The following is a 144,179-nucleotide window of genomic DNA, read 5'->3' as shown; positions in this document are numbered from 1 at the left end:
AGATCTGTCTTGCGGATACTCGGAGAGACCTTTGCCTGATAATGATTGATTTCACAAGTTTTTCTCATCTACACAATAGCTACGTATGCTTAAACTTCTCGCTTATACATCATAACTAATTGTGAAATATTGCCTATGACACTGGCAGAAAATGCCCCATTATGCTTAAAGTGAACATACTCTTTGAAACTGCGAAATCACCTCCGTGGAGACATGAATGTGAAGATGGAGAGCTTTTGCTCTGACAATCTGATAAATGAAAGTAATACTCTTAGATGTTGCTAGACATTTAAAGCATGTGTGCAAGGTCCTTGCATATCCATGTGGGCTCCAAAACCTCACATACCGTGCCATGATGACCTATGAAAACATTTGACCTTAAGCAGCCCGAAGATGCATATAAAAAGACAAGTGACATTCTTTTTCAATAACTAACTACATTTAGGAAGGATCTTAAAAAAGTCAACACCACACTGGCACAGAAGATTTTTTATATGATGAAGGATGTAGACTTCTCAGAATGCTGGCTTTCTCTTTAAAATGTCAGCAACAAGCCAGGATTATTAAAGCAATACAGAATAAAGAAGGCGCTCAAGTTGTGAGTGATCAAGAAATTAATGGATTTTTTTGGGCTATTAAAAATGATTTGCCCCATCCCCACCGACAGACGCATGTTTGATAGAAGTATTTTTGCTAGAGATTAATATGACTCAGATCACTAAAGGCAATTTAAAATATTTGATTGCACCCTTAACAAATACTGATGTGTTTAAAGCCATCTCCTCCCTACTAAGGCTAAAGAAGCAGGGCAAGGAAGCCTTTCTATTGATCTTTATAATGACCTTAAGGATTCCCTAGTGTTAGTCTCAAACATGAGCTCTTCTGCAAATAAATGAAGACACACCAGTCACGAGAAACAAATGTATAACAACAGTTTATTATTGCATAAGCAGACTCAGATTCAACAATGCATGTGTACAGGCATAGAGAGGATGAGCAAAGGCATTGGGGAGTGAAGGTACTTTATACCTTCCAAAACACTTCCAATTTTCCTTGGTCCATCGTGTGATGTTAGTTCATAACCTATGAATGTGGTACTTTGCTATGGCAACACATGCTGCAGTGCTCTGCGTCATTCCTCAGACAATTTACTGTCTGGGAACAGAGCAGAGTGGGGTGTAGGAGTATATCTTGTTCCTAACACAAGGTAACATTGCTCGCACGCCATTATCTATGTTGTTTCTTGACTAAAAGGTCAGTCTGCATTTGGACTTGGTAGCTCAGGTTTTCAGAAATACACATGGCAGGAATTGTGCTTCTTGTAATCATCTAGACGGACATTTCCACAATTAGCTGCGGAAAGTCAAGAGTCAGGAAGACAGGAAGGCACCTAATTTACAGATTAGCTATGTCTGTGTCAGCTCTTCGAGTGCCTAAATTAAAGACAAAACAACATGCTCAACATTCCTTGTATTTCTGCGCAGGGGCATGTTAAAGAGCTTATGGAGTGGTGACTCTTTACTGTGGTTGGAATGAAAACCCAGTAAAGTGAGCAAAATGATCAAGATGGAGTTCGGAAGGCACAATGGCAGTATTCAATGTGTGTGTGCGTAAGTCAATATAAGTGTGATGTCATCTTTCGTATCCTGGGTGCTAGATTTTTCAGTGCACAGTGGTGGCATGAATTATGGTTGCTTAGCTTACCATAATTGGTGAATTTCTGGGGTTGTTCGGTTTTACTTGTAACCATAATGTCCCAAAGTTTTTTCACTGAATTTCATAGATTTCTATTTGTGCAACTTAACCATAGCGTACCTTTAACAACTTTATTTTCAGTGATTTTCATGGGTTTTTACCAGTTCATGCTAATTTACTACAACTTACTAATATCATCCTCATCCCAATATGTGGGGTGAAATTGCCCTTGGTTGCCATAAAGAAAAGGCCAGAGTCAGTGGTGGACCTGTGCTTAAGTCCCAGGCTTATACAGAAATAATGTGGACATGAGGCCCTGTATTTGCCTGGCATAAGGGAAAGACACATTACAAGGTTTACCAAATTATTGGAGAGCTCAAGCAACATTCTCAGAAACAGCAGTGCCTAGAATATTAAATGAAAATACCAAATATGTGTCTCAAGCCTTCGCTGCAGAATTAAGCATTTTTACTGTGAAAGAAACCAACGTCTGAATATTCGTTTTTCCCTTTAAACTAAAGATATGCTCATCAAATAAAGAATTTTAAAATAAAAACTTGGTTTCTGTCAGGCTGGGAGGCTGAACTGGGTTAAACTGCTGCAGTAAAATGAAGGCCTTTTCCACGGCTGAGACTAACAGAACGGCATTTCGGTTTTGCCTTTAAGGTAACACTCTGCACAGTCAGATTTGCATCAAAGCCTTTAAAAGTGTAATTATGCTGCCCTCCTATAACCACCGTATGCAGTGATAATTCAACATATTAATGGTGTGCCTTTCAAGAGTTTATGTCAATTTAAAATGTGAGCTAAAAAGTCAGACTCAGCTGAGGGGGAAAGGCTTTGGCCTGCTTTCAATTTCCTCAGATGTGAAACTGAATTCCTTCCTGTAAGCTTCAAACAGGAGAACTTTCTCTTAAATATACAGCCTAAATAATTGTAGAGATCTCATTTGCGGTGTGGCGAGATAAGGACAAGTTCTGCTCTCCAGTTTTATGACCCTAGACCCCTCAAGCTGCCATAAAACCTTGCATTAGCTGGCAATTAGCTCTTGGAATGTGCAATCTAATCTCAACACAGTACCCCTCTTGACATCACAGCCAGGAACAGGGACTGCAAGGGTGGGGGCCAGAAGTGCAGGAGGGAGTTGCTTGATCATTCTGTAAAATGGGAGACATGGTTTGTATTATATAAAATAGAAAATATTCATCCCACAAGAGTCATTGTTGGATTTCTGAAAAGGTGTCAAACAGGCCGTTCTGGTCACCCAAAAACGATTTTTGTGGGACCTACACAACTCAGGTTATTAAGGAAAACATCATGGGGCACTCCTTGTGTAGTTGAGAGATATGAAAATCGGAGGAAACTTGTAAAATATGATTCATATTCTGGCCACTGAGTGCCATATTTTTCACGGATATCGTTCTGGGGAAAGTGAGGAAAAACTGTAGCTCGACATAGGAATGACCTACAAACTTTCTAAGTAGGGTCATTGGACTCACAGTAAAATATAGTGTTAAGAAAAGCCGTCATATGTGTCAAAATATGAAAATGAAGGGCACTTGTTGTGCAGTGAGATTTCTATGTCCCTGAACCAGACCAAGCCCCCCTGTCGAAAGAAGATGATGGATAGGTCTCCTCCCCTGGTATTCCAAAACACTCCTACATTTTCTGGAGTTATCAACACACAGATGGGAGTGGGCTAGGGACACAGGACCAATCCCTTCTGCTGGAACTCTGACACATTAGTGATGTCATTAGTCCTATAACTAGATAATCCTGTCTCAAATCCAGACCACTAAATCCTGAGGCGAGTGGCTGGAGAAATCTGGAAGAAACATTCCAGCACACTGAGGCCACATTGCAGTGGAGCCAGGAGATTTAGTGGCTGCCTTGGGATCCCTTGGAGGAAAGAGGGAATCCTTGACTGACCTAAATTGGTTGTCCCAGCAGTGTCCTGAGGCTACATGATGTCCAGTCCACACCTCTCCTGTAATTATATATTCCACAAACCAGAGATTGCATAAGCCATATATTCTTTCTGCATTGCCATTGAGATTCCCCATGGAAAGATTCCCTCATTTAGTTGCCTGTGTATTTCAGTAATTTTCTTTTTGAAGAATTCTTGTGTGCTAGGGTATTTCAGTCATTTTCCCATTGCATAATCCCCATTTGCCTGTGTAAATCCTTAGTATATTTTTCCAAGTAAATCAATTAATTTCCCCATTGATTTCACAGGATATGTATGGTTGGAATTCAAAACCAACCATCTCTTCCCAGTGCCTTGCAAATTGTTATAGTTATAAAGTTAATCCCATTGTGATCTGAGAAACAAATGTGTCCCTGTGTTTAAATTGTGTCCGGCTAAAGGAATTTCCATCTGCAACTGTATGTTCCCCTTGCATCTGTCATCCTGAACCAAAATCGATTTTCTTCTTGTGAGCTACCCCTTTCACAGAGCCTACGTATCATTGTAAGCATCAGTGAATACAAATTCCCATTTGCATTTTGTTTCATATTGAAATAGAGTTTCTCATCCCAAAAAATGATTTTCCCCTTCTGTTCATCTTTCCCTATAGTGAGATAAAAACGGATTTTCATTTGCATTCTCTTTCACATTGCCTATGTGTTGAAAGTTTCAAAAAACAATTTTCTCCTAGTGTGCTGACTAGCATTCTCTAAAAGCCCTGCCTGTGTTCTTAAGTGTAATCAGTCCTAATTCCCTTTTGTTCTTTCCATAGCGATTGTGCTAAATAATTAAAAACCCATTCTTTCATTGTGCTCTAAAACGAATTGTCCCATTCTTTGCTTGCTCCCCATATTGTTTCTGTGGGCAGCACACCAAAACCAATTTCCCCCTGTATTCTTACTCCCTGCCACTGCCTTCCATTCAAAGGAATCAAGTCCAATTGATGTTTGGGTGGGTTGAGTGTCGCAGGGGGAATGCTTGACGATATGTGCTATCATTGTGTGTGATTGTTCGTCTTCTGTTTTGCCATTGAAAGGAAGGAATTGTGACAGTGTATCTTAACCTGGTCACCTTATAGAGGTTATTGCATCTTTGTGTTGCCACAACATTGGTCGCTGTTGTAATTTGTTGATTCTCATTTGACATTAAATAATACATAAATACATATCTTATTGATACACAACGACCTGGTTCCAAGTTCATTGTGACACAGGGTATTTGTGGAGGTTGGGTGCGAGACTGGTTGGAGGCCTTCTCAAAAAAGGAACTAAAGTGTAAAAAAATAAAAGCGCTTTTATTGTGTGCCACATTCATTGCAGGGGAAGATCCCTGGCTTGTGTGTGCCGTGTAATAAAACCATGACAAAGTGGGGGCTCCTGCCGTCATTGGGAAAAGTGTGTTCACCCACAACAGAGCAGACTAGTCATTGAAGGTATTGTTACATTTGGCGGATAGAAAGCTGGGTTGCATTGTGAAGGTGCTATCCTAACTTGTACCCTGAGTTCAGGGCTGAGTGTGTAAATAAAATATTGTGAATACAAACAAGGCAGAAGCAGAGTTCAGATTTTGCCCTTGCATAGAGAACCTATTAGGTGAAGAACACATTTCATAATGAGCACCGTAGAAATTAACGTGGCCAGAAAGCACCTTCTATCCAAATTGTTCATTAAAGGTGAATTGGTATCACAAGAGCATGAAGCATGGCAATCTAGAATGATGCAAAAAGTTACCTCTATAAATATGGATGAGTGGCAGGATAGTGGCCTGTTACATCAAGACCTGACAGATTTATATATGAAGTCGACCACCAGAGATGAGCAAATTAAAACTGTCCAGCACACAGCTTATATGTACTGCCATATGATGATCATGGAAGAAAGATACCAGGAGAGTGTAGCCTCTGTGAAAAATCAAACTGAGCTTTTGGATCAAGCAAAGATAGAGTTAAGGCAAGTAGAGGAGAAAGTGCTACAGAGCCAAAATAAATTCTGAGTTAAAATTAGGAGACACCGTTCAGCAGCTAAAGGAAGAGTTAGTGGCGCAGCAACAAATTAATTTAGAGCGAGAGTCTCAATTTTCTACACTGAGAGAGGAATGTCAAGAAGGGGTTCAGAACCTGAGAGAGAGTCAAGTGAAATTGAGTCAACAAGTGGTACATAATAGGACATGGTTAGAGGACATGTGTGCATTTCAAAATCAGATTAAGAAATTGAAAGAGGAGAATAGCCAGCTGGTCATAAGGGAGGTCCATTCCCAGATGAAATTTGACCAGGAGCGCCAGAATTGGAGCCCTATGAAACAACAGAGAGATCATTTCCGCAAACAGAATAGCAAATTGAGTGAAGAAAACAATGCCCTGTGTCAGGAAGTGTGCCAGTTAAAGACAGACTTGGAGAAAGGTTAGTCATGTTTTCAGGAACTGACTGACATAAAAGTAGAAAATGAAAGATTAATGGGACATGTGAGACAATTATCTAGAGCAGACAACACAGACCAAAAGTGTACAAAGTGAGATTAGTCTCCTGCAAAAGAAGAGGTCTGAGTATACCCAGATAGTACAGGCCACGCAGGGGGAAAATGAGACAATTTCTGATGAGATTTCTGATGAGAAGAATGGTCTCCATGGCCAAGTAGTGGCAAGTAGTGGCACAAAGCAAGGTCATAGAAGCTGCTCAAGCCCTGGTAGCAGAGCTCAAACTCAGGCCTCTATATACCACCAAGTGATATGGGCTGATAAAGATAAAACAGAGATTGGAGAAGGAAATGGCTAGATTCAATAAGGCCTTGAGGAACCCCAAACAGTTAGGGTTGGGACTGCAACCCCTGACCATGGTGTGATGCCCTCTTTACCAGAGGCCTCAAGCCAACTCACCACATTATATGCGCAAGGCGCTGCAAACTTCATGCCTTCCAGTTTACAAAAACAGGGTAAACATGAGGCAGCTGGACTCAATTAGGCCTAGTATAACTGAGCCGGAACGCCAGTCTCTATGAGATATTGATGGACATTCATCTTTATTTAGATTTAAAAATATACTAGCAAACACATCTGACCAGGAGGGCTACTATGATGACAGGATCAGGGAGTTGGACTGGCAGAAACATAAACTACAAAGGGACCACTTGGTCTGCTTTGTAGATAGAGAGGGATCAGATTCCAGGCCTCAAAAGAACATCTTGAAAACTTTCACCCAACCAGGGGGATAGGTGGAGTTCTCCAGCAAGCCCGGTAGAAGGGAGGAGGAAGATAAGTACTCCCCTGTGTGAAAGGGGGAGCCCAAGGGAAGTGAATCAGAGGGCCCACAGTGCCACAGTGGAGAAGAGACCAGACCCTGTCATTCTAGGTGGGATTCCGAGTCTCAGGGATGCAGGGAGTGCCTAGAGGACAGGGAGTGGACCACAAACAGTAGCAGCTCTGAGTCTGAGGGCGAATGGACTAAGGTGCAGCGGAAAAAGAAGGCTGCTAAACAAAAGAGAACTCTTGTGAAAGACCCAATTCAGCAGATCAAAGCCATCAGAAGCTTCATGACTCCCTACCACAAAAAAGCCAGGTTCTCAGTATGGAAGCATCTAGAGCTGTATGACCAGATGATGATGTCATTTGGCATTAAAAATTATCACAATTCCATGGAGTTTGTCAAGTGGACATTCTCCCCGGAAAATCCCAGCTTCTTTGCTGGGCTGGAGGATCAAGATCATTCAAGATGGTCAAACTACAAGGCGGCCATATTGAAACACTTCTCTGGGCACAGGAACCCTCAGGAGGCTCACAAGGCAGCCTACAACCTGCAGTGATGAGAGGATCAGGCACCTAGAGAGTTTGTGCCGGAACTGAAGCGGGCATTTGCCCAGACCTCTGGATGGGTACATGGGAGTTTATTAATACATATTTCCATGCCCTCCCTAAGTATCTCATGACCCCCATTTCAACCAGAGAGGATGTCGCAACTGGAGCACCAGGTCCAAAGTCTGACCCAAGACCTGAGTCGCATGTTGAGGGCTCAGCAGGGCCCTCAAATGAACATGGATGCCTAGAACAGCTCAAACCTATGGTCTGGTACCCCGGAGCAATGACAGGGAGAAAACCCAGACAATCAACAGGTTCCAGAGGAGGAGGACCGGGGGGAAGGGAGATTCGAAGCCCTAGAGGAAACTTACTTTCTCGCCCATGAAAAACCCCTAGAAACCTCTGAGCCTGAACCCAAATATCCTGCCCCTGAAAAGCTGGAACCTAGGGAACAGAGGGTAAGTAGGAGAAACCAAGGGCAAAAGAAAACCCATTTTGTGGAGGAAGTCAGCATCATCCAGTTTGAAGGGGAAGAATCCCTGGAGAATGCAGGGAAGAAAATCTTCTCTTTCGGGGATGGGGGATTCCACCCAAGGAAAATTGGGTCCCAAAAGACCCTAACCTAGACTGGGTAAGTATGGGGACTGACCCAGAGTCACCAACTCTAGAACCCCAAAAATGTCACTCAGTGGACTCTGAAATCACCCCTGAGGGATATTCCCCCCAAACTGATTCAAGTGGCTATCTCCAGGAAAAAGGGGACAGCAGAGAATCAGGGGAAACAAGGGGATTCACAGTCCCACAAATATCTGGCTGCCAATTTTTTTTACAGATTCTCAGACTCCGACAGAGAAAACCACCAAGATCAGACAGTTTCAGAGTTCAAAATAAAGACAATTAACTACCAGGTTCGCCCAAAATGCACATTTCCTTTGCCCCCTTGAGGAGAGAGAAGTCATATGTTATGCCTCCGTCAAGGTCCAGGGCCAAGGTGCATTTTCAACACTGGTGGATGCAGGTTCCCAAGCCACCCTTCTGTCCAAAAAGGCATTTGACCAAATTGATTTAGGAAGGGGGGAGAGTCACCAAATTCTCCCCACACCTCTTCCTGGTCAACTCCAAAACTTTGACGGAAATGACATTTCCGTCGAAGGGACTACGGATCTGGAGATCAAAATTGTTCAACATAAGGTGAAACACCCAGTGATAGTCATCACTCCAGAGGGCACACCTTGTCTCCTGGGGAATGACCTCCTCCAGAGGTTGTCACCCTTGATAGACTGTGAACAAGGTCCTCTGGGCACAGACTAACCGGCCAATAAAACTGAAACAAAGCACAAACTATATAAGTTTATATGGCACATTCCACATGACTTAACAACGGTCTGACCAAATCGAATTGCACTTTAGTAACCATTAAGTCCCTGATGTCACTGTCATCTTGGTAGGAGAACAAACTGGTGATGGGATCCTTTCTCCATTTTTGAAAATCAACCTTCCTCCCAGTTTCAAGTGGCATTCCACACTGGAGGGAAATACCCTGAAATGTTATACCAATCAAACATTTGAAGAAAACCCAAAAGCCATGATAAAGCTCTAAGTTTGGCTGATATCAAGAAAAGGGGTGAACAGTTGTTTTGTCCCCATCCAGGTAAATGAGGGGGGGGCTGTTCTCACCAGAGTATGCCTGAATAATGCAAAAAGCTTAATCAGCGAAGCGATATTCAGGAAACTCACAAAAGATCAGACCATTCCCACCTTTAAGATAATTGATAAGTGGGAAATGGGCCTGGAAACTCCAAATTCCAAACATCTCCTGTCCAGCAGGTGCATGCTAAAAATGTCCATTGGTGACAAAAGCTTAGATCATAGTTTCTGGGTTTTGAGAGATGTCCCCTCTGCATTCTACTTAGGTAGTGACATTCTCAATCGATTTGCAATTCATTTGGAACTAATTAATTACAAAGTCTGGTCCCGACTGGGGGGTAACCGCATGGGCTTTGACAACTCTGAGAAAGCATTTTGGTCCCCTCAATTGCTGCCGTATGCAGTTGAAGTTCAAACTGGAGAAGAGGTCAGCATCCCAGGACTGGTACGACAATTCACTATTCCCCTCAAAATAAAGTGAGGACAGAAACACCAAAACCCGGACACTTATATAAATGTAAATTATGACCTCCTGTAGAACACAGCACCATTCGAAAATTGGTGGATAACAGCAACCCTAGCAGTATCAATCTGGGTGCAGACACCTTTATTGCAATGGCGGTTGATGCCCAACATTTTCCATTGACCTAGGGAATTAGATCATGGGACAGATCCCAAATGACTGTTACCTCTGTGACCATGACATACCTCTGGAAAAGATTTTCACCCGACAAGGGGGACATTTCTTGGTGTACTCTTCCTGCTCATATGGGGAAGAGGTAACCCGTGACATTAGGAAGGATGACGTGGTATTTCAAGTCAACAGTGACTGCCACCCCTCCTTGAAACCTCCTGTCCAGGCCAACACTATAACAAGAGATCTGTCCACGCAACTGGAGGATACCGCACAAATTGCAAAACTTGAGGTCTTTCCAGGCTTCAGGCAGATGGCTGAGGAACGAATCAACCTCGCTGAGGCCTGTGAGACCAAGGAGCAAAAGCAGAAGCTGAAACTGGTGTTTTGGGATTTTCAAGAGATTTATGCCGTGAACTTGTATGACTGTGATCGCACCAAGATACATTCCACCTCCATACCAATGGACCCTGGGATGGCTCCCGTATTCGTGAAGCAATACTGGTTGCCTCTTGCATCTATGGAGTCACTCACAGAGATTATAAAGAACTTAGAATCCCGTGGGTAATTCGTCCGGTCCACAGTACCCTTTATAACTCGGTGCTGGGGATACTCAAACCCAATGGCCAATGGAGACTTTGCACAGACCTTAAGGAGTTAAACAAATGGGTCCACATGTCCTGATGGCCTCTTCCCTACATTGATCAGGGACTGGCCCAGATCCAAGGGTCAAAGGTGTATACCACCATTGACCTGACCAACAGCTACTCGACAGCGCCCGTGAGTAGGGAAGACCAGTACAAGCTTGCATTTACCTTTGGGGGGCAGCAGTACACGTGGACCCGAACCCCCTTCAGCTACATAAACTTCAGCAACGAATTTAACATCTTTCTGCATAAGGCCATGCCTGATTTGGGTGAAAGGGGAAACCTGGCCTATGTATATGATGTTTTGATCAAAAGCTCAACTGTGGTGGAACACATAGCTGAAATATACTACGTTCTGACCCAGTTGAAGGAAGCCGAAGCGAAACTGCCATTCCAGAAGGTGCAGTGGTGTAAGACCCACGTGAATTTATTAGGGCATGAAATCACCCTTGAGGGTCTCAGTCCTCAGGCAAAATAGGTGGAAGCATTGCTGAAATTAAAAGAACCTACAACTCTGCGTGAACTCAGAAGCCTGCTTGGACTTACTAATTATAGTCGGAAGTTCATAGAGGACTACGCAGAGGTCACGAGACCCTTGATACATTTATTAAAGGCTGGGTTCAAGTGGGAGTGGGGTCCATAGCAAGCCGAGGCAGTAAAACAACTCAATAGAAGCCTTTCACAAGCGCCTTGTTTGGCTCACCCCATCACAAACAAGGACGTCTTCTTGTAGACAGGGTTCTCAAATACTTGCTTGACAGCAGTATTATACCAGAAGCATGACAAGGTCAACAAATTAATCTGATATGCGAGTAAGACTATGTCCTGTGTGGAGGAAAAATTCAACGATTGTGAAAAGGCACTCCTGGCAAGCTGTGGGCATTGAAGAATTACTGCCGTTCATACAGGGGGAGAACATTATTGTCGGAACGCCTCACCAGCACTTGCAATATCTCCAAAGTGACGGAATTCTAGAATTACTTCCTAGATTCTGTCCATGCAAGGCTTTCCTGTGAAGGTCAGATATGGCCAAAACAAGAACAGTCCCCTCACGCAAGGTTTGGCTGAATTGCATGACTGTGCTCAAGAAAACTGTCTTGAGGATGAAAGTCTAAAAACCAATGACAACATGGAGGCGTACCTGACTCCCTGCACAAAGTCTATGAGAAAAACACATGCTAGGGGATACCCACAGTTTATGTGGATGGATGCTCCTACCATGTTGATAACAACAGGGAAAAGGAACTGGTGGCTGGCATTGGGAATGCCTGGGTCAGTTATGCCCTGGAGCCCTCTGCTGGGCACAAGATCGGACCCTGAAGTAGTCAGGTGGGAGAGTTGGTGGCGATTCATCAAGCCTCACTCACTGCCGTGCAACACCAACTCCACGAACTGGTCATAATCACTGATTCAGATTATGTCAGGAATGGGTTCATGGAGCACCTGATAAATTGGAAAAATTGAGGCATGTTGCGTGCAAAAAAACAAACCACTCAAGCATGGGAAATTAATACAAGCCATTGATGATCTGGTTACCTCTAATGAGATGACTATTTAATGGAAAAAGATAAACGGTCACTCCAGAATAGAGGGACCAGACAAAACCGGAAATTACTTGGCTGACCAGTTGGCCAAAACCAGAGCCATCCACAGGGATCTCATAGAGCTCAAGTCCCTGTTGGGGGAAATCCAGGTTGCTGCTGTCACCAGGTCCCAAAAACTTGCCCAAAATTAACTCTCAACTGCCCAGTGGAGTACAGAAACCCCTGATGCTGATTTGATTACGGCACAAAAAAAGGATCAGATTATTGGGAAATGTTAGGAGAGAGGATCTCCGAGTGTTGATAAAGTTTTCCAAAATGTTCCGAATCGAAGACGGTTTGATGGTACGGAGTTCCTTTTCTGGATGTGACCAGTGGGTGGTACCAACAGCATTCTGAAGCCTGATTTTAAGTCACACCCATGACGCAGCCACTACCAGTCAACGGGGGTTTCATACAACTTTGGAAATTTTGCGAGAGGTCACATACTGGCCCCATATGGGTCAGGACCTCGACCAATACTTGAAGGGGTGTCTTGCGTGTGCACAATTTCAGCCATGTTCCCTCACACACTGAGCTTCCCTACAGAAAAGGGAGCTGACACTGCCTTGGTCAGATTTGCAAGTAGATTTCATTGGGCCCATGATTCACTCTTCTAGAGGAAACAAGTACATGTTAACCCTGACATGCTTGTTTACCATGTGGGTGTAATGTCTCCCAGCCCCAAATTGCAAGGCAGAAACAACAGATGCCCTGATGATCAATCACATCTTCTTGTGTTTCGGCCTTCCGCAAAGGATTGAGTAGGACTGAGGAAGTCACTTTACCAGCAGGGTGATGACAAAGATGTGGGTGATACTTGGGGTAAAGAGAAAACTCCACATTGCTTACCACCCAGCCTCTTGTAGGGGAGTTGAGAGATACAATAAAATGAATGTGGAATTCTAAAGATGTTTATGGCAGACTCTGGGCCTAGTTGGGACATCCGATTACTGCTTGTCATGATGGCCATCAGGTCTACACCATCTTCTGCTACAAAAATGTCTCCATTCGAGCTAATGACTGGACGAAAAATGGTGCTACATCAGCATCTGCGCTACAGAATTCAAGAGCAGACCCTGATCAACGCGTCCACGACCCACAAATACATTGAGAATTTACAAAAACAGCTTCAGCATGCTTTTGCTTATGCTCAGCGAAATCTGGAAAAGTCGGCAGAGGGGATGAAAACCCACTACTATTTAAAGACCACTAAGAAAGAGTACCAAGTAGGAGACAAGGTCAATTTGCACAATTTTTGCAGGAACCAGACCAAAAAGTGTAAATTCCTTCCCCCCTGGCGCAGCGCCTTTGAAATTTTGGATAAAATCTCACCAGTCGCCTATAAGATCCGCATCCCTAAAGGGTAACAAATGGGTGCACATGAATCAGTTAAAGTGTTGTCAGCCCAGGCAGAACTTGAGACCGATTGAAGAACCCGGTGAGGGTAGAGCCCAGGAACCATCCCAAGAGTAAAGGTAAAGTATTGGAACCCAGATGAAGAAAATCATACATTTACAGGGAGTAGAACCATTATCCTTACTTTGAAGTGCTGGTAAATGATTGGCATAAAAAACAATGTTTGGAATGATATATATGGTGATATATCTATTGTTATTTTGTTGTCAATTTTCATGTCCCTATTGAGGAAAATAGTACTGTATGAAATACTTAATCTCTCTTTTCTTCTTGGAAGGTTAAATAACTCCTCAGCCCTAACGGCCAAAGGGGAGCCGCCACTCTCTCCTAGCTCTTCTATCTGCATAAATCCATCCTTGGACTTGCGGGGTGAAATAGCCCCTGGTTGCCACAATGAAAAGGCCAGAGTAAGTGCGGGACCTGCCCCTAAGTCCCAGGCCTGTACAGACATAATGTGGAAATGAGGCCCTGTAATTTCAAAGCAAAAAATGAGTGAAATTGAGCCTCAAATCATTGAGAGGCATAACAATGGTAATTGACTGGCATAAGGGAGTGACACATTGCAAGGTTTGCCAACCATCACGCACTCGTGGAAATCCTGCGATATAAATGCACCAGAGCAGCCGGTAGCAGCTTCTGAGTCCTTGCCCCTACTCAGTGGAACTCTTTACCACTTAACATAAAAAATGAGGAAACCATTTCAGGATTTAAAAAATCTCTGAAGACTTGCTTATATAACCAGTACTAATCAACTCTTGACAAATTGTATGCTTCTGCCAGGTCTAATTGAACACCCAAATGGGGGGCCTCGACCTGATCAATTGAAAACACAAGTGAAGGTCTTCTGTACCTCATCATGTTTATTTAAATCGTCTTATCTTTTAATGGCAGCCCTCCTGCTATTTATACATGTCCTTATGATTTTGATTAAAACTGTGTCTACGATTTTCTTTGAAAGCTGCCTGTAACTTCGCCGTGATACCCTAGGTTCTGGGTGTGTAACAAATGTAATAAATAAATGAATAAATAAATAAATAAATAAATAAATAAATGGTTGGAGAGCTGAAGCAACATTCTCAGAAACAGCAGTGCCCAGAATATTAAATGAAAATGCCAAAGATCTGTCTCAAGCCTTCGCAGCAGAATGAAGCATTTTTACTGTGAAAGAAACAAATGTATGAATGTTCATTTTTTTCTTTTAAACTAAAGATATGCTCATCAAAATATGTGTGTAAGATTTGTAAAATATGAACTTGGTTTCTGTCAGGCTGGGAGGCTGAACTCGGTTAAACTACTGCAGTAAAATGAAGGCCTTTTCCACGGCTGAGACTAACAGAAGGACATTTCAATTTTGCCGCTAAAGTAACACTCTGCACAGCCAGATGTTCATCAAAGCCTTTAAAAGTGTAATTATGTTGCCCTCCTTTTTCCATACTTCAACATATTAATGGTGTGCCTTTCAAGAGATTATATCAATTTGAAATGCGAGCTAAAAAGTCATATTCAGCTGAGGGGGAAAGGCTTTGGCCTGCTTTCAATTTCCTCAGATGTGAAACTGAATTCCTTCCTTTAGGTTGTCATAGAGACCAAAAGGGGCCTTCAAGCAGGAGGGCTTCCTCTTAAATATACAACCTAAATACTTGTAAAGATCTAATTTGTGGTGTGGCGAGATAAGGACAAGCTTTACTCTCCAGTTTCATGACCCTAGGTCCCTCAATCTGCCATGAAACCTTGCATTAGCTGGCAATTAGCGCTTGGAATGTGCAATCTAATCTCAACACAGCACCCCTCTTGACATCACAGGCAGGAACAGGGACTGCAAGGGTGGGTGCCAGAATTCCAGGAGGGAGTTGTTTGCTCATAGTGTAAAATGGGAGACATGGTTTTTATCATATACAATCAAGAATATACATCCCACAAGAGTCATTGGGCCTCATTAGGACCCAGGCGGTAAGGGGTTTACGGCGGAGTAAACAGCGCTGACCCTTACCGCCTGATTCCGAGGTCCCTTAGCGCCATGGAGGTTTTAACACCTGCTTTTAGCAGGTGTTAAAATCCATGGCGCTAAGGGACCTTGTTGTTAATTACGCCACCGTAATTTACGGTGGCGTAATTAACGCCTTCCCCACTCCCATTATGCCCTATGGGGCAAAAATGGGAATGGGGAAGGGTAAATGGGTTAATGGGGACTTACCGCCCCACTCACCTCGGAATGGGGCGGTAAGTCCGCCAACCACCATGGCGTAAACGTAGTTTACGCCATGGTGGTAAAGGTACGACCCAGGCGGTAACTTACCGCCTGGGTCGTAATGAGGCCCATTGTTGGATTTCTGAAAAGGTGTCAAACAGGCATTTCTGGTCACCAAAAAACGAATTTTGTGGGACCTACACAACTCAAGTTATTGAGGACAACATCATGGGGCACTCCTTGTGTAGTTGAGATATATGAAAATTGGCGGAAACATGTAAAATATGATTCATATTCCGCCCACCGAGTGCCATAGCGCCATATTTTTCACAGATATCGTTCTGGGGTAAATGAGAAAAAAAATGTAGCTCCACAAAGTAATGACCTGCACACGTCTAAGTAGGGTCATTGGACTCAGAACAAAATATAGTGTTAGAAAATTCCGTCATATGTGTCAAAATATGAAAATTAAGTGAAATTGTCATGCAGTGAGATTTCTATGTCCCTGAACCAGACAAAGCCCCCCTGTCGAAGGAAGATGATGGATAGGTCTCCTCCTCTGGTATCCTAAAACACTCCTACATTTCCTGCACCGATTAGCACACAGATGGGAGTGGGCTAGGGACACAGGACCAATCCCTTCTGCAGTAACTCTGACACATTAGTGATGTCTATAGTGCTCTAACTAGATAGCCCTGCCTCAAATCACGACCTTTCCACTAAATCCTGAGGCAAGCAGCTGGTGAAATCTGGAAGAAGCATCCCAGTACAGTGCGGCCTAACTTGCAGTGGAGGTTTAGTAGCTGCCTTGGGATCCCTTGAAGGAAAGAGGGAATCCTTGACTGACCCCATTGGCTGTCGCAGCAGTGTCTTGATGCTACCTGATGTCCAGCCCACACCTCTCCTCTAAGTATATATCCCCAAGCCAGAAGTTACATAGGCCCTATATTCTTTTAGCATTGCCATAGATATTTCCCATGGAAAAATCCCCTCATTTAGTTGCCTGTGTATTTCAGTCATTTTCTTCTTGAAAAATTCTTGTGTGCTAGGGTATTTCAGTCATTTTCCCATTGCAGTATCCCCACTTGCCTGTGTAAGTCCTTACTATATTTTTCTAAGTAAATCAATTAATTTCCCCATTGATTTCACTGGATTTGTCTGGTTGGAATTCGAAACCAATCATCTCTTCCCAATGCCTTGTGAATTGTTATAGTTATAAAGTGTTGCCCAAAAGAATTAATCCCATTGTGATCTGAGAAACAAATGTGTCCCTTGTTTAAATTGTACCCTGCTAAACGATCTTCCACCTGCAACTGTATATTCCCCCTGCATCTGTCATCCTGAACCAAAACCGATGTTCCTCTTGTGAGCTACTCTTTTCACAGAGCATACCTGTCATTGTAAGCATCAGTGAAAACGAATTCCCATTTGTATTTTCTTTCCCATTGAAATTGAGTTTCACATCCCAAAAACCGATGTTCCCCTTCTGTTCACCTTTCCTTATGGTGAGATAAAAACGGATTTCCATGTGCATTCTCTTTCACATTGCCAATGTGTTGAAAGATCCAAAAGCCAATTTTCCCCTTGTTTGCTGACTAGTATTGTCTAAAAGCCCTGCCTGTCTTTTTAAGTGATTTCAGTCCGAATTCCATTCTGCTCTTTTCATTGCGGTTGTGCTAAATAATTAAAAACCCATTCTTTCCTTGTGCTCTAAAACGAATTGTCCCATTCTTTGCTTGCTCCCCATATTGTTTCTGTGAGCACCACACTAAAACCGATTTTCTCACTCCCTGCCACTGCCTTCCATTCAAAGGAATCAAGTCCAATTGATGTTTGGGGGTTGAGTGTCACAGGGGGATTGCTGAATGATATGTGCTATAATTGTGTGTGGTGAATTGTTCTTCTTCTGCTTTGCTATTGAAAAGGAAGTAATTGTGACAGTATATCTTAACTTGGTCGTCTTATAGAGGTTATTGCATCTTTGTGTTGCCACACCATTGGTGGCTGTTGTAATTTATTGATTCTCATTTGACAATAAATAATACATTAACCAATATCTTATTGATACACACCAACCTTGTTCCTAGTCCATTGTGACACAGGGTATTTGTGGAGGTTGGGTGTGAGACGGGTTGGCGGCCTTCTCAAAAAAGGACCTAAAGTGTAAAAAAAATAAAAGCGCTTTTATTGTGCTCCACATTCATTTCAGGGGGAGGAGATCCCTGGTTTGTGTGTGCTGTGTAATAAAACCGTGACAAATATAACAACATTTTTGTCCAATTTAAAAAGTTTCACCTTAAAACTCTGCTATTCCCCACCTTCAAGCATCATTTTTAACACTTCTACACACTTTTGCAATGCAACTTTTCCCACTGTTTTTGTGTTTGCCGACTTCCACGAACATCTGACATCATCGCGGACAGTCTCATGTAAGCACGCGCTTGTGTGTGGCATGATGACATGTCCGCGAGTGTATCTGCACTTTGCAAATAGGTCCATACTTCGTGAACAGTTCGGAAGTGCATTTTCTGCTTATCTAGGAACTTTCAAGCTCAAAATGTACCCTTGCACAACTCCTACACCTATTCTTACTCATTATCCATTAACAATCTAACACAGAGCACACACTTGAAAGCATATTAGCAAAACTGGTATTTATCTTAAAAATGGCATCAGCTATTGCCATTCCTCCTCCCCAAGAGCCACCACCACCTGCACCACCAGCTGGAGGACCTGCACAACAAAAAAGCAGAGTACTTCAAAAGACAATGAAGAGGTAGAGGAATTGCCTAACTGTAGCACCCAGAGAGAATCATGGGTGTGGCAGTTATTTACCCCTGTTGGGAATGTACGAATGGCTACAGCTACCAAAGTGAAATGCACTGAGTGCAACGTTGAACTCAGTCACAGACTACCTTGACTGTACTCTTACGGGACCACTCCATGCGCTGCCACACCAAATCCAATCACTGCAATGCTCTCAGAAAGTTTGTTCCTTTCTTAGCAAGTAGTAGGCTGTCTTCCTCCACCTCATCTTCCTCAACCAATACTGTAACCATACAGCCTACTTCTTTGGGACACAAAATCCCACCAGATACCTTACAAGCTATAAGAGAGGCTGTTGATCCATATCTTTCGACAATAACATTACTCTATATATACTGCAACACACCACTCTGCAGGGGGGAGCAATTTCAAAGTACTTTTGAAGCTGTAATCAAGGAGCATGAGAAACGCTGCCCCCTACTTTAGATGTAACACGCGCGCAAAATCTTTCGCTGTCCACCTGCCCCTCCATATTTATGGTGGGTGCCCTTTCCCTCATTTCCCTCCCCACCTTACTTTCTGACCTCTGCAGCAAAAAAAAAAATAAAAAACACCAAAAAATGTTAATTTAGGAACAAACTTTCACGGTTAAAAAACAGAACTAAAAAAATAATCCTATACACTCCATCTACTTTACATTTCTCAGTAAAGTAGTTAGACTCAATAAGATTCTCCAACATTTCCATTAGCATGTTGTGTTATGCTAATGAGAGTAATGGACAATTGTATACTAGAGAAAAATCTAAAAGGACAGAAACAATTTTCTGTCCCAAATACTTTTCTCTTGCATACAATAAGGACCATAATCGATGGACCTTTATAACTATCTGAGGTCATCACAGTCCCCTTTCCAGGCTATGGATCATTAAAAGACCTGGATGGCACGTGCACACCATCGCCCAGTGCAGCCCTTCTACCCTCTTTAATTTGATATTTGTAACACTCCCTCAATGCCTGCTTTCAAACAGTCACATATCCATCCACCAATCACTTTCAAAAACTGTACATATAACCTGATGACCCTACTAAGCTTCCACACATCAACTTCCACTTAACAATCTTCTAGAAATCTTTTGCATCTGTATTTCCCTTACTTAAACAAAACAATTGTATACAATGCTCTTATAAAAGCACACATGCATTGTGCAGTTAGAGAAGTGCATACATGGAAGGGACAGTACGGATGGGCGATTGATCATGAGATCCCAGGAGGGAAATGGCAAGGGATGCCAAGGTGGGACACCACTGACTAACTACTGGAGCAGAGGAGCCCCAAGGGTGGGATGCATCTTAACCGTAACATCCCTTTAACTAAGTTGTTTTTTCTGTCAAATTAATATGTTTTTGTAAGTGAAAATCTTTTGTAGTGTTCCATAACTGTATGTATGCTATTAATAATTGTTCTTTTCATATATATGAAAGAACTATAAACGTCCTTTAAGAAACTTATTTTTTGCAACACATACTTATGTCTGTTGTTATCAGCAGCGCATGCCGGGGATGCAAATCATTGTTCAATTGCCTACGGCATAAGGCTCAACCATGACCTGAAACAAACCAAACCACCCCTATTATTCACTGCATCTACCCTGCATCCTAGTTCAGTTTCCACCATATCCTAATAATCTAACCAATGACCAGTGATCATGGCTTGCAGCCATGGCCAATCTCCAAATCCATGAGGCATGGGATTCGGGCATGCTGCATTCACCAATAAGCAAATCAGAGTACACATTTGCATATGCGGAGGGTCGGGCCCTCTATCCAGACACCAAATGTATATCAATAGTTTTCTACTTACATTCTTACACTTTGGAAAGATAAAACACGCAACATATTTCCCAAAACATCCTTTCAGGTCCTTGCTAATGCTCGTCATGCAAGTGTGTTGTTATCTAGTCCACCACTTCAGGCTGTAACCGCAAGCAGAACATTCTTTTACCATTCAAACCTACCGCTTCCCCCATGCCGAATGCTTGAATAAGCAAATTACAGTTCACATTTCTCCTTGCTGATGGCCATCCCCATTGCCCAGACACGAATGATATATCACTGTGTTGTGTACTTACATTTTCACACTTTCAAAAAAATAAAACACAGAACATATTTCTAAAACGATGCGTTTAAGTTATTGCTGACCCTCCTCGTGCAGATTTGCTGCAATCCCATCCAGCACTTCAACCTGTACCCAGAAGCAGATTTCTTTTTCCCATTCAAACCTATTCCTACCCCATTGCTGGTCCCTCGTGGTCATGGTCAGTAGCCAGATTGTCCGGGTCATGGCGTTTGGCCATGACCCAGACAATGCGGCCACTGCCCATGGCCACAGGCTATGCCTCAGTCACCAAAGGTACATCACTATTATTTGTACCTGCATTATGACACTTTTCAAAAAATAAAACACAGTCACGTTTGCAAAACCATGCTTTTATGTCCTTTGCAATGCTCCTCACATGAGATTGCTCCAAATCCGCCTATTCTTTATTTTTTGAAAAGTGTCAAAATAGTCATATAACTTAGCCCCCACTTAACAAAATCCATTCAGAGTTTGCACAAACATTCAAGGTTGGGTCTATAATCTTTCTGAAAACCTTTGTACATATTCGTCAAAAGGCAACAAGTTATAATCCAACTAATAAAAAAGTTGAGACTGCTCTCTCGTTTTGCCCCCTCTTGGCAAAATCCCATCAAACTCTGCTAAAACATGTATATCCAGGTCTATAAACTTTCTGCAAACATTTGTGCAGAATTGTCAAACGGCACTACATTATTAAGCCTTTAAAACATTTTGGGAACCCCCTCTAATTTTGTTCTCTCTTGACAAAACTGCACCACGCTTCGGAGCCGTGTCTAGAATGAAATTCCAGAATTTCATGCAGTTTCATTGAGTGGAGCCAAAGTTATAAAACATACAAAAACTGTTTTTCACCAACCCTGTAATGCAGAAATAGGCATAGATGTCCCTGAACCTCTCAAATGTTCGTGAACAATACATGACTGCCCCGCACATCTAGACTGTTCACGGATGTCAGAGTAAAAAAAACACCAGTTTTTTGGCCTTTTTAAGGCCATATCCCATCCCATTCTCATCAGCCCTCTCCTCTCCAGAGATTGTTTCATTAGTTTGACCAATGCAATGTTGTGTTTTCTAACATGTTTTTACTGCAATGTTCGTGGCCAACGAGAGCTGTTTGCAAATCCAAAATGGCCATTTCTAAAAATCTGAAGCTCCTCACGCTTTTCACCATCCAAGCAGCGGCCGCATCTGATGTCTGCAGACATCATGCAGGAGGCTCGTCCGCGGACCGAACAGGGAAGTAAGTCTGCGGACCAAACACTTTATCACACATTTTTTTTACCTCCTTTTTGGCTGTTAAAAAAAATATACCCAATAGATTCACACCAAATTTACAAAACCACGATTACGGGACCAAGCCACCGCTCCTGCTGCAAATTTGGTGAAAATCCATCTAGCATTCAAATTAAGATGATATTTGTAGTAGCTTCTAACAGGGGTCATAACCGTTGCACAAGCTATGACTAAGGTGTTATGGTCACTCATTTTGGTTGGAACTATGGTGAGGGTCTGTACTACGTCTAGGTGTTCCATAGAAATAAAAGCATAATCGATGATGGCCTCTGCTTTCTGACTTTTCCAAGTCAGTTGTAGAGGGACATCCCCTTGCACACAAACATGCCCTTGTATGATAAGGGTTAGCAATTTCATATTTTAACAGTTGTAAATAGGGATGAGGATTTTCCTACTGATTAAGGTTCCCTGGGGAATTTATTTTCAGTGCACCTATCAAGCCGATCATAGGTCTTCATTTGGGAGGTTTCAGTGCAGGGACCCAGCAAATTTGATGATTCAGCCATACAGGGGGATAGTCATCCACATCTCCTGTAATAATATTAAATCATAACTCTTTAGAAGATTAGAACTTTCTGATTGCATCACGTGCATGCACCCTCTGGTGTTCCAGATGGCAATTTTCATAGTGGGTGGCTGTTGTTTATTTAAGTGCTATTCGAGTTGCTCATGATTAGTTTCTAACACTTCTTTTGTCAGCCATGCCATTTGATAAATTTGCAAGCAGGGGTCACAAGCGTTGCATCCTCATAGTACACGTCTTGTTTCAGATTTTTCGTAGGGCCATGGCAATTAATCAACAGAGGCTTGTAGGAAGAAATACAACACTGTTGTTCTTCTCTCTTGGGAGTGGATTCCTCGTATCTATTGAGGTGGATCTTTTGTTTCTGTGTTTTTTTATGTGTATGTCAAACCCTTTTTCGCGAATACTTTGTCTTTCTGCCCAAAGTAATTGTCTCACTATTAACGATGGACCATTTATCATGGCTGTGTCCATTCATCTACTTCTGACAATAGTTACAGTATCAATCTCCCTAGATTGAATTGCACTGAGTGAAGGGATGGTATGCAAAGCTACTATGAGATTGGATCTGTTTGGATATGGATCCCTTCGCCTCCTGTCAGTCATGACTATATTGAAGCTTATTGCTGTGTGCAAATCCACATTATGTGTTTGTTTGGCCTCTCTTATCTGATGATCGCTCATTTTTGAATATTTCTCATATGTTTTTGATGTCATTTTTATGATCTTACATGTTTTATTAGATTGGCTATCGAAATGGACTCTCTCATTGTCCTTCATGGGAACATTAGATTGTCTCTCCTAAATAGTGCAACATTTTAGGTCATAGGAACCAATGTTGGGATTTACTAGTTCAAACAATTGTACGGGGTCTGTCGCGTTCAATTCATCCTCCACTACTTACGGGTCTGACATTATTGAGTGGGTGGTTAAATTCATTAAGACGCTTATGTCCATCGCTTGTTCGAATTCCAGGGGTGGACCTTTACTAGTCTCTTTGGATTCGTTTTGACTTATCTCTGGGTCCTGTTCTATTTCCATTGTCATTTTCTTTGAAGGTTTTGTTCTTCATCGTTTTCGTTTTTTAAATATTTGTGGGGATGATAAGGGATTGTATTAATGTTTGTTTTCCAGCAGTTTGATTAGTGTTTTAAGGAATGCTCTGATTCTTTGTATTTTTGTTTTGTCTCAAATTGTTCGTATTTTTAGGGGCTTCGTGAGATTGAAATAGTTCATATACTGGGTCATTATCATGTGAGTTAGATGGCACAGTCTCATCAGACTTCGTGACGGAGTTAGATCGAGGCAGGCACCCCATACATTGCACCAACAAGCCCTCTGCCTCATGCACAAAAGGAATCACAAGTGAGGGTACAGACCTTAGAACCTGGCTTGTTGGTCCTCGAGGGGCTGTCAAGATACAGTGGTCATGCACATTGTTGTCCTCCTGACCCAACCCAATCTTCATTTTAGATTCTGAATTTGCAAGTTGTTCTCGCAAATTGTTTTCGGAGTGGTCATTTCACGCTTCATTTCCAGGATTCTCAAATTTATCTGATTAAGTTCAGAGAATTCCTGATCAAAATTTGCATTTATACTTGTCAATGTTATAGAGTTTTGCTCAATTTTAGTCACAATGTGTTCGTATATTTTGGTCAAGCGATATAGCCCAGTATTCATAGCGGCAAGAGATATCTCATAAACTGGGTTGATAGGGTTTTTGAATACAAATGAAGGTCTCGGGGAGAGTCTTATGTATGACATATCAGATGAAACAGTGGAGTTCAGTATTTGATTAGTTGCTCCAGGCATTAGAATTGGAGACCCTAAAAAATGTGATTCATTTAATACACCCACTGCAAACTGTTGGGCATTCTCAACATTAATTTGCGTTTCAGGCACTAAAACATCCTTGCTTTCCCCTTTAGGTGACATATACTTATATATATTCGTTTTATTTGTCTCATGAGGTAAGGATCTTGAGCTGCATTGTGGCTCTGGTTATTCATGTTATTTACTTCAATAATCCGTTCATCACATGTATACAATTTGACATTATCACAGACATTTTTCATACATTCGTTGTTAAAATATTTCCATTTTCAGGAGTAACATAAGGCTCCGTTGGAAAACTGTTGGTTATCACTCGGGAATATAGTCTTGGCGCACATATGCGCTCATTTGCATACTTGTGTTACAAATGGAAGGGTTGTCTTTACAAGCTTACTCACGTGTGGGTTGAGGTTTGACGGCAGCAGGCCTTGTACGTGGAAAGAGTCCTGATGACATTGGCCCTCATTACGACCCTGGCGGAAAGTGACTGACCGGACCGCCACAGCGTAAATAGCGTTTCCGCCATTGCACGATGGAGCAAAGTGCGGCCCATTCCGACCCATCGGGCACGAGCACCACGGCATGGCGGAAGTGCAAAGTCCGCGATGGCGGAAATGACCCCAAAACGGCCCACTCCGCCGTCATACGGCGCCCTAGGTGCAATACCGCCACCCATCTCAGCGGACACCGCAGTGAGCGCCAACCGGAAAGTACGGTGACCGTAAATATACGGAAACGGAAGTAAAAACATGGGCCCGGAACGGGAAACATCCCGCCGTACACCTATAAAACCACAAAATCCACACAACCACTAAAAACACTACCCTGAAACACACCCCAACCCGTCATCCACCCTAGCGAAACCAAGAAAAATGGGAAAAGTAGCGAAGAAAGCGTGCGACCGCAAGCGGCAGGTCCACTTCTCCCGTGAGGAACTCACCGTGCTAACAGAGACCCCCCAGGAGAATGCTGCCGTCGTCTTCTCCACGCAAATGACCAGGACGGCACTTGCGAACAAGAAGGCCATATGGGCTCTGGTGGCACAGCGGGTAAGTGCGGTGGGGACCGCACCCCGCAACCCACAGCAATGCAGAAAGCGATGGGACGACCTGCGGATACGCGTCCGTAGCATACTTTATGCCAACCGCAACATTGCCACAGCCACCGGGGGAGGTCCTGAATCACCCATCAAGTTGACCCCCTGGGAAGAAATCTGTGCCTCCACCATTGGAATGGAGAGCATAGAGGGAGTCGGAGGGATGGAGAAAGGAGTGCAGACATCCGAAGAATCAGGTAGGTGCCCCAAATAAAACAATGCTAAATCCACAATTTCCAATCATGTGAAGTACCATGTGTCCCCATAGTGCAACAGGAACACATGTCCAGGAGAACGTCCACACACATTGGCCTGATAGCGCACTTTAAAACTCACAATAAATACATAAATAATTAAAAACCCCTAAAACACCCACTACACGTGCAGCAGGCACACCCTAACTGCAGGCTGCCAAACAACTGCACCCTCACTCCACACACAAATGAAAGCACCTCCAAGGCCCCGACCCAAATCACCCTCAGGTACCACCCCAATGCATGTGATACAATGCCATTCCAATTCCCACAGACCCATTAATAACCCTCGCCCTCCTTTACTCCACCACAGGGTCCGATCCAAACGACGAGCATCAGGACACCCCTACCAGCACACCTGCAAAGAGGGCCAAGACCAACGGCCAAAGACCCTCCACCTCAGCTGCACGCATCAAGACACGGCAGCAGCACAAATCAGGTGGCAGCACAGAGGAGGGAACATCAACAGGCACCCCAGCAGCCAGCATGCCCACAACACCACCACCATAGGTCCCCCCAATGGATGCCACAGAAGGCACTGCCTCTGGTGGCAGCAGCACCATAGGTGACACCCCATTGATGGCAGCATGCTCCGACACAGAAGACGGGGATGTCGAAGTCAGATCCATCCATGACCTGTCCCAATCCCCCTGTCTGTCCCATCCCGTACAACATGAGGATACCACGCAGGGGCACCCACAAGACGACGACTGGCCATCCCCCACAAGCCCTGTGGCAAGGCAACATGAGGTCACCAGCCCCTCTGTGACACCACCGCAAATGGCCATGGCCCAGCAGAGGCAACAGTCCCTCGACCAGTTAATCGTGCAACAGCAGCAACTGGCCACGCTCCTCAAGGACCATGCCGATGAATGTGGGGGCACTAAGGCAGACATAGAAACATCAACTGAGACACTGAGGGCAGAAATGGAGAGAAGTACAGAGACACTAAGGGCACAAATGGAGAGTAGCACCGAGAGCCTGAGAGTACAAATGGAGAGTAGCACCGAGAGCCTGAGAGTCCAAATGGAGAGAAGCACCGAGAGCCTGAGGGGGGAACTGCATGCGACGTCCAAAGACGTATGTGCCGAACTTGCCGCAGTGCGCCGTGTGCTCACTGAGCTCTCACAAACCCTTAGGGACATGCATGGACGTGAGCAGGCAGAGACATCATCCGTTGCAAGTTCCGTCCAGGGCAGCCCCCAACGTAGATCTGGGAGGAACCTGCGCTCCACAGGCAGGGGTGCCCCTGATACCCGCAGAGGGGGCTTGCAATAGCGACTGCCCACTGACAATGAGCATCTTTGGACACTGGTGTTCGGGGGGGAGGTAGGAGGGTGGAGGGGGTGTTTTGGGCTCACTTGGGTGGCGGGTCGATAGGGTGTTCAACATGATATCACATATGCCATAAACAATGCACGATCAACCAATGAGATGTGTGGACAATGATCTTTGTGTACTAGGCCATCATAGGCGTACAGTCCATATTGTGCATGTACCAGACACACACAGTGCCACGAGTACCGTGTCCATGTATCAGCCACCAGGCGTGAGTGCTAGAAGCATGCATCAATGAGATGCTGACGAATGTCACGGCCCTCCGGTGCCTCGCAGACTCCTTGAGGTGCTGCCACATCCCCACCCTCATCATGACCATCTTCAGGTGCTTGCAGTTCTGCGTCAGGGGGCATGGGCACATTTCTACGTACGCACATGTTGTGGAGCATGACACATGCCATGACCATCTTTGCAACCTTCTCATGGCGGTACAGGAGTGCCCCGTCAGACCTGCTGAGGCAGCGGAAACGAGTCTTCAGTAGGCCGAATGCCTGTTCAATGACTACACGGGTATGTGAGTGGGCATGGTTGTAGTCCTCCTCATGCTGGTCCCGTGGGTTCCGGACTGGTGTGAGGAGCCATCTCTTCAGTGGATATCCAGCATCACCTGTATGTGGACGATAAACGTATGATGTGGAATGCCATTGCTACGTACGCACCCCCCCCTTCCTGCCAGGTCATTGCCGAATCACATACCCCACATCATCATGCATGAAATGAGACTCACCGAGTAGCCAGGATCTGTTCCCTGCGTGTCGCTCCATGTAGCGTGGTATTGTAGAGTTCCTCAAGACCATAGAATCATGGGTTGATCCAGGGAATCGGGCACAACAATGTGTAATGATCCTGTTGGAGTCACACACCATTTGTACATTCAGGGAATGAAATTGTTTTCGGTTGCGGTACTGGGCCTCCATGGCATGTGGGACGACCAATTCCACATGGGTGCAGTCGATGGCACCAATGCAACCCGGTATGCCGGCAAGTGCATGGAATCCCACTTTTGTGTTGGTAATTTCCTGCTCCGAGCGTGGTAGAGAGATGTAGTCGTCTGCGTGCTGCAGGAGGGCATCGAGCACTTGCAATAGTGTCCGTGAGAACAGTGGCTGAGAAATGCCATGCAACTGTCCGACTGTGTGCTGGTAGGTGCCTGTGGCCAGGAAGTGGAGTACAGACACCACCTTCAGTAGGGGTGGGATGGCGGTTGGGCTATCTATCATGCTGACAAGGTCAGCCTGTGTCATGTCCACAATGGCGGCTATGGTGTCCCGGTCCAAACGGTAGAGGGTGTGGATCTGCTCATCAGTGAGGTTGAACGGATGTGCTCGGAGGCGTGGGATTGCGGGCTGCCTGCGTGGTGGTAGTGGCTGTGCTGGCGGCCCTTGCTGGCCCTGCCTTGCCCTCCTCCTCCTCCTGCGTCTCCTCCGTGCGGCCGGTTGTAGTTGGTGTTCGTCTTCTTCTTGGAGTTGGAGTACTTGCAGTGCTATCAGGTCCCCCAGGGCCAACATCGCGAGTCCTGCCGGTAGCATTTCGGAGTGGGTGTGGTTGTGGGAGGAGACTGGGTGTGCAATTTATGTGTTTTCAGGCTGTATGGCCTCCACCTGTGGTGATTCATTCCACCTGTGCAAGCTGCTCTCCCCTTTGGCCGAGCACGTCCCGCACACAACGCTGCAATTCGAGTAATGGCATCTTGCTATTGCAATCATGTATTTGTACCCGATGGCCGTGTAACATTGGTTGATATGTACATTCGGCTATGGTCCCATTGTTTCACATACAATCTTTGCAGTCGCGAACAGACTTGTGAAGGGTCAGTGGAACGTAGTACTCGAGTAACGGTGGGCCCTCATGCATCACTGTACCGAGTTGCACCGACGGGCGGGGCGTCCCATTTGTGGGTGAAGGCAGTTGCCTTTTTCACACACAGCCGCACTAGATGGATTAATTTGTGATTTCAAACGGCCACAGATGCCTTTTCGACGTGATGTTGCAAATGAGGAATTCGAAGGGCGGCGCTTTCGGTTTTCAGCTAGCGGCGAGGAGATGCCCACAGGTCTGACTGCAAATATAACGTTCTATTGTTCAATGTCCTTGAGACAGGGGCCATGGCGAGGATGCAATGATTGATATGAATAGTTTGGGATGCGCAATAGCGACGTGGGCGATGAGGCCGGACGTTCCCAAATACATGTTACTTCACAATACTGGAATTACGGGCTGGGGCACTGTGGATTTTGCAGGCTGCATAACGCACAGACTCAATGGATATTTCTAATGTTATGTGAGTAAATATTCAGGCGTTTTTATACCGGGATGAGGGAATGATGAATGGATGCATGGGCAGATGATTTGATACAGAGTTTGCCATGTACAGGGCTTCTTGGAATCTGTCCGCCTCCCCTGCGCTATGTGATGCAGGGCTGCCATAGTGGGACCATCGTCTATCTGGCCTTGTTGAGCCCTCCCTGTCTCGACGCGCCTTCAGACACTTGTGTCCATGCACGTTAACATTCCCATCAGATGGATTCTGTTTTCACAGACGCATGCACAGGTACACTCGTTTGTGATGGTGTTTACACCTCGATATAGATGGTTATGAGTCGCAAGTGGTTTTGGGGTGGTGATGATCCTTTGGAGTGGGCTAGCATGCATATGGCTGTGGATTTAGTGTGATCATTGAAGTGAGTTGTTCGAATGTAGTTCTGATGGCCATTCTGTTCTTTTTCTTTTCTTTTGGTTGACAGGTATCTCCTCCCCTTTTGCCACTGCCATCTGTATGCCACTCCTGCAGATGGCTTTTACTCCCGACACCTGCTGCTTCGTGTTAATCAGTGGAGCAGCATTACGATCTTATGGGACGATCGCCAATGGGCCACATGCCCTTACGCAGTACTAGTGGCTCGGAGCAACATTTCGGCCTTTCAGCTGGACTAGTGCCTCCCCATTGGGACGGCCCTGCGGTTCTGTGCGCTTCCATGTTGCCTTTTCGTACGTGAATGTGGCTCTGTGTACCATGATGGAACAGGGCGTCACACAAGAAGTAGCTGGTCATTTCTTGCGGATGCAGCCCACAATGGTGAAATGTGTTTTGGAGTTAATGGCCTAATGGCTGTATGGGCTTGGTGATTTTGTTGTGCATTAAATTTCTATTCTGATATGGGCCGTGTAGCGTTCTTCTTTGCAAGTGATGTGGCATATTCCTATTTGGGGAGCGATGTATTGTGAGGAGATCTGCATTGGGTTCCAGCTTCGGAGTTTAGTTGCGTGGTACTGTGCTGGGCGCGTTTGCCTACGGAGCCCAGTGAGGTCAGGGATGGGGGCTGCCAATATGACTGTTTGAATGTTGTCATGCTCAGGGGCGGGGGATTGGGTTTTGTGTAACAGATGCCGGTCAGCCAGGTGGACTGGTGGAATGATGTGATTTTCGGAATATTGCTGGTCACAGGTGCCTGTGTTTGCGTGCGTTTCTTGGTGGGGGACTGTGGTCATGTCCATTGGAATGGCTTCTGTATTCGTGCCATCTGTGCCCTGCAGCTCCCATTGGCCCCTCTTGTGATTCTTTTGTTCGTTGGCATGCATGGGTGACTTGTACATTTCACTGGTTGCATTGTGACTTCATTGCACCTACGGGGAGTTGTACTATGTGGGCAGGGAGCGGTGTACAGGCACTCAGTTGGGCCGTTTACGGTTGATTCGCGATGCCGTACTTCTCACCATGGCGGAATGGTACTTTCCGCCGTGCTTGATGGCGTTAGGTACATGTCCGCTAGGGTCGGAATTCGCGTACCGTTGCGCCATGGTGGTATTTACGGTTTGGCATGGCGCGCGCGCGCGTACTTGGTGCAGTTAGCGTTGGCGTTCACTACGGTGTCGCTAATGGCATCGTACTTTGCGGTGACGGGTCATAGTCGCACCGAGCGCTATTCGATGGCGGTATTGCATTTCCGCCATCGTTTTTCGATTTCCGCCAGGGTCGTAATGAGGCCCATTGAGAGTTATATTCAAGAATGTCCGCATCAGGGACGTGGGATGACAACGTGGTTGTCATTACAGGCGAATTCCCAGATGTACTCGAGTTCGAAGACACATTGTTTTTGGCCTTTTTTGAGTTTGCAGACATGTTTCACCGGCCTGGACACCAGAGTTGTCGGATGTCGGCTCCAGCCGATTTCGAGTGCAGAACTCTTTGTTTTGTTGGTAGGGGAGAAGTTGATGTCTCATTTTGCAACAGGCATCGCGGTTTTTAAGGTGCACATGGCAGGGAGGGGTGGGCTACTAACAAAGGACACCCAGAACGGGAGATTTTCGGGATAGAATAACAGGGGCTCGTCGAGGGTTGCGCCGCCAGGGAGTGCTGCCCGGCTGCGCCGCTGATCAGCTGGACAGCTCTTGCAATCAGCACTCACGAGAAGCACTCATGAGACTCGTGCGTGCAGAAGTGCGTGGGCATGATGTAAAATACGCTTCTGTGAAATGTGGGAGTGGCCTGGGTCAGGCTTGCCAAAGCACAAAAGTTAATATCCACAGACAGGGATAGTTCATAACTCGATCCGGATTAGTGTCGAGGTTTCTGCCAGAATCAGCACTCCCAAACAGCACTCACGAGAAGCACAAGTATTATAAGGAGGATGCCTATTTGTGCAGGGAGGAGGGTTGTGCCTTTTAATTTCTTATTGCTTACTGTTATGCCATGCATGTATGTTATGCCTTCTCTGGGTTTTGGACACATGGTTGTGCCTTGGTGAGACATATTATGCCACACTTTGTCAAGTTATGCTGTGCCAGTCCATCAACGTGTGTCACTCCAATGTTTTATTCAATTGGTCCCAGCATCACTTCTGATTGCCTGCTGACACCACACACCATCCCTCACACCTGCATGGAGTAGTTTAACAATTCAGCTAGACATGCGCCATGTATGTGCAAATCATACACCGCACTGCAACCATTCACATGGCAACAACAGCATGGCAATGCTTACATGTACCGGAAAGCGATAGTCATTATATTCTGCTGGTTTATGTTGCTATTCTGCATGCAACGTTACGCGGAGGCCCGTGCAACGTATACACTTGGCAACTGTTTAACATCTAGCAATACTTTTTTTCAGTGATATTTAATGTTATTTATTGGACATGCTACCTGGAAGGGACTTGTGGAGGCAGCCTGTGGGATTATCTCGTCCCGACCCAAAGTCATTACTAACCACCATGCATCCACCCTACAAACGCCACATCTCTCCACACCAACATACCACTGAAACATCCCATGCCAAACCCCATTGGCCACAACCTCAAAAAAACCTGACCTGCATGCGTGAACCTAAAAAGGTCACAACATAATATCACACTTAATGCCAAAAAGACTCACCCCAGGAGTTGATCCAGCTCAGCCCTGCTGAACAAGCGGACTCCAAAAACATGTACTGTAGAAATGGACCTGTATGCAAATCCTGGTTCTTTACAATCTACAGGCACCAACATACAGCATTAGCTGCCGTGCCCGTCTTCCTCTACTCCTTCTAATTTCATAAAGCAGCCAAATCGAGCCTATCAAATCTCGTGCAGGTCCCTAACTGCCAAGAGGCTGTGGACATCAGTTAAGGCCCAGTAACATAACATTACATATGCCTCTCCACAGGCATCGTTCTCTCTCTCTCTCTCTCTCTCTCTCTCTCTCTCTCTCCCTCTCTCTCTCTCTCTCTCTCTCTCTCTCTCTCTCATGCTCATTTCTTCAAAGACGAACATCATTGTTTTCCCTGCCTCCAAAGCCAGCCCCACTCTCCCATCTCTTTCTGATCCGACCTCCACACTCCCTCACCCATGCCTCGCCACCTTGGCTTTTTCTTTGACAGGTACCTGAAACTGTTAATCACTTTCATATGTTCCATATAGTTCATCATGGCCACTGTCACGCAGTCTGATTTAACCCCCCTACACATTAGAAAAATTCACCCACACCTCACACACCACACATCTAAAACCCGTATCTATGCGTGTGCTCAGCTAACTGGACTACTGCATGAGCCTATTTCTTGGTATATCCCTTTACTCTTGCTTTCCTCCTTAGCAAACGCCTCACCTTTATGACACACACCCATCTCATCCTACCCAGATTCTCCCGTACTTATACCTATCATCACCACTCAAAGTACAATCGCTCTCTCTTTAAATTTCTGCTACTCATCTATAAATCCAACACTGGCTTGCCCCCTTTCCGCACTACCTCACTGAACAAATTTCACAGTACTCTCCGTCTTGAGTCCTCCATTTATCGTCTCGTCTATCCACAACCTATCAGTCCCCTATTGCCACAGGCATCCTTCTGCTTTAGCTCCTTTTCCCTACTTGACCAACTCCACTGGACAGCTTCCCCAGCTATCAAACATATCTCTTCAGAGGAGCTCTTCAAAGGGATGCACAAACTCCACGTGCTAACAATGAACGGTGCCACCCAAACTCCCCTACTATCCTATCCAAACCAACTGCCCGAACCACCTCTCCTGCATTTGCAAATATGTAAATACTGGCCTTTGGCTCTCACTGTTACAAATGCTGTAATGTCCTCCTATGCCCGGTTTATGTTTCTATTCTTACCCCTTCATCACCGGGTATGCATCATTCAATCACGCTCTGCTCTCTGTTATTGCCTACTTGTAAGTCATGTCTGCCTGTTGTTAAATTAATACAAATTAAAATACATGTACCAAGAAATATTTACACATTGTGTTCTTCATCTTCAATCTCCACCCAACTATTCTGCAGGTGTGGAAAGATCTTCTTTTTTTTTAAAATCTGCTAGCTTAGTGACGTCTACTTGTTTTAATCCACGTTTGTTTGTTTGTTTGTTTTAATCACTTGTAATGCGCACCAGACCCGGAGGTTACCGGGCGCAGCAGTACAGAAAATGCGAAGCTTAGGTTACAGGTTACAGATAATATACAATGAAGAACATAAATATACAGTAATGTACAGGTTACAAATAGTGTGTAGTGATGTGCATATATGTACAATTATATACAGGTTACATTTGAGTGAATACCGGATTTTACATGTAGCATGCTGACAAGTAAAAATTAGACTTTTGAACAATGGAGTGCAGACTAAGGGTGAAATAGTAGTGAGTGCAGATAGCTATCAAATGGTATCCCCGGTCATGGACAGACACGTCATTTTAATAGATGGGTGTGGAGACGACTACCATTTCTTTCCAGGCTCATGGACAGAGTCCTGCTCTTGTATATCAGCGCGGAGTATCACCATCACTTCCAGACACCAACCAGTCTGATCTGCTTGCATGGGGTAGCCTAGGTAGAGTGTTTTTCAACAGCACCTCCGAATCATAATATTTAAAACCTATACATTTTATTCAACATCAATAAAACACAATTAAAAAAATCATTAGACACTTTAAAAATAGTATTAAGAATCAAGTATAAGTGACACCACACAAACAAATTAACAATCCAATTTGTACAGTTCATTCCTGATGCTATAGTGTAAGGCATAGCATTAGTAATCTGTTTTACTAATTGCACATCGAGGTCTTCTTTGACCAGATTCTATCAGTAATTATATCAGATTATATCAGTCCACATGTCAAATGAGTTTAGAGGAAGATAGAACCTGATTACACTATAGCATCAGGAATGAATTGTAACAATTGGATTGTTAATTTTTTTGTGTGGTGTCACTTCTACTTGATTCTTAATAGTATTTTTAAAGTGTCTAATTAACTTTTTATGGTGTTTTATTGATGTTGAATAAAATGTATATGTTTTGAATATTATGATTCGGAAGTGCTGTTGAAAAACACTCTACCTTGTATCTTTATATTGTCTCTTTAGCCCCTTATCTGGAAGGTAGAGACATTTCTACTCTTTGTGAGTAGTGTAGTGAGGGGTTTCCCCCTTTATTGCTCTTATGGAGTAGCCTAACCATGTTCAGATTTTTTTTCTCATGTACTAATTTCAACTCGCATGTACTAATTTCAACAGCGTTGATTTTGAAGGTATCTTTTAGTTTCTCATTCCTGCAGTGAACGTGTGCCTGTCCATTTTTCAATATTTTCTTTCAATTGTTGGAGTTTGTATGTGTGCTCGTGGCGTGGCCCATATAAACATTTTATGTTCTTGCCTTCCCTTCTATCACGTGTCTGTTATATTACAACCATTTCAAATGTCAACTCCTGCGTGGCTAATGTGAGGGCAGATTGCTCTGTGTTTTCGTTTCCTTCTTGCAGCGCATGTTCCCAGAGCACTGCACAGCACAGAACACGCGGCTGGGCACAAAGCAACCAACACAGCCACCTCCTCAACCTGTAACGCTCCAGATGACTCAACCGTCCCTGAGGGGGTCCTGCCTCACCTTCACACTCTGGAGTCAGAACCTATAAACATTCTCTCACTAACCTTCCTGGAAGCTGCGCGATAACCAACACATGTAAACCGGGATGGAGCCTATATTATCTTCGACTCCACACTCTCCTTCTCTCCTCATATATCTGACGTCTCTAAGAAGTCACACTACCAGCTGCACCTCCTCAGAGGTATTCTTCCCTTCCTCTCCTTCCCCCAGAAGCTCACTGTCTCACGAGCCCCGGTTCTCTCAAAGCTGGACTACTGTAACAGCCTCTATCTTAATCTGCCTGCCTCCACTCTCCGCCCTCTGCAACTCATCCAGAACAGAACTGCGAGACTTGTCCTTGGCCTTAAGCCCAGGGACCGTATCTCACCAGGACTGAAGTCTCTACACTGGCTCCCAGTGGCTGCGAGGATAAAGTTCAAAACCCTCTGCATTGTCCACAAGGCCTTCTGGGGCCTGGGGCCTAAATACCTTCAACTCTCTCTTCCTAAATATCTTCCTTCCCGAGCCCTTCGCTCATCCGTCTCCAACTCCCTCTGGGTCAGCCGCTTCTCGAAGCAACGAGCTGGGGGTAGATCTCTCTACGCGGCAGGGGCCTCCCTCTGGAACAGCCTTCCTGCCTCCCTGAAACTTGAGGAGAACCATCTACGGTTCCGGAAGCACCTCAAAACCTTCCTCTTTGCTTCTGCTTTCTCTCTCCCTCTCCCCTGCTAATTCTTCGCTGAATCTGCACCGAATCTGCAACTGGGCCACTCTCGCCGACCTCGGTCCTGGGCCCAGCCACTCTGCACTTGCACTGCCTCGCTGGCAACCCCTGCTCTGCGGGACTGTCTCTGTATCCCTACAGCCCCCGTTCCCAGCACTTGTCTGCACTTACCTTGCACTTGCCACCAGCTGGCCCTATTCTTTTTATTATATATACTTACCTTGTACTGCACTTGCCCCTTCCCCTCCCCTTGCGCTTTGTCCCTTCCCCCTTCCCCTGCACTTGCGAGATCTGAATGACACGTGGCCTAGTAGGATCGTTGTCTGTCTTCCCCCGTTTCCCCCTCCCTGCCTCGTCGCGCCTTGAAACACTTGAAACGCTTGTGTATAGGCGCGTTACAAATGCCATATCATATCATATTATGAATAGGGAGGGAAGCGGGGGAAGCTACAGTTCACTTTGTTGGACGCAGTTGTCACAGTATGTCTCTTTCATTAATTGTTTGATTATATCTGACGGGGGGATATATGTCCCGTCGTTGTAAGCCTTCTGTTTTTGTTGGTTAATGTTGGACCGTTCTGCGTTGATTACGTAAGGGGAAACAATGTTCCATCCTGTCATGTTTCATGTATTTGAATGTTTAAAAAGCCTTCCCTGCTGAGCTATTATGCGTTCCTATTAAAAAAGGACGAGCAAACTCGCCCGTGTTGGTGGTTGCCTGCCAGGGACATCTGGCAGACACCTCAAGTGCTATTCACCTCAGCACATTACAGGCCCAGTGCCTGTGGGTGTTGGGGCCTGCCCTGGACATCCGGTAGGTCCCCTGGTGCTATGGGGCATCAGAACCATCGGGGGTGGGGCACAGCCTGCCAAGCCCCTGACCATGCAGACCTCTGCCACCGTCCTGGCACAAGGGTCCCACAGCATCAGGGCCTGCAGGCCTAGGATTCCACGTGTAGGCCTGCAGTCTACATTATGAAATGAGACACGGACTCAGGAGCTCCTCTTCTGGAGTCTGCAGCCGTTCTAACGCACGTGCCTGCAGGGCTCCCTTTTATTAGCTTGGGCCATGACAAAGTCATGGCCCATTTTAAAAGGGCAATACATGGGGGAGGGACACATCCGCCCGGCATCTCGGGCATTTCCTTTTCCCGGCGGCAGGCGCCACAGGGGTTGGGCTGGCTCCCTCCCCATCAGCACACCAGACGCCACAGGGGGTAGGATGGCTCCCTTCCTGGCCACACAAGCACCCTCCTCTCAGAGGGCCGCGGCCATGGAGGACCCCACTGCAGTTCTCTCCACACAGGGCTGTTCCCGGCGGGCTGGACTGCCGCAACGCACCCCCTCCAGACTGGAGACTTCACCTCCCGGCACGGTGGATGCCGGGAAAATAGCTCCCCTCCTGCTTTCTGCGGCACACGCCACATGGGCCCAGGGTAGATCCTCGCCTCATGGCCCATCTTAAAAGGGCAATAGACGGGGAGGGACACATCCCCTTAAAGGGGCAACACACACCAGAGGGTCCACTACACCACATCCCTCCTTTTTCATAATGAACAAACAACTAATAATACAACATAACTAATTTTCCCCCACACGTTACAGAATGACATTACTTCAGATGCGGGGAGCCAACTTCACACAGTATATGCTATTGGCACACATATGGTCACACATTCTTATCCAAACCCTTTATTAATCTGGGGTACAGAATTGCAGACCTTGCATGCCGCTCACGGATGACCACCGGTACGCTATGGAGCACCCCCGCCATCTTCAAGAACACAGCTTCACATCACTGTCTTTTACTGAGACCACTCTAGGCGTGTAAATACTATGCAGGTTCACAGCATCAGAACACATGTTTACTGAGTCCTCTTAAAGCAAAGCGAGGACTGCAGGAGACCAGCTCATTCCCCATGAGCGTCCGTTGAAGAGTTACCTCCCGGGTCCAGGTCCATTGATGGTACAGTTCACAGCCGGCAAAGCCGCACCATCAGGTGGTGCCAGGGGCCACATCAGCATAGGCCCTTGATGTTGTTGGCAGTCTGTGCAGGAGTCACTTCCCCCAGGTCCACGTCCCTTGATGGTACAGTCCGCAGCCGGCAAAGCCGCACCTGGCGGGTACCAGGGGCCTCATCGGCATAGCCCACTTATGTTCAGAGCAGGGCAGCGAGACGCAGGTCTCGGGGCATCCAGGCTGCTCCTGATGCTGTCGATGGGGAACAGTGCTGCATGTCGGGCAAAGGGTGACAGGACATCACTCACCCCCTCCCTTCACGATTCTCCCCTAGTCAGGAGTATTTCTTTCCTCCAGGGGCGAAGGAGGGCGCACAAGCACTCATGATGAGCTGCAACCCATACCCTGCCCGTTGCACTGCTTCTAGGTGTTGATTTTTTCAACAACTTGTAGTTGTTGGCCGAACTCAGGGGGAGGGCAGCAGGTATCTCCCCCAAGCCCACGTTGGCCTGATCTCACGACGGCATGGCATGCAGGGTGACACCAGTGGCAGGAAGTCCAGGAACCTTTGTGGCTCAGTGTCTAGGCCACCTGTGGGACAGGCAGAGTGACTGTAATGGCTTGCGTGGTGTTGGGGCCACACATAGGGCAAGCTGGGCGACTGCAGTGGCTCGATATCGGGCCACTTTCACGGTAAACAGGCTGACTGAGGTGGTTTGGCGCTGGGGTCGCCTTCTGCGTAGGACTCCCCACTGCAGCAGGGGGGCACCCTCGCGTCACCTGGTGGTGCAGAGTGCCTATTGTCCAGTATGTGGCGGGAGTCGCTTTCTCTGGACACCTGGTGGCACGTAGCGCCTCTTCCCTGGTGCTGGATAGTACTGCTGTTGCAGGTGTGCAAAGACATTCAGTCTCTTGGAGTGCCTGGCAGTGCAGAGCACCTCTTATCCCATGCAGCACCTCAGGCCTGGCACCATTGGTGAGGTGCACAGTGCGCAGATCGCAGGACGCACCACTGCAATGGCTAGGAGCCTTGAGGTGCATGAATCACCACCTCAGAGGCGTTGCGGTCCTTGTTGGAGCTGGTGCGGCACTGGTGCAATAGTTCTGCTTGCTGTCTTGTGCACTCAGCACTGGTTGCACCTTAGGATGCGCTGTTGGGGTGCGTCTGGCACAGAGGGACATCCGGCAGGCACCCCAAGTGCTAGTCACCTCAGCACATTACAGGCCCAGTGCCTGTGGGGGTTGGGGCCTACCCTGGACATCCGACAGGTCCCCTGGTGCTATGGGGCATCAGCACAATCGGGGGTGGGGCACAGCCTGCCAGGCCCCTGACCATGCAGACCTCTGCCACTGTCTTGGCACGAGGGTCCCACGGCATCAGGGCCTGCAGGCATGGGCCTCCACGTGTAGGCCTGCAGCCTACATTATGAAATGAGACACAGACTCAGGAGCTCCTCTCTGCAGTCTGCATCCTGCAGGGCTCCCTTTTATTAGCTTGGACCATGATGAAGTCATGGCCCATCTTTAAAGGGCAATACACGGGGAGGGACACATCCCCTTAAAGGGGCAACATACACCAGAGGGTCCGCTACACTACAGCCCGTAGCACTTTATTTAATGAGCATGGTATGCTATATCCTATCTTTCATGGCCGTGAAGTACCTGTCGGGTATGAGTGATGCCATATGGAATGTAGTGAGAGTGATGTCATTCACTTAAATCACAAAAAGAAACAGTTAACGAGTCTGTCGGACATGTGGCCATTAAAGAAAAACAAAAGATGTGCCATTGGAAAACATGCCTAGCATGCTGAGCCACAGGCCTGTTTGTCCACAACAGTAGTGCACATGCTGAGTGATGAGGGGCTAGGTCTTGGCTGAAGAAGCAGACTTCACTAGCATTCTTCACCTGCGAGCTGCCCTTGGTGATAGGCTCTTCTGCACTCTAAAACATCTATTAATCACTTTCATATGTTCCATAGAGTCTTAAATATCTCTCCCAGGACATTTGGCTGAATCTTCTCATTAAACATATTTTCTTTAATACCTTTGACTATTCACATCACCCAATTGCAATTAATCACCTTTTGCCATGTGTTTAATATAAATTGCGAAAACTCCTAAACAACAGTCAATTTGAGGTAGACCAGAATGTGGTGGCGCTCGGGCCTGTTGAGTTAGAACTGTAACACTGATGCAAAACACTAGCGGCAGTAGAATGGTGGAGCTGTATAGGCACCTCAAACCTATGAGTAAAGACACAACAAAAACCCACCAAGGTTCAGCTCCACTAGATATATTGCGCTGCTAGACTCAGTATATTTCAGAGTACTGTCTATACAATGACTAATTACGATCAGACAAAAAAGACGAGATGAATGTCCAATGTAGCTTGTGTTCAAAAAGTGCTTTATCATCAGCCAGAACGATTTGCCAACACGTGTTTCGACCTTCTGTGGTCTTTCTCAAAGCAAGAAATAGTTCTGAATTACATGCCCAAGCCAATAACATCAAACCACCAATTAAACAAAAAACATTTTGGTCATCACAATTTGCAAAAACTCATACATTTAAAGTATAAGATGTGCATACATGTTGATTCAGTGTATGTATACAAGGGATAGCAAAAAAACTTACAAAGTATAATGTCAAAATATAAATGGATACATTACCAAGGTCACCAGAAACCAAGGTCGTCATACATGTGCCAGAATCATGTCATGAGCAAAATCAACCGTGAAATCATAGCAAAAAAGAAGGAAAACACATAGGCCAGAGGCCAAATTAGCCTCATTGTTAAACAATAGAATCCATCAAAGTTGTGCATTAATCCATTCAACAGTCCTTAACAGTTATAAACCTGGGAGTGTACTCGTTCACCCTCTTATAAAACACACAAATCTATATTTGACTAGAGCCCCGAACTTCCAGTGGCTGTGCCATAGCAAAGTGCCTGCTTGCAAACCGAAAGTGACATTGTTGCTGGTGTACCCAAATCCAACTGCGTGAGTTATAAGTATACCACCGCACCATGTTGAGTGCAGCCCAATGTGAGTTCATCCTAAAAAGAGGATTGAATCCACTGAAAAATTCATGACATTACAAAGCAAGCCTGTGCCATCCAATACAAGAAAAAATGCAAAAACGAGAAAAAGTGTATGAAGTTAGATTTTGGTGTTGCAGTCAGGCACTGAGCCACCAGCTCATCCAGATTCGGGCACTATTAACTACTAGTGTACCACACAGAATATTATTGCTTCTCATGTTCTACTCATCCAAACATAATTGACTAACAGCCAAATATGGCATAATACCCCTGATAATGAGATACAAGAGATGCACCATGTGTGAGATTGCTACACATTAAACATGGCTCACAGACTTTCAACCTTTAGAGAAACACATGTAGTTCCGTGTCTGTGTTAAGACCCACCAAAGTACACCTAAGGCGACGTATAGTTCGTGCTTCCAACTGGAGCAATAAAGCTTGTCGGTCACCACCTCTTGGATGAACCTGAGCCTGCATTAGCCCAATAAAGCGAAGGTTGAGAACATCATCCATTTGATGATGTGTCTGCAAATGTATGGCGAGAGGCAATTTGGGATCAACACTTTTCAAATGAGCAAAATGTTCTCTGATACGAATCCTCAATTCTCTGATTGTAGAACCCACATACACTTTACCACAAACACAGAAAATCGCATAAACTACATATTTGGACTTACAATTAAGAAAATCCCTAATTTGGATAGAAGGACCATTGTGACATGTAAATAAATCGGCACAAATTGAAAATCTGCAGAAATTACACATACCACAGTTGAAAAAACCTTTAGGTTTGGGAGGTAACCAAGTCAGTTGTTCAACTCTCTCTGTCCTTGGATCCAAGAAAGAAGGACAAAGTTGAGCGTCTGATTACGCGCAAAGATAAACTTAGGTCGATCAGTAATATAGGAACTTAAATCTGTGTCCAATTTTAAAATGTACCAATGTTTGTTGAGCAATTTAAACAACATGTTTGAGTTTTGAAAATATTTGGTGATGATTTGCACTTTGGAACTGTCCATTGATTTTTTAGTTTGAGAAACTGCAAGTAAAGTGTCATGTGGTATGTCATTGGCACGTTGCATACCTTTCTGAATACATTGTCTAGAGTACCCTCGTTTCAGAAACCGCTCCTTAATCTGTACACATTCATTCTCATAGGCAACTTGAGTACGGCAATTCCTAGGAGCTCGATGAAATTCTCCAAATGGTATATTGTTAATCACAGTACGTTTGTGACAACTGGTAACATTCAAAATCAAATTCACAGCAGTGGGTTTTCTAAACGTCTGTGTATGAATCTTCTGATTGACAATACTGATGGATAACTCTAAAAATTCAATATATGTGGGACTGCAATGTCCCGACCGTGCAAGGTGTATTTTTGCCAGGCAAAGTCAGCGCATAGTAATTTTTGCAGTACAAAATGACTTTGCCCAGACTTTGCACAGCAACAACACACTTTACACAGTTCCATTAATCAGGGTTTGTGTCGGCAGTGCAAAGTCACTTTTCAGCAGTGGAAATTCACTTTGAACCAGGCAAAAATTCCATGAATCAGGCCCTAAGAGTTTAGATTAAGAGATGCGTGTGTGCATTTTCGCTGGCGTAGGACTTAGGTGGCTGGCTAGGCTCCAGCAAGCAGCACAGAGGTCAGGTACGTGGGTGGGCACTGTTGGTTGTTTGGGATAGAGTGCTATTGCTGAAGATTTGATGTGTGCCCAGCTATACCGAATTGTATTTTCGTTGGTAGTCAATGTATGCTAGTGGCAGAGATGTTGATGGATGCCAGTGTGGACGGCTATGTGCGCTGCTATACCGCAATGGCATAGCCATAGCTGCATTCTATGGTGCATGGATGGATGGCCATCCCTGCGGCCTGTGTCCACAGACGTGGTGTAAGGTCTATGTACCATTGTTAGACCAGAAACTACCCTATAGTATGTATAGTATGTTGGCCAGAAACCAATCGCATCATGTGACAAACATCGCAATCGCAGAATTGTCAATGTAACCAGAGGGCATCCATTTTGTGAAATGTCAGCCATTTGCTTTTTTCCTTTCTGACAAAACGCTTTGCAAAATGTATTCTATGCTTTGAACTCACACATGGTATGAGGCCACGGCCTGAATGCTGAAAGACTAACACAGACAGGAAAGTCAAACGATACAGAAATACGTTGTTTCCTCCCTCATGAAGTCCTTGAAGGCGAGCAGAAGCCACATCTAATCAGCAGACCAGGTGCCGGGCTGTCTTGAAAACGTTGTAGTAAAAGGCAGTTAAAGCCTGAATAATATTCTTTTAGCGGTACTCCTTCGCGGAGACTGATATTTTCTGTCTCAGAACTGTCTGACCCTTGGTTCATGAATCGAAGCACCTAGATAACGTGCTAAGGAATGTTTCTCTACTACGAACAGGATGTCCTTGCCAAACTAAGAGCTCTATGTTCCCCATAACAGAAAGCTGTCGCTGCTACTATTGCTAGAAATAACTATATTTAGACTGAATAGGGATTTGTCATAACGTATCATCATTGTCATAATTGTCAATCACCAAACCCTAGCCTGAACGATACATTTATGGGTTGATTAAATTGCCTTCAAAAGATTGCATGTCATGTATATATATTGTTGCTTGAGTGTTGCTCTCTTGCGTCTCACGAGGTCTGGGTACACATGTTGCGAGACGTTGAGACCCCAGTCGGCCGACTGAGAAATACTTTGAAATAAATCAGACTTGTTTGGAAATCTAACCTCGTGTCTGTCATGTCACTGGAGTATATGGTTATTGTGCCTTAGTTTCCATATGCGGTTTTTATGGCCTAGCAAATATGGGGCCCGAATAGGGACTCTCCCCTTTTGCTCCATCATATACGTTGAGTTTGAAGAAGGCAAAAACGAGTCGAGGACGAAGCTGTCGAGCCGGATCGAAAGGTGTTCGGGCGCCCCTGTAGAAGTGCTGAGAGACTCCTTTGCAGATCTGTACGCAGCCGATCCCTGATCGACAAGCAGCGCCCAGAGAGCATCGAGACGAGGGTCCTGGAACGAGGCAGATTGAGCCAGACACGCAGTCACGACGATTCTTGGTTGCATCTGTAGACGGACACATTGCGTCCTGAGTGACAAATTGATTGATCAGGTGATTCGTGCCCTGATTCTTAAATGTTCTGATATTGGTCGAGAGTTGCTCTTGTAAGATCAAACGCCCAGGGTAAGAGAAGGGTAAAGAGTAACCATGCCTGGGAAATTGTCTTCCTGCATAGTGGGATTTTTCCACTGTGGTAGACAATCTTTGGAAACTGGCCAGATCGTGCCACCCACAGGGTTGCCAGCATATGAAATGTATGTAAAATACGGTATAAGGGCAGTAGTGTTTAATGCGATTTGGCATAGGCAGACCAGACATGTATCAGATTTACAGTGGCCTAATGATGGGAGCTTTAAATTAGCACATATAGAACATTTAGAATCAGTATTGCTACACAAGAAAGCCAGACCAGCGGCGTTCGACGTCGTGAAAGACTGGAGGAAGGAAGCTAATCTTCATTTACGAAGTAGAGAAAAACACACGCAAAGACATCAAACGAATGCAGAGAAAGCGTTAGAGCATGATCAGCAACAACAGACAGAGGCGATTAGGAAAATGGACAGGGCTTTCCAATTAGATGTACAGAAAATATATCCGCAGCAAGATTTGCATACATCAGATGAGCTATTAAACAAAATACTGAATGAGCGAAGAAACAAACATCAAAGTACGGACGCAGTTGCACCTCCTCCTTATGCACCTCCCATTCCCGTTGTTCCATCTGCACCAGTAGCAAGTTCCTCTCCCCCTATGTTTGTGACATCATTTCCTCCACCGCCTTCAGAGTATGAGTTAGTCGCTTTAGTAGGCAGTTCTGCAGAGATGGGGCCTGTGCAAGGAAGCAGTAGAGTGACTTGTAGTACGGTTAGCAAAGACAGGAAAGAGGAGCTGAGAAATTGGGCATAAACATATGTTGAAGGTGGCGATGAAGCAGCTGGGCAAAGTTCCATATCTGATCATACAGACCATGGTGAACAGCAGGTATTGTTAGAATGCATGGGGAAGTATCCTGTAAGAATCTGGAGTGATTTGACTGACACATTGGCACCGCAGGCGTTGCGTGATTTGGTTGATCTTTCTTATTTGCGAGATAATGCGCCGAAAGTACGAGAACATGTAGGCCGATTATTTGTGTTCAAGCGCGAGCTTGACTGATTGCATAGAGAATTAGTGAAGAGAGATAAACAGTATATGTCAGATGTTCATCGACAATTTTTTCCGCCATTGAACCTGTTAGTAAAGAGATGAGAATTTGTACACGAGCTGCGCTTGGATGTATTACTGATGCCGCCATTTCTCCAATGGAAGCGCATGATACCTTTAGTCAGTATACACCAGAAATGCAGAGAAAGGTATTACAGGTCATGGTAGAGTATTTGCAAGATGAATGTATGAGGAATAAGACATGTTGTCCCGCTGATTTAATGACGTTTTACAAAAGAGCATTTTCGCCTGAAACTTGAACGACTGCTTTTTCTCTTGATTTTGCTTTATTGACCAATTAACGAACAAATGTAGAAACTCCTAGCTTGCAATTACCCATGAGGGAAGTGCCTACCACGTTTGTCCGGAAAGTAGAAATTGCTGCCACTGCAACGACTGCAGCGCGAACGATACAAGCACATTATACTGCACAGTTTGTACATGTCCCTTTTTCTTGGCAAGAGGTAAAGAATATCAGGCATACGAAACATGATATTAGGAAAAACCCGTCAGGATTCTATAAAGAAATTGAATCAGTTCTGAATTCATCTGTTTTTACATTGAGTGACATTGATTTATTGTTTCCCGTGATTCTTCCGGTTGACATAGGGAAAATATAAATGACGCAATGATATTAGGTGAAACATGGGAGAATTTGATTAGAATTGATGGTGAGAGAAGGCTGGAGAAAAACCGCTACAAGTTATGTTGGCTTTGCCATCGCGAATGGTAGAGAAATTGAAAATTTGGGTACCTGAGAAGAGAATAGTTTGGGATAAATTTTACCTGCTTGTTTACAGGGAAAAGATGAAGGAGCAACTGATTATTTTTATCAATTTGAAGTATTTGCAGATTTTAGTGGTCAAGACTTGAGTACTTAACCTGGGAAGAGATTGTTTGTTGATAAGTTTGTGCGAGGGTTGTTACCGAAAATTCAAAATTTAATAATGACATCTGAAAGTGCATGGTAAGCAAAAACACACATGGCCCAGTATTATGAAAATAGAGTAAATTCAGAGAAGGACAAAGAAATAAGGAATAAAGGGATTTTTAAAACAAGAGTATTGATGCAGCAAGTAGCAGACAATAATAGAGGTGGCGGGAACGCACCATTCAGAGTCCAATTTTCCAACATGCAAGGTGGTCCAATAGGGAATAACCAATGTGCCTATTGTAGACAAGAAGGTCATTGGCAAGCACAGTGCCCGAAGATACAGAATCGAAATGGAGCGTTCCCGAGAAGACAAAATAGAGGTTGCCTGGGAACACAAGGGCAGAATAGAAATCAAAGAGTGCCACAATTTCAGAATAACCAGGGGAATCAGAACCAGAATCAGAACCAACAGCGAAACAGCACAAATGATGGAAATATTTTTGACAATCAGTCGAATGCATATTACACTGGCGACTTTACATCTGAAGATGTATTGTTTTTTTACGAGCACAGCCCGAGACAGGGGTTGGAACCAGTATCTATTCCCGTAGACCAGAAAAGGCCCTACGTAGAAATGAAGGTTGGGAATAGGGAACTCAGTTTCCTTTTGGACACAGGTGCACAAAAAATTTCAATTGACCATCAGCAGGTTCCAGATATACCACTGTCAGGGCATGACAATGTCTCAGTAGGGTTCTCAGGTACACCATTGATTAGTCCAGTGTCACAATCAGTACCTATAACACTAGGTCCATTCACCGAATCTTGCCCATTTTTTTGACGAAAAATTGAGGTGAAAATTTGTTGGGATTAAATTTGTTAAAGAAATTGAATGCCGTTATTTATTGTTCTCCTGACGGAGTGTATTTGATGATATCACCACAAAAGACTCCTGTATCACAATTTTTATCTAAGCTATTACCAACAGAATTGAGTAAAGTACCGGCTTGTATATGGGCAGTGAACGACAATGATGTTGGTTGTTTAAAAGTAGAACCAGTGAAAATTGTTTTTAAAGAGGGAATTACATTGCCGTGTATTCCGCAATACAAAATTTCGCCGGAAGGAGAGAAAGCATTGAAATGCATTGTGTCAGACTTGATTAAAAGAAACGTAAATGAGGAACTGTCTGGTAGCACTTGCAATAGTCCGATCCTTCCGGTTTACAAGAAAGGAGGTAATGACATACCGTACCGTTTCATAATTGATTTGCGCGGAGTGAATAAAGTGCGTGACTACAATTTTGACCACGTTTCCAGCATCTGCATCGTATTTTAGTGTTGTGGATTTGAAGAATGCGTTTTTCAGCATTCCAGTACATCCAGATAGCAGATATTTATTTGCTTTTACTCTAGGAGGACGTTAATTTACATTCACACGAATTCCGCAGGGTTACACTGAGAGTCCGAGTATTTACAGTACAGTATTAAAGGAACAACTAGATATGCTAGAACTACCAGCAGGTTGTGTTTTGTTACACTATATAGACGATTTATTGATAGCAGCAGACACAGAAGAAATTTGTAAAGAAAGTACAGTTGCACTATTGACACATCTAGCAGCAGATGGACACAAAGCTTCACTAAAGAAATTCCAGTATTGTCGAAAGGAAGTAACCTACTTGGGCTACCTCCTTTCGAAGGAGGGAAGAAGATTGACACCAGAAAGAATAGAACGCATCTCTGATATGCCTATTCCAATGACGCAGAAAGAAGTCAGGGCTTTGATTGGCATGGCTTCATATTGTAGGCAGTGGATCGCAAATTTCTCTATGATTGTGAAACCAATAGTGGCATTGACAAGGAAAGATGTTACCTTACCTTTGCCATGGAACACGGAATGTCAAGAAGCATTTGACCTGCTCAAAGCTGCATTATGTTCAGCTCCAGTTTTAGGCACGCCAAATTATGACAAGAATGTTAAGTTATTTGTGCATGTAAATAATGGTTGTGCTTTGGCTGTTTTGATTCGGGAACAAGGAAGGAGAAATAGACCATACTTCTGTTCCATGTTGGATCCTGTTGCATGTGCTTTGCCGTGCTGCTTGCGAGCTGTTGCCGCAGCTGCCGCATCAGTAAAACAAACCAAGGGTTTGGTTTTAGGTCACACTTTAACCGCCATGGTGCTCAATTCAGTGGACGTTCTTTTAAATAGAACACAGATGCAGTACCTTACATCAGCCAGATTAACAAGGTACGAAATTTTCCTGTTTGCACCGCATATCCAAATTATGAGGTGTTGCGCTTTAAATCCGGCCGAGTTAATGCCCCCTCCCAATGACAAATGGGGTGAAAAAGAGTTCCCCATCATTGTTTAATGGTTACTGAACAAGAGACAAAAGGAAGAATTGATTTAACTGATACCCCACAGAAAGAGCCAGATGGAGAATTGTTTTGTGACGGTTCTTGTTTTAAATTATCCAATGGTACATCAACTGCTGCATATGCCATCACTACACTGAAAAGTATTATAGAAAGCAAAAGAATCCCATACAACTGAGCGGAAGCGGCAGAGATAATAGCGTTAACCAGAGCATGTAAAATCTCTGCCAAACTGAATGTAAACATATACACTGACAGTCAGTATGCATTTGGAGTGGTACACAATTTTGGTCGGCTATGGGCTGAAAGGGGTTTCCTGACATCACATGGAACAAAAATCCAACATGGCACTTTGATAGTAAGACTGTTGTCTGCCCTTGCGCTTCCCAAACGGTTAGCAATAATGAAATGTGAAGCACATAAAAAAGTAACATGTGATGTTGGAAAGGGAAACGCATTTGCAGACGGAATTGCGAAACAAACTGCCACTGATTTACACACAGAAATTTATGTTGAAAAAATGAAAGAAGTACCCTGCATGATAGAAAATGGGATTGCCACTGTTAAGGAAATGTAATCAGAAGCTACTGTGGATGAAATAAAAACCTGGTCTGAGGGTCCAGCAGAAGTAGACTCTGAAGGTTGTTGGGTGGACAAAGAGAATAAAAGATGGAAGTTGCCACATGCCTATATGCTGGCAATGGTCACTATGGCCCACAGTCCAACACACATATGTGTTAAGAAAATTATTCAACATCTAGAATCTGTATGGCAGAATCCACAGATTAGAAAAACGGCTGACAGATTGGTCCAAAACTGTATGACCTGTTTACAACATAACATTGGAAAGGGAACAGTGACGCTAGTAGGAAGTTTTGGCACCCCCTCTATGCCATTTGAGATCATCCATTTTGATTTCATAGAAATGGAAAGGTGCCAAAATTATAAGTATGTCATCGTGGTGGTCTGCGCATTTAGCAAATGGGCAGAGGCCTATCCCCTGAAAGATTGTGCAGCTATGTCCACAGCTAAAGTTATGCTAAAAGAGTACTTTTCCCCGATTTGGCCTACCCCGCGTCATATGGTCAGATAACGGTCTGCACTTTATTGCAGCCGTGATATTACAAATTTGCGCAGGCCTCTAAATTGGCAAACGATTCCATTCGGCCAGACACCCGATGAGTGCCAGTTTGGTAATACGTCAGAACGGTATCTTGAAAAAGAAATTGAGTAAGATCTGTGAGGGGAGCAATTTGAAATGGCCCGATGCATTACCGCTAGCATTGTTATGCATGAGAACATCTGTACAGGCAAGGACTGGACTCTCCCCTTATGAAATAGTTATGTGGAGACCAGCAAATGTTTGGAATGCACCACAGCCGAAACAGCTGAGGGACATAGAATACCCGTTGCTCATTAACTATTGTAAACAGTTAACTCAAAACTTGTGTTTAATTCATCAGCAGGTGCAGGAGGCTCTTCTTGTCAGATTTACCGGCCCAGGACATTGTCTACAGCCTGGTGACTGGACACTGATTAAAGATTTTGAGAGAAAATCTTCACTCACACCGTGATGGAAGGGGCCCTACCAGGTACTACTGGTTACGCAGACTGCAGTTCAAGTGGATAGCCGCAAGTCCTGGATCCACTCAACACACACAAAAAGAATTCTGTTTTCTTTAAAAGAGCTGCCTGATCCTGACATTGAAAGAAATGCAGCTACACTTGATCACAAAGATACGATCGCCAGTTCCCTGCCAGAAGTGCTTCCTAACCCCAAGAAAGGGCCTGGGGAGTTTGCAACAAAGATTGAAAGGCCAGCGGTGCCTCAACCTTGTCTGACTAATGCCGCATCATCACTCATTGCATCGCAAGCTGGTACTGATCCTGCATTTGAAAAAGAGAGTGCATTGTTCATCGATCATACTGTACTTGGTGCCATAAGGTACAATCTACATTCACAAAATCGGAAGTGATCTGCGGTTTTGTTTTGCCTTTGTTCCCAAACATGGATGAAGTGGGAACGGAGGCCTAGGGAAAAGAAGCGTATGAGCTGTATCAAGCTGCATCAAATTGAAAGCTCTGAAACGCGGTTTCCCGGTGCTACCATTGATAAGTGAAGGACCAGTGCAACCCTGTGTGGACAAGCGGGGGGCACATGTTACAGACACAATTGATGCTCGCTCCTGGCTTTTTGGAGCTCTGTGTGAAATCACATCAGCTTGCTGTCATTTATTAAGCAGGCTGGCCTGAACGCTTAGCTGCGACTTGAATGCTTTGCTGTTAATGTGTGTTGCTGTGGAGAACTTTTCCGCGACGAATATTGAAATCCTTTCCTGAGATAAACATTACAGATAATGGGCCTCATTACACGGAAGGTGGTAAACCATGGTGCTATTAGCACCATGGTTGCCGCCGGTACCATACCGGTACCACCATGGAGAAAAGGGGAATTACCACCCGATTCCAAGGTTGGCGGGGCGGTAATTCCCCCTTAGTCCATGGCCCTTCCCCATTCCCATTTTTGCCCCATAGGGCATAATGGGAATGGGGAAGGCGGTAATTACGGTACCGCAAATTGCGGTACCCTAATTAGCACCATGGTCCCTTTGCGGGTCCCAACTTTAACTGCTGGTCTACACCAGCCGTTAAGGTCGGGTCCCGCAAAGGGACCTCGTAGTAAGGCGGTAAGGGTTAACGGTCCCCGGTACCCTTACCGGTGACCGTTAACCCATACCGCCTTCCATGTAATGAGGCCCAATGCCTACGCTCACTCCTGCTCCCTCCTGCACCAACGCTGTTGATATTGTAGAAATAGAGACTAAGCCTACTCTTAGAAAAACTCAGTTCGGAAAAAATAATATGCTAATGATTATGATACCACTTTGCATTTTGATTACGCTGGTCCCAATATTCTGGTATCTGGAAACTGTGCATCCTTTGAACTCTCTTTTGCCTGCTACCAATGCTCCTACTACGAGCAGCCCAGTACATGTGCTCTCTTATACTCTCCCCTCACAAGAAGTGAAACATAGAAAAGGTTATGACAATAATACATTGCTATTGATTATGAATATGACACATGCTATCTTGAATAGGTCCAATTGTTGGTCAGTTTGATGGAACAAACATAAATGAGTTTGAAAGAGTAGTATTGGAACCGGTGGGTTGTTCCATATTTACAAGCGCTAGCAAAATAAGAACGGTAACAATGAGTCCAGTAGATAAGCTCTCTAGGCCTTACAAATCACTAATCACTTTTAACATGGCTCCAGTAGGAAACAAAGATGCTGTGCCTCCCTCCTATACTATTAATTACAGTCCGCATTCGGTTCCGTTTTTCTTACGGAAAAAGGGTTCCTATCCAGTAGGAACATTTACTAGATGCATGAATACTGCCGTACTTGAGCAATAAGAGAAACCATATATATGTCAGGGATGGCACTCTATTAAGAGTGGCACAGGACACCCAAAAAGGGTTTGGGTGGTTGTGCCTAAATAAAGTGGACAGAGAAGCACACACACAGCTGAAAGGAAAGAGAACGAAGAGTGGGCAAGAGTAGCAAGGAAAGGTACAGAATGAATTCCCTCTTGGGGTGTATGCAGATATAGGAAAAGAGTATTCCACGATCCTTAGGAAATACTCAAGCCTTCTGCACAGTTTGCTATAACAGAGGCCCACGCTGTTTGCTCATGACTTGGAACAGCAGCTATGGGTGTCTGTAATGTAGAAACGAGACAAGGGAAGGGGCAGAGGTTGACTGATGGGAACCAACAGACAAGCTCTGTACAAAAGGGTCTACAAACAGGACAAGAGAAGATACTTACAGACAAATCCAGGAAAAGGAGGTTGATAGCAAACTAGCAGAAGGAAATGAAGGGAAAGTCGTGTAACAGGATAGGATAGCAGAGGACAGTAAGGAACAAGGTTGAGAGCTCAGAGGAGCAGGAAAGCAATGAGCAAGCCCACAGGAGCAGGGCTGTAAGGTAGAGAGCCCAGAGGGAAAGGGCTTAGGGCAGCAGAGTAAAGCAGGCTGCACGGCAAGGAACCCAGAAGGACCGGGCAGCAAGGAGTGAGCCCTGAGGGGCAGGGCCGCTGACCGTAGAAGGTTGCAGAGGACTGTAGAGGGCTGCTAGGCCGAGAACCCAGCGGAAAAAGGTAGGTAGTAAGCAGCGGAGCGTGATCAGCTGCAAAGTAGGAAGCCCAGAGGACAAGGGCTGTAGGCAGCCGGAGAGAGGCAGGCTGCAGAGCAGGGAGCCCAGAGGACAAGGGCTGAGACTGGAAAGCAGCAGAGCGTGATCAGCTGCAATGTAGAAAGCCCGGTAGGGCAAGGGCGGAGGCTGGAAGGCAGCAGTGCGTGATCGGCTGCAATGTGGAGAGCCCGGCAGGGCAAGGGTGGAGGCTGGAAGGCAGCAGAGCGTGATCAGCTGCAATGTAGAAAGCCTGGTAGGGCAAGGGCGGAGGCTGGAAGGCAGCAGAGCATGATCGGCTGCAATGTGGAGAGCCTGCCAGGGCAAGGGCGGAGGCTGGAAGGCAGCAGAGCGTGATCAGCTGCAATGTAGAAAGCCCGGTAGGGCAAGGGCGGAGGCTGGAAGGCAGCAGAGCGTGATCGGCTGCAATGTGGAGAGCCCGGAGGAGCAGGGCTGTGAGGAAGAGAGCCTGGAAGGCTATGGCTGTAGGCAGCGAAGAGTAACAGGCTGCAAGGCAGGAAGCCCAGAGGAGCTGGACTGAGGCAGGGAGCCCAGAAGGCTAGGGCTGTAGGCAGCAGGGTGAAGCAAGCTGCAAGGCAGGGTCCAAGCAGGAGTGATGGTAAACAGCATACAAAGATCCGTAGAAAGACACGAAAGGTGGAGGAAGGTCTCTCAATGCAAGAGGCTGAGCCACTGCAGGTAGCAGCCTTTTATACTGCCTAGCCCAGCACAGAGGCAGGCTAATTGGTTGCACCTGGCTAAGCACACCTGCAGACAATCGGCCACCTCCCTCTCTGTTCCTGAATTGGTGGAAGCAGAGCCAATCCCTAGGGCTTCTGGGGGGTGTAGTTCCTTTGATGACCAATAGGAACAGCCAGGAATCGATGCTTATAGCCAAGTGCATTGTGGTATGCGTAGTTTGTTGGAAAAAATAATAAAGCACCAAAGTCTCGCAAATGGGAAATAAAGTCCCCAAAGTAAATATAGATTGATCCAAGAGTCTGTTGTAAATACATGATAAACAAATAGTCCATATTGAGCCCAAATGGATGCGCCCATGGCGCAGGCATGACAGTATGCCCCTCTCCAGGCCCCTCTCCAGGCTCCCTGAAGACCGACCTACAAGAAGAATGTCTGTCACAACGTACAAGAGTCTTAATCCAAAAAGGCACATCATGAAGCACCAGAAACGGTTTAAGGTTGCAAGGTGAGAGTCTTGAATGACGGAGACAGTACAAATGTTCTGAACTTTAGATGTAGAAATCAGAAAAGACGAAGTCTTTGGAACACAAACCCCAACTGTGTGTGCATGAAGAGAGGAACTGCGAAAAACTGCTGCAGGCTCCATGATAGATTTTGCTTTGACGGGCAACAGTATGATGCTGGAAGGTGGAGACATAGGTACAGCAGAGTTGGTAGCTTTAGGAAGGTTTTCCAAGACATCCGGAGCAGCCATGACAACGTTAGGGTTAGCCGCAGAGAGTTCAGGAGTCACAGCGGCGGTTTCCCCATGATTAGTAGACAGTTGAGAGGTTACAGCAGCAGTGAGATCTTGAATGGCTGTAGAGAGTATCGAGGCTGTAGCAATTGGGTGTGTGGGTGCCATGAGAGAACCAGCGGGCTGGAACGCACCTGAGACTGGTAGAGTAGAGTCTGGCAGTCTTAGTGCTATAGATACACCAGCAGGAACAACTGGAGCAGTAGTCTTAACAGGGAAACCCTTCGCTGACTTTGCAACAGTTAGCATGGTGGATGTAGGATCAGGAAGAGAAGGTGCTGCGGGATCAGGTTGTGTAGCAAAGGATTCTGCTGCAGCTAGCACAGCTGCGAAGGAAGTAGAAACCTGGGCATCGGGAGCATCAGAATTAGCAGTAGCTTCAGGAATCACAGTAGCTATAGCAACCTCAAGATTTGCAGCAGGGACTTTAGGAGACTCAAATGTGGCAGGGAGTTTAGGAGCCGCAGCATCAGGAAGATCATGAATTGCAGTTGGAAGTACGGGTGCTGTAGCAGCTACAGACAGTTCAGATGTTGCAACCACTGGTAGATCGGGTACCACAACCACTGGCGATTTAGGGGTTATCGAAGAAACTGGAGATGTTGATTGCTCAGGAGTGTTGTCTGATAGCACAGCCACACTTTGGCAAGCCCCGCTTGCCAACTCAGCATGCTCGGTGTGAACTGCGCCAGTCTCCTCAGCTGACGTTGTCATTCCAGAAGAGGTTGTAAGTGTGAGTACTGGACAATAGGCAAGGGTGAGGGCGGAACCATCCTTTGACTCAGAGGGATTTCCAATCAGAAGACCACCCTTGTTTTGTGGTGTAATGGCTGTGTGAGTGATTTGACCCACCGGAGGAGTTAATTCTTTTCTGTCAGTACAACAACCTGAGTTTCTGTGGCTGGAAGGTGAAAGAGCTGTGTCAGTCTTTAGAAGGGATACATATGCTATATTTAGGTCTTCCATCTGCTTGATATATAAGTCTGTATACTTTTCTGCGTGGCAATTCCAGGCCTTATCATGTCGATCTCTAAAGATAAGATGTCAGGTGTTGGACATAGTGTCAGATGGTCTGGTGACTTGTGCCCCTTCATACGATTCTTATAAGGCAAATAAACAAAGTCATCATAGAGGTCTTCGGTCTTTCTTTTAAGGCGTAGGAGTTGTTCGTGTAGCAGGTAAGTATCATTAGTTTGATCTAAAGCTTCAGAAGCTGGTGTGGCAGAAAATTCGGTTGTAGCAATGGGAAGACTGACCTTAGGGTTATTGTGGTTAGTAGATACTGTGGAAGCATTAAGACAACCGATGGTTAGTATAGGTCTTTTTTACCCAGGACCAGATGCACAAACCTCAGGATAATGACTGCCTTGTCCTGTCAAATAAGGGTTTCCAGCATTCTGGGGAGCTTGCCAAGCTGATCTTGCGCATATCACTCTGGCAACAGCGTATTCTGGTTTAGAGTCTCCCACAATGAGTGCTATATCCTTGGCTGTTGCGGTGTTAGAAGGCTTGTCAGAAGACGCAGGAGTGTTTTTCACTGTTTGGTTTAACAAGATCTGTAAGAATTCATTATCTTGCTGTAGCTCTGCAACAGATAAGGACTGCGGGTCATAGTCGCAAATGTCATAATAATTGTACATGGAAGAAGGGTCAGCTAGCCAGTGAGTATAGTACCGTGCTTGTAAATCTTTGTTTACTAAGGCGAGACTGTCCTTTAGACTAAGGTTCTTGTTTGCTCTCTTTAGGGAAACCATAGGTTTATGCAAAGGTTTCTTAACCCGAAAGGAAAGCATCTTTGGTCTGTGTGTGCCTTTCCGGCCTATGGAACAAGACATTTTTGGCTCTTGCATTCTGTCAGGGATGGCACTCTATTAAGAGTGGCACAGGACACCCAAAAAGGGTTTGGGTGGTTGTGCCTAAATAAAGTGGACAGAGAAGCACACACACAGCTGAAAGGAAAGAGAACGAAGAGTAGGCAAGAGTAGCAAGGAAAGGTACAGAATGAATTCCCTCTTGGGGTGTATGCAGATATAGGAAAAGAGTATTCCACGAACCTTAGGAAATACTCAAGCCTTCTGCACAGTTTGCTATAACAGAGGCCCACGCTGTTTGCTCATGACTTGGAACAGCAGCTATGGGTGTCTGTAATGTAGAAACGAGACAAGGGAAGGGGCAGAGGTTGACTGATGGGAACCAACAGACAAGCTCTGTACAAAAGGGTCTACAAACAGGACAAGAGAAGATACTTACAGACAAATCCAGGAAAAGGAGGTTGATAGCAAACTAGCAGAAGGAAATGAAGGGAAAGTCGTGTAACAGGATAGGATAGCAGAGGACAGTAAGGAACAAGGTTGAGAGCTCAGAGGAGCAGGAAAGCAATGAGCAAGCCCACAGGAGCAGGGCTGTAAGGTAGAGAGCCCAGAGGGAAAGGGCTTAGGGCAGCAGAGTAAAGCAGGCTGCACGGCAAGGAACCCAGAAGGACCGGGCAGCAAGGAGTGAGCCCTGAGGGGCAGGGCCGCTGACCGTAGAAGGTTGCAGAGGACTGTAGAGGGCTGCTAGGCCGAGAACCCAGCGAAAAAAGGTAGGTAGTAAGCAGCGGAGCGTGATCAGCTGCAAAGTAGGAAGCCCAGAGGACAAGGGCTGTAGGCAGCCGGAGAGAGGCAGGCTGCAGAGCAGGCAGCCCAGAGGACAAGGGCTGAGACTGGAAAGCAGCAGAGCGTGATCAGCTGAAATGTAGAAAGCCCGGTAGGGCAAGGGCGGAGGCTGGAAGGCAGCAGAGCGTGATCGGCTGCAATGTGGAGAGCCCGGCAGGGCAAGGGCGGAGGCTGGAAGGCAGCAGAGCGTGATCAGCTGCAATGTAGAAAGCCCGGTAGGGCAAGGGCGGAGGCTGGAAGGCAGCAGAGCGTGATCGGCTGCAATGTGGAGAGCCCGGCAGGGCAAGGGCGGAGGCTGGAAGGCAGCAGAGCGTGATCAGCTGCAATTTAGAAAGCCCGGTAGGGCAAGGGCAGAGGCTGGAAGGCAGCAGAGCGTGATCGGCTGCAATGTGGAGAGCCCGGAGGAGCAGGGCTGTGAGGAAGAGAGCCTGGAAGGCTATGGCTGTAGGCAGCGAAGAGTAACAGGCTGCAAGGCAGGAAGCCCAGAGGAGCTGGACTGAGGCAGGGAGCCCAGAAGGCTAGGGCTGTAGGCAGCAGGGTGAAGCAAGCTGCAAGGCAGGGTCCAAGCAGGAGTGATGGTAAACAGCATACAAAGATCCGTAGAAAGACACGAAAGGTGGGGGAAGGTCTCTCAATGCAAGAGGCTGAGCCACTGCAGGCAGCAGCCTTTTATACTGCCTAGCCCAGCACAGAGGCAGGCTAATTGGTTGCACCTGGCTAAGCACACCTGCAGACAATCGGCCACCTCCCTCTCTGTTCCTGAGTTGGTGGAAGCAGAGCCAATCTCTAGGGCTTCTGGGGGGTGTAGTTCCTTTGATGACCAATAGGAACAGCCAGGAATCGATGCTTACAGCCAAGTGCATTGTGGTATGCGTAGTTTGTTGGAAAAAATAATAAAGCACCAAAGTCTCGCAAATGGGAAATAAAGTCCCCAAAGTAAATATAGATTGATCCAAGAGTCTGTTGTAAATAAATGATAAACAAATAGACCATATTGAGCGCAAATGGATGCGCCCATGGCGCAGGCATGACAATATAGGAGGTTCTGTTTATTTTGTATGTGGAGATCAGGCATATCCATGGTTACCTAGAATGTGGGAAGGGACCTGTTATTTAGGTATACTTTTTCCTGGATTATTTATTTCCAAAACTTCTGAAATATCGAAAGTATCCAGATCTAGGCCACGACAAAATGATACGGCAGGACAAATTTGCAGGGGATATTGCGAAGTCATTCATACCATTTTGGGGACAAGCGATAAATTCATGGAATATAAGGAAACTGTCCAGGGTGTTAGAAAAGACGATAAATGGAACTACAGATGTAGTCTACAATATGACACTAGAACAGAAAGCAATTAGATTAATTGCACTTCAGAATAGAATGGTCCTTGACATAATTTTGGCTGATCGTGGAGGGGTATGCAAAATCGTGGGGTCAGCGTGCTGTGAATTCGTAAGTGACTCCTCCCTCACGATATTTGAAGCAATTAAGAAATTGCATGTCCTGAGTTCTGATATTCATGTCCCCTGAGGTGGTTGAAATCTGAATATAAGTTTATGGTTTTGGGAACTGCTGCGATCATGGGGATGGAAACTAATTGCAATCTTGGTCATGATATTTGGAATTCTCATGTTCTGCTGTTGTTGCCTACAATGCCTGCCAATCCTCTGCTCCCAAATTACAAATGAGTGTGTACACGCAATCAAAACAAAACATCCTCGTATATTAAGTGAAGGTGCCCAACACGAAAATGAAACAATCGAAGAATTCATGGCAATTAATATTTCTGATGACGATTACAGTAGTATGGGCAGTTCGGAATTAGACACTTGGTAAGATGAAGATGCAATGTATGGATGATGCTCTTGGCTTGCGGCCAAAAGGAGGGTTTGTTAGACCAGAAATGACCCTATAGTATGTATAGTATGTTGGGCAGAAACCAATCGCATCATGTGACAAACATTGCAAACGCAGAACTGTCAATGTAACAAGAGGGTGTCCATTTTGTGAAATGTAAGCCATTTGCTTTGTTCCTTTCTATCAAAACGCTTTGCAAAATGTATTGTTTACGTCGAACTCACACAAGGTACGAGGCCACAGCCTGAATGCTGAAAGACTAACACAGACAGGAATGTCAAACGATACAGAAATACATTGTTTTCCTCCCTCATGAAGTCCTTGAAGGCGAGCAGCAGCCGCATCTAATCAGCAGACCAGGTGCCGGCCTGTCTGGAAAACGCTGTAGTAAAAGGGAGATAAAGCCTGAATTATATTCTTTTAGCGGTACTCCTTCGGAGAGACTGGTATTTTCTGTCTCAGAAATGTCTGACCCTTGGTTCAGGAATTTAAACACAAACTAAGAGCTTTATGTTCCCCATAAAAGAAAGCTGTCTCTGCTACTATTGCTAGAAATAATTATATTTAGACTGAATAGGGATTTTTCATAACGTATCATCGGTGTCATAATTGTCAATCACCGAACCCTAGCCTGAACGATACATTTATGGGTTGATTGCATTGCCTTCAAAAGATTGCATGTCATGTATATATATATATTGTTGCTTGAGCGTTGCTCGCTCTCTTGCGTCTCACGAGGTCTGGGTACACACGTTGCGAGACGTTGAGACCCCACTTGGCCGACTGAGAAATACTTTGAAATAAACCAGACTTGTTTGGAAATCGAACCTCGTGTCTGTCGTGTCACTAGAGTATATGGTTATTGTGCCTTAGTTTACATATGCAGTCTTTATGGCCTAGTACTGTATGCTTTGATGTAGTTCTGAGCAGCGGGGCAAGATCCAGAAGGGGGGAGGACGTGGGGGATGAGGAGGACAATATTGGGAGAGGGAGGATAACTGTGAGGTCAAACGTTTGTTGCGGAGTGCCTTTGCGAAAGCAAAGATGGAGGGGGCGTGCCTAACAAAGGGTACTACAGTAGGAAGTAAGGCACTTTGGAATATGGATTTTGGGATGAGGGGGTAACATTGAATGGTTGAATTAAATGGCATCTGGATTTGGGAACAGCTGGGTGGTGGGAGAGACACCTTACTGAGGTACAGCAGTATACACTAAATAGAGTGGGACCTACATTTGTAGGCAGTGAAGTACAGTGGTAACTGGGTTTGGGACACCTGGATAATGGGAAAAACGCCTCATGGGTCTTTCAACAGTCAATTACAGTAGCATCTATGTGTGGGACACCTGTATAATGTGAGAAAACACCTAATTGGTTTTTCAGACAGTCAAATCCAGTAGCACCTAGGTTTGGGACAACTGGATAATGGGTGCAGATGCCTAATGGGTCTTCAACAGTCAAATAGAGTAGTACATGGGTTTGGGGAATCTGGATAATGGGAGAAACTGCCTAATGGGTCTTTCAGCAGTCAAATACAGTAGCACCTAGGTTTGGGACACCTGGATAATGGGAGAAAACGCCTAATGGGTTTGTCAGACAATCAAATACGGTAGCACCTACTTTTGGGTCATCTAGATAATGGGAGAAAGGTATCAGGTAATATTGTCCCCATATGTAATGTCACCATACATAACACTTTCATATGTTTCACAGAGTTTTAAACCTCTCTCCCAGGACATTTTTTGGAATCATCTCATTAAACATATTGGGCCTCATTACACGGTAGGCAGTAAGGGTTTACCGGTAAGGGCAACGGTACCGGTAAACCCATACCGCCTTACTACGAGTTCCCTTTGTGGGACCCGACCTTAAGGGCTGGTTTTACCAGCCGTTTAAGTAGGGTGCCGCAAAGGGACCTTGGTGCTAATTACACTTTCTAGGTAATTACGGTACCGCAATTTGCGGTACCGTAATTACTGCCTTCCCCATTCCCATTATGCCCTATGGGGGCAAAAATGGGAATGGGGAAGTGCCTTGGTGAATGGGGAATTACCGCCCCCACTCACCTTGGAGTAGGGCGGTAATTTCGCCATCCACCAAGGCGAACACGGTAAAATACCGGCGGCAACCATGGCGCTAATATCGCCATGGTTACCGCCTACCATGTAATGAGGCCCATTTTCTTTAATACCTTAGACTATTCACATCACCCGATTGCAATTAATCACCTTTTGCCATGTGTTTAATATAAATTGTCTGAATGCATTTTGCACAAAGCTTAACAGAGATATAATGTGTTTCCATCAAGACAGTGCTTTGTAGAATTGGCAGGCAATACACCGTATACAATTGAACTTAAGGTGAGGCTATTTCTCATCAAAAAAGTGTGTGCTCACGTAGTTGCCAGAAAATACAGCAAATAACAATGTGTGATATAAATCAAGCTACGTTGTGTGCTAGCATTTCCCCCACACAATCTCAACGTGCAGGTTGCATATGAATGGCCTGCGTCCTCCGGGCATGCATGCAAATACAAAGACACCATTATAACAGCTTAAGGATAACTACAACCATATCTGCATACAAACCTGCATATAATGTTCCTGTCCCGGTTGATTTGTGATATCATTACTCACCTGTATTACAAGAACAACGGCCTCATTAGAAGGTTGGAAGTAACAATGCTGCTTTTAGCAGCATGGTTGCCTCCATACCGCAATCTGGGCCCGGGTTCCTCGAATGAGGAATTACCGGGCCATCGCAACCTTGGCGGACCCGGTAATTCCCCGACTGAGGAACCCGGACCCGGTCCATCCCCATTCCCATTCGAGCCCCATAGGGCTCAATGGGAATGGGGATGGAGCTAACAACGGGCCCGTTAATGACGGGCCCGTTGTTAGCTCCCTGGTCCCCTCGCGGGACCCGGTAAGGAAGCCTGGTTTTTCCAGGCGCCCATTGCGGGTCCCACGAGGAGACCTCGTAATAGGGCGGAACGGGTTTACCTGCACCCGCACCTTTACCGGTGCCGGTAAACCCATTCCGCCAACCTTATAGTGAGGGCCAATGTCATTGGTCATCTGTAGTGATGTGTTCGAGTTGGGTTGTGGATATGCAATGCCTGCTGTTAAGGCCTGCACACAGTGTGGGAGGAAGCTCACTGAACAGAGTGCTCGCTACCGCATAAACAAGTACAGGGGTGGCTTGATTGCTTTTCAGATTCCTTTAATCGTATCTAATTGTGAATGACAAGTCATAGGGCCTCATTACGACCCAGGCGTTAACCATGGCGCTATTAGCGCCATGGTTGACGCCGGTATTTTACCGATTGCGCCATGGTGAATGGCGGAATTACCGCCCCATTCCAAGGTTGGCAGGGCGGTAATTCCCCATTCACCATTGGCCCTTCCCCATTCCCATATTTGCCCCCATGGGGCTCAGTGGGAATAGGGAAGGCGGTAATTACGGTACCGCAAATTGGGGTATCGTAATTACCTTGAAAGTCTCTTTGCGTGTTCCTTCCTTAACGGCTGGTAAAACCAGCCGTTAAGGTGGGGACCCACAAGCGGACCTCGTAATTAGGCGCTAAGGGGTTAACGGCGCCGCCACCTTTTACGGCGCTGTTAACCCCTTACTGCCTGGGTCGTAATGAGGCCCATAGAGTTTAGTAATATAAAGAGTCACTTCAAGCTATGCATACATGTAGTGCACCAGTGGAGGTTTTTTCAGGAGACACAGCATGGTTCTACTTATTTGAAACCACAAATCAGGCTATAAATGTGATTTATTTTAGTTTAGGTCTCTGCCAGAGCACTTGTTGCAGCATGTAGTGAAGGGGTGTCAAACTCAATTGGACAATCGGGCTGCCTGGATTCAACATCACCTTTCCTGTGCCGCCCCTTGGGGCCTGAAAATGAACAGGATAATAATAAAAGGCAGTGGCTGGCCAATTTTCAAGTGAGGCGGATTGGTGGAGCATCCCCCAAAACGTGTTTTAAAAAAATAATAGGTCGATATGGTGCATTATATTTCAGGAGGGTCTGGATAAAAAGCTACAAAGTTTACCAACAGTTTCACAGTAGGGTTTCACAGTAAATTGGCAGTCTAGGATGATTTGCTGGAAGCTGCAGACAGGGGAAGCGATACGATATTATTGATGCTCGACCTGTCGGCGGCGTTCGACACAATTAACCACAATTAACCACAATTTGTCCCGGGAGGATAGCTCAGCGGCAGCGTGCGCATCTTGGAAGCAAAACGACACAAAGCATCAACAGGTTTGATCCCCGGGTCCGCGCTTAAAACAAACAATTCCTGTAACAGCGCCTAGATGCCTGCGGGCTGTGTGAGCGCTTTATAAATGTAAAATAAATAAATAAAATAAAAAAGTTCATCCTTCAACGTATTGGAAAAATAGGAAGAGCCGCTAAAGTAGTAGTGGACTGTTTTGACTCCTTCCTACAGGACAGAACCCAGCAGGTGATATTGGGAGCCTTCCTCTCAGAGCTAATACAACTGAGATGTGGAGTCCCCCAAGGTTCAGCGCTTTCACCTCTGATCTTTAATCTGTATATTCGACTGCTGTCTGATATCCTGAGGAAACACGGCCTACGATTCCATTCATATGCTGACGACACTCAGATCTACGTGGAGACAGACAATCCATCTGAGGCATTTGAAGGGATCGACCGGTGCATGCAAGACATAAAAAAATGGATGGCATGCAACCAGCTACATCTTAACGCAGCCAAAATAGAAGTAATATTATTTAGATCAGAGAGAAAAAAACAGAAAGGAAGAAATAAACATAACTCCACAGATCCTAGGTGTAGACATTCCGTTTTCAAAGAGAGTGAACAACCTCGGGTGTATCTGGCAAGAAAATCTGGCCAGCGAAGCCCAGGTAGGGGTCAAAGTAAAAGCAGTGTATTACTCCCTGCGTATGCTTAGGAATGTACTCCCTTTTTTAACACCTCAAGATCATCCAGTGGTTGTAGGATCTCTGGTAAACTCCCACCTCGACTACTGCAATAGTCTCATGACAGGGATCCCTGTGAAACAAATTTTGAGACTCCAGAGGGCCCAGAATGCGGCAGTCAAGTTAACTGCCCATCTAGGAAAAAAATACCATGTTTCCACATCTCGGAAAGCACTCCACTGGCTTATGGTGGAGGACCGTATCAAATTCAAGGTGGCATGTCTTGTGTACAAGTGTTTTCACAAACTCGCACCTAGATATCTGAATACTAGAATCCACCAGTATCATCCAACTAGAGACCTCCGATCAGTGGACAAACTCTTGGTATACGTCCCCCGGACAAAACGCACCTCTAAGGGTGACAGGAGGTTCTCTGCGTTTGGACCAAAGTTGTGGAATCAGCTACCTATTGGTATACGATCATGCACCACATTGGTAAGGTTCAGAAAAGAACTGAAAACCTTCCTATTTAAATAAATCTAAGCATTCAGGGCATCTATTGGCCATCACAGCTAAAACTCGACCTCTAGTTAACATCTGCGCCCGAATGCAGTTTTCCTGTCTGGTGCGCGTAAGAAATATGCAAATAGACAAATAAATAAATATTCAACAATTCAAATGCCAGACCACCAACAATACCCATGAGCATTTCAATTAAGCAAATCCTGGATGCGCTGATCAGAAAATACTGTGTCCAAAGAGCCAACTGGTGCACAGCACAAACATACATATTTCTGTCCCGCTATTACTAAAGCAGCACCTGAGACAGTTGCCACCAAATGGTGTGATGTATGCTGACCAGTTGTTCATTTAAGTTAATCTTCTAAAGCACATTCTTTGAAGTAGTGGGGAACAAATGTTTGCAGAACAGGATTGAGAGAGAACCCAGAAGGGTTGCTAGTTTAATAATAATTATGGGTCATAGGTTTCATATAATGAAGAGTTTTCAGGCGTGGCACCCTGTTAATATTATGTCCAGTCAGCAGCAGTGCCATTTTTGTGTCTTTTCTTGAGTTTAAAATAATAGCATTCTTGGCTATATATGGTTCCAAAGTCCTTCTGGGAGGCTGTAGAATTAAATAACATTCAATTGTTGGCTAAGAGAAAAGAAAATGTTTAATGCAAAGGGGAATATTTATTCCTATGCATTTAATATGTTGTTTACATTAACTCTAATCATTGCATTATTTACCTTGCTTTAAGTTCCCATTGTTTTAGTCTATTTTTCTTTTAGTAGCTTGCTGCTTTCCACCCCGGATGCTACTGTTTGCAGTGCCTTTCTCATGAGAAGTTCCCGCTTTGTCTGAGGGAAAATGCAGGACAGAAATGGGAGAGTCAAACATAGATGCAGGAGGAGGAAGACAGGACACAAACCGGACCAAAAACCAAGAAAATCAGACAGGGATCCCTGTGAAACAAATGTCGAGACTCCAGAGGGCCCAGAATGCAGCAGTCAGGTTAACAGCCATCTAGGAAAAAGAGACCATGTTTCCACATCTCAGAAAGCACTCCACTGGCTTATGGTGGAGGACCCTATCAAATTCAAGGTGGCATGTCTTGTGTACAAGTGTTTTCACAAACTCGCACCTAGATATCTGAATACTAGAATCCACCAGTATTATCCAACTAGAGACCTCCGATCTGGTGACAAATTCTTGGTATATGTCCCCCGGACAAAACGCACCTCTAAGGGTGACAGGAGGTTCTCTGCGTTTGGACCAAAGTTGTGGAATCAGCTACCTATTGGTATATGATCATGCACCACATTGGTAAGGTTCAGAAAAGAACTGAAAACCTTCGTATTTAAAAAAATCTAAGTATTCAGGGCATCTATTGGCCATCACAGCTAAAACTCGACCTCTAGTTAACATCTGCGCCCGAATGCAGTTTTCCTGTCTGGTGCGCATAAGAAATATGCAAATAGACAAATAAATAAATATTCAACAATTCAAATGCCAGACCACCAACAATACCCATGAGCATTTCAATTAAGCAAATCCTGGATGCGCTGATCAGAAAATACTGTGTCCAAAGAGCCAACTGGTGCACAGCACAAACATACATATTTCTGTCCCGCTATTACTAAAGCAGCACCTGAGACAGTTGCCACCAAATGGTGTGAATTATGCTGACCAGTTGTTCATTTAAGTTACTCTTCTAAAGCACATTCTTTGAAGTAGAGGGGAACAATTGTTTGCAGAACAGGATTGAGAGAGAACCCGGAAGGGCTGCTAGTTTAATAATAATTATGGGTTCATAGCTTTCATATAATGAAGAGTTTTCAGGCGTGGCACCCTGTTAATATTATGTCCAGTCAGCAGCAGTGCCATTTTTGTGTCTTTTCTTGAGTTTAAAATAATAGCATTCTTGGCTATATATGGTTCCAAAGTCCTTCTGGGAGGCTGTAGAATTAAATAACATTCAATTGTTGGCTAAGAGAAAAGAAAATGTTTAATGCAAAGGGGAATATTTATTCCTATGCATTTATTATGTTGTTTACATTAACTCTAATCATTGCATTATTTACCTTGCTTTAAGTTCCCATTGTTTTAGTCTATTTTTCTTTTAGTAGCTTGCTGCTTTGCACCCCAGATGCTACTGTTTGCATTGCCTTTCTCTCATGAGAAGTTCCCTCTTTGTCTGAGGGAAAATGCAGGACAGAAATGGGAGAGTCAAACATAGATGCAGGAGGAGGAAGACAGGACACAAACCGGACCAAAAACCAAGAAAATCATTTCACCACTCCTTTTGCATGCTATAAGGAAATCTCATGTCACCCTCACAGCAGTCAGCAGGATGACGAAATGATCCCCTGCAGTCACTCCCTTCTTTAAAATAAATGCAAGAAACATCTGCACCCAACCACGTGACCAGGGAGCAGTTTTCTGTACTTTCCATAACCCACAAGGAGTTCACAGCACACAGTGAATAGACTGATCTTTTGTCACAGGAGAGAGCCGAAATTAACTCTGGGATGGCACCTTCCATTAATAGGGAGAAATAGAGTAGCAGAGGCGCCCATGCACCGGATTCCAGATGGTAGCTGGCCTACTTGGAATAGCCGCCATCGTCTGTAAAGTCAAGAGCACATAATGTCAAATGGCCCCACTACCCTAGAGAGAAAGGGATATGAACATTGCGATGTAAAGCTGGAATAGCTGACGAAAGTATGACAAATTAAGAGAATGAGACGCCTCCCCCCCCCCCCCCCCCCCCCGGCCCACTATATGAGAGTGGAAAACGTATAGGGCCCGATTCACAGATTGTTTTTCAATTGGATTGCGCCATTATAAAACACTTGGGAATCAGGCCCTTAGACTCTGTATTTCAAAGCTGAAATAATCCCTAAGAAGTATCAAGGAAGCACAATGATATGTCCTATGTTAAACAGAGTGAAGTGAAGTTGAATACTCTGTTAACACAGATAACAAAGTGTATGATGAAATCATGGGGAGCGATAAAGATACATTTTGTCACTAGAAATAAGACCATTTTCACAGAATTTCTGGATTTAGGGAAGCCCCAAAACTATGAAGGTGGGAAAGAAAGAAGTGTATTTTTCCAAGTATCTGGTAGGGATTGGTACATTGAAAAACAGAAACTATTTCCTTATCAAAGGGAGAGAGAAAGCCATACTGACTATAAGTGTTATTTTCCAAAAGGAAACTAAAGTTGTGAGGACAAGCTACAAGAAACTGAAAGACTGAGAACGAGTCATCTGCAAGTTGGCCAGGCAGAAGTCCACATCGACGCTATCATACAGGCGTCTCTTTTCTTTTTAGTTAGGTGTTTTTCTAAAGTGGTAGGGACAGTTAATTGCTTAGGTTTGGGACAAAATACTTTTTATTTTGGCTTGACGTGCACCCTGAGCTTTACTTTTATTAGGTAGGGAACTTCCCTAATAGGGAAGGGGCAAGTTACGAGTTATTATTTTATGATAATTAATACTCTTTTGAACATGTCATTAGGTTGTCTGACTCCTTCTTCTGGTTCAACACACTAATTATCAAAAGATCTTCACTTTTTTTTGTGATGAACGGGAAGGGTTTGCCCTGTATTTACTCAAATGCAGGGTGACAGGCACAGTCCAATTGCACATTAAAGACCTCCATTTGATCCTGTGGCTACTAGTTAAAATCAAGCCTGAGAGCTGTGGCAGCTCCTGCATTATTAGTTGAGAATGCTGATAGTGTGGCCCAGGGACACCCAGCGCCTCATTTTGAAATACATATACGCATGCCGATTAAATGGAGTTTCACATTTTGCACATAAAAGCAAGATTTATCCACATCCTTGCTAAAACTCAGTTCCAGCTTTTATCTCTGTAACTCTGCACACTGAGGTAAATCCAGCAAAGTGCGAGTTTACTTCAATGAGAAAACTGATAGGAGTTTTCAAGTGTTATGAGGTTGTGAGTGCACAGAAGTTGTAGCGAGTCCAGAACTCAACCACTTTCACATAAAGGTAGGTGTGCTAATTGGAAGGTGTGAAGATCTCCTCAATTAAGTTGTACATGCACATATGTTGCAAAGTACCAAGACACCTAAATAAATAAGATAGACTGTGGCAGGGAGTACACAGCATCAGGATTGCCTAGAGTGTTATATTCATGTTTTGTCCTATGACCTCACAGTCGCTGCCCTGAAATGTTTTTAAAAAAAAAATGTTTTATTATTTGCATTTAATTGTATTATTGACCATTTTTACAAAATTAAGAAGGATTCCTAGGATATCTTCAAATTTCCTTTAAAAGGGAGTTTGTTTTTCCTCCATTAGTTAGTCTTTTACTGATTAAGTAAGTAAAATCCCTTAGTTCAAATACCCAGGAGCAGGAGCGAGGTACAGTTACAGGTTTTTGCTTTACAAGTTTTCGCCCCAGTTTCTTGTTCCAAACCTATGTCCTGTAGAATCAATCATAGCTGCCGCTATGATAAGTGTTCCTCTGTCACCGTTTATCATTCTGGGCCACCAGACTTCCTCCTCGTGTATAGACGTGCTTTGCAGATGATGTTCAAATAGATGTTTCTTGAGCTCGTTGTACCTGGACATGACAGAATATATGTCTAATTGTTTTCATCTGGTCCTTATTCTTGCAATACCGACAGGTATTAGAAGTTGATTGGCCCCGAATTTTCAATCTCTCGTTGTTTTTAGGGTATTTAACCTTGCTTTCAAGAATGTGGAGCGTAAGATTCTATCTGGGAATTATTCCAAGTATTTCCTGACTTGGTTAACTTTTTGAGTATTTGCTGGTAAGTGAGCAGTTAATTTGTTCTTTGATGCTATTTCCAAAATTTGAGTCCAGTCCCATAGTTTGAGTTTCGAATTAACTTTGGACGGATTACATTCCAGCTCTTCTTCTGAACTTCCGATTGCATCTAGAAGGTTTACGTTCTTAGGTGCCCACTCAGTTAGCATCTTGTTTTTGCCTCCATCCATTTCCTTCTTGATAAGTTCAAGTATTTTAGGACGTGGGGCTCGCTGTATCTTCCCATAGAACAACAAGCTGTTGCTGTCGATGGTTGCTTTTAGTGAGACCAGGCTTAATTCTTTTCTTATGCAGGCTGTCGATGTAGAGGTCGGTAGTTTCAAAACTTTGTGCCAGAAGAAGCCTTCTAATTTGTTCCAGATTTGTCCTGGAATCTCCGGCATTGCTTCTGCTACATATGTAATAGCCGGTATGTAATAGCCTGAGTGACCTTCACTTTGTAGAAATTAAGGGCTGGGACAAGAGAGAAGCGCCCACATTTTTTATCAAGTGCTGTTGTCTGTCAGGCTAAGGTCTTCATTTTGGCAAACAGTGTTATCTACATTGGGGTTTCCACTGGGCTCCTGCTGACTATGATACCCAAGTATTTAAAGCTTGGAACTGTCTCGAGTCTTTCACCCTCTAAGTGATAATTTTGTACTTAGTTTTTTTGGATGTTTTTTCCCAAATCAGGATTTTTGTTTTCTCTGAGTTGATTTGAAGATCATTTTTGTTTAAATACAATGAGAGATTGTTCAGCTGTCGTTGGAGGCCTATTTCAGTTTGTTCCAGCAGGATGATGTCATCTGCATATAAGAGGTGTGTGATCTTTTCTTCTCCTATAGTTGGTGAAAAAGATCGGACAATATCTTCTAGATTTTCGCTGTCTCTTACATAGGCATTGTAAAGTGCCAGAGCCAGTGGACATCCCTGCTTGACACCTCTTGTAGTCTTTATTGGCTTTGATAGTTGACCCGCTCCATTCAGCCTCACCCTCATAGATGTCCCGGAGTACAGAGATTTGATGGGATCTATTAATGATTTTTGACAATTCCATTGTGTCAACTTTGCCCATAATTTATCTCAATTCACCCGATCGAAAGCCGGTATCAGCAAGGTAGACTCTCGGTCGACCTGTCAAGATCTTGGTTTTTAATGCACTGATCAACATTATGTCTGCCGTTGTGCCAAGGTTTTTGACTAATCCAGATTGAAATGGATTTACACAGCCCGCCACTTTAGACCACGTTTGAAATTTGTCTAAAAGTGGTACTGCAAATAGCTTGTCGATGGTATCCAGCAAGGCTATTGGCTGGTAGTTTCTGGGGTTGCTCTTATCACCCTTTTTAAAAATTGGAACTATGTTTGCTGTTTTCCAAGAGTCTGGTATAGTTTTTCTAACAGCATATCTTTTTATATTTTCTAAAATTAACTCGGTCTATTCGTCCCTGTGTAGTTTCAGTTTTACGTTTGTAATACCGCCAGGGCTCGGAGCTCTTGAGTTATTCAGGCCCATTATTTTCCTAAAGATCTCATCTTTATCATGTTCGATGTCCCATTTGGTCGCCTCGAATGTCTGATCTGCTTCGACACAATGAGTGTCTAGTGGAAGAGTTCCGTGAAGTGGGACATCCATTTGAATTCACTCACGCTGTTTTGTAAAGTGTCGTTGGTGGACTTTGTCATGGATTTTATTAATGTCCCAAAAAAAAAATCGCTCTTCTTCTACAGACAGCACAAAACATAGATTCGGAATCTTGCTGAAATGTTTAACAAAATTTGAGTCCAGATTCTAACATTTCATTAACAACACAGAGATCTTTGAGAACCTGGAAGCTTTTTGTACCACTCCAATTCTTTTGTAGAACACAAAGATTTATTGTTAGGAATTAAAGTTGAAGAGATCCAGTTGCTGAGATGCATTCTCAGTTTAATTCCCAGTTGTTGCCTAATTGATTAATGATTCCTAATAAACCAACATTGTTTAACTGTCAACGTCAGTATTCACTTAATAATATTGATTCAAGTATTTTATGTGATGATCTAGATTGTATACAGTGTTATGAGGAAATGTGCATAGGATGTAACTTCTTCATTGGATTATGAAATGTGTTTTTTAAATATTTATATATCTGATTCTTTTTCTCTAGAATTTATATTTATGGCATTTGGTGATAGCAATAATATATGTGTTAAGGTTTTGTATAAGCCAGATACACTTTAAATATTGATTCTGCTTGGTCTCATGACACCCCCCTGATGTGGCGGGACCATGGTTCCAATCAGCTGCTCCATGATGTGTCCCCAAGTGCATCACAGGGAAGGTTCTGTTATAGAATGTGCAATTTTGTAAATACCAGGGATACTGTCTAAGTTACGGAAATGTGTAGAATGTTGCCAGTACATGCTCTTTTTGCCTACTCCACCTAGGTATATTGATTTGTTTCCATCTATTTGCTGCATTTATATTATTAATTTAGGGAGCAGCCTACCTCTTGATACTTGGCTAAGTGCATCATGGTCTGATACAGGGTCATCCCTCTAGTAGAAACCAACCTTCTATGTAGGTTTGTGGGGGCTAAGGGGTTAGAGATTATTGCCTCGAACAACAAGGTTATTTTTTCAAAATATTTGACAGTGCTTAGCAGTTGTGTTTAGGAATTGCTATATATTTTCAGAATCTTTAACACGTTTTAGCATTGCAATTCAGGGCCTCCAACATTGCTCAAACTAGAATTCCAAAATATTATACCCTAAGCACTAAATACTATTTTCCTTACCAGAATTACAATGGAATATTTCCCCTTACCCACTAGACCACCTGCTAAAGACCTGCAACACTGAGGAGAAGCATGCATCCTCCCTGAAAAGGAAAAAACGGACTGGTTAGTACCTCATGATGAAAGTTATGTCATAGTAGCAGTCATGTTACATTTGCTGCTGCCTCTATACGAAACATCACTTTTATGCTGACAACAAAGTTATCTGTACCTCTAGGATTATTTTTGGGACTTGTGGTAAGAATTTGCATGGCAAAAATACACTTTGCACAGTACCATGAATCAGGGTTCGTGCCGGCAGTGCAAAGTCACTTTTCAGCAATGCAAATTCATTTTGAACCGGGCAAATATTCCATGAATCGGGCCCTAAGTCTGCAAAGTGTGGCAAATAAATGCTGCATCAAGCATACATAATGCACGTGTTCCAAAGCTGCAAAGTGGCGTCTGCTAAGTGAAGCTAACTTCAACTAGAAAGGTTTGCCTGAAAATCAATTTAAATAAAAACAGTGTAGTAGCATAGCAATGAGGAGTCAAAAAAGGTCACTCATGCATACCCAAATCTTTTCAACCAACCATGCTCCTGATGATGAGATGAAGTGGTCAAAATGCCCAGGTTGGGCCAGGGGGTTTTATCTGCAATGTGTAGCATATGTAATGTGTAAAAATACAGAATCCCGTAGGAATAACGCCTTTATAGCTAGCAAGAAGACTAGACATCACATTATTTTCCATGAGCACCACCCCACATACAAGATCAACGTCCAAGCATGTCTGTAGAAAACTGCAGGTAAACCAATACCAATTTCTCACTTCTTCTATATGGAGGAAATCTCAACCCTTCAAATCTATATCAAATTACACAACTAGTGGAAGATGATAAAGTGATCTCATTTTGAGAGTTCCGGAATGCTCACAAGTACACGACAAAGGCCCATGGACCTTTCTGAACCATAAACAACGTTTAACTGAGTCGTTTCCAAATTAAGAAATTAATTCCAAATTTAAAGCAAAAAACATACACATTTTAGGAGTGTCTTGGAGCACTCGCCATTCCTCCTCAAGCAATTCATTAAGAGTTCAGATAATTCACTCAGTAAGCAAGTACTCATTTGGAAAATTGACTTGAAACAAAATTTAAACAACAACCCTGGGGAAAATGTCTGTCAAAAGTATGTCAAACGAGTCACAAGATGTACCTGGGTTAATGGCAACAATGCATGTTCATAAATGCTAGAATCCAGACAAACTACACACACCTCATAATATACACTTCAAACCCTTCAAAATATGTTTTTTAAATCCATTGCATCTATTAAGGAGTGTTTGGCAGTTCTAGAAGACTGTTTCCAGCACCTGGATCAGAGCTCAAACTGGTAGTATAAGCATATTTTGTACTGATATCTATAGCGAAAAAGCCCAACTCAACAAGGGCATCATGAATGCAATGAAGACCCAATATATAAAATGAAGTTAGAAGATTCCATAGCCGACTGCTGCAATATATACCATGTGTTACATGTCAACAGAAAACAAACATGTACTATGTAACGAGGCCTGTGCAGCATTGCAGCTATGCCTGCCTTGACATTTGAATATGTAATGTTTGGCAGTAAATCTCCATTCCCAACAGTATTTGTTTTCCTTCTGTAAATGCCAGGAAATGAGTGCTGCGCCTGCTGTATTTTAAACCCCCCTCCTAGTCAATTTTACAACAAGATGTCATTCCTGGATGTAAGTTAAAAGAACGTAGACGAAACGCTCGAATTGCAAAATACTGAGGCCCACTCTGCCGCTTTTTGCAATGCAAGCTTTTCTATTCTTTTTTCCCAAATATTGTTCCTTAGATGCAGGGGAAACGCCTGTGAGCCCCGAACACTGAAATACTGAAGTAGGAGTGCAGGGGACACCCCCGCAACACCCGCTCACCCACCTCAGTATTTTTGGATTCAGTATTTTATATCTATGCCGAATGCAGCACAACCGTATCTTCGACCCTCTAGATATGATCTTTTAGGTCGATACCAGTGGTTAAAGCGTACAAAAAGAAGTAGTGGAACTATGTTCCCTGCTGGCCTGCACCCACTCCCCACAAACCCCATCACCACACACAATACACCTGCACCTGATGTTTATGGGAACGTTCAGTGCAGTGCACTGAAAGTGCAAGTTGCACCTTCTTCCTACACTTTTATTTTAAAACGAAACCTTTCCGGAACGGTTTCTTTTTAAAATAAAAGTATGAGAATGGTAAAACTTAATTACAAGAAGTAGAGAAGCACAGTTCCCGACCGCTCCGCCCACGTCGACCACTGTTCTAGGGTCCACATCTGTATTTATGAACAATGTCATACATTATCTAGCCATGCGTTGTCGGGTCTATATAATCTATGTATTTTAACAGGTCCAATTCTGCAATAAAAATATTGTCACTAGACAGATCATGTATAGTTCAAGAGTGAGGATTGTTAACATTGTGTTTTAGAGCCATTAAACTAGGGGTGCTCTCATCTGTTCAAAGACACAAAACAGAAAATTGTGCACTTCTTGTTTTGGGTTGGGTTTCGTCCAATTTCTTATCCTACAGTTGCTGATATGTAGTGTGCAGATTATGATACAGAATATTTGTTTCCTACCAGATATTACGCTGGATGTTATTTTCCCTTTTTCACTTGCTACTTCAATGAAATATTTGGCAACGGCTGTCCCATGAGCTTCATAACTCTAAAGGCACTGTATATTATCAATTCTTTTAAATCACCCCTAATGATATGATTTGGGGAGTCTCGGTGTAAAGAACTAAGGCATGTTTCATATTAGAGTGAGGTTTTTTTATTGTGCGAACTGACGCACTTTTAAACATGAACATGCCAACTACATTACTTCAATGCTTCCAAGACAGCATCCAATGTGTCTATCATTGTTAAACATCTTTTGAGAAATATCTCGTCAATCTCGTCAATAAGACGCAGAGCTCACTGGCTACCAATCAAGGCGCGCATCGAATTCAAAATACTCTCCATCAGACACCACTGTCTCCACAACACTGCTCCCTCTTATCTCGCCCCCTGCATTGACAAGAAATCCCACCGTCGCCTCTTGCGGTGTTCCTCAGCCGCCTCTCCGATCACCCCAAGATATGATGGAAAAAGAGCTGGAGGCATCGTCCCATCCTCTGAAACTCCCTTCCTCCATGCACTCCAGACGAACCCTCCTAACTGACATTCAGGAAAAACGACAAAACCGCATACTTCAACAAATACGCCTACCTTTGGCAGTGCTACAACGTCTGCATCTCTAATCCTTAGCTCTGTGATCAAATTGTAACCCAGTAGGATACTAATGTGTAACGGTTTACTCCCTAGGACTATATGTAACTAAGTTTAACTGAAACTATGTTGTTCAATGCTATGTAACCATTAATAGCGCTGTGATACCTCCGGGTGTGGGAGCTAATATTAAATAGAATAAATAAATAAATAAAATCTGAGATTTCGCTTGGAATCATTGAAGGTAACCATTTTTCTATGAGGTTAAATCCTCTTTTAAAAGGCTGCAGGGTGGTATGGGTCAGTTGTTTAGCAAGTGTTTACATTCAGTGCCATCTCTTATGATTCTATTTTCATAATTAGTACCTAAAAACCTGACCTCATTAGTTATGAACTCTTTTGGAACACTGCTTTAGGCTTCTCTCTTCCCCATCAGGACTGCAGAATAGGAACCTTCTGCTTACCGCACAAAGTGCAATGTCAGTGGGCTGTAGTGTATATCACAGAGAATCTTTGTGCCCTATATGCTATTTTTTCGATGTAGCTCATGGGCTCTCTTGGAAAGCTTGTCATGATGTGTCTCATTATTTATTTATCTTAACAGCATTAAAAGTATGGCATGGGTATTCATTATTCAACAATATGCATTATGCAGAATTATTCATGCTGTGCTCAGGAAACCTTACCCATTATATGCCATTAATGTCCTGCTGATTTCCGCACCGGCCGCTGCATGTCTGACCTGTTGATTTTGAAGAGTGGGGCATGTATGGAGAAAGTGATCAGCTTTTGTAGTGCTGTCGATTATAGAAACGGTTTGGTATTTGACATAACGAAACCGTATGTGGGTGAAGCAGGTTAAGCGTGGAGTCAAAGCTCTTGAAACGGTTCATAGTGATAATATCGAAAACCAAAATCTCGAAAACCAAAATCTCGAATACAAAAGGCCGAAAAATAAAATATCGAATTTTTTTTTCAATGTGTTTTTTTTTTAAATGGGGGGGTTCCCCCCCAACCCCCCTTTTTTTTCATTTTTTTTTTATTTTACCCCTTTATTTTACTTACCTGACCCCAAAAACATATATAAATAAATAAATAAAAAATTCGATATTTTTTTTTTCGATATTTTTTTTTTCGGTCTTTTTGTATTCGATATTTTGGTTTCGAGATTTTGACTGACTACCCTTGAAGGTTCATAGTGATAATATCGATAGAGTGGAAACACTGCCATAAAAATAATACATTGTGGGTATACAACAACAGGGGAAAGGCCAGCATTAAATTGTGTGTATAGCACTGTTGAGTTTGCTGTTTCACCAATTTTGAAACCACAGCACGTTTCCCTGCTCTTACCAGTTTCACAATGTGGCATCTACCTCTCTCATCGTGCTTTCCCCGACCTGGCATGGCAGCATTGAAGACCTTGCTGGGGTGGTAGCGTGTGACAGGGAAGTGGGCGTGTTGGGGAAGGGGAAGAAGGACGTAACTCTGATTGGGCAAGGAATGGTGGGGAACGAATCCGTTTCTCAATTTAAAAATACTATAGTGCTTGATTCCTCCCATTAAACACAGCATATATACTGTATATTCGTTTTGTAATAAACAATTTCGTTATTTTTCATAAGCACTGAAAAGTATAATGTGAGCAATTAATTTTTTTTTTTTTATTTTTTATCTGTATATAATCTTACGTTTTCGTAGATACAGAGAAGAAAAGTTTGTGAAGTTTCGAAGGCTGAGAAGTGTTGACCGCTTTTACTGTTTATGACCGGCAAGGTTAACACAGGTGCTATGAAGGGATAAACTTTCAAGATCACCTTCTAACTTGATGAGTTTTCCTGTTGAAGTTGAAGTTGGTTGGCCTTTTCCATGGAGACGCTTAGGAGTGTTGCCGTTGGTATTAGCCATCTAGTTTGGGCTCCTGTGATGAGACGGTTCCACCATGTGTCTTCATTGTCGACAAAAGAGTTTGTGAACAGAGGACCGAAAAAGGCATTCTTTTCTTGATCTATTACCGGACAGACCATCAGAAGGTGCCTAATAGATTCTATGGTTTGCGGGTCTTTGCAAAGCCGGCAGGCTTTCTCTTTGGTGGCCGCTCTGATTGCTAGGATTTCCTGGGTAGGTAGCAGGTTGAGACGTGCTTTCACTAGGGTTTTACTTAAGAGTTTACTTGGGTATTTTGTACAGTACTCCATGGGCTATTTAAGTTTATTGAAAGCCGGTGGCAGATGGCTTATCAGTTTATTTGATACTGCTTTCTCGTTGGTGTTTATCCAGTCTAACCATTCCATTTTTGATTGAATTCTTAGTGGCTTTTGGAGTAGTTCTTCTTCTGAACAGGCTATCTCCTGCAATTTTTGTTTTTGAGTTTTGACCCAGTCGTTAAGGAATTGGTTGCTTCCTTTGGCCATTTCCTCGGCAATCATACAATAAATTTGGAGGCTCTCAGGGTGTCAGATTTTTCTGAAGAGTTGGATTGAACTTTGGGCCACAACTGCGCTTAGGGAAAGTAGACCTAGTTCACGTCTTATTGCTGCAGAGGATGTAGATTTGGGAAGTCCTAGTACTCATTAATTTAATCATTCTAAACATCACTCAAGATTGAAGATCCGTAGAACCTAATGCTAACATTTGACATTTTCATCGAACACTTTGGCCTCCATGATCCCAATGGGACAGTTTCAAAAAAGGTACATGAAACCTATAGAGATAACAAATACAGAATATGTAACTCTTATAACCGCTAAAAGTTTTCAAAAGATCATTTGAGAGTATGGATGGGCCAGCCCCTTATCTATGAGCTTTTAGGATTATCTGAAGACCAATAGGAAGACATTGCATTGTGTGAGGAATTCGACCATCCCCATAGTGGGCGTTCCATCACCTGGGCTTTTTGACATTTTTAATTGAATAGACCAACCTCAGGAAAATGTGTGGGCTAACCCACATACATATTTCTATGGTCACACAACGACAAATGCATAGACCTGTGTGCTCTGGGTGGGCACAGCCTACAGGCAGAGTCCACCCTGTCCTATTTAGTTGGAATGTGACAGCCAGGAGTACACTATGTCATCTCCAGGAAGGGAGAGGACCAAGCTTCTCCCTGCCATGGACAGCCTGATTAACTAACAAAGGCTCCATGGATCAACCCTGCTCTTTTTCGTATATCAATAGAGGTTACTTCAAACAGGCCCACAGGTTAGCAACGGAGACAGGAAACCCAACAACACTTCATATGCAACTGTGTCAACTTGAAGTCAGCTCCCACACTCAGTAGCAATGACAGTGAGCTGTCATGCCTGGGACTGCTGTTTACAGTAAGCCACCCAGCTAAGGGGCCCCATTCATAAGGTACAAGAATGTGATTTGGAGAAGCCAGAGAGTCTGATCTCGCCGCAGCTTCAGGGGAGAACTGACACTTTAACAGGAACCACATAGAGAGGTGCATTAACCAGAGAGACTCTTTGATCAACAACAGACAGGAAGATGGGTGGGACTTAGTATCATAAGGGAGTGTGGCCAGAGATCTTTCTGCTGAGAGAAGGTTTCTGGCATTTTAGTTCTGGGGCACAACTTGTTCCTGTTTTCACCCCTTTACCTTTCCTATTGCACAGCACTCTGGTTATGACATCAAGTATACCGATATTGTTGTTAGGGACCCCAGGATTGGTTCATTAAGGTAGGCTGAGCCTACATCAATTACTGTGGCCTACTTGTCTTTAAAAGAGGACTGCAGCTCCTCTTTAAACAGTTAATCTTACGACTTCACAAGATGTAACAAAGAAGAACTCAACCTTGGACCCTGGCCTAACATCATCCACCAGTGACGGAAGGCCAGGATATCCAAAGTGGGAAGCAAGATTCCTGCCCCTAAACACCTCCCAGGGAATAGAGGGAGATAAAGAACTCAGTGGACCCTCCAGCTTCTCATGAACCACTACCCATCCAGCATACAGCGTGCCATGCTAGGCTCTGCAGCATGCTTCCTGAATAGGAAGTTCCAGAAGTTCTCTTAACCTACAACCAAGGACAAGGCAGCTACCTGCAACACACTTCTCATATTTGGGCCATCCACCTTAAAGGACAACACAAGCCGACTGAACAAGCTTGGAGAAATGCTTAGATGAGCATCTACCAACGTCTGCCTTAAAGGACCTTTTCGAGACAGTCTAGTTCCTCAATCCATAACCAACGGCAACACTGACCCTTGTCAAGCTGCCCTCACTTAAAAACATCTGAGATGTCTAGACCAGTGCTTCAGAACCGCTGATCAGCACTGAGAGAATGATTCCTGACTATGAGCCGCCATGTAGGCCAAGCCACATCCATTCGTCCAACTTAGCTTGCCGAACCACCTTGCCGCCTGATACCCGCAGCTGCCTCCCATCTCAAACTCTGTTGCAGAAGCCTGCAAAGAGCTCTGAAGCCGACTTGACCCTGTCAAGCACCAAGAGCACCTAGAGTACAAGGTATATTGTGGTTCTGTCCCACTGGTCCTTCCCAGAAGGCCTCTTGAGACATATTAAGACCCGTTGCTTCAAATGGGCGGATGCCAAGACACCTTAAACTGTTGTGGTTATTAACCATGCCGACTGCCCTCTTGCCAATATCCAGAGTGCATCCTTTTTCTTTCTTTGAAACTGTATGTCACCTGCATTCCTTTACAGGGTGAGTTGTATTTCATAGTGTTGATATAACTGTCTGTTGAGATATAAATAAAGTATATCTTTTTTATACAACCTTAACTAGGCAGTCCCTTTTATCATTGGATAATAATTGTATTTTTGCTATGCTGCAACTAACCAATGATCCACAACCTTTTCTGGGATAATCCTCTTATTCCAACCATGTTACCAAAATTGGACAAGGAGGCTTATCATTTTCTTGTTATTCCAATCTGTTCTGATCCCTTCTGGTGTATTGGAGGTGAGGGGCTGATTGATGTTTTGGAAACCAATATTTACACCTGGACAACTGGTAACCCGCTACCCGAGAGGTTGATTCGTCACACCTTGGGATTCAGTTGACTCAAAGAGACCAGGGATAGTTTTAATACATATGGATCATCTCATCCATGTACCCAAAGTTTAAGCACCACTGATGTAGACTGGCTTGGGCTAGTTTTGATACATGTCTTTTGCCTTTAAGAACATTTCCAAACTTCTTATGTCCCTATTTGCCCAGATTATATTCACCATTTTGAGTCTGGCATCATGACTGGAAGACTGCAGTCGAGGTGTACGCAGGTAGCACTCGGCTATTAAGATGGGTGCAGCAGCAATGGAAGCAGCTCAGAGCTGCCTACTGTCTCATACCTCATACATTCATGCCTTTTTGGCCTGCGCAGACTGCACAAACTGCACAGACTGCAGCACAACTCTACGACCAACTCTGTGGCTGCTCCGCCATGAAATTGAGCTTTTATGGACAACACCTCCTCTTCCAGCACGGCACAGCACAGCAAATGCCAGGGGGGGAAGACATCTCTTGCAGACTGCAGAACAACTCTACGACCAATTGTGCGCTCTCTGATACACAATCACAGCCTCTCTCCTAGTTTGTATCCCTTATCATTGTACTAGTCCCTCATTGACATGTCTCATGCTAGTCCTTGTCTTTTACCATATTTCAAAAAAGGTAGCAGGTGCTCCTCTCCAAAAGGAACATGGCATGATAACCTGTTCTGAGATGAGAGTTTGCACCACATGCTTTTTGCTCACTGTACCTTTCACACATTGGAAATAACATTTGATATCCATGTGTAGATGGTGGCCCAAACACTGGCACATTGATATGCATGCTGCATGCCAATCCCATAACCAATAGACACCCAACACACAGCAAAACAGCACATGTCACACATCACCCAAACCGCAATTCAACGGTAGGCCACACAGCAGACACCAGTGCTAAAATGTGAGTACCCGACATATGTCAATATGCCCCCCCCCCATTGCAAGCACCCTGTCCACCACACCTACAAGTATGCAATGCATCAAATGGGAACAACTGAACAACACCAATATATGCATCATGGATGTACCACCATCACTAATGCCCTGTCTCTCTTGGTCCCCCACAGGTACGGATGCTGACAGTGACGGCCAGGAGGCTGCCGCACAGGCCATGACTCCCGCCGAGGATTCCAGGCCCAGCCATGAATGCACCAGGCCATCAACCTCTAGGACAATATCAATGCCCAGACTGCCACACAGAGCAGCACCACCAATACTGGGCAGGCCACAGGACATCCAAACACCATCCGCGACACCAGCCGATGACACAGCTACACTGGACTTGTCCACTGTGGTGGAAGCAGAGGTGGATGGGACACAGTCTGCTGCCACCAGCTCAATCGGGGAGGTAGCTGCCTCAGCCCCCCATAGCGATGCAGAGGCAGAGGGCCACGGTGACGACCAATCAGACATGGACGGCAACCTCCATGGGGATGGCACACATACGGCAAGCCCCCAGCCCAAACCAAGCCCACTCCCAGGGCACCCCAGTCAGTGTTAGGCATAATTTTATGCACTACCCTTTAGGAACACCACACACAATTAAGACTACAAGTGACAGTACAAATTCACCTTTGGTACAAGCCTGTACTACACAGTAAAGTGGTAGCAATGGCTTAGCAGCCAGACTTATCTCAAGAGTAAGTGAGCAGTATCACATAGTTACACAAAGGACAGCAATTACTATGATTCAAACAAACACTGACTCAAGGTTTCTGAGTAAAAGAATATACATTTATTTACACATCAGTTGTAAAACATTTCACTAATGTAAAGCAGTTTAAAAATCACACTCTTAATACACCACACCACTCCCAATAGGTTCCAGTCAAGTTGAGCTCACAAATGAAGTGTGAGCAAAATGGCATTCCAGACATTTAAAAGGGATGGAAAGACAAAGTTAGGCAGAAATTGAACTGCACCAACAGGTAAGTAAGCAGGGCAATCTAGAAAGAGGAACTACAGTGATGGAATCAGATCAAAAAGGCTTAGGGCCAAAGTCAATAGGGCACAAGTCTTTTGCTCAAGATCACACATTCCAGGGTATTTTGCAGTTAAGTCTTTGCCAAGAGTTCCAGACGAAGTTGGTCGGCAGAAAAGTTAGTTTAAAGAGAAGAGAAGGACAAGCCTTCGGATTGGAGAAAGATTTCACACACTTTCACCGCGGCTGAACGAAACGGACAACCAGAGTTGCACAGTACCTTTAAATGGAGAAGAACCTTTAGCTGAGGCGGATGTTCCTGGTAGCTCCTGCAGGCTCACGGTTCCTGAAGCGACTGTCGGACTGACATGAAGTAGGAAGTAGGAAGACTGGAGGGTCCTGCACTACCCAGAGAAGAAACCAGCAGCAGAGCAAAACAACAAATAAAAGGTGTGCTCCTTAAAACCCAATCAGGGTCCGACCTTCCTGGCTATCCGGCCCACTGTAGCTCTGTACAGCAAATTCAACCAGAGGAGGGAGTCCTGGCTTTCAATTTGGGCGAACTGGTTGGTCCCACCAGCTCAGTAGAAGAAGATTCCTCGAGGATCTTCTCTGTCGTTGGAGTTCGAAGATTCGGACCTGCAGCAGGGCTTCACCGGGCGGTTTAGTCGTGGTAGGGGTCCTCTTCTGTCAGCCCCTCTTCAGTTCTTTCGTTCCAGTGGCGAATCTGCCTTTCCAGCCCCAGAGGCCTGCTTTTTATGCAGTTTTCCCCCATTCACACAGCCTGGCTGTCAATCACACAGCAGGGTGGCAGTCCCGCCGGGACAGTCACCTAGCCAATCAAACAGGAGCGTGACTTGGGTTACCAAGGGAACCCATGACAGGGGTCCTAAAACCCCTCCCTCACATCCTGCCTACCCATACTTTCAGGCAACTAAGGAGGGGCTTCTATGCAGAAGTCCGTGAAGGACGGTGAACAAAGGAACAAAACCTGGTTTGGCGCGCCGAGAAAAACACGAGACAGACATTTAAAAAAATAAATGGCGAATAAACCCAGCCGGAACCAAATTAAAACAAATATGGTCCAGCGGATTTAAGTTCAAAACTACCAAGATAGCCTAGAACAATGCCAAGGTTATTTAAGATAACCGCGGTAGGAAAAACAGAGTACTTACCACTGCCACCAGCCAAGTCTTGATGAAAAGGGAGCGAAACAATGCTCCAAGAGAAACAGACACAAAGGGATAAGTATTAACCCTTTCCAGTACTCTATGTAAGATAGTTTGTACTGGGTCTGTGGTTTTAAAGAGACTATTAAAGTTAATGGTAACTTTACATGTTCTGGGAGACAGTAGTTAGTCCCAGAAAATGGAGCCTGAGTTGCGAAGTCTAAAAGACAACTCTGTGTCACTGCACTGAGGGTGCTGTGTAACACATAGTAAAAAGATGATGCCTGTGGAGTAGGTGAGGCTCCACAGTCTCTGAACACAAGAGAAATGTTAAACACACACAGCAAAACACATGTAAGAGTGGGAAAAAGGCTCATACTCTTGCCAGGTGAAAAAAATAAATCCTAGAAATCTAGCAAAGCTGCTGAGTAGGTAAGGAAATTAGCCATTTTGGAAAATTCTCCCTAACAGTCAGCACCCATCAACACCAGTCTGCAGGACCGGGGAGTCCACATCTTTGTGCTCCATCAGAGGACAGCCCTGCATTGGGCCCCCCTGCAATGGCCCCGTCCACCTCCACAGCCACCTGTGACATGGAGGGCCGCATGACAAGGATGGAGGTCCGCCAGGAGCAGATGATTGAGCTGGTCAAGCGGTACGTCGCGTAGGAAGCATTGACCCGCCGCAAAATCCATGAGACCAATGCTGCACACATTGGGGCCATGAACCAAAAACACAATGCTGATATATGAGGGTCTAGCAGCAGTGACCCAGGTCCTGGGCAGGATTGCCGATCACTTGCAGCAGCAGCGTCCTTCACCGAGAGATGCACAAGCAGGCACGTCCACTTCATCCAGCGCACCTGCCAGCTCTGCTCAAACCAGCTCTGTGCAGTTGACCAGCCGCAGCACATGCCACATTGATATGCAGCCCCCAGAACAGAAGAGAGGCCACCACTAGCAGGGCTACCCTGCATGTGCTGACTGCAGTTTGATGAAAAAACATTTATAGCACATCATGTGTGGGATGTTAATGGGGGAGGTGGTATGGGGTGTTGGGTGTGTTGGGAGGAGGGGGTATGGTGTGTTGGGGGTGTTGAACGGAGGGTGTATGGGGTGTTGGGAGTGTTGGGGGAGGGGGAGGCTGTGTGAGGTGGGGGGTACATTCACGATGATGTTGAATTTTCAACACACCCCTTGTGTGCAAAATCATATCATGATTGGACATTGTTCATTTTGCGTGTATTTATTCAATTCTTGACAGTGCACAGTGCCCAACTCCCCACACCCCCTGTGTCCATATGCACACAATCCCAGTGCCCAGTGTAGTACTGACACAGAACCATCAGCATCCCAGTGTTTCAGAAGAAATTGTCAATCACTGATTGGGGCACAGCACGGCCATCTTGTGCATCGCGACCTGGCAGGGGTGCTGCTTCTCCTCCCTCATCATCTTCGTCCTCACCCGGTGCATGCAGGTCAATGTCAGGTGGCAGTGGTACGTTTCTCCGGATGCACATGTTGTGCAGCATGGTGCAGGCCATGGTGATCTTTCCCACCTTCTCAGGCCCGTAAAGGAGTTCACCACCAGATCTGCTGAGGCAGCGGAACTGTGCCTTCAACAGGCCAAAGGTTTGCTCAATCAAAACATGGGTACGGGTATGAGCACAATTGTAGTCCTCTTCATGCCTGTTCTGCGGGTTCCGAACAGGGGGAAGGACTTAAAGGGATAGCCAGCATCACCTGCATGGGAGCACAATGAGGTATGTGTGAATCTATTTCTAACATGACGCCGGTGCTTATCACTCTCATGCCTGCAGCTATTTGGTGTTGACATGCAAATGTCCCTGGATGTCTGCACACATGTTCATTTGTCACAATGTGTATTGTACTATGGTCTGCAGGTGTGGATTGCGTTATCCAGATGATGAAGGGTGTTCACTTGCATGCTGTTGCAGATGTACTGTGGATGCCTACCACTGTATTTGCAGTCATATAGGTGATGTATAATATTCTGTATGTATTTCTACTAGCAGCATTGGCACACGTTTTATCATGATTTTTCATTCATCGGTTGGTATTTCCATGGTGGCATGCAGCACGACTGTGGTGGAGGGCCAGTGACAATCAGTGTATTCCCTTGGTGGGATTTATTTGTGGGCACTCATGGGTGCATGTCCTGTGTTGTGCTTTGCTGCATTCATGTTCGTTACACATACTCACTGTATGTCACGGAATTGTGTTGCAGAGGGTACGCTCAGATGATGTGCAGTCGACCTGTTGAGGGATGTGGCCTGCTTGCAAGTCTGGCATATTGGCATATTGGCATTGGTGTGCAGCATTGATCTTTTGTATGACATTGATGTGTCATGTTCAGGTTGGGATGTTTTGGGCCAACGTGTTTGGCTGTATGGGCATTGTCCAGTCAACACCCCAAATCGCTCAGGTGGAGTATGCATCTCACCCTCAATCTCAGACAGGTGGAGTATGCACCCCCCCAATCTCACACAGGTGGAGGATGCATCCACCCCCCCAATCGCACACAGGTGGAGTATGCATCCCCACCAATCTCACACAGGTGGAGTATGCATCCCCCCAATTTCACACATATGGCGTATGCATACCCCCCCAATCTCACTCAGGTGGAGTATGCATCCCCCCAATCTCAACCAGGTAGAGTATGCATCCCCCCAATCTCACACAGGTGGAGTATGCATCTCCCCCAATCTCACACAGGTGGAGTATGCATCCCCCCAATCTCACACAGGTGGAGTATCCATGGGCATGTCAGGCGTTTTACTGAGCAGCCAGGCACGTTGTCCAGCATGTCGCTCCATGTTGCGGGGTAGCAAGGAGTTCCGCAGCACCATTGCATCATGAGTAGATCCGGGAAATCGGGCACAACAATGTGCGTTCATCTTGCTGGAGTCACATACCATCTGCACATTGATGGAGTGGTATAGCTTACGATTGCGATACACCACCTCCATGGGATGAGGGACCACCAATTCAACATGGGTGCTGTAAAGGGCACCGATGCAATTGGGCATGCCTGCCAGTTCATGGAAGCCAACTTTAGTGTCAAAGAGCTCCTGGGCAGTCCGTGGTAGGGATATGTAGTTGCTAACATGCTTCAGGAGGGCATCCAGCACTTGGTTCAGCAGGCGTGAAAAGAAAGGTTGTGATATGCCATGCAGCTGCCCCACTGTGTACCTATGGCCAGGAAGTGGAGCACAGACACTACCTTAAGTAGAGGGGGGATGGCAGTAGGGATTTCAATCAAGCTGACAATGTTGTTGTGTGTCATGTCCACAATGGTGGTGATGGTGTCCCTGTCCAGGTGGTACAGGGTGTGGATCTGCTCAAGGGTTAGGTTGAAAGGACTGGCTATAATGTAAGGTATTGGTGGCTGTCTACGTGGTACCACTGGCTGCACTGGTGGAACTTGCTGGGCCTGTCTCACCCTCCTTCTCCTCCTGCATCTCCTCTGTAGTGCCTGTTGTTGTTGTTGCCCATGGTGTAGCAATGCAGGCATGTCCTCCAGCCCCAAGATTGTAACAGCAAGTGGGATAATTTTGGTGTGGGAAGGGGTGTGGTGTGTGGGTGTGCTCCTTTTGTGCTGGGACAGACTCCATTGCCTCCACCTGCGGTGATTGTGTGCACCTGTGGCAGTTGGGAACACAGCAGATTGCTATTTACGGGTGATCCGCGATGCCTGTAATACCGGCATCATGGTGACCCTATTTACCACATTCGGGATGCCGGTGGGGTGCATGCCCGCATGACTTGTGATGTCCTTCTGTAAGCGGCATCCCGGTATTGCCGCCACAAAGGGCGCATGTACGCGTGCATGCCGGTTTGGAGGAGCACGGTTCAGGCGGTGGCGGTAATGGCGGGTTGTCGACTCGTAATGGCCCGGACCGGTAGTCGATGCCGGTATTACCATTCCGCCTGAACCGTGCTCCTCCATACCGGCATGCACGCGTACACGCGCCCTTTGTGGCGGCAATACCGGGATGCCGCTTACAGAAGGACATCACAAGCCATGTGGGCATGCACCTACCGGCATCCCGAAGGTGGTAAATAGGGTCACCATGATGCCGGTATTACAGGCATCGCGGATCACCCGTAAATAGCAATCATTTTTTGCTTACCGCGACTCTCGTGATGAGGCCCATTGTGTTTCTAATCACTGTCAAAGATGGCTTACTCTAAGGGTGGTCATGAGTTGCCCACCTGACTATAGAGACCCAATCACAATCCAATCCCTTATAGAAAGTATACTTAGATACTCCCCTTAGTCTAATCACAAATGTTTTTTATGAAATGTATTGAGACCTTGCTGTGTGACATCCGTTGATGTCAGTTGTGCTCCCTGTTTTTGTCATGACCACTGTGAGGGGGCAGAAGTTGTGCCACAAGCAGGCTCCCACCAGAACCCTGAGGGCCATAAAACCACTGCAAAAGGGCTCCTGGAGCCACTCCTGGTGCCTTTGGCACCAGGCTCATATGTAGGAGGGAAGGGCTGTTCAAACTAGGTTCTAAGAACCAAGCCATGCGGTCTAGTGTTTTGGGTGTGGAAGGACTGGAACGACTTTCCCTGGTACTACTTTACCTGGGCTATATAAACCACACCCTGACTGCAGAACACGCTTCGTGTTGTTCTGTAACCAGCAGTGTGACGCTCACCGTGTCCAGCTCCTAGTCTTCAGCATTTTCCTGTAATCCTGCAAGAACAAGATTATTCTGTGTCACCTGAGAAAACACCATCCAGCACTCAGCATCTCAACTGGGCTGCAATCTGTGGAAACGAGAGAAGAAGAAACATCACTCACCAGTGAGTACTAGCTTAAGGACTTCCGGCGAACCGCTACCACAGCTCCTGTTCAAACATTGCGACCTGCAATAACGAAAAAGGGAAAAACAATATTAGAACGCGCACTTCCAAAACATCGAATCCCATCAGTCTTACCTGAATTCCATCGCGCTAAACCACGCTTCCATCCGGAGCACCACAGCAACATCTGCAAAGGAAAAGAGACATATTCAGGTTTGCTTTCAATATTAAACAACCGCACAGCGCTGTACTTACCTTAACGGATTCCGGGGGCCTGTTTTTCATCCCTCTCTCATTCACTCGAAGCACCACAGAGGCCTGTGAGGAGAAGAAGAAGAAAACACAGGTTAGCTTTAAAAGACAATAAAGGCACTGCGCTTTGCGCTTTCTCTTACTTAGAAATGTGCCTCTCGATCCGGCACGCCGGAATCAAGACCTTTGCACCTGAAAAAAAGGAGATAAAGACATTAATGAATTCCCACCATAAACAGAACAAAGACTTACAATTAACAAACCCACCTGCCTACCAGCAGATACAGGGTCACAGCAGGCCTGGGCCCAAGGAAGGTGTACTGTACCAGTGAAGCAGCTCGGGCAGCTCGCCAACAAATGTCAAGCACCCCTGCACAAGAAACGCAGGACAGATAGCTCACCATACAAATAACTAAGATGAGAAAAGAACCCAGTGGGAAGGGAATCGGTCAGAGGGAGGTGGGAGATTCACCCATTAGAGACAGTTATGACAAATCCTCCCTTCTGTAATTGCAGATTCATTATTCAGCACTGGGCAACTACGCATCCAGTTCCAGATCTCAGAGCCTTCTAGACGCCCCCAGGGATATCAGGTGAGCGTAACAGTTTTAGACAACTGAGAATAAAGCAGAGATTTTGCCAACTTCCTGAGCTGGTCTTCTTATTTGGTGTGAGTTATTCTCCATCCCATCTATCGTATGATGTGTTACCTTAATTAATAGGGCCATAAGGGTTTACTTGGTAGCAGAGGATGGTTTGGTAGCAAGACCCATCGATGAGTAAGACTCCAGTATTTCAGACGATCGGGCACCCACCGCCATCTAGCCAGAAGATTGTAAGCTTTCCTGTGGAGAGCGGCCAATATTGAATTGTTGCAAGAAAATCGAGATGGTGGGATGGGTCCCTCTAAGACAAAATCACTCCTGGTTTCCACAGGCGCTTTGCGGACGGAAGGCGAACGAGGTAAATTGTAGGGGGCAGTAGATACTGAAGGCCTCGAGCTCAACGAGCGAATAGTGAGTATACTAAGAGGAATGGCAAACTGAGGTTATGGGAATGTGGTAGTTTAAAAGTGAAGGGGTAAAGTAACGGGTAGTTTAAAAAATAACAGGGAAAAAGTAACGGGTTGTTTAAAAGTAATGTAAAAATTAACAAGTGATTTTTTTTGGTGTGTAAATAAGAGAGCGAAAACCCGGGAGTCCTAACCCAAGAGGTTTAGAAGGAATTGTCATACTCTTCAGTAGAAGTAAACTAGGCTACATATTAGACAGGTCCATATAAAATGACAATTCAAATCCTGTGATCTGGGTATTATTAGGGGCAGAGACAAAAAGAGTAATCACTGAGGAGTCAAGTAGTATGTCTGTTTGTGTATTTGTGCTATATTATGGTGTCGAAGAGATACAATTATGTAAAGAGAATTGAAAAAAGGTCAAGGAGACATAGGACCTCATTATGACTTTGGAGGCAGCCATGGAGCTATTAGCTCCATGGCTGCCTCCAAACCGGGCTCCATTACCGGGTTCCTGCAATGGGGACTTACCGGGTCATTCCGACATAGGAGGACCCGGTAAATCCTCCTTGCAGGAACCATTCCCCATTCCCATTTGAGCCCCCATAGGGCTCATTGGCAATGGGGAGGGAGGTAACAATGGGCACATTACAAGTGTCCCGTTGTTACCTCCCTCTTCCCCTCGCGGGACCCGGAAAAGACGTCTGGTTTTACCAGACGTCTGATCCGGGTCCCGCAAAGGCAACCTCGTAATCGGCCCTGACAGAATGAAGGGGGCCGGTCCCGTACCGGCCCCCTTCATTCCGTCAGCGCCAGGGTCGTAATGAGGCCTATAGTGTCTATTTTGAGAAACTGTCGGTACTGACTCAGAGGTAGACTGAGATTATTGAAAATAGAGGTTTTCGAGCAGCGATTGTTGGAGCGTGCTCATATTTGTTGTTTTCATAAAAGTATTTTTGTAAGCACTGGTAAATATTGACAGTCAATTTAGACTTGTCACAATGGGAGACATTACTCCTCTGATGCATTTATGTAAGACATTGCCAAAACACATGCCCAACCTCAAACAGTACAGTGCAGAGTGGGTGAAAGACACGGTAGATAGGATGTTCATGCAATGGCCACAACGGGGATCATTGTCAAAAGCAGTGTTGCAACACATGACCACATACTTGCACACTGCATACACAGGAACAAAATTGGAGAAAAGGTTAGTTATTTTAGAGCTTTGGAAGATGTACCAGGAAGAGAGAGAGGATCCACCACCTGGGGATTGGATGGTTAACCAGTGTAAAAAAGAAAGCTGTCAAGCCTTCTGCTCCCCTTGCCTCGCCTGATGTAAAAGGCAATAGTTCGTGAGATATAGGATTGTATCCGTTAAAGGAACTGAAAGTGGTGACTGGGTATAGTAAACTGATATACAAACCGCTTGCTTATAGTAGTGACGATAGTCCAGAGGAAACTGAGAGAAAAGATGAGATCTTTATGGTCTTACAGAATAGGGAAGAGAAAAGTGAGCAATCCAATGTATCGACAGAGATAGAACGAGAGATCAAGAGATTGAAAGGAAGGAGATAAGGATAAAGCTGACGAAGTAACACTCATACAGAATGAATGGATGGGAAGACAGATATTACTCAAGCTAGATGGGAAAAGCATTGAGGCAGTTAGGCAAAGGGAAGATCAAGATGAACAGGATGGGAAAGTAGACAACGGTGAGAACAGATGTATCAGGAGGAGCAACAAAAGAAATAAGAAACAAAGGAAGTGTGACAACAGACAGAGAGCAGTAGAAGAATGGGAGAAGCAAGAAAGGAAGAGAGAAGAGGAGGAAGCGTTGACATTAAGAGACAGAAGAATACAAAGACAAAGAGAAGAGGAAGAAACAAGAGCAGGGGTAAAGAGAGACTAGATAACAAAGGAAGTGGAAAGAGTTAGAGAAGCAAGTAAGCAAAGAGAAGTAGATGAAGAATTAGAACGACAAAGGAGACATCAGAACCACAACATTGATCGCATTCAAAAATAATTATGGAGCCAAGTCCAGTAATAAAATGATGCAGTATAGAAGAGTTCCTCCCGCTACAGGGAGCTACGTCAGGGCTATCTAGAGTAACACTAAAGAGGACTTCAATATAGGGAGCATCAGAGATAGGATTGATAAAGCCTATCAGGATTTAAGAGAAGGTGGTAAATCGGGTAGCCGAGGGAAGGGAGATCAAACCCTAGTCTTCCAATCATGAAGCAAAGAGAGTAATTCATTCAGTTTTGAGCATAGATCCTTGTCTTTAAGTAGACTGACCTTAGACAAGTGTGAAGGGGGTGAGGGTCACACTCATTGGGGACGAAATATGTCAGACAAGGAGAGAGAATCCTTACGTGGGGAAGAGGGAGGAGGTGCATGTGCCCCCAAGGGAGGCCTGCAGGCAGACAAAGAAGTAAGATGGTCTGATCTCGAGTAACCTAAAGAAAAAACACCAGATCCTATGGCATATCCAGAACACCCTGAAGGATGATCATATGGTGAGAAGAGAGAATCACTGCCATATGTAAGTAGGTTAAGGTCATTGCCAGGAAGAAGGCGATTAGGAACCATTGTTCCCACTATGGATAGGCAGACGATGGGAGCCAATTGCAAATCGAGATTTAAGCAGTTTCCCATAATGGATTATGACATGTAAAATGAAAAAGGATGAGGATCTACTTGCTTACATTTAGGACATCCAGGAACGCTAAATTCTCAAAACGCGCGAGTCGTGGGGTAAAACAGTGGATGTATTTTACTACATTTTATGTCAGGGATTGCCTGAACAGGTAAAGAGGCAACTCAAGAAGCAAGTGGGAAAGGAAGAAAAGCCATGGGCTTAAATACATTTGACTATAGTGCATCACTGTTGGCTGTTACAGGAGAAAAACAGGAAGAAAGGCAATGCTAGAAAACTTGAGGAAGCCAAGTTAGTTCTGAAGAAACTGTCGAAATATGCCATAGAAGGGGTGGTATTGACAAGCAGAGAAGGACTAGGAGTGCAACAAGCAGTAAGTACATCGTGGGCGACTAATCAGCTAGGTAGGGGCATGGGCTACAGAGGAAGGGGTGGATTTCAAAATGTTTCAGAATAAGCAGAATGAGAATCAGAATGCGCAAGGAGGATTCAACCAAGGGGGACTAGTCAGATGGAGTCCTCCTATATGTTGGACATGTGGGATGGCAGGGCACAAAGCGCACATATGCAGAAGCCAAGGGTATGCACAAAAAGGCCAGGTCTCAAGAGGGGGACAGCTTATCCTCCAGTGTATAGCTCACAATCTGGGGAACGATTCGCCCAAGATCAGACAGTGTATCAGGCACAAGTGCCTCAAATGCAACAGGCACACCTACCACAGCAAGCACCATTGAATCCACTGCAAGGGCTGTCGCAGCACACCCCCATGCAGAGACACCAGATTGCAAACATAGGACAATTACTGACACCTAGGATACTGAGTGTCATTGTGGTGGAAGGGAATCCTTGCACAGGTACAGGGGTATGCATGTATCCACAATAGGACAGCTGACAGGGCCACTTGATGTGTATCAGTACTATCAGACCCCCAAGAGGAACTAAGGGTTGATGTGACAATAGGAGGCAAATATCTTTCATTTTTAGTAGACACTGGTGCAACTTGTTCATGTATACAAGAGGGAAAATATCCAATGTCAGGGAATGCCATGAATGCTCAAGGATTCTCTGGAGCTATAAGTCGAGTCCCTTTTACTGAGGAATTACCAGTCTCTATAGGACAGTGTGACTTGTCTGTTCCATTGTTGTATTCACGGCAGAAACCAGTTAATATTTTGGGAAGAGACTTAATGACAAAACTTAACATGACAATTTCTTTTACTAACAAACATATGGTGTGCTCCACTCCTGGGATACACTATATGAATGTGGGCAAAGTTATATTGGCGTTCACAGGGCAAATGGCTCTGCGAGGTGTGCCGATAGAACCCAAAGTTTTCCTTAATGGGCTGAGCATTCTGTTAACATGGCTACCTGGCTTAGTGGGAAGGTATTATGAATTTTTGTTTATATCACAGATACCTATGGACGAAGAGGCGGGACAGACCATCACCCTACAGTTAGATGCAGCTATAGTACGAGGGGAAATGGCAATGCTCCATGCAACAGATGATGAGGGTAGGCCATGGAGAACAGTGATTGCCATTGAGGAAGGGTCTAGATTGACTGATGTCACCAACGAAGATATGTTTAGAGATGATCAATCAGATGATGAAGTGGTGTTCTTTATGAGCATTACATATTGGGTCAGAATAGAGAAAAGGGAGATCCCACAGTACATGGCGATAATGTGGTAGTGCCCAGCATTTTACTATGAAGACTTGGAGAAAGTGTCAAGCGTTTTATGGACTACAGGCCCTTATGATGTAGGCATATTAAGAGGAGTAGGGGAGGTTAAAATAAAGCTGAAACCAGTAGAGATTTTACGGTGATCAAAACAATACCCAATGTCTTGAGAGGCAGATGAGGGCTTTTTTTAGACTATTTCAGCAAGGTATTCTGGTACTGTAAGAATCAATGTGCAATACCCCGGTGTACCCAGTGAAGAAATCAAAGGGAGTGTCATGGAGATTTATACAAGACATGAGACCAATCAACCAGATTGTAGAGGCTAAGTTTCCTTTAGTTCCTAATCCAGTGATGATACTATGCAGTTTCCCCATAGATGCACAATATTCCACAGTGATACATTTGAAAAATGCGTTTTTCTCAATACCGTTGCACAAAGACTCACAAGACTTGACTCTGTTTATGTTTTTCCGAATCCACCTGAAGCACATGAGGCTGCCTCAAGGGTACTGTGAGTCCCATTCGCTATTTAATAGAGTCCTACAGATGGACCTAGGCAACATCGATTTGAAAAGCACTGTGATACAGTACATAGATGACATTTTGATTTTTATCACAACAGAAGATGAGTGTAGACAAGACTTGATTCAATTAATGATATTCTAGCAGACAAGGGATACAAAGTAGACAAAGAAAAGTTACCGCATTGTCAAGAAGAAGTGTTGTACATAGGCCAGTTGATTTCACATGAGGGAAATAACGTAACACCTGGAAGAGGTGAAGCGATCATGAAAACTGCAATACCGTAAACGGTGAAACAGATGCAACAGTTTTTGGGATTATGCAATTATGTGAGAGCATGGGTGTTTGACTAAAGTTCATATTCAAGACCCCTTTTGCAAGCTTGAAAGAAAGCACAGGTGAATAAGGAGAAAATAGAATGGACTGAGGAAATGGAGGGAGGGTTTGAAGAATTGAAGAAAGCAATTTCTACAGCTCCCGTTTTAGGAATTCCCAATTATGCTGAGGAGTTTTTCTTGTTTTCACCTACAAATGGGAGAGTTATGACAGCAGTGCTTACACAGAGGACTACATTGGGTACAAACCTCTGGCATATTACAGTGCGATTTTAGACCCAGGTTTTGAAAGGGCATTTTCCTTGCAAACAGTCATTGGCAGTCACCACGTTCGTGATTGAGAAATGTACACGAATTGTAATGGGTTGTTCTATGACGCTTTTTGTGGAGCATGTTTTGTTTGCCATTTTGGAGAAACCGAAGGGTACATTTACATTTCAGAGAGCTTCTGTATATGAAATATTCATATCAAACCCAGCGATTCAAATTGTCAGATGGAAAATAGTGAACCCTGCCACATTTGTAGCTGTGCCAGTGGCAGAGGGCGAGCATGTGCATGACTGAGCAAACTATGAAGAGTTTTATGATGATATACTGTGCGTAAAAGAGAATGCATTGTCTGGAGGGGAGAAATCCCTTCATATATGGTTCTTCAAAAATGGATCAAACAAGTGGAGAAAGACATTCTGGCACAGCTGTAGTGAGGCACAGAGCAAACAGTGAATTTGAGGTTGTAGCAAGTGCAACACTACGTCTCACTTTTCGGTGCAAGCAACAGAATTGGTAGCACTCATTGCCGTGCTTGAAAATCATGCAGGGCAGCAAGCGACGGTGCACAGTGACTCTGCCTACGTGACGTCAACCGTACACACTGGATTAGCATGGTGGAAAATGAGGGGCTACCTCTAAGTGGACAGCACTCCAGTGTAGCACGTATCATTATTGGACATGCTTATTAAGGCACTACAACTCCCAGTAACTATAGCGATAGTTAAATGCGCAGCGCATACTAAGCAAACTGACTTTATCTCTTGCAGGAACTAAGCTGCAGATGCAGAAGGCAAAAGGGTTGTGTATTCACCAGATACTTCAGATTGTGATACTCCAAATGTTAAGGAGAAGGTAGTTATGATTATGGTAGTGAATGAATGATTTAATTATTTACCAAGAGCCCAGTTAATGGAGGTTCAAGGCAGTGCACCACAGGAAGAGCTGGAATTACGGAAACAAAGTGGTGTTCTTTATCCCCAAAGAAGCATAATGGCAGCAGGACAGTACTGGAAAGCCTGTGATGCCAGTAGCATTGTTAAAGGTAGTGCTTGAACAGCTGCACTACCCTGCTCATGTAACTAGGGAGAGTCTCGCTGCAAATATGTTGTATTTTATGTAGTAAACTGCATCATGTGTCAAAGGTTTACCGCTGGGCATACACTGCACATGATTAGAGTAGTAATTCCTCGACCAAATGGTCCTTTTCAACATTTACAAAACAATTATGTTGATATGCTGCAAGTATGTAATGGATACGAGTATCTGATAGTGGTGATGTGACCCTTCTCCAGGTGGATCAAAGCAGGTCCTTGTAAACACCCTGATGCCACTTGTGCATCAAAGTTTTTAGTAAGTGAAGTCTTTCCAAGATGGGAGTGTGTGGTAAGTGCTGAGATCGGATAATGGAACACATTTCATTAATGAAGTATTTGAACAAATACGATTATTGCTGAATATCAAGCAAACATTTTCTTCTGCTTACCACCTGCAAGTGAACAGGATGTGTGAGAGACTCCACAGCCTTCTATAGGAAAGAGTTGCCAAGCTTACATTTCCACTGAAAAAGGGATGGCTATATTGCCTACCCCTAGCTTTATATGCCCTAGGGAATCAGCCCGGGTCGGACCACCACCTCACACCCCACAAGCTAGTGACAGGAAGACGAATGTGAATGCCTTTAACTCCTCCATTGAGGAATTGAAGTGATGCCCAGAGCACAGCATAAAATTTTGGAAATGAATTAAATGAATATTTGACATGTATGACCACTAGTATCTCTGTCATTTCAGATAAACTCAAGCAACAGAGGGTCGGTCTCAGAACACAGATGAAAACCATTAAGCAACCAGACTTTCAGAATTATTATCAGCACCTAAACTGCTTGCTGGAGATATAGTGCTGATCTATAACTTTACTAGAAAGTCGCACCCTTAACGATCCATGCAGAAGCAAGACAAGGAGAAGAATTTCCGCGTGTGCAGACTCGATTGATGACACGGAAGAAGGACGATAAAACAACAATAAACCAACAAATTGACTAATAAATGCAGATTTGCATTTGGACTGTGGTTCTCAGTGGACACTTCTTATAGCCAATATAGCAGGCATGCAAATTTGTTTCTTGAGCCACAGAATTCTTTCGAAAATTAACTATAGAAAGTTGTTGATATATCGTAAAAATGCCTGAACTAGATTTCAAATTCGGTTTTGATTTTGTCGCTAACATTATACATCTACTACCTACCATGTAACTCTAACTATGTCTGCCTCATTACCACACGTACATTCCATACTGCCTACATGATTCTTCCCGGCATTACAACATGCCAATATTTTAGCCAATACAAAATAAAGTATCATACTAAATGCCAATCGACCACCAACACCTAACCAACAGATCAAACAACATGCTATTGTACCTAAAACAAATTATCCCTGACCAGCTAACATAAGGAATACTAGACTACGAGCTAGATGCATGAAAAACCAGCAGCAGCTGACCTAGTGTAGAAAAAGGACTAGCATAAAGGACTTTCCTACTACGGTCAAAAAGGACCACCACAATATGCATAAAGATAGCAGCAACACCACACTGAATAGTAGCTTTAAGGACTCTCCCTCTAATCTAAAAGATTCCTACAGTCTCATGACTATTAGTGATAGCTCTGCAACTAATCCAAAGAATTACACTATGTGCACTGTACCAAATGCCCAGCCCTCAACACTTACACAACATACTATTCACAATGAGATTTACCACCAGCTCAACTTAACTCACTCATGTACTCCCACAAGTAATCATCTACCCATAGACACGCCTAACCCTGATGCTTCATTAATCAAAGGTGCACTAATTAACTGAACTTGAAGAACTGAGATTGCTCAAGATCGCTCACTGCACATGTCTTATACATTGCAGACCTTATTATGACAAATAATCTGGACTTCCTAGTAATCTCTGAAACCTGACTCCATGCAGCAGAAGGTTAAATACCTATGTATCTGGGAGCACAACTCAAATTGCTCTATTGTTTAAACAGATGTTTTAAGATCAGTAGTGGGGTGCAGAGGAGATGAACCAACCCTGACACTGGGTGGTCTACAATAGTATAGAACAACAGATGTCCACAGTCTTGTGGAACACTCCCGTACCCTGCACACCCTATATGTGTTGAATATACAACCAAATATTAAAAAAATTAAATAAACTAAAGTTAAATAATGTTCACCACATGTTGCTTATGTATTATTATTTTTTATATAAATATGTATGGTAACAGTGATTTTTATATACCAAAATTCATCAAAATCAGTGCGTGTATAACACAATTTATCAACAATAATAAGAAGAACCTTCTCACATAAACTGTCAAATATTATCTAGACATATTTCAAAGTAAGAGACAATTTTCAATGTTTTTTTCAATGGAGCAGAAGGTCCAGCTCTCTCCTTGGCCATGACACTATTTTCAGAATGGACAGAGATGCCTCCAGGGGTGGAGGAGTAGCCTTCATAGCTAAAAATCAGCTTGGCACAAGAGAACTTCCTAACCCTCTGGGGAACTCCTCTCCTTTAAACTACTGCTCACTGCTTCCCGTACCATGACCATCCATCTCATCTATAGACCTCCAGGTTTTACATCTTCATTTGAGGAAGATGTTACACAACTCCTCAACTGGAACACTAAAACAGGCTCCTAAATTATGTTGCTTGGAGACTTAACTTTAGGCTTTAATGCGCCAAAGATGATAACGCCTCCGCCTTAGCTAATACTATCACCGAATTTGGCTTTTCGCACCACATCACTAACCCTACTCACAGTAAAGGCAGAACACAGGACTGGCTAGCTGACCTACATTGTGACACGAAGATTTGAATACACCTTGTGCCTGGTCTGACCATCACGCTATCTCCTTCACCATCCAGGGTAGCCTTGGCCTAGACTCCTGCTCAATCCAAGCACCATCAGCCCTCACTAGAAATAAACATAACATTACACCTGAGAGATTAATGCCATTATTGGACCCTATCACTGATCACCAAAACCACGCCAGTTTTAACCCATTGTCAATGGTAGAGTTGTACAACCAATCCTTACTACAGGCCGTAGACAAAGTAGCACCTCTAAGTATGCGCAAAGGGAAGCCGCTTGCCAACCTAAACACCTGGTACACCACCAATCTGAAAACTATGCACAGTACCAAAAGAGCAGCAGAAGCGAACTGGAAACTGTAAGAATATTTAGCAAACAGTACAGAGTACAGCACTACTGCACAGGTAGCAAACAGCACAGAGTACAGCACTACTACACAGGTAGCAAACAGCACAGAGTACAGCACTACTGCACAAGTAGCACATTTTTTTTTGCAGCACCACCACCACAAGGGTGCGGTGCATTGCTATATGGGTTAGCAGATTAACAAGGAAAGACAGGCTATTCAGTCAAAAACGATTTTAACATATAAGATGCAAATCTATTTTTACAGTTAAAAGCACACGTGCTCATTTAAAAATGCACACTATTTTTCACCTGAAATGCCTATGGTGCGAGAGACACATTTGAAAATTAACAGCTAACCTATTAACCATTAACCTGACTAATAAAACCTCATTTAACATAACCCACTAATAAAATGTGTTCTCCACTGCAGAATTAGGCATACTCTGAAAACCATTTAAATGTGTGTGCAGATTTTTTTTTCTTCTCTTCTCTGCCTGATTCTCCGTGTTTTTGTGCACAGTAACTGCAGGAAGAAGGAAGTCAGGTTTGCAACAATTGCAAATGTATAAGCGAAGCTATTGTTGAAGAGTAGGAGGATGAGAGATGATGGATTTCATTGGGACACGTCATACAGAGGGCTGAGAGGAAAGTTTTAGTGGGCAGTAACGGGGAAAAAGACAGGAGACATTTTTCTGCACTACTGGGGAGAAGACCTGGCTGTGGGGCTCCTGACTGAATGCAGATTCCTGTGTCCTGCTGCAGTCGAGATTGGGGAGAGCTGAAAGAAGGACCTTTCCACTGGCTGAGGCATTCCTATCTGCAAAAGCTGAGAATTCCAGGCAATGACCCCGGTTTGAGAAGGCAAGCGTTCCTTTTTGCTGGAGTTAATCTTCAAGGGAGTCACATTCACAAAGAGAGCAGCCAAAGAGAACAACTAAAAAGATAAGGTAATGAGAAGTGTGGGAGCTGAGTGTGTACGGTAATATGCAGTCAGTGTAGGATTCCTGTGCGTGTCTTAATCAAATACCAATGTTGCAATTTGAGTTCTGTTCTCCGCCACGCTCTTTGCAGTGTGTCATAGACAATGCTTTTACTGTACCATTTTATTTATTTCTGTAAAGAATGAGATCGTGTTTAAATACAACTTTTATAATACAGAAAAATATTTGAAAGCAGACGGGTGATGTTTATTGTTTACCATTACAATGCTGATGATGTGGGGAGATTTTTAAACAGTGCAATGGTCATTTTAAGACAGATGTGTGCATGTCAGAATCAGTATGAATAATTGTGAGTGACTGTAGCATAGCTTGTTGGAGGTACATGAGCCAACGGGAAGAGAGACTCTCTGAACATAGCTCCCTACCGTATATAAGGTAGTGGAAATTACCACAAGACTACCACATATAGCTCTCTGTCGTAAATAAGTCAGTGAGTTCGCCCATGGTGGCACACCAACACTATCACTGGAAAATGTGGTATTCCTAGAATGCAGGTCTGAGGTCTCTCTAGTGATCACACGAAAAATCTAAGCAAAGATAAGGGATTCTGGACATTGGGGCCACAAATAAAACAAGGGAATTCTGCTCACCAAAATACCACCAACCACGTATACCAAATATGCAGGTCTGGGTGCTGAAATAATGCATGTCCATTGTATTATTGTTGCACATGGCCAAATCTGAATACAAAGAGTGATTATTGCTAAGTTATTTTTCGGCGGTAATAAAATACCGTCAGGCCCAAATCTCCACAAAATACCCTACATATTTATGGTGCGTTGCAGGCCGGGAAAGTGATCATAGAGTACCTACTGGGCGTGGCAAGTGTGTCTCACACTGCCATTTGCACATTAAAGGGAACCCATTTTATAATAGCAGTGTGCCACTAAAAACGAATTTCAGAATGTCACAAAGGGAAACCACATTCTCAGATCTAGTGCAATATTTAGAGGCAAAGTTATTTGCACATGGGAATTGGTCTTCGAATAGCACGTTAGAATGGAGTAACCGCATTCAGGGTGAGGTGCAGAAAGAAAAACTAGACAATATTTTTGCAGAAGGCAGCATAATTCAGGTCTGCCTTACAAGATTATTGAATGCAGCCGATAAAAGTGCAGAGAAAGACTGTTTTCTATGCGGCAAAATATGGTTTATTTTAAACAAGTCCCTGCGAATGCAAGAGAATGATACTCAGCTAATTAACAGGTTAAAGACTGAATTAGAGGGGGCAAGTAAAAATCAGGAAATGTTGAGAGCAGAATTGGATGTATGCCAAAAAGACATGCAATTAAAATGCAGAGACTTTGATACTCAGTTATCCAAAAGCAAGAAACAATTTGAAGATAGTGAGCAAGAATTGGCACACTTAAAAGCCTTAGTGGATCACATTAGGCAGGATAAAGATGAGGTTGTTTCAGAAATGCAGATTTTACAAAAAGAACATTGTGAAAAAGAAGGTGATCTCCAGAGTGCAGAACAAGAAATGATTAAAATGATTCAAGAAAGAGACAAGAGAAATAAAGAGTTCAATGAATGCCAAATGCAAATGTGCGATATGCAGGAGGTGATTAATAAAATGAGTGATGAAAATAATTATTTGCATGATGAAGCCAATAGACTCCTTAAAAAGTGTAAGGACTTAGAACAGCAAATGTGCATTCCCAGGTCCCAGGAGAGGCGGCAGGGTACCACATTCAATGGAGTGGAGGTGAAGTCTAGCTCTGCCCAAAGAGCTAGTGCCCCAGAGACTGGGCCGGTGACTGAACTTGGTTGCAGCGCCCTTGGGGGATTTGATACTCCCATTGGGGGCAGCCACCAATCTCATACACCTGAAAACAGGATTGAATCACAAAATAGTGCAATTCCATGCATTGCAACAAGTAGCCCCATAAAAATAATGAAATCCATTAAAGCCCTGATCAAACCATTTAAAAAGGGAGGTGAATGCTGCATTGAGGATCACTTAGAAGCGGTGCATGACATTTTTAAAGCACTCCAGATACCTAGGGAACAGTACAGACAATATTTTCATTTAACTTTAGATGCCCCGACGGCCAGCATCATAAGGGGATTAAATGAACAGCAGAATATGACATGGCTGGAGTTTGAAAAAGAAATTAGGCGTCATTTTTCTCCTTTTCAGTCATTGCAGGAGGCAAAGAAAGTCGCGTACACAATTACTGCTGGACCTAATACATCCCCTCGCCAATTTTTACAAGACTTAAAAAGAGCATTCTCTCGCTTTGATGTATCTTTTGACTCAAATTCCAATGAGTTTAAAACTGCATACTTCTATGGGCTACAGAAAGACATCATATCCCAATTGGTCCGTGAATTTGACCGTGACAAGTCCCTTGAATGGATTGTACATCAAAGCACAAAGCTATATGAGGTACTCTATTGTCAGGGTAGAGAAAGTGATAAAATGAAAGATACCAGGCCTAAATCTAAAGAACCCTCAGCCACAGTAATGGAAATCAGGTCAGCCAAAATGTCCCTTGAGTCTGCTCAAAGTCAAGGTAAAAATAATGTGACACCTGAACAAAGGGGTAATCAACAAAGATCGCCATTTCCTGTACCAATGTTCCAATCACATGATCCTAGTAATAGAGAGAGCTACATCAGCCCTAGATATTTAGGGGATAGACCCCGGGTAAGATACCGGTCTGATATGGCAGATATGAACAATAACCAGAGACAAAATCAAGATCAAAGAAATGATGGTCCCTACCAGTCATTGGGGACACAGAGCAGATTTGATCCCAGCACCATGATATATGGTAATCAGGATAGGCCCCGATATGTGGATCGATTTACTGATAATGGAAATCAACATAGGGGCCAGTACCCACAATCTGAGAGACAGGGACATGAGGCAAAACGTGAACTACAGTCCACGCCAGTACAATGATTCCCCACCAGGGGACTATAATCAAAGGATGGGTGCAACCCGCTCCCCTCCACAAATGAATCAAGAGTTCAGAAACCATCCCAACCGGTATCAATCACCTGAGAGGTATCAGAATAGATCCAATCAGGGGGAAAACAACCAATATCGACCTAGGCCACAGAAAGAGGATCCTAGAGAGATGGAAAGGTTCCAGTGCCTTGAGGCCCAAGTGAAAATGTTAGCTGAGCAAATAGGAAAGCTCTATACAGCGCAAAAACAACCTTCCAAAGAGGGGGCTGATGGCCATAGCAATGACCGGGGGGCTTCCGAAAAGTGACTAAGTACTCATGATAACTGGAGTGCCAAAATGACAGATTGCTCTGATATAATTTTGCATAACGACTCTGAGATGCCTAATGGATTAAAAATGAAAGTACCAGTAAATGAAATTGTGACAGAAAGTGCAAATATTTCTAAAAAAGAGGTACGGTTTAGCTTAGAGCTAAATAAAACAGTAAAGATTTGCACAAATGAAAAAGAAACATTAGGAATTCCAAAAGAACAAAGGAACAGATTTAAGAAAAATGACTCAGGCATGGGGAATACCAGTGAACAGGGAGTAAGTGGGGATGCCATAGCTCCTTCCCTGGGCAAGCAAAACAATGACCAAACACGGACAGAAAAAGGAAATACTCACAAGGAGGGTACAAGTCAATCACCTGAAAAATTCTTTGAGCCACATATTTTTGAAGAGGCTGAAAGGGATGGTATTACACTAAATGATCACAAATACACAGAATTAAAAAATGACAAATTGCTGAATGATGTTATTAAACATGTTCAGTTGGAAGGTTGTAATGTGGTCTCTGATGTTACCCAGATGGATGGGCGAACAGTGGCCACACTCCAAAAAACCTCTGAACATGGAGAAATGAATAAAATATCTCGCACAGAAATGGGTAAAAAGGAGGGAAAAATGTCTTTTCATTTACCAATGTGCTTAGCCAAAAGTGAAAAAGACCTGAGAAAGGTGAGCCCTGAAATCAGTAAGAATTCACATTTCTTATGTGTATTAGAGGAAGTTGAGGACAGATATTATGCACCCATCACTGTAGAAGAAAAATGCCACACCTTCGCTATGATTGACACTGGCGCACAGGCCACAATTATGTCCAAGGAGCTGGTAAAGAGTATCAATGAAGGGAGGCCTCCACAGAGTCAGATCACAGTGAAGGCAAATCAAGGCCCAGTGCATAACTGTAATGGGGAGGAGGTGCCCATCATAGGTGTAACTGAGGTTGACATAAAAATAGGAAAGCACAGAATGAAACAAGAGGTATTGATCACATCTATTTGTGAAATTCCATTTCTGATGGGGACAGATTGCCTGAAAAGATTGTCTCCTCTCATAGATGGGGTGAATGGAGTGCTGTGGTCCTTAACCAAAAAACCATTGAGGCCTAAGAAACTAAAATCACAAAACAGCAATATAAAAGAATGTCACACCGTTGCCAAAACAAATGATGCTGTGGAGGTATATCTCCAGAATAGCTGCATACCTAGTGTCACTGTTATATTAATGTGTCAAGACAAAGATCAGAGCGACAATGAAAAACTACCTGTACAAATATACTTGGACCCAAGGAAAGATTGGCAGACTGCCATAGATGAGCACACATTACGTTTCTATTTAAAAGAGAAAACATGCAAACAGAATATTGTTCCTAAAACAGATTCAGAAAAACACATTACCACTCTGGCAGAAATACACATGGAAGATGAGCAACCATGGGTTCATGTTGGTATAAATGATTATCTTAAAACAATAAAAGCCACTTTAGCACTTGAACATGAAAGGAGTTTCATTAATGAGAAATTGTTGCAAAAAATTATGGAGAGGGAAGAAATCCCGAAATTTAGGATTAAAAACCAATATGTTTCTGGGTTGGACAGTCCAGACTTTGAAAACCGAATTGCAGGCAGATGCATGCTTAAAATTAGCATTGGGCAGAAAACAATTTACCATAATGTATGGATAGTGAGTGGAACACAAAATGAATTTTACATGGGCAATGACATCATGCACAGAATGTGTATGGTGTTAGATTTCCTTAATCAAAAAATATGGTCACGCCTAGGTGGTCCGGCACCTGAGTTTGAAGACAAAAGAAGGGCTTATCATTGTGCACAACTAGTTCCTTATGCAGTCGAATTACAAATAAGGAAAGATACTATTATTCCTGCATTTACAAAACAGTTTGCAGTAACACTGAAATGCAAAAATGGGCAGCAGATGAAAAGCTCTGATGCATTTGTATGCCTGAATGAATCCATAAAACAGCAAGGCCTGGATTATGAATACATTCCATTGGTAGACATTGGTGAGGGATCTGTAAAAATCATGGTAAATAATAAAGGTTGTCAGGACATTCATTTAGAGGAAAACTCCCCATTAGGAATGGCCATACAAAAATCACATTATACGGCGGATTTAAATAACATGGTGATTGGGAATATTCCTGAAAAATATATAGATGCCAAGGGCGAGTTGCCGGAACACCTGGACTCTCAGCCCAAAGGAATATTTAAAATTCATTCTGTGTATCCTTATGATTCAAATGAGACAGTGTGCTGCCATCAAGAGGATTGCATAATATTTAATTTAAATGAAAATGAAACAGGAAATCAGCCCATTGAAGTGGAAGCTGATATGCCGAAATATTTAAAAGTGGCAGCTCTACAAAAAGACACAGCCACACAGTTAGAGGAAAGCACTGAGATTCCTTTACCAGAAGAGTTTCCAGAATTTTCCAGAATGGTAGAAGAGCAGATCTCCTTAGCGGATGCATGTGACAGCGAGGAGGATCGAAACAATCTGAGGGAAATATTTATGGAGTTTAAGGATGTATTTGCAAAAGATGCTTATGATTGTGGTTTAACTGATTTACATGTGGCCACACTACCAGAAGGTTGTAGCAGAAATCCAGTGTTTGTACGCCAGTATAGACTACCGCTGGCATGTTTAGAATCATTGGCAGAGATTATTAAAAATTTGGAATCACGGGGAATAATCAGGCCCATTCATAGCACATCCAATACGCCTATTTTAGGTGTGTTAAAGCCAAATGGTCAATGGCGGCTGTGTGCAGACTTAAGAGAGTTAAATAAAAGAGTACCAGTATCTAGATGGCCACTACCATTCATTGATCAGGGCCTAGCTCAGATACATGGTTCAAATGTATTTACCACGTTAGATCTCACCTCTGGATATTGGTGTGTGCCATTGGCAGAGGAGATACAACACTTATTTTCCTTTACATTTGACAGGACTCAATATGCCTGGCTTAGAGCTCCGTTCGGATACATCAATAGTGGGAGTGAATTTGGCATATTTTTGAGAAAGGCCATGCCGGATGCAGCGGAAAGAGGAACAATAGTTTATGTGGATGATGTCCTGATAAAAAATGAAAGCCTAAAAAGCCATTTTGATGAAATAAGACATGTACTTGGCCAATTGCAGAAAGCAGGCGCCAAAGTATCTTTGCAAAAAGCACAATGGTGCAAGAAAAAAGTGAACTTTCTAGGGCATGAAGTGACTGAACATGGGCTAAATCCACAAAGGAAGAAAATAGAGGCCATACAAAGATTAAAAGATCCTAAAAATGTGAAAGGAGTAAAAAGTTTATTAGGGATGACAGGCTATAACAGAAAGTTCATTGAGAATTATGCAGAAATCACTCAACCATTGACTAAACTGCTTAAACTAAATACTCCCTGGAGATGGGAAAGAGAGCAGTCTGATGCAGTGGCTAGATTGAAGGAATGTCTTGTAAAGGCGCCATGTTTAGCATACCCCATAAAGGACAGGGATTTCTTTATAGAAATAGGTTTTTCTGAACATTGTATGTCAGCAGTATTATCACAAAAACACGATTTGAATCACAAAACCATTGCATATGCAAGTAAGGCATTTTCCCAAGTTGAAATGAAATTTAATGAATGTGAAAAGGCCCTATTAACCACTGTGTGGGCGCTACAACATTTCCGCCCCATTGTTCAGGGAGAAAAGGTGATTATTGAAACAAATCATCAACCTTTGCAATTTTTAGAGAGTAAAAGAATTAGATCAGGCAATCTAGCGCAATCCAGAATCACTTCATGGACGCTGGCATTACAAGGTTTTCCCGTAGAAGTGAGATATGGACAAAATAAAAAGAGCCCAATTGCTCAAGGGTTAGCTGACTTACATGACTGTGCAGCTGAACAAATACCAAATGAAATGGAAGTGGAAACTAGTTTGCAGGAATTTGAACAATCATCACACAAAGCTTTTGATGAAAAAACATGCAAGGATTTGCCAACTGTATATGTGGATGGTTGTGCTTTTCACATTGAAAATGACAGTAATAAACAATTAGTGGCAGGAATAGGAAATGTCTGGTTGAAATGTGAAGGCGTTCCTAGTATAGGGATGAGGATTGGAGATAGGAGCAGTCAGGTGGCGGAATTGGCAGCCATCTATAAAGCAATTGCTACTGCAGTTGATAAAAAGTTCAGTGAAATTGTCCTGGTGACTGATTCTGACTATGCACGGAATAGCTTTGTGGAGTATTTGCCTGGTTGGAAAGCAAGAGGCATGGTTACATACAACAAAAAGCCACTTAAACATGGAAAAATGATACAAGCCATAGACAAATTGGTGTCAGAAAATAATTTAACAATATACTGGAGAAAAATTCGTGGGCATTTAAAAACACCAGGAGAGGATAAGGAGGGAAATGATAAGGCAGACCATCTGGCTAAGATTGGGGCTGTGATGGGAGAATTGCTACATATTGATTATTTAATGGGTGAAATACAAATTGATGCAGTGACACGTTCTAAAGCACCAAAGGAGGTAGATCAACCGGTGGTGCAGTGGAGTCATGACACGCCAGACCAAGATTTGATTGAGGCACAAAAGAATGATCAAATTTTGGGAATCTATTATAATCATTTGATAGATCCTGAACAAAATCCTGTAACAGAAAAAGATTGTATGGGAAAAGAAGAGTTGAGGGTGTTATTAAAGAACAAAACACGAATTAGATTACAGGATGGGCTCATGATTAGAGAGTCCATAACAGGGCAAATACAGTGGGTAGTACCCCTTTCATTCAGAGGACTAATGCTACACCATGCACATGATGCCATAACTGCAGGCCATAGAGGTTCACAAAAGACATTAGAAATACTAAAAGATTATGCTTACTGGCCACATATGTCCCAAGATGTGGAATTATATACTAGAGGATGTCTAGTATGCGCCCAATTTAAACCTGCTTCACCAATGCATAGAGCACCATTGATGAAAAGAGGCCTAACTCTCCCATGGTCAGATTTGCAAATAGACTATGTAGGTCCTTTAAAAAGGTCGAGCAGGGGACACCGTTATATTTTGAGTGTGGTATGTTTGATGTCAAAGTGGATTGAATGCATTCCTGCACCAGATTGTAGTGCGCAAACAGCAGCCACATTGCTGGTGAACCATGTGTTCTCAAGGTTTGGGTTGCCACAAAGAATTGAGTCAGACAGAGGAAGTCATTTCACAAGTACTCTAATGAGTAAGGTATGGCAAATACTAGGTGTGAAAAGGAAACTACATATCGCATATCGGGCGGCGTCTTCAGGTACAGTTGAAAGAAGCAATAGGTCTGTTGTGGATATTTTAAAGAACTTTGTGGCAGAAGCAGGTTCCAGCTGGGATTTACGTTTACCGTTGGTTCTGATGGCAATCAGGTCGACTCCTGCCAAAGCAACAGGTGTTAGCCCCCATGAGGTCTTGACAGGTAGGAAAATGGTGTTACCACAACACCTACTATACAGAACACATGAGCAAACTCTAGTGAGTGCATCCACAGTTCATGAATATATTGATGAACTGAGGAGGCATTTGCAACATGCATTTGCTTTTGTGCAGAGAAATCTGGAAAGAGCTGCTGACAGTGCAAAGTCATATTATGATAAAAAGACATCAGTAAAGGAATACAGTGTAGGGGATCAGGTGTACAAGTTTCATTTTGGAAAAAGTAAACAGAAAAATTCTAAATTTCTAGCGGCCTGGCAGGGGCCATTTCGAATTATAGATAAGGTCTCTCCTGTAGTGTATAAAATTTTGAAAAATGAAGGTGAAACAGCAATAGAGCAGTTTGTCCATGTAAATCAAATCAAACCATGCCATCCCAGGCATGAGATCAGGCAGCTTGAGCATGTAGAAACAGATAGAGTCCCTTGAGAAAATAAATGGGTGTAATCAGGAGGCAGTGACAAAGAAGTTAAAAAAAAGTTGATTGTTATGATGCCACATAAACACTGTAATATATGTAAAAATATATAATATAAATAAATAAATAAATAAATAAATAAATAAATAAATAAATAAATGCACATATAACGGAAGCTCGTGGTTGGTGTGCAGAGAGAAAGTGTATTAAATATTGAATGCTGTTTTATATATGCTTGTTTTCTTTTAACTTGTATTTGATTTCAGAAAAAAAAACAGAAAAAAATATAAACGAAATATTTTTACCAAGCATGTTTTATTTTTGGCAAAAGGATGAAGTTAGTATTGTGCTATGTACTTAATCTGTTTATTTTCTATTTTGATTTAGACAATTAACATTATTTGGTCGGAGGTTCCGGGATCAGAGGCCACGGGAGACGATGGAGTCCTGGAGTCCCCTGGATGAAGACCAAAAGATGCCTGCCTCCAGGTGGAGGTGAAGACAAAATAACCGGGATGCCAAAAGAGATGCCTACTGTGGATTCAAGATTGCCAAGATGAAAGCGTACTTGAATGAACCGAATAACATCGCTGGTCGGGACGTGTCAGAAGCGGACAAGAGTACTGACATATGGAGTTCCACGTATTTATTATTTTAATTATTTATTTTAATTTGTTATATTAATTATTTGTTTTAGTTAGTTGTTTTATTTCTTTGTTTTTAATTGACTTGGAAAATCTAAACTTAAAGTAATGCCACTTCAACTGAGAAGGCAAATGTGGAACATTTTATGAACTGATGGACTCAGATGAAATGTTGATTGCAAATTTTTCATTGATGCACATGAATATTCATTTTGCTGGATTGCTATATTGTAAAAAAAAAAAAAAAAAAAAAAAAGAACAAGTTGTTTTTAGGAATTGGCTTGGATTATAGCCAAGTTCTAAAAACAAAAGGAGGGTATATGTAAGAATATTTAGCAAACAGTACAGAGTACAGCACTACTGCACAGGTAGCAAACAGCACAGAGTACAGCACTACTACACAGGTAGCAAACAGCACAGAGTACAGCACTACTGCACAAGTAGCACATTTTTTTTTGCAGCACCACCACCACAAGGGTGCGGTGCATTGCTATATGGGTTAGCAGATTAACAAGGAAAGACAGGCTATTCAGTCAAAAACGATTTTAACATATAAGATGCAAATCTATTTTTACAGTTAAAAGCACACGTGCTCATTTAAAAATGCACACTATTTTTCACCTGAAATGCCTATGGTGCGAGAGACACATTTGAAAATTAACAGCTAACCTATTAACCATTAACCTGACTAATAAAACCTTATTTAACATAACCCACTAATAAAATGTGTTCTCCACTGCAGAATTAGGCATACTCTGAAAACCATTTAAATGTGTGTGCAGATTTTTTTTTCTTCTCTTCTCTGCCTGATTCTCCGTGTTTTTGTGCACAGTAACTGCAGGAAGAAGGAAGTCAGATTTGCAACAATTGCAAATGTATAAGCGAAGCTATTGTTGAAGAGTAGGAGGATGAGAGATGATGGATTTCATTGGGACACGTCATACAGAGGGCTGAGAGGAAAGTTTTAGTGGGCAGTAACGGGGAAAAAGACAGGAGACATTTTTCTGCACTACTGGGGAGAAGACCTGGCTGTGGGGCTCCTGACTGAATGCAGATTCCTGTGTCCTGCTGCAGTCGAGATTGGGGAGAGCTGAAAGAAGGACCTTTCCACTGGCTGAGGCATTCCTATCTGCAAAAGCTGAGAATTCCAGGCAATGACCCCGGTTTGAGAAGGCAAGCGTTCCTTTTTGCTGGAGTTAATCTTCAAGGGAGTCACATTCACAAAGAGAACAGCCAAAGAGAACAACTAAAAAGATAAGGTAATGAGAAGTGTGGGAGCTGAGTGTGTACGGTAATATGCAGTCAGTGTAGGATTCCTGTGCGTGTCTTAATCAAATACCAATGTTGCAATTTGAGTTCTGTTCTCCGCCACGCTCTTTGCAGTGTGTCATAGACAATGCTTTTACTGTACCATTTTATTTATTTCTGTAAAGAATGAGATCGTGTTTAAATACAACTTTTATAATACAGAAAAATATTGAAAGCAGACGGGTGATGTTTATTGTTTACCATTACAATGCTGATGATGTGGGGAGATTTTTAAACAGTGCAATGGTCATTTTAAGACAGATGTGTGCATGTCAGAATCAGTATGAATAATTGTGAGTGACTGTAGCATAGCTTGTTGGAGGTACATGAGCCAACGGGAAGAGAGACTCTCTGAACATAGCTCCCTACCGTATATAAGGTAGTGGAAATTACCACAAGACTACCACATATAGCTCTCTGTCGTAAATAATTCAGTGAGTTCGCCCATGGTGGCACACCAACACTATCACTGGAAAATGTGGTATTCCTAGAATGCAGGTCTGAGGTCTCTCTAGTGATCACACGAAAAATCTAAGCAAAGATAAGGGATTCTGGACATTGGGGCCACAAATAAAACAAGGGAATTATGCTCACCAAAATACCACCAACCACGTATACCAAATATGCAGGTCTGGGTGCTGAAATAATGCATGTCCATTGTATTATTGTTGCACATGGCCAAATCTGAATACAAAGAGTGATTATTGCTAAGTTATTTTTCGGTGGTAATAAAATACCGTCAGGCCCAAATCTCCACAAAATACCCTACAAAACAAAACCCAAATGCCTTGAACCAAGAGAAGTACAATGCTGCCTCTAATAATTACAAAGCAGCCATCATCCAAACCAAAAGTGCTACATATAATGAAATAATTACGAACGCCAACTCTGGCACCAAAGAAGTGTTTGCTATCCCTTGAGAACTAGAATCTCCTGTGCCACCTCAAGAATTCTGTATCAAAGAGTAAACCTGGTGCACAAACATCCAAAAAGCCCTGCTGGACGAAATTTCACTACTACAAATAAAACTTGAAGCTAAAAAACATATCCTGCCACCTGACACTCAATTCTTAGAGCCAAGGGATTCCCTCCAGAAACCTCATGCTCAATTTGACTTTTCCTTTGTCTCTGTCTCTGTAACTGAAGTAAAAAACTAATTACAAGCATTAAACTGTCTACATGTCAAGGCGGCATCTGCCCAGCTTCAGTCATCAAAGACGAGGTGGAGGAGCTTGCTTCTTTCATCATGTCCCTAATAAATTTGTCCTTCGAAACGAGTACTGTCCCGACCAACCTTAAAGATGGCTTTGTCCTTCCATTACTCAAAAAACCTACGCTTGATCCTAACAACCGTACTAATTATCGGTCCATAACAACGGTACCATTCCTACTCAAAATTCTGGCCAGGGATGCCTATTTCCAAATTCCAAATCATTTAGAATTTAACAATCCCCTGGGCCTTCGCCATTCAAGATTTAGACCGGGTCACAGCACTGAATCAGTTCTCATAGACTTAAAAATTCAAATGGATGAGCTTAAAGATAAAGGCAACTTAGTGCTTCTCCTCCTTCTAGTTCTATCAGCTGCCTTCGACCTGATCAACCACAAAGTACTCTGCAAACATCTGACTTTGGCGGGCCACTTCACCATGAAAGCCTCTCGATGGATACAATCCTTCCTCTACAACAGGACTATGAGGGTATTTGACCCTACTGCAGTTGCTGAGCCTGCCCCAGTCTCTTGTGGAGTACCACGGGGTTCCTGTGTTTCTCCTACATTGTATAACATCTTTACCAAGGCACTTTTTGACCACCTGGACGATTTGGGTGTCACATATACTAATTATGCCGATGATACCCAAATCCTCATTCCTAACAGGTCGTACAACACTGACTCTAAACTACTAAATTAAATATATCAAACTTTACAGGCTTGGATGGCTATCCATGGGCTATCTCAACAACAATAAAACAGAGTTACTCCTTATTGGATCGCAAAACAGACTAAACAAAGTAGACAACCGATTTAAATCCTTCAATATCGTCAACATCACCATTAAACCTCCAAAGAAGTGAAAACTTTAGGCATCTACCTTGACTCGGCCCTTATGCTAACAAGACAAGTCAATGCAACGGCCTCCGCAGCAGCGTATGCATCAAAACATATCAATGCCTTCAGGTCTTTCCTTTCAACAGGCAGCTGCATTACCTTGGCCAGAGCTCTCATATTATCTAGACTAGACTATTGCAATGCCTTATATGTCGGCACTAACAGCAAAAACCTGACAAAAACTGCAGGTGCTACAAAATATTGCCTTAAGAGCGGCCCTGAACATCCCTAGAGCTAACCACATTACCTCAGGGAGCCGGAATGCCCATTGGCTCCCAGTGCAGGACATAATCTCCTTCAAAACCCTATCACTAACACATATGTGCCTCTCGAACTAGCCCCCAAATATCTAGTGAACAAATTCACAAAAAATCCAACTAACAGACCTACCCGGTCCACCCATGAACACCTTCTCACGATACCTAGATTTAAATTACAAAAAGCAGGAGGTAACAGTTTCCCGTTGTTAGCGGCTAAACTGTGGAATTCCATGCCTTCGGCACTGAGAGCTAAACCGTCCTTTTGGACCTTTAGACGAAAACCTGAAAACCTGGCTCTTTGCACAGGAACGGTAAAGTACTATCGCTTCCTATAGCTAACTTGTATCTTCATTGCAATTCAATGTTTGTCCCTTTATGTATCCTACTGTATCTGTACTGCAACAAAATGTTTCGACCTACTGTAACAACACTGTAATTGTCAAGTAATGCGCCCAGAACCTTCGGGTTAGGCGCGCTATACAAATGAACACATTAATAAAATAAAATAAATAAAGATAATTGAAAAAGGGAGCAGTACCCTGATTCATATCTTACTGAATACGTGTTCGACTGAGTTTATGGTTCGCCCTGAAAGTAATGTGCATTGTATCATGCTTGCTATTTTTGTGTTTATTCTTCGAGCTTATCCTGCATTTGTTAGAAGAGATGAGCATAACCACACTTTTTTACAGGATCCTAACAATGACCCTATAATAAGGAGGCTTCTTATAACAATCACAGAGGAGTTACTGCAAATACCAAATATATTATAATTGCGGGAGTAGTGTTTTTCTTCCTTAAGATTGAGTATAAGCAAACATGAGGAATCTTGAAAATTGTACGATTTCAGAGAATGAGCAAGCTCAAGAGATACCAGAATGGCACAAGTGATGGGGATTAATATGTTGGTTTGCAATATACATATGAACAGTTATGCTTTGTGTCCTTGTGTTTATTATGATTTATCGTTTATATTGTTATGATCCAAAAGAGGCAGAAGTTCCTTTGATTCTCCCCACTCCAGGAACTAATGATGATTTACCCATTATCGATGAACCAAGGTCTCAAGTGTTTTCTGCCCAAAGCAGAGCTGCTTTAGAGTTGTTTCCATGGGCTGCTACAATTTTAAGGGGAAAGCACAGGAGAAGTGCAGAAGAAGATGATAACAGGATTAACACATATTTAGACAGTACAGCACATTTGGGAAATAACATGTCGTATCAGCACATGAAAAAGGTCGGAGAGAGTACCTACAAGGAGAGTTGCTATGTTTGTGCTCTCATATTGTATTTTATAGGGACCTCCAAGATATTCATGGCTACAGAAGTAGCATTACAGAAAGCTTGTTGGCTAATACATCTCACACTTTGCCAGACACGTGGACAGTTCCAGGGTCAAACAGCATCCTTGATATGGATAACTGAAAAGACATCCCAAAAAGAAGATAACTATGTGCAAGATTTGAAAACAAGAGAGAGACCAGAAACACGTTATTTAGTGATAAGATATGAACAGCCTGGAATTAACAGTGCAGGAATCATAAGAGAAGAAAACAAGATGCCAGATTGCCAAGGTAAGAATCATGAAGAGATACGGAAAAGTAAGGAAAGAGGTTAATTACAAATTAAAGGAAACCGTGTTGACTCCGGAAGGTTGGGCGGAAGGCCTGATTCTATGCAAGGCAGCAGCACTAGCGGGATATTATGAGCCAGTTATAGGTACTACAGAGAATGAATGTACGCACCACTGGCTGAAAATTGTGAAGTTGTTGACATGGGTTGACGATAAAGGAGGACCGTTGCATATAGTGCCTCTGGCCAGTTCCGCTCTGTGTTTCAGAAACAATGGCACAAGGAAAATTTGATCATCAGTGTGGCTGAATTTTTGATGTACCAAGCATGAAGGATGGGACAGTAATTCTAATGGATCACTACTGGGCCTGTGGGACCGGAGCTTATATGAATCTGCCCAAGGATTGGGGAGGGATGTGTTCTATAGTGCTTATTCATGTTCCAGGGTTAGTGATTCCACAAATTGACCTGAACATTGGACAGTTTCCAAAAGCAGATGCCTGTTTGAGAAGGAGAAGATCACTTGAATTCCTTTATTGATCCAGGAGGAAGAATTATTTCTCTGCTAAATCAATAGAAGCCTTTGATGCAATTCCGTACGAGCATAGGCTATTCAGTAAGACTGCCTCGATCTTCATGACTACCTTCATGCCAGGGATCAAGACGATGGCCAAAGAGAAATGGTTACAGATTACCAGATGGGAACTCCTGCAGACAATCAACACTACCATAAAGGGATTCAATGTGATCAAGGAAGACTTGGGGGCCATAAGGCTGATGACCCTCCAGAACAGATATGTCCTTGATATGATAACAGTAATAGATGGAGGTGTTTGCGCCAAAATCAGAGAATCAAGTTGTGCAATAATATAGCTGATTCTAATTAATTGCAATGTGACATATATACAAAGTTTGCAAGAATGAGTCTTTTAATCTCTTTCAAATGGTGGTCAGTCTAGCCAGGCCATTCGCCAGGTTGGTGTTGCAAAAGGAGTTGACAGATGAAGAAATCAGAAAATATATATAGGCCAGCATCTTAGCACCTGAGGGAACGAAGCTCCTACATACTAGTAATTACAGTGAGTGCATGGCACGATGGATTTACTGTAATCTGAATGGACAGTGCAGCCGTATGACCTGGATTGTTGATGAACTTGTAAAATCAGCAGGATCTCTGAAGGGAGTGGTGAGGATCTGGACTCCAAAGAGGCACTTTTCCAAGAAAGAACACCAGGATGTGGAGACTGGTGAAGGAGTGGTCGATATAAATCAACCAGAGGGGGGAATGTAGAGGAGCAGCTGTATGCCTCTGCAGGATATCACGCCCCTATTTCTGCCTATATGTTGGAAGCCGGAAATTGTGACATGTGCACCACCGGTAATGGTACCTATACCACGAAGAGCCTTTGAAACAAGGTATCCACCGAGAAAACCCTACATGATGTTTCCCCGAAGAGAGGACGTTCTCCTAAGGGAGATCCCTGAAGAAGTGTGAAGATGTGAAAAGGAGAGGCTGGTGACATCACGAGAAATAAGCGTGACGCACTCAGAAGAATGACCAGAGAAGAGAATGCATAGACCTTATAGAATCTGATGGCGAAGTAAAGCTTCGAGAAGACTTTCATGTGCGGAATGAAGATTGCACGTGTGAAGAAGCATTGCAGAAAATGCAAACCATTTTTATAACTGTACGGATGTTGTAAAGCAAGCAGACTAAGTAATCATAAAGGCTGGCTATATGTAGTGAATAGACTGCAGTTGGTGCAGCAAATACATATATGTAGAATCTGGGCATTCGATGTCACAATTTTAGTAAGCTCAACCCGTTGTACTGCCTGTACTGGACAATTGATAATAAAACAGACATTTTGCCAACTTCCTAAATCGGTCTTCCTATTTAGTCTGCAAGTTATTCTCCATCCCATCCATCATATGATGTGTTACCTTAATTAAAAGGACCATAAGGGTTCAGCAGAATAATGTTCATTGGTTCATGTGCTCTCAAGAATGTGTTTCATGTTTACATGTTTGTTTTAGACATTGCATAGCTCTCTCTTGATAATTAATTATAGAATTTCTTTTTTTAGAAGACAGTCTAGTCCAAATATGCATTCAAGAATTATATTCCATTTCCAAAACTTTTTTTGACCGCAAGCTCTTGAAATCTGTGTATGTTTCCATTCGAAATTTAAGACTGTTTCATTGCAGTGAATGTTAGCTTTTCTACGAACTGTGTTTTGATGATAGCAAATGACATGGAGAAAATTCCCGAATGCATATGTCACTTCTCTTTCGAGAAGGGTTTTATTAGTCTGTAGAATCATGTTTTTGTACTTTAATTTAGTTCCACGTTATATTTTGGCAAACTTGTTTCAATACTCAGTACAGGTAACCTCCTTTGCCCTCCCAGACAGTGCCTAACATATACAATTCAAATACTGTATTGTCCTTGTCTGTACTACCAGATTGATAGTTCTTCTCTGATGGGCATGGCGACCAAAACATGATTGTAACCCCTCTTGGGTGAGCAACATCTAGGGTATTTGGACTTGTTTCATCTTTGAAAGGTACTCAGTTTCATCCTAAATTAGTAAAAGTAAACCAGCAATGAAACACCTCGCTATAGGTGTCTACAGAGATGCTGCACTTCACTTATGACATGCTTGTCCACATAGGCTACAATCGGATTGGTGACAGAAAAGGCTCACAAAAAGAAGTGACATTTTTTGCACAACTAATTTCCAGATGCAGCCAATAAAGGTTGTTGCAGTTTTCTTTCTTGGTGGCTGTCTCACTGTCATGTGACTGTCTGGACCAATGTCTATATGACATCGCTGATTAATGAAGCAACTTGCACAGTCTTGGATACAATGCACGCCAATACTAGGTGCAGTCTTTTAAATGTCAACAATTCACTAACTTCTCAGTCAAGTGGCGTACACACACTGATATGTCCTGTGATGGTGATCTAGTCACCAGAACTGCCACACGCTACATGTAATTATCCTTCTTTTCATGAACACAGCAGCTTGTCTCTTTACAATAAAATCAGACGGCCATTACAACAACAATAAGCAGGTTTCTCCCAGTGCATCTCACAGCCTGTGTTTATTTTAGTTCAGAGGAAGCACACAGATTGTGCCTCCATTAAATAAAATAAGTCATATATGCTAAAGACAATGTTCTGTATTTCTGAAGACGCATGCCTTCTCAACCTTTTTTTAATTTTAATGATCAGTGACAGTCCTTGCCTTAATTTTTACAAGTGTTTGACATGCTCATTGAGGCTCCGTATATCTGCAGTGGGTGAAGGCAATTTAAATAGAGGGGTCTGCAGACACAAGGGACCTGCTTTAGAAAGTATTTTGCAATGGGATTGCACCATTGTAAAACATGTTTTGTAAATCATGCCCACGGACTATCAAGATAGTTTGTGTCTCTACATTGATAGTTAATCACAGACACACTTCAAACACACGACATTATTACTATTCACACATTATTTACATACGTTATCACTTGTAAAGCCTAGGAGGCATAGTTAATGACCATTAAACAAATCAAGGTGAGATAACATGAAGGCATTGATGGTGATTCTGTGGTTTGTTGGCAATAGATCGATAATGTAATCACATATTCCGAGTTAAGAGAGGTTTCTTGTTTCCAAGATGGCTGCCATGAGGAGAGCTGCATGAAGCAGAGCTCTCTTTCCCCCCGGGGCCTATATCTCAGAATTAAGGAAATAAAATCCTCCACACGCATGGGAGATGTGCCAGAATGGAGCGGTCCATTGGCCGACAGCAAGATATAAAGAAAGTCGTCAACTCAGAAGTCAAGTGCCGGGGGTGCCGGCGTCATGGAGGAGGCCCGCCATACAACGGAGGGAGGCCCACAGTGATTGGGAACCCTGTCAGACATATCGCCTGCATAAGTGCAGCAAGAGCGGAGCACCTCGGAGGGGTCCCGCGAGGGAAAGCTGGCTCACTCTCAAAAGGGGGGAAGTGAAGATCTCCACCCCAGCCCCCCTTGGAATGGCTGTGAAGGAAGCAGAGTCATGAGAGGAAGGAGTGTGACAGCCCATAGGAGGGCCCTGCAACGGTGCAACCAAGAAGTGCGCCACGTGCAATAAGCAATAAGGCGGTGAGCGGAGCTGAGGTTGCCATAGGATGTGGCTCAGGACTTGGGAGCTTGCCATCTGGCCCTGGGCACTAGCGGCTGGAATGGGGGAAGAAGAGTGGAGGGCTGGACAATCCCAACCCCCTGCGGCAACGAGAGGAAGGACTGTGGTTACCCAGGGCCCGACATCCACAGAGGTCCCTACTCCGACGAGCACCAGGGAAAAGCAAATGAAACATTGCAGGGAAGGCCCGAGTGGGGGCCATCACTTGCAGCATCTGGGAGCCGCCCCAGAGCCTTGAGATCACCGGCAACAGCAGGGGAAGAGTAGTGCTCAGTAGGAGAGAGCTGAGACTCCTCTGACCTGGCAGCTGGCCCGGAGGGCTAATCATGGACAGCTAAGCATTGAAAAGCAACACAGCAAGGGCTATTAAATAAACAGGCATCCAGCCCAGACACTAGCAGCACTCCATCTGGAGTGAAGAGGAGCTTGCAGAGGGACCAGGGAGAGTTGACAGCCACCGCACGTGGGCTCACCCAATACTAAAGCAACGTATTACCCCAAGAAGACAGTGAACCACAACACAGCGGGCAAAGCAGGTAAGAAGTAGGTCAAGCCTCAACTTGGGTTAAATAAAACCCTAATGCCCGCGGGGGTGGGGAAAATACTAAAACAGACATGATTTCAACACAAAACAGTCACCCTAGGAACCACCTGGGAGTGCAGGAGGAGAGGGGGACTCTCCCGACATGAATGGTTTGAACTCATTGACATCAAAATCCTAATATCACTGCCCAGTGGGCAACGAGAGGCAGGACATCAAAAAGCAGAGGAAAGGAAGCCCACACTCCATCCAAATTCTCCAAAAAGTCCCAAGAGAGTACCATTCAAAAACTGTGGAGCAAAGTCAGGGGAGCCCAAAAGGCAAGTTTAGCCCGGAGAGACCAGTGGTGGAAGGGTTTCAGAAAAAGACGCGGGACAAGCATGTGGTCACTCAAGAGGTCCTCCGTTAGTGCTTTCAAGACTTAGGGGACAAAATTGCAAACACTATACAAATGCAAATGAACACAATGAGAGAGGACTTGTCTATGGCCCTGCAAGAGAGTGGACACCACTGAAAACACGGTCCAGGAGATAGCCCACGACACAAAGAAAATCAACGAACTTGTGGAACACCTGTCTAGAGTCACACACAATCTAGAGATTCAAAGTGAAGACCTTGAAAACTGGTCAAGGAGGTCAACTATAAGGATAAAAGACCTGGCGGAAGAGGAGGGAGCTAAGGACCTAAGATTGATGGCCAAACATGTGTTTGTGGACTTGATTGACTTAGAGGATGGTACCGAATAAAAGTAAATCGAGTGCACATAGTCGTCCCAAAGAGGGGTGAACTGGGAGCAAGGCCCAGGGACGTGCTGGTTGCCCTACATAGCTATGAGCAAAAGGAGAGGTGCTGGCAGTGACAAGGACAGCTGGGGCAAATACGTATAATGGGTCCACTTTGCAACTTTACCAAGACCTGGCACAGATCACCTTTGCTAAGAGACGGATGATGGGTCCAGTGGTCAGATCTTTGAGGAAGAGTGAGATATGGTACAGAAGGATCTTCCCTTTGGGCTCTTGTTGGAATGGGAAGAGGATCAAAGGGAGACCCAAAAGCCAGCAAGCCAGCAAGGGAAATGACCAAGAGGAAACTGTGGGAATGAACCAAATACACTTCAAGGAATCCCAGGAAAAAACTAGCACTGAACGGCCCACCTAGCCCACCCGAAGAAGGGTCGGAGGGGAAGGGGAGCCCCACGGAAGAGACCAAGAGCAATTCAAACAGGTTAACAGAATCCCAAGGGATCAAAATCAAAACCCACCTGGGGAAGGTAGTCAGAAAGGAGGTACCTGGGGAGGGGTCCGGGATATAGGCTAGACTGGAATCACTCATGGGTCTGGGGGGACCAGCACAAGAATTCACTGAGAAGGGGAAGGGGCTCAACTCCAGCGATGGATGGTCAGAGGCTAGAGGCTGGTTGAGCCCGCCCACTGAGGGGGGAAGAAGGGGGCTGAGGGTAGAAGGGGGACGGAAAGGTGAGGGGGATGGGGAAGAGGGGCAAGGAGGGGGGAAGTCAGGAGGGGGTTACAACCAAAGACTGTTTCCAGCATTAGCACTTTGAACGACATACCACGACCATGGCTAAAAGTGTCAGAAGAAGAAAGAAATATGTGCAGAGTTGCAGTCTTGGGCAGTCTTTCCCTGAAGCAGTCTGTTTTTCAGTTACTTTGGCAAGCAGGAGGAGGAGCCAACATCCAACCCTTTCAAAAACTCCTTTCGAACACAGAGTGTTTGCGGAGTTGTGTGCAGAGTTGCAGTCTTGGTTAGTTTTTCTCTGGAGCAGTCTGTTTTCAGTTACTTTGGCAAGCAAAAGGAGGAGCCAACATCCAACCCCTTGAAAGACTCCTTTCGAACATGGAGCCTTCGCAGAGTTGTGTGCAGAGTTACATCCTTGGGCAGTCTTTGGCAGGTCTTTGGCGTCTGGGAGTGAGGCCGCCCTCAGAAGAGTTCACATCATTGCAGCCTCCCGGACCAGTATAAGGCAGTAATACAATGCAACATTAACCAGTAAACTCGCAAGAAAACATTACTGACTGCAGTAAATGTTTTCAAGCGCCTGCACATAGCCCGGGGGACAGACCGGGCGTCTAGTTCAGAGCTGGTCCTTGCTTTTCACTTATTGACTTGCAAAACCGCTGGCCTGCTATATCCTATGATTTTGCCACATTGATTTTGGAATCTCTTCATGACTCTCTCTCTGGTAATCTCTTGGTTATTTATTTTGGTGACTGTGGGGCTGCAATCTTAGATTGCTTCCCTTTGAGCCAAAGATGGAGCAGGACCACCCTTTCAGGTTACCCAAAAATAACAGATTTTCCAGACAGGTTTGAGAAGCCAGTCAACGATGGCTGACCCATCCCTCACCAAGGAGCCCAAGGAGAGTTCAGAGTCGCCCCTATTGGAAGCAATAAAACGTAATTTGGGGGAAGTACCCTTGTCGCAGGCACAAAACAGAGTGAACAAATGTGCTTCCACTCCTGGGAGGAGCATAACTCCTCCTTAATGTTTTCTTCTATAGCAGGGAAAAAGATGACCAACTATTTTCCGAAATCCACAGGCTCAAGTACCGAAATTCGATGTGTTATGCCCACAAGGAATAGTGCCGCTTTGGATTGTACCCAGATGAACGGCCTAATGGATATGAATATAATTAAATATGCAGACTCAACCACCCAAGCTCAAGTGGGGTAGGTTTTTGAGAGTGAAAACCTCCCGACTTTGGCACAAGGTTTGGGTCCCCTACAGAACTAACAGATATTTTGGAACATAATTTCTGGAGTATACCCTCATTGCATCTCTCAGTTTCGGTTGACAGCAGGATGACCGTTCTGTCCACCACTCCCTCAGAGAGGCTGATGAAGTCATCAAACTTTCCTCTCATAGTTTGTCCGCACTCAATATGGTCCTTAGTTCATTTGTTCGTCTTTATGACAATATCTGGGATGAAGTAAAGGCCCATACTGCAAACTTGAGCTCAATTAATGCAAAAGTCGTGGATTCAGGAGCTTGTTTGGGCCATTTAGGGTCCTTGGGCCGAGCTTCAGTGTTTAGGGGTGAACATGATTGTATTAAGCCCCATGATAATGTGATAGAAAAACCCTTCCTGAATGTGGAAAAGGATGCACGAATTACAATTGATGATTTAGTGATGCAGGTTAATACTGTAGCTTCTTTACCAGTGACCAGTGGGAGGGTCTCGACCTCGCAGCTGGCTTAGAGTGTGGGGCAGAACCAGCTAGCAGTGAGGTCGGCCCTAAGGGTCCTCAATTGGAGACGGCAGTCCCTACCATGAAGGGGGGGAGTCTACAAGGGGTGGAAGCGTGAAGAATTCTAAGAATCAAAAGTTGGTCAAATGAAGAAATGTTTCATCTGGCAAGTATTTGCGCAATCTCACAATCACCCAAGTGTATGAGTAAGGCGGGGGGTAGTAAGTTGGATCAGCCCTGACCCCTGACTCCGCTAATGGAGGAGAGCGCATTGGATATAATAGATCTAAACACTGTCCCAATGGGCTTCCCCCGGCCTAGTTATGGTCTACATAACGACATGGGGTTACAGACCACTGGTAATTCATCTCCCCTATTGTCAGACGTATGTACGTATGCAACACCGTTGGTACTCAATGGGGGGAGTGTCGCTCCCTAGGAAGAGATTCCTTGATTAGGCCACAGCGTAATTGTACCTAATTGTGCTAGCTGACACGCCAAAGGTGTAACGCAGAGGTCAAGACAGATGAGGATTGGGCTTCTGTTTGTATGGCCACAAAGAATGGTAAAATGGTTTGTGAGTCTAATCCTCTGTTGGCCAATAACCCTCTGCCCTTGGGAAATACATCTCTGAGTAATCCTTTGAATCACGTTTCACAACCTTTATGTTGATATATATAATTTCTTGAAGAACATGTATACTCCAAATTTCCTATGAAATTTGTCGCTGGGGAAGATTCCCACCCCAGCACGGAGGTAGAATGGGACAAATACACAAACACGAATGAGCCATGCTCCAGAAAGTTTGCATATAAACAAAATTAAATCAAAATTGACGGGGAAGGGGGGGTCAAACCATGTAGTAGGGCAGGTCAGGAAGAACATTTGGTGGGCTTTAAAGGTCATCACACTGCACCAAATGTGTCCAATACGATCACTGATTTTGAGAATGGGCGCCCCATTTTCGGACATATGGGGAACATCATATTGGCAATCACCAGTGTTTTGGTAGATAACTTTCCCATCTGCTTGCACCTTACCAATGTTTTGTTGATTTCTGCAGGGATTCCCTCCTTGCGTGCTTTATCTTCTTCAGACATTGCAAGGGTGGTTTTTCCTGGCGTGCAGTCCACTAAATAATCTTTTCTATTTTTTTTTATCTAGACTGGTTACTGACCTTATCCTTTCTGAAAGGGCAGCACTACGTTAACTAATTAAGTTGCGTTTTTTAATTGTGCTGCTACAGGATCAAGCACAGATGTACCTATCTATGGAGACAATGGAAGGATGGGAAGATATCCTTGGGTTTCGGCAATATTGAAATGAATATGCATCAGGACTAGCAAGGGAGGAGCAGGATTTGGCAACATATTGTCACTTCTATTGTCGGTGGCAGAACGGGACGATATTGAAATAATGAAACTTGTTTCATCACCTCTGTGATGACCACTGTATCTGTAACCAAGAAACCTTACTTTGTTCCATTGTAACCCTTGAATTAAGCATACATAAAATATCCTGCAATTGCGTCCCGATGCCTGTGGGATGCTGCCCTGGATTCTTGGCCATTGAATCCTAAATCACAAGCTGGGTTACAATGGTGCCAGTGTTGCCGTGTCATTGGGCGTGAAACCGCTGAATGGGCAGATAGGGGGTAAGGATAGTGGATTGCCAACGTGGTTCCGGGGAAGGTGTACATTCACGTTAGATTATATCTTTGTTGGACAATCCCTACTTGAAGCCTGCTCTGACCTTAACATCATAAAGAAGGTTTGGAGTGATCATTGTATGTCGAGGGCACTTAACATTTTGGTTAAATGCAAGGTATATAAGGGTTGGTGGTCCAACTAACTTGAGGGTCCTACTATGCCAAAATGGGGTACGTTGGTCAGCACATAACATTGGCATTTTAAACAAAGTTTTGGATTCAATAATGTCTCAAACTCTCCTAGAATGGAAATTGGAATTCTTCAACGTAGACATGTTTGATAATATAATTGGGGGTATCATGAATGAGGCAATGAATCTTCCTGTCTTTAAGATTGTGAATAGGCCCAGAAGGGTGAACCCAACAAGGGTGAAACATGTTTGGGGATGTTTGTGGTCTCGTGCAGAAGGGATGTGGCCTAGCAGTTCAGCTGGACTGCCCCTTTTGGGGTGGGGCTAAGCCTAATTTGTATATGGTCTTTCCCCTTCTGTAATGGCTTGGCAGGCGAAGAACAGTGGTCTGGAAGGTTGCCAAGAGCATTGCCAGTGGTTAAGATTCATTCTAAACCTTCCAGCCATCACCTCTTTGTTTTTGCTTTGTCACCCCGAGTGGGACGGGTATGCCCAGATGTGGGTCCCGTGCCTGCTGGGCCTAGAGACCCAAGCTACTCCTCACTAATGAACCTCAACAAGGGTGAAACATGTTTGGGGATGCTTGTGGTCTCGTGCAGAAGGAATGTGGCCTAGCAGTTCGGCTGGACTTCCCCTTTTGGGGTGGGGCCAAGCCTGATTTGCATATGGTCTTTCCCCTTCTGTAATGGCTTGGCAGGCGAAGAACGGTGGTCTGGAGGGTTGCCAAGAGCATTGCCAGTGGTTAAGATTCATTCTAAACCTTCCAGACATCACCTCTTTGTTTTAGCTTCAACAGATCAGGGGACATACACATTTTGGGGACAATTTGTTGTATCATCAAAGAGGGAGAGGAACCTGGGAACAGGGTAAACATGGAGAGATGGGCTACAGCAGTGGGGAACCCAATTGAGGAGGAGCAATGGTACTCCCTGGGGGCGCAAAGCCCCACCTTGCAAGAGCAATCCAAATACAAGAAATATGGACTAAGTTAATGGCCAATGGCACCTTACCCCGGAGAAGCTACAGAAATATTATCAGGCAGTCCTGGATAGATGTTGGAGGGAATGCGGGAAGTGGGGTCATGAGAACAAATTTTGTGGGAGTGCCCATCCATTCACTCGTACTGGGCAGTGATCCAGTTAGAAATGGAAGATATATTTGGGGTACAACTGATGGGCACTCAATGGACAGCCATCCTGGGTTTGGGAGGGATTCTAGAGGAATTGCCAGCAAAGTCACAAAGGAAGGCATATGTAATTCTGATGATGGCGGGGGGTTAGTGGTTGCCTGGACATGGAAAAAGAAGGAAACCCCCACTGAACATGCATGGGTGGGGAAGTTATGGAGCTTTGTCACTCTAGAATGAGTTACTTACTCCATTTTTGGGGACCACCAATGTTTGCTCGTAGCATGGGGTTTAATTCTGAAGTTTCTTCAGCGGGACTCGGGAGGAGCATGGTGCACGTGAAAAATTTAACTTTTGGGGGTGATTTGATTGCAGAAATCAAGAGGAGCGCAAAGGGGCTGGGAGCTGTTGAATCCTTGGACAGTGGATAATGTAGGGATACGCGTTAAATACGAGGCCTGCAAGAAGGACAAGTGGGCAGGGGGAAGGACGGGGTCCACGAGGATCATAGCAGGCAAGGAAGGATGGAGGGGGAGAGGCGGTGGAGGAAAAAGGGTGGGAGATAGGGGTTATGGTTGGGACAGGGGAAGGGGGTGGAGGTATGGGATAGGGGGGGAGGGAGAAAAAAAAGAGTTCATAATGTTGTGTTTCTTGGAAAATGCCAATAAAAAATTACTTAAAAAAGAGGTTTCTGAACACTTAGCAGGTATGGACCTCAATGCTAATCTCTGAGTTGATGAAAATTCCCAGGTTTCTGAGTTTTTGCACAGGCGCAGTGCACGATCCTAATGATTATAGCCACATTTATGAAAACCACAGCAATGGATCTGAAAGAGATTATGTATGTTATTGGTGGGATTGAATTCATGCCTGTTATTATTAATTATCGTTGGAAGTGCACCAGGGCTGGATGGCACTTGGAAGTGCACCAGGGCTGGATGGCACTTGGAAGTGCACCAGGACTGGATGGCACTTGAATCAGACATTGTGGTCATGCAGTTTGTGGCCAAGATATTTGGGTACTCCCTGAGTCTGGAGGGTATGTAGGTTATACGAGAAACAGAGGTCTGTCAGCGTTTTGAGATAGATGCTGAGTAAGTTTGTGACTAGAATGGGTCCTTTGGGTGCTTCACAGGGAAGAGCTGCATTTCAGATTCGAAAGCTTGCAGGCCAATTGATTGAGGGTGGTTAAAAAAGAAGGATTTGAACCAGGCTAGTGCTAGATTGCAAATTGCTACACGGTAAAAATCACCAAGAGGTGCTGCATGGTTTACTGTGCTTAAAGCAGCAGACAGGTGAGAGTGTTGGTGAAGGATTAGAATGCAGCAGCTGTTTGTATTAAATAGTCTTCTGATTTTCGGAGAGAAGATTATGTCCCTCTGGCAGGGTGGAAATCGGCTTGGTGGTTACATTTTTGGAGATGGGAGACTGCAGCTTTTTCTAGTAATTTGCCAGGGAATGGTGCTTGAGACATTAGATGGGTGTTTCCTGAATCGAATGAATCAAGGGAGACTTTTTTTATAGATGAGTCCCACTACCGCATGTTTGAGAACATTTGGTAGAATGCATGTGAGGAGGGAGCAATTGGTTAACAAGTGCAGATCTTCTTGGATGAGTGCCATATAGATTTAATGACTTTAGGAGGACAGAGCTTTCTAGGAGAGTCTGTAGTTTTGCAGGTTTTTAGAAAGGTTATATATGATATCATAACAGTTGGGTGGAGGATGAAAGGCTATGTGAAGGGGCAGAGTGACTAAAAGAGGAGATAATGGCATCCGAATATGGGCCTGGAGTGTTAGTGGTATTGACTTGCTAGATATTGCTGATTTATGTGACATAAATTCCTGCCATATAGTGGCATAGTTGCTCTGATACTTTAATGAGGTCCAAAGAGGTGTTGGTTACACGGATATCACTAGTAGTTTATAACTACTTTTTGACTTCTAAAATCTCAGCTTAAAGAGTTCTATGCACTATTTATGTTATGTTGTGTTAAGTTACTCAGCTTTCATTCCTCATTCACACTTCTATCTATCATAATTTAAGGTGTCACATTGCTCATGAGTATACCTGACTGATTGTGAGTGACTGATTTTTGGACCCTTAAAGTTTCATCTGATAGAATTCACTGATTCAAGCATTTCATGCCCTATGCATTTCACCACTGCCTGCCTGCGTTGGCAGGCGCTTTTCCTCCTCACTGTGACCATGAGGCAGCATCCATTAATGAACCTCCCAGCAATGCCAGGTAAGCCCTGTGGGCTCTGCTTTGATGTATTGAGCATCTTATTATGTGCACTGACGACGATTGCACATAAGAGCCTAATTTGTCCATTGAGGCATTTTCTTCAATCTGTGTGCTTCTAACATCTTTTTTTGTGCTGGTGCTGCAATTCAAATACCACTATTCCCAGTGGGGCTGCTTTCTACTATGGCCCCTCTCGCTCAAATATTGCCACTGCAGAGCTTCCAGGCACCAGAGTGCCCCATCTACCGTCATCTGTGGCTGCCGAGATTGGCTGATCCACAATTCAAAAGACAATCTGTGAGCCATAGGCGGAAGCTGGCCCACCAACAAAGGACCTCACTAAGGCCCCTTGTCTGGGCCTTTCAGGGCCTAGGAGGAAATGGTGGCTCCACCACCTCTTGCCCCCCCCAAATCATGAGGAGCCCCACACTGCTGCCAGTGCCCAGATGTCCTGTTCCCTTGCACATCCAAGCACACCCAACATTATCACATGAGTGATGGCTGTACTCTCCAACTGCCTCCTCCACTAACAAAACCTGAACAGAAACTTGACCTCACTTGAACGTTCTGCCTCGATCTAATCCTCCTCTTCTTCAATGCATTGCACCCGACTTTTGATTTGATTTTCAAACTTAGGTGTTGTGCATCCTAACATCCTGCACCCAATATTATGCATGGCATTTTGTGCCCTGTTTTGGACTCTCAAACTTAGGTGTTGTGCATCTAACATCCTGCACCCAATATTGAGCATTGCCTTTTGTGCCCTGTTTTGGACTTTCAAACTTAGTTGTTGTGCATCTAACATCCTGCACCCAATATTGAGCATTGCCTTTTGTGCCCTGTATTGGACTCTCAAACTTAGTTATTGTGCATCCTAACATCCTGTACCCAATATTATGCATTGAATTCTGTGCCCTGTTTTGTACTCTCAAACCTATGTGTTGTGCTTCTTAACATCCTGCATTTTGTGCCGTGTTTTTGATTCTCAGACTTAGGTGTTGTTCTTCTTAACATCCTGCACCTCAGATTGCTTTCCATTGTGTACCCGTCCTGTAACCACCAAACCGCCTTGTGAGCTGGGCCAGAACTTGTAGTTCAGCCTCTCCTCTTTCCTCGCTTCCATGTGAAAATGTTGAATATTGTAGGCCGTACACCAAAAAGACCGATTTTATTTGCCCGATTTGGCCCGGCTCACAATATTCAACATAGTTCTCTTTTAGGGGGTTTAAACGGAGGGTTTGTTCCTCTGCCTGCATCCTTCAAAATACAAACCCCAACAAACAGACATGCTGACGCACACACACACACAAACATACACACATACACACATACATTATTATGCACCTCAGTCTCCCGCTACTGCTCTTCCTGTCGGTCAGCCCAGGCGTGCACTCGTATGTGGCTCTGACATGCCACCTCGATTTAGAAATACCGCTCTGTGCTGTCACCGAGCGGTCTTTCTAAATTGGTCTTTTTTTTTTATTCTGACAATAGAAAAATACTTTTTCATTTAAGGCCCTTTGCTCCAACTATTCTCTACAACCCTAATGGCACTCACCATCTCCCCCATCTTCTCCAACTGCTACACTGACCTACCCTCCCTCTCTTACAAAGTCAGGAAGAAAAAAGCACAAAAAAGACATGTTGAGAGACAACCCTGGCCTACCCATCGCAGGCACCAATGTCAATGCATCTTTTAGAGTGGTCTTCACCGACATCCTTTTCTGTCACTTTTCCAGATCTATGGACTCCTCATCTCATCTCCACTCTCCTCCCTTCCACATCCTCTCCCATTAATGGTGGCACCAACTGGGAAGGCCCATTGGCCGGCTTCTCATCATCACGCTGCATCATTAATGTCTACCACACAGGCACTATCTTGGTCCAGGGTCCACAACCCAATCTCCTCCTCTTTGACCGGTGCCTGCAATCCCTCATTAACTTCCTTTCTTCACCTGCCTCTCCCCCTACCTCTCTCTCTGTCCCCCCTCTGACTGGTGCACCACGCCCCCTGTACTACACCTCAGAAAACCTTCAAAGGCGGAGACCTCCTTCCCAGGCTACTCTTAACACCTGACCTCAACATTCTCGCTCTTACTGAGAAATGGTTCAGTGTCAGCTCAGTCACTGTTTTTGACTCTGTTTTCTTCCTGATGGCTGCAAGATCATTTCCAAGCCACAACATCACTGCGCTGGAGGTGGGGTTGCCTTTATCTTCCCTGAGTGAGTTCCTTCTTCCGTTATACCCACCCAGCTCTACTCTTCCTTTGAGAGCCTGGTTTGCAAGTTGGTCATCTCTCCCTCCTCTTCTCTGACTATTGGCACTATCTATTGGCCTCCCTGTGCTACCTCCCTGTTCCTCTCTGAATGGGCTGATTTCAGTTCCTCTCTACTCTCAACCACCACCAATCTCCTCAACATGGGTGATTTCAACATCCAATTCGACTCCCCTGTCACAGCATCCACTCTCTTCCTTGATCTCTGCACTTCACTATCCCTCTCCATTCTTCACTCTGGCCCAACCCACTCGGCTGGACACACTCTGGATGCCCTCATCCATTCTATCCTCTCTCTCCTCCCTCCCCTATGGACACTCCACTCTCTTGGTCAGACCATTATCTCCTCTCCTCACACCTGGGTTTCCCTCCATCCTCTGACCGCACCTCCAAAAGCTCACCTCCCTCAGGCTCACCCTCTGACAAACTGGCCTGCCACCTGCTCCAAAGGCAATATAGACTCTCCATCCTTGCCAAGAAAAGGGCCCACATCCAGGCACGGGAATCTGGTGCATCCAACCACACTACTGAACTCTTTAGAATCTGCAGGGAACTAGCCAACCCTTCCGCAGTCTCCTCCTCCCCTCTCCTGTCCCAGCCCCTCTACAACACACTGGCCACACACTTCACTACCAAATCTCTGGACATCCTGAGCACCCTTGCTACCCTCCCTTCCAACCCATCCCTCATTCGCCTGCCTCCTATGGTTTCTCACCCTCAATCTTCCTTTCTCTCCTCCTTCTCCACTGTCACACCCGAAGAAGTCACCAGATTTGTATGCTGCATGAAGGTCTCTTCTGAACAGGTTTCCCTTTGCTCCTCCAGAACCATCGAGGACAAGATTGTCTCTCTGGTCCCTGCACTCACTGATCTCTGCAATCACTCTTTTGCCACTGTATCTTCCTATCCTCCCTCAAGCACTCCCTTGTATGCTCCCTTCTGAAAAAACCTTCAGCAGACCCTACCAGTCCAGCCAACTACCACCCTATTTCTATCAACCCCTTCCTTGGGAAACCGCTGGAGAAGCTGGCCTTTCCACAACTTACTTTTCACACTGAACTCATTGGTGGCCTTCACAACCAGCAGTCTGGATTTCAAGCATCCAGAGTCACCCACTTCCTTCTCCACCTGTGGTATCCCCAAGGGCTCAAACCTCTCATCTTGCTCAGCTGGCACTCCTCATTTCCTCCTTCCCTGCCAATTTACAGTGCTAGGCAAATGACACAACTCTTTTTCAAACTTGCTGCTGACCCTCTTGCACCTTCCATCATCCTTGACTGCATATCTGCCATCCAGTCCTGGTGCACTTCCAACGATCTCTGCCTCAATGCCAGCAAAACTGAGACCATTCCTATTGGGACCCCTGCTCCCCCTTTCTTCCCCTCACTCTGGCCTCCCTCTATGGGCTCTCCACCTGCTCCTTCATCTGAAGCCCGAAACCTTGGAGTCATCTTCGCCTCCTCTCTCTCCTTCCTCCCTCACACTCAGGACATTGCCAAAAAGTCCCACTTTCAACTCTTCCTTCTCAAAGGAATTCTCCCTTTTCTCACTTTCCCCCAGAAGCTCAATGTTACCCGAGCCATGGTTCTCTCTAGGATTGGCTACTGCAATAGCCTACTCCTGAATCTACCTTCTTCCACTCTACAACCCCCCCCAGTGATTCCAGAGCAGGGTAGCAAGACTTATCCTTGGCCTTAAGCACAGGGATCACATCTCTCCTGCCATAAAAATTATTCACTGGCTCCCGGTTGCTGCATGAATTCAATTCAGATTCCTCTGCATCATCCATAAGGCTGCCTGGGGCCTGGGACCACCCTATATGCAACATTTTCTTACTAAATACTCTCCCTCTAGACCTCTATGGTGCTGGGGCACCAACTTTCTATGTGTAAAGCCTTTTGCTAAACAGAAGGCTAGAGGCTGATTACTTTCCTCAGCTGACTCGCTCTTATGGAACAGCCTCCCCATTGCTCTTTGTCTTGAGCAGGACTTCCTCAAATTCTGGAAGCTCCTTAATACTTTCATCTTCACCTCCTCCTTCCCTTCTTTCCTCATCTCTTAATCTCGCAGTCACTCTGATTGGTGACCATGGCCCTTATGTATCCTTCGGGGTCCTGACCTCCCACGCCCAATTGCCCCAGCCTTTGTCTACCTCGCAGCACTTGATTCGGCACCCCTGGCCTTCGTCCTGTAGGCTTGCACTATCTACCCAATGCGGCTTCGGGTCACATAGCACTTACCATACTATGCACTTCATCAGCTGCTTACCCACAAGCACAGACATTCCAGCACCCACCCCTACTCCCACCTCCCCTCTTCTCTCTGCACTTGCACGTTCTGAATACTCACAAGGCATAGTAGATATGTCTCTATTATCCGTTGTACTAATTCTTTTCTATCCCACGTTCCCTCCCTATTGCCCTGTGGCCACTTTGAAACAGTATTGACTTACTGTACAAGCGCCTAACAAATGCACAATAAACAAATAAATAAATAAATAAATGCCACTCTTAATAACACCCCATTCGATAACATGAATTGAAGATTACTGGTAAAATTCTTCTTGCAAAAGTAAAAGAAAACACTGTCAGTATATTGCTTCATGTTGCATAGGAGAAACTAGGATCCAATCATTGTTCTTCAAATAAGACTTTCTGTGAGCCTGGAGCTGCAGCAGGCGGGGCTTGCGACATGCTGGATTTTTGGAGAGACAACAGGGGAGGGGATACAGTGTTAGTGTGGACAGAGGGTGAATTGAAGGGACGTAGGGGAGGAACCCCCTTCCAATACATGCACAATTAGTGGGCGAGCACTGGGGAGGGATAAAACAGGAGTGCCAGGTGCAGTTGGAAGAAAGAAGTGTGGGTACGCACTGCGAAAGTATGCCCGAGGGACCAGGAAATGGGGAAAAGGTGTAGTAAGCGGCAGACCACCGGAGTGAGAAGAGTGTTCACGAAAAAATGCACCACAAAGAGAGTGGTGAAAAAAATGACTCGATTCTGGAGAAAATAGAATCATTTTTAAACAATATATAATACTAATTTGTCATATAGGTTTAGTGTCAAAACACCTTTGATTGTGATGTGTAGTCGTTTACATGGTTTGAAAAACCTGATGCAATTTAATGTATACAAGGTTACCTCCGATAACATTAAAACTTCACATGCAATCTGAAGTGCAACGCTTTCAATGTGTGGCATGTCCCCACGATAAGGCGTGCACTGCCAGTTTAAGTGCACGACTGTTATTGAATAGCACGTATTCTGTTGTTAGAGCATTCGGCCCTGGCAGCATGGCCCCTGTACTGCGTCACAGTTGATGCATCAGAACAAGATGTTCAACCCTTTAGGGGAGAAAGAATGCGCGCTTCGGAAACACTTGGGAAGAGCATGTTTTTCTGGCAGGTGCATTCAGATACGAGAACAACTTGCCGCGTCATCGAAAAGGACACGTATTAGGGGCGGGTAAAGAGGGTTCGGGGTGATTATATTCATTAAGAAGCTTCCTCGTGTAGGACACGCACCGAAGCCTTCTTGCAAGTTGATTTTTGCAGCAGCAAGAGCTGCAGATCTTCTGCTAAACAATTGTGATTGAGAGGAAAGTCTTTAGGTTAGAAGTGGCGAAGGAAACTGTTTGCAATGCTCCATGTTCATGCTTAGATTGACCCGGAAAGAATAAAAACCAACTGCAATTGCTTTAATGACAGAGTGGGTTTCTACTTCAATGCTGTACCTCCAAGGCACGCGCAGTAGGAACATGGCCACTACGATGCTCAGCATACGCTCACTCTGAAATGGCCCCAGCCCCCAGCGTGTGCAATCTGTGATCTTGTAGACAATATGCGTCAATGTTTAGTCGAGTAACCGCACAGCTCAGCATTCTTTTTGATGTTTTATAGTTTTTATGTATGAACATAGCATGTGGGTATGCCGTATTTCTCTGATCTGATGTCAAGTGAAGTAGCACCAGTGGGAAATAGCATGTCTGTCGCACATGGGTCTTCACGTGCCCCATGTAAGCAGAGCAGGCTGACGCCACTCTGGAAACGCCTGAGCCCCGATCGGCAGTGGCTCTGAGCATGAGCTGCCAACTGCCGAGCGTGGCTCTGTGGCAGGCCACGGCTGCAGTGCCGTCAGTACAATGGCACTCTCAGATGCATCGATGGGAGGGTGGGGGACATCTGGGGATCATAAAAGAAATCAGTGACTATGGACAATGTCTTCCATTCACACTCCTACACAAAGAATGACGAGCGAAGAAGACACAGGTAGAGGTGTAGGTGAGGTGTAGGCGGACCAGGAAATACGATAGGCATCAAATTCATAGCAGTTTGCAAATGTACATTCTGCCTATGTGCCGTATTTCAAGCGATATTCCTCAACATTTTGAAATTACACCAATATCACATCAAAAATAAATCATCACTAGGTGCCACATGTCAGTGGGTAACCTCCGTTTCAACGGTGCATTGTCAGACATCAGGGGTGGTATTAGAGAAGCTGTGCACTGTGTCTAGCACACTGCCATCTTCTATTGCACTTCTGGTAGTCCGGAAGCAGCTACCAAGACTTCCATTTCCTGTGCATGCACTAATACCACCTTAGTGTAAGATTGAGTCATTTCAATGCTAAACAGTCACGTGCCGCGTTGCACGCAGGCGCATTGAGGCACAGTCTTAGTCCTCCCTCTTGTGCTGATGTGACATCTGCTCCTGCACAGGCACTGGACACCTTAGTGGCTGTGCTGGCGCTGGCACAATGTACATTGTGAGCTGTGCATGATGCAGCGCACCACTGCTGGAACGCTGTCCACAGCTCTGCCAAATCAACGGATACATTTTCTTTGATGGGATCTAGGACATATGAGGGTCATCTAGTCCAATATTATTCTTTTATTGTGGGTATTGGGTTTGATACTTATACCAATTGACTTCCATGTGCCCTGGTACAGCCATGTCCAGGGACGAATTATGCGAACCCTGGGCTCCACCTTGCACATTCATTTCAGACATGTTGTTCCAGGTACAGTCAAGGACTTTGTGACTCTTTACTGAAAAGCAATGACATTTGAGTTCATCAGCTGTGCTCGGACCTGTGCAGGCAATTTCTCATTCAACCTTTGGTTTGAATCTCACTTATGCTGTTGCTCACATCCTTTGTGAAGGTCAAAGATAGGTGGACTTTTGATGGAGGTCAGTGCCTCTATGAATGGTGTGGTTTGTGACTGCAATTCCCATATTGGGTCCTCCGAGAGTGTTCATGGGTCGCTCCTGTTCTCATTCAAAGGTTTTCTAGCCTGTGACCAAATCTCATTCATTAACACGGATGGAGGGGTGGGAGGGAAACATCTGGAGAAGAGGGACAAGGCTGAGGAGGAAACATGACAGCCGATTCCATATCACAGTACACCAGAAACACTGCACGGAGCACACAGAGTACAGGAGGCAATCAGCTGAAGAGTCCGTACAGTGATTAGTAGATATGCTTACCACGAATGTTTCAGACTGTAGGACTCATGAACCAGTCACATACACAGAGATAGGAGAGAAGAGTTTTCCGCTCACACTGGTAGCCCCACTAGAGCAGCAGTGCCATGACAACTCATTTCATAAAGGAGGGGAGAGTACCTTGTGCCATCTGCTCTCAGGTGGCAGACTGATTGCCAATCAAGTCATTACTGGTAAGGTAGATGATTTGAAGCCACAACACATGGGAATGATGATGAAGGGAGGTAATACACATGAGTGAAAGATGGAGCAGAGACGCTGACTTATTCTGTGGGGCGCAGTTAACCAGGACATGGCTTAGTAAATCTTTTTAAAAAAAGAAAATTGAGGTTAATTTTATTTTCAACGTTTCAGTGGAACACAACAATTGAGCATTTTCATGAGGGAATACACCTTAAATAAAATCCATGTCTTATAGTTACAAATCATTATAAATAATTGATAATTCTAATAAGTAAATGTCACTAAATATACTTATTAAATATACGTTCTCGGGAGGATAGCTCAGGGGCAACATGCTCTCCTTGGAAGCAAAATGATATGAAGGAACACAGGTGCTTAGATACCTCTGGGTATTAAGCACGTTGTAAATAACCAATTGCAATTACTAAATATTAGAATAAGCACCACAACCTCTGTTCTCGTAATGCAAACCTCCAACTATCAGGTGTCAACAGTGGAATATCAATTTTGCGAAAAAGCTCATCCATCTCTGCTTCTGATAGAAGGATATTTTCCCTGTAAATTCTCTCATAAAAGGAGTGAAAGCACTCACAAGTATCAGCATTCCTCATTACTAATACACTATGCATATTATCCGCACTCTTTATAAGTGTTCACACAGTCATTCCCTTCAGTTGATTATCCAATTGCTTACTACGCTTATCACCAAACTACCAACATTATTGCTTTTGAAAGAACATACCTCTTTCGTCTGTGTGTTAATCTCCACCATCAAAGCATGGTTCACTTTCTGCAATTCCAACGTATCCCTCTGATCACTAGACAGTGCATATCTCTTCTGAAGCTCCGTAACCTTTCTTTCTAACTGTACAGTTTCTGCTAATCCATCCCTCCTCATCTGACTTGTACGACTAATCAATTCACCTCACATCATTGCTTTGACACTGTCCCAAACTAAGAGCATACCAGCAGAACACCAGTTTTCAGCAAAAAAAAAAATCCATGAAAATACAAAGTGCATCAATTTATCCCTAATCAGCCAGAATTCCTGGCCTCAGCCCCCATAATGTAAAATATGTACTTCTGGCATCCATATCTAGCCGCAATTCAACTAACGATTGGTCTGAGGTCCCTCTTTCTCTTATGGATACATTATCACTCTTGCCAATAAGTCCATCCGATAACAACATCACATCTATTCTCAAATAGGAGTTATGTACAGGAGAAAAAAATGAAACTCTTTCAGTTGGATTTACTATTCTCCATATATCAGCCAAATCAAAGTCCTGTAAAAAGCAACTGAAATCTCTGCTTGCTCTCCTATTTGTGTATCTGCATGCCACAGAATGGTCCAATTTACAATCCAGTATACACTTAAAATCACCTAGAAATATATTTTCTCCCTGAAGAGTCCTTAATATTGTACACAATTCATAAAGAAACTTTCCCCTAGGCATACAAGGTCCTTATAGAGAACTAGTGGTTATTAGTTTACCATCAAAATAAATGCCAGCCACCAATATTCAACCTTCTCCATCCCTAATTACCTTCTCAACTACCATGTTCAAACCTTTATGGATCAATATGCATACTCCCATGGACTACATGGTATAATTATTGAAATGTTCCTGTCTGTATCTCGTATTCTTCAAAAAGCTTCAGTCATCATCAAGTAAATGTGTTTCCTGAAGGAAGACCATATCTGCCCTTTCCCACCCAAATTCTTGTCATAACTCTTTTCCTTTGTCAGGGACATTCTGGCATTTCACATTCCATATTACAAAAGTTAGTGGTTTCATTCTCTATAACAAATTAACCTCAGGTAGTATATCATATCCATTATTGGGATACATATCAAAAGGCAGTAACAGAAACATCTCTCCATTGCACACTAAAGACATCCTTGTTCGCTCATCATCCACCAATCTGTCTGTAGTTGAGGGGGTTACATACACCAACAACACAGACACAATGACACAACACAGATAAGTATATTCCAAAACCGTAGCAGCCTGACAGAACCCAAGCCATATATAATTTTCAATATTTACTCTGCATAGATTGATTCAACCTATACCCTCCAGAACACCATACATCTCTTGAGTTGCATAATCATATTCCACCCTACCCTATTATACAACCTATAATTGCCCTCTCTCCCCTACAGCACCTTCTACCAAAATAGCAAAATAATTAATTAATTAAATAAATAAATAAATAAATACATAAACAATTCTAATAATAATTTCAGTACTCTGCCCATCTAAATATTCATGCAAGTAAGCGAAACGAAATGTACAGACGGCCGAGGTATCTGATCAGAGGTACATTAAGCTCTAGAGGTTCGCTGCAAAAGATTGATGAAGAACTCATCCCTCCAAGTACATGTAATCAGTTAAAACGTGGCCACAATTGACATTAGCACCTCTGAACCATATAACAAATCACTAAATTCTGTAGGTTTGGCACCTTGCCCAAGGTCACAACTATAATATTCAGTCACACAAATCCTGGTCATCTAGGTTATTTTTGAGGAACAGGGATTGATGAGTTGGGAAAGCAGTTCAGCGAGACTGTGAGGGAGCAGAAGCAGTAAAGACAGTGAGGAGTCATAGATTATTGGGAGTTATTACTCAGTCCCTGACACACGACAGCCAATTTTGAAAACCAGCAATATATAGAGTGTGCTGGGGAGTACAGCCCAGAGCCTGGTCGAGGGCAGGCTTCACTCAAAAGAGACCCTTGCTTATTAGCCTGCTGGGAGTTACAAACCAGACCCTGGGTGAACCAGTGACTACCAGAAGTAGCTGAAGTGTTGTAAGCCTGCTGAGGCTGTGGTCCAGACCTTTGCTAGATAATGTGACCCTGAAGGAAAGAATCAGGGCCCACGTTTGGTCTGGGTTCAAGCCAAAGGAAGGAGACCCTGGGCTGGTGGTGAGAATAACTTCATTCTAACAAGCACCTGTGTCAGGGAGTGGGGGGTGAAATTCATGCTTTTAGTAAGTAGTCTTTGGTACCTCCGGAGGCAACAGGAAATAATAATTTCTTGCTGTTTCATATATATTTCTAGTTTTTATTTGTTCTGTTTCATTTGTATTGCTAAATAGGATTAACCTTTATGAAATATATACATATCAAATGTTGCATAAGAGTATTCACAAGAAATAGAAAATGTCATTGTGCATATTACAAATGAATATCAACCATTTTCTGGACTTCAAATTAATTCATAGTCCCAATTCATGGTTATAACAACTTGATCTAAGTAAGAAACATCACAATGGCAATATTGAGCGTGGTGCAAAATCTGCTCAACAACCAACTCCAAAAACACAGTCAACACAATCAACTCTGTGAATAAACTTATTAAAATACGTTATCCAGAGATTATCCAACTCATAATATTCCAAAACGACATGTTTCAATGACTCAATTTTCTCTGGTTCCTGACAATAGCGACAAACGTCTTGATCATAAATCAAGATCTTCCTTATAGCTAAAATGACCCTAACTAAAATTCAATTGAATCTCATGAACTGGAGGATTCTAGCCCTTTAAGATGAGTAGCAATACCCTGGAGATAGATGGGGATGCAGATTTTAATCAAACATCAATAGTTTGAGAACACAAATAGCTTGGCAAAAGTGTGTCTGTTTTAATGCAAGTATTTAAAACAAGGAGTACAACGAACATCAGCAATCGCTCCATACTCTAACTCTCAATCATTTCATAAACAAGCTGGGTTCCTAAACCCATAATCGGTCATAGCTGACGTGTTGACATGCGTCGTTACCAACGTCATCCTACGTGGTGAACTACTAAAACCAATCGGGATGCGGGATTGGTTCTAAGTGAATAAGTATAGGTGTTATATCTGTATGGAGTAAAGGAGAGAAAGTATTGGGTATATAACATCAGGTTGGACAACTAAGCCCTCCCTTCAAAATGGCCACTATGAACATCACTAAATGTACAACATCCCATTGGCTACAAAAACTATAGGACCCCCAACTACGTGGTCCCCTACAATTGGTTGGCTTCTAACCCCCGTCAGTAACTTTCCACCTACCTGAGCAGCATGCAGACCGAACAACCTGGTGCGGGTGAGCTTGTCTTGATACCAGCCTCCCACCAATTAAAAATACAATCCATCATCACCTCAATGGTTTAGTGTCAATTAGCAATTTGAAGTTGGCCTTGAGTCTGTACTGTTTTCTGGGACTTTTTAAGGAGTATGGGTACTCTCTAGCTTCGGTGCGTAGGTGTTATTTTCTCATCCGTCCAACTTTCTTCCATCACGTGACTGGACACCACAAATTGAGCCTTTTTGTATATTTGATTTTATTTTTCAATAGTCCTCTGATGTCCTTTGCTCTGCTTGACCTTCTTGAACAGGAGATTCTGTTCTTTCACGTTAATTGTATCCAATGTCAGCCAATTCCAGTTCTGATAAGACCTTGGATTCCGTGGCTCAGCCAACTTCTTAGCTGAAATATATTCTGTTTAATTCAATTGTTTTTGTAACTGCAACACTGTATTGAGGCCTTCCTCGTTGCTCAAGACTGCTTTATACGTAGTGGAAACATTCATTCTTTATTTAATCCATATGTATCTGTGAGGTTTACATGAATATGTTGGCGCTTGCTGCGGTCTAACTTATTTAAAAGCATTTGGATAGCTTCATGTTTGATTTGCTGCTTGCCTTTCATTGCATCTGTACACATTTAAACTAACTAAGGATCCTCATCATGTTTGTGGCATAAGTTTCTTTATCATGATCCCAAGATGTCACTTATCCTTGGTATTTCTTCGTTCTTTATAAATTGTCTGCCTCTCTGGTCTGGTTATCTTTCTATCTGGAGTCGATACCGCTTTGTATGATGTCACCATTCATCCTGGTGTTTCATTTTCTTTGTTTCATCAGGAATCTCCTTCAAATGGTCATCCTATTGTCTTGGATGTAAGTATGGTTTCCTCAATGGATACTTCACCTCCCATATTCTCTTAGGTATAGGTATTCTTATGGGTACTGCACAGAGACCTCTCTCTTCTCTTTACTGATTTACTTTTTCAGCATACATCACATATATTGGTTCATGCGTTTCAGGTAATGTAGGTGGGGCAGGTGGAGTGGGGGTATTTGGCTTCTCCTCTAAACTCATAAATGTAATGGATACAAATTTAGAGGGCGATTTTTTCAAGTACAGAACAAAAGTAACCTGCTTCTTATGTTCTTTGCATAACTAAGCATAAATCGCTATCTTTGCACATTTTCAACAGTTGTGACCCAATCTCTTTCATCAACAACCTTTTTGATCCTACGTTAATTATCAGTAAGAGACTCCCTTGTTTGTTTCATTCCACCTAAAATAAACACACATTGAATGGCAAATTCGGTGACCAAATTATTTCCCCTCTTAATGATAACATTGTTCAAAATGACAAATAATTCAGTCCAATGGGTTGATCAGCCAAAATGCTGTTTAGAACAGGTTTAATGGAAAAGTACATAAAACAGAACTGCCGACACGTGTTTCAACCCAGAAGAAAGGAGTCCTTTTCAAGGCAAAACTGTAATATTAAGAAAACACAAATACGCATGTGATGATATTACATAATATCATAAGGTCATGTTGAAAGAAGATAATTGTGACATGGGGTTGTATAAGAAGACACAAATAATGAGAGAAAGGAAGGGATGGGGGCCAGTACCCATCGGAGAAAAGCAAAACAAAAAACATATAGACATTGCGTCATGTTAATGCACATAGAATCATAATCAGAATTATATAAAGAAAGATAAATTGAATTTGTTACCATTGGTAGTAGAACATTCATTGGTCAAAATCCCAGTCGGTGAATCGATATAATTCAAACCATACATGGAAGACAAAAAATATATACGAAAGAAAAAATAAACTGAGTTCCCTTTTGAACAATCATATAGTGCATTGAAACAAAAACCATAGTGTGTTATGCCAAATATAATTGCATGTTGCATGTTACATATATTGGCTCTCTCATGCAAAAAGGAGGAGTGATGTGTCAGCATCCACACAGTTCATCCCTTAGACACCTGGGAGCTTGCCATGTGGTGAGCAATGAATCATAGTTGTGTAACTGTCCCATGCCACCCAGTAGTGATGAAGGTGCCTTGATTGGTAAGAGTGAAAGTAAAAGATATATATATATATATATATATATATATATATATATATATATATATATATATATATATATATATATATATATAAAAGTATATATATATATATATATATATATATATATGTTACAATATAGAGTTGATCTTAATATGTGTGCAAGGAGCACATCGTGAAAAAATGCTCTGCTCTGATGGCGAGTATGCTACAGTGCTGAAAGAGAAGGTAAACAAAGAGGAGGTCATGTATGTACACATGGAGTGCAAATTAATAAGTGGTGGTTAACCAGGGCAAGTGTGTGGGCATTAATCTAAAAGATACCTTAGCCGTCAGCGCTCCTTGTGAAAGGTAGTTAGGAATATTCCCGGTCAAGATTCAGATACTACGAATAAAATGAAGGGTAAAAGTAAATGCGATGCGTCAGACCACGAGTGAACGGGCTAAGTCCAATGTCACTGTAGTTGTAATGTATATAATTGTACTGAGAGAAAAAGTTTCTCCATACCTGAAAAGTAATTGGGATAGATCCCGCGTCGCGTGTTACCGACGATTCGGCAGGTCTACAATACGCAGTTCCTTGCTTCCGCATCTATGAAAAAAGGGCCTAAAAGTGCGTCACGTGACAGGTCAAGCGCGCGTGATCGGTCCGTTGAATTGTGGTAGTTGGTGGCCATAAGTGTGCTAAAATGTTGAACATGATGCTTATTGATGCCTCATATATGATCGTAAAAACTAATAATGAGCTGATGCTGTGTAGTAAGGGCAATAATGCATTGGATCCCATTAATAAGAGTAAGAATAAAGATAATATTATGTATATGACCATGGATGTACTTGTTGTAACCTCGTGTGCAGCTGTATGAAATGTTAATACAAGAATGCCAAATTAGACTCGCAATAAAATTATAAATCACAATGTTGAAGTTAATACATATGTTGTCATGAATGTATGAGAACATGTAAACAATAGGAGAGTGCACATCAAGAGTGTGCTATTGATACCAGAAATGTCCTTAAGTACTTCTTTAAGTGGCTCTGCATGTGGCCCTTACCATAATTTTCTCTGACTACAGGAAAGAAGAAAGTCAAAGAAGAATTCCCCACCCTTGCTGGTGAAAGGAAGCGCCCCCAATTTCAGCACGATCCTCCCCGCAATGAGAGACAATAAGGGACTCTCCCGTAGTGGGAATAAGGCCAAGACAGAGTGCGGGTGAGCGTAAGTGGGAGTTTATCCAAAGAATAGGGCATGCAAAGAACTCTGCAACCTCCGAGAGCGCTCTGTCTGACAATAGCAAAGACAGGCGTATTTCTAATACAAAAAACGTCATCAGAACCTACACACTATAGGGGGCACAAGTTAATTGGGATTGAGTGGCGTCGACTAACTATAGGTGTTGCTGCAGCGTGGTTGGTCTTGGCGTGAGGACGTCACTGGTCAGCCTCGTGGGTTGGGTTGGGCCTGGCAGGCCAGCTTGAGGTCATCCGAGCGGTGTTGGTATGCTGGGGCAGCCTGTGACAAAGATGAATACCTCTCCTGACTCGTTTGCCCTAGGCCATGCACACTGCAGTTATTCAAGAAACGACATCTAAATTCATCAATAAATCGCTCGGCAGTTTGTCTTATACAATAAACGCAACGCATGAGGAATGCACCTCTTGAGAGGTCCGGTGATTGTCGGTTAGGGTGAGATTTACCTGTGTCCTATTGACCGGTATTTTAGGTCGAGGGGCTGAGTTTTGGGGCCTGAGCCGACTGGTACATGCCTGTCTGCCGCGTTAGAAGTTATTATATAAATGGGTCTCTGTGTCTTGTCCCAGTGATGGGGGTCGTTCTTGGGGTGGTCTAGGGGGAGGGTTGTGGACTTTACGAGAGGGTGCTGGTAGATCAGTGGATTCAAAACGTGGGTTTATTACCGTGCTGTAAATAACACAGGTGGTGGGCTGTGGCCTTGGGTGCGGTACCGGGGCCTCTGACTCTCTGAAGCGGCTCCAGCTTGGTTGGGGGAGGTGAGGGAGCGCGGCACAGGCCTTAGCTTCCTTATCTGGCAGGCTTGGCAGGGTGGGAG

Source organism: Ambystoma mexicanum, chromosome 12 (genome assembly GCF_040938575.1).
Source record: "Ambystoma mexicanum isolate Mex_15411 chromosome 12, UKY_AmexF1_1, whole genome shotgun sequence".
Lineage (NCBI taxonomy): Eukaryota > Metazoa > Chordata > Amphibia > Caudata > Ambystomatidae > Ambystoma > Ambystoma mexicanum.
Note: the sequence above shows the minus strand (reverse complement) of the source record.